At 33.9% G+C, this 144,179-nt stretch overlaps 1 protein-coding gene and 4 pseudogenes across 3 annotated transcripts; 3 read left to right on the top strand and 2 right to left on the bottom strand.

Moving 5' to 3' along the window:
- Positions 1-55,405: 55,405 nt before the first annotated feature.
- LOC149565617 (uncharacterized) lies at positions 55,406-58,697 on the top strand (annotated as a pseudogene). The gene is made up of 4 exons (XR_016361384.1): positions 55,406-55,827; positions 55,964-56,089; positions 56,185-58,181; positions 58,298-58,697. The product of XR_016361384.1 is annotated as an uncharacterized LOC149565617 (transcript).
- Positions 58,698-83,426: 24,729 nt separating this feature from the next.
- On the top strand, positions 83,427-84,286 carry LOC149565616 (uncharacterized). Its single transcript, XM_089816360.1, has one exon. It carries the CDS (start codon positions 83,588-83,590, stop codon positions 84,284-84,286), a length of 699 nt encoding a protein of 232 aa, XP_089672486.1. The 5' UTR covers positions 83,427-83,587.
- A 100-nt stretch (positions 84,287-84,386) lies between these two features.
- Positions 84,387-87,473, top strand: LOC149565615 (uncharacterized; annotated as a pseudogene). The gene is made up of 2 exons (XR_016361383.1): positions 84,387-86,778; positions 86,896-87,473. The product of XR_016361383.1 is annotated as an uncharacterized LOC149565615 (transcript).
- A 1,489-nt stretch (positions 87,474-88,962) lies between these two features.
- LOC149565614 (F-box protein At2g27310-like) lies at positions 88,963-89,802 on the bottom strand (annotated as a pseudogene).
- A 13,459-nt stretch (positions 89,803-103,261) lies between these two features.
- On the bottom strand, positions 103,262-122,618 carry LOC149565613 (gamma-glutamyl peptidase 5-like; annotated as a pseudogene).
- Positions 122,619-144,179: the final 21,561 nt, after the last annotated feature.

Below are 144,179 nucleotides of genomic sequence, written 5' to 3'. Positions count from 1 at the left end.
AGTTATTTTGTATATAGATGGATTTGTTTTATTAGTTTAGAAGCATATGATTGCATCTAGAGATCTCTCATTCTCAAAACAAAATTAAGAATATGAATTCTTATAAATTCAAGAATATAACATGTATTCTAGGCTATTATTTTGATGTAATAATATATGGTATAGATGCTCTCATTCTGAGTATAGTTATTCTTGCCAGAGTGTCTTATTTTTGTGGATTCTTGTTCATGATAATAATGGAGCCAATAGTTTTGTTGTGTTGATTTGATTGTGAGATATTTTAGTTATAGTGTTTGCCATGTGTTGTTGAATTTTGCTAATGTACTGAGTTGGAGAAGAGACCACCCTATTGTTCCTACATAGCTTCTTGTCTCGCGTGACTGCACTTTTTGTGGCCTTGTGATTAGATGAGAAGTGAAACATCTTTCAATTTTTACTAAGTTTCCATTGACGATTGCATCAATGAATTTCACGAAGTGCTTCTCCTATTCTCATTGGTTTCCTACTTGATATTTTCAATGATTTAACTTGTAGATGTGTTGTTACTATGGTTTATGTCTCTTAGGAATTTCCCTTTTATGTTATTGACTTTCATCTTTCATTACCTTATCTTTGTTATTTGCTTTGCTAACCCTTGGTTAAATTAGGAACTCATATAGTTGCATTGTTAGACTATTTTCATTTAAAAAATAGGAAATACCAAAAACATACCTTGTTTTGTGGTTAATTTTGAAACAACAAGAAGATCGATCATCTTATCTTAAATTGGTTCAAACCAACAAAGGCTTCTTTGCGAACAAATACATTTATCTTCAATTGAACAAATTGCAATAGGTCTCAAGATTACCCTAAACCTTGGAGTTGATCCCATATCAAATTTTCAAGGGAGGAGTTCTAAAGGATTCCTGTCATCAAGCATTGTGCAAAATGATAGCTCAATAGAAGTGGTGCTAGAAGGAGGGCTTGAAAACCATTTAGCTCAAAAAACCCAAGTTTCTATTTGAAAATTCTACAATTTTTGAATTAAAAGAAAAGACATTTTTTTTTGAACTATTAGAAGGTGTGTAGGTGCACAAGGAATGTAGGTGTCCAAGGTGCATAGGTGCATAAGGTGCACAAGTGAATTGTTTTGAGAAAGTGTGCTTCTTCAGAGGTGTGCTTTTCCAGAATAAACACAATTTCCTAGAACTCAGTCACTGTCACATACGTCATAGTAATAAAGGAATACAAGAACTCCACCCATTCACATTACAAATTCCATCATCATCATCTGCTCTATATTCTACTTCATGTATTCACATCATTATGCACCATGTCTTTCTTCAATGCCCAAAGTTCACCATTGAATCAAACTAGTCCATTACATGACTTACCAAAAATCTTGAAATTTTTTTCCCATGATTCATCTATGGAGAATCATGAACAACAAAATATTAGAATTTTTTTTTTAAAGAAATCTATAATCGAAACCAAATTCAGCATATGGACATGGTATGTCGCATTTTCCCTTACACTTTAGGTGAAATGACATTCAATTTCTACCTCAATCCACCACCACCATCAATAAGGGATTAGAACTCTTTTGAGAGCAAGTTTCTAGAACAATTCAAAATCTATATTGATCTAGCTATCCTACATCATCAATTCATCTCAATTAAGAGAGATACCCATGAGACTATTTCACAATTTAATCATCACTTCTATAAGATGTATCAAATAATGGAGTTTCCATAAATTGTACCACAAGAGGTTCTCATCTAGATCTATTTTGTAACAATGGATTAATTAACTTATATTTTTCCAAAAAGGCTCCCACCCAAAGACATTAATACCATTGAAAAGGTCTTCAAAAATGTTACATTCATGAAGTAGGTTATAACTACTCTAATGCCATCAATTACATATTCAGGGTATGAGTCCCAAAAGGTTGTATTCTTTGAGCAAAAGACTTTTCCTCCTGCTAAACTTGAGAAAAATATGGCTAGAGAAGTTAAGGCCATGAAGGAGATGATGTCTCTTGTATCCAATGAAATCATCAAAATAAAGTTGAATTCCTCAAGAAACCAAGGCAATCATCAAAGACAACTTGCTGCCCAAAACAATTATTCTCAAAATTAGAGGAGTAATTTTGGACTTTATAGTAACATCAACAATGGGAATAAAGGTATTAAAGGTGTGAGTCTAAGTGAAAATGGATATGGGTGCAATGATGTTTCAGATCAGCCTCCCCAAGTCATGTAGGAACAAGCTTTGTGGTTTAGTGCAATGGTGTTTGAATCATGTGATAAATCTACAAGAGGAAAAAGTGATGAAGATGATCAAGAGGAGTCTATGTTCTTGTTCAATGAAGAGGAAGAGCATGAACACTTTAGGATACATGTTTATTAGAGCAATAATGTGAAGACGCAAAGTTTGAAAAGAGGAGAAGAATCTCTAATGGACAATGTCTCTCAATGGTTACATCCCACTCCTCCAGACATGCAGGTTAGTAATACTCCAATGCATTATCAGCCTTGAACCAACATTTCTCCTACAGTTCATAAGGAATTAGATGTAAAGGATGAGGTTTTCAAAGGTTTTATGGATAACATAATGATAAATTTGAAGTATCTTGGAGAAGGTCAGAATCCAAACATCCTTTTGCTTCCTAAATATTGTTGTCTCTATCAAAGGATTCATTCAGAGTTAGAATGTGCTAGTTGCCAAGATGTACTATCTAATGTGTTAGCACCAACAGATTAGCCTACTAAACCTATTGGAAACCTTGAAATTCTTCCAAGTGTTGATGTTGCAACATGTGTGGATATGCCAAGAAATTTTGAGGACAATTTTTTTTTTGAAGTTCTAAAACTCCATGGACTTGCAAAAGTTCCCAAGGTTGGAGAAAATGATGGAAATGCAAAAGATCTTAAGGTTGGTGATATTTTTGAGTTAGGCAGTCATCAAGAAGAAGATGCCAATGCTTCTCTATTGTGATATTGATTCTCCATTGAATAATGATAAGGTACCTCCCTCAAAACAAGATATGTCATTAGAAGAGATGGATAGAGTGATTAATTTGGTTTCAACCTTGACTAAGGAAACATCTATTAGTGGGTATTATACACATCTATTAAACCATGCAATCACTGAGTCATGAAAAATCCATCCATTTGGGTTCCATTCAAAAGACAGTTGTCCTAATTTCTTGTTAGCTTAGAAGAATGCAATGGAGGGAAAGTATGATTTTGAGCAGGATATTTTGGGACATAAGGAAGGAAACACCTTGATTAATGATATTAATGAATTCTGTAATTCAAAAGGAAGGGTGATAATTGAGTTTTTAATTACAGGGAATAATGTATATCTCCTAATTATAATCAACATGAAGTTCCTAGAACACCAAAATTAATAATTGAAATTGATGAAATGATTATTACCAATTTGGAAAGAAAAAAATCACAAAGAACCATTCGATTATGGGCTTCATAACTATATAAAATATTTTTTGGCAACAAGACAGTGATGGAGTAATGTTAATTTTTTATGCACTTATTAAAGATGCAAAATATGAGACCTATGCTTTCCAAATTGAAGATTTGTGTCAATAAAAAATTAGAAAGAAACGCCATTATTGTGAAGAATCTTTTCAGTGCTCTCAATAGCATTGAGAAAAATAAAAGGGAGAAGGATAAGAGAGATTCTCAAAGGGTTATTACAACCTCTTTAGTAAGTCATCATTTGAGAAAGGGTAGATATACGAGACAAAATTGTATTGACTTGAACCCAAATCATACTACTTTGAAAAGACCACTTACTAGATTAGAGAGAATTGACTATCCTCTTAAAAATGAAACATGGGATTTTGGTGGGAGACTTCCATGTTTTGATAATAAGTTGGTTGATGATGTGAAGCAAGAAATTACATAGTTTGGACACTCTAGCTCAAGAGTATCACCCAATGCTAAAGATATGTTAAAGTTGAGAATTGGCATTAGAGACCGCACACCACATCCTAAACATTATTTGGAGGTAAGTCAAAATATGTTGTTGAAAGAATTTAGGAGAGTAATCCAAGATTGCATATATCACAAAGGGATTTTGAATCTTTGAAGCCATTTTATTGTATGCCACTTAAAATTTGAAATACATGTTGTTACAAATATCATTTGGAGTTTTCTATGCACCATGAACTATTATGCTCCATATGTTCTACTTTGCATAGTAAAGAAATGTTGGAGAATTGTGGTGCTAGTGGGCTTCCAAAATCATCAAGAGACTTGCTAGATCAATGTTTATGTCATAGAGTTGATGGTTGTTTCTTTTATAGAAATGTTTGTTTAAATGAGAAGTGTTCAGAATGTGGTGACTTATCCAAGTTTGAAAAAAAATTCCATGAGGGGTGCGAACAAGATCTTGGGAGGACAATAGTAAAAAAATGATATATGAAATAGTTAAATGCACATTGAAGAGTGGAGGTGAGCACTCTAGATGTGAATTGGTTGAAAAAGAAATTAGTGTGGCTTGTTTTATTTTAGATTTCAAGACAAGTGTTTTCTACAAGTATGCAAGGCATAGTCATAGGTCTCAAGTGGTTGGATCAAAAATTTAGAATGTGTAAGGAGACTTTTCCCATTGGCACTATTATATCAATTTTTAAGTTTGAAGAGAACTACACATTGCAGCCCAAAAATGAGACACAATCTCAGTATTACATCTCCATTCATATTGCTATTTTTTTCACATGACATATATACATGCCCATAATAGTGTGAAAGATAATCAAAAGATTATTAGAGAGTATCATTTTTACATGAGTCATGATAGATCTCACTCTCATGAGTTAGTGCAACATTGTTTCAAGAATTGTTTTGATTTATTGTAAGAGCATGACATTGCTATGGATAGACATATCATTTGGTCAGATAATTGCACAAGTAATTTCAAGAATGCTTGCATGTCTTATTGGTTGTGTAGGATGCATGTAAAGAGGGAGGTGCCTCATATTTGGAGTTCTTTTGAGTCTGGCCATGGGAAAGGGGAACATGATAGAGGAGGGGAATGTTTGAAGAGAGCTTTAGTTAAGCAGCAATTAAAGATTTTAGGAGTAGAGCTTCTTAATGCCCGTAGCATTATTGATTGGTCTAGTTCAAAATTATTACAGGGGGGACTCTTGATTAAGTAATATGTAGGTTCTTTTGGTTAGTTGAGGAAGGGTCCATAAGTGATAAATCAAATTGTGTTATTGTTAGAGATTCATAAAAAATGTATTCATTCTAGAGCTTTGATTCTAGTACATGGACCATTTAGACACGATGACTAGCTTGCTTTTGTCCTAGTTATTTTCAATGTGATTGGGATTACTGTGAGTTGAGTGAGTGGGTGGACACATGGGCTCCACATTATATTACTCCATTGTCTATCATACCCTCTATCAGAAATGATGACATAGAAAGTTCACTTGAGCATAACCATCTATTGAATCTTGTTTAGATAGAACATGCCTTTGCATTGGTTCCACCATAGGGGAATGATGAGAAATCATATTATTGGCTAGCACGTTTTGTAAGAGGTAAAAAATATATTACACAACTAATCACAAATGATGATGGATTCACATATCTTATTGGTTTAGTTGTTGTTGCTGGAACATGGCTATAGACATACATGCTTAGAAGGAATGGAGTTCCTACATTCGAAGACTATCATAAGCACACAAAAAAACTCATATAATCACATATTATTATAGCAACAAATGTGAAGTTGTTGAAGCATCAAGGAAGACCAAAAGTAAAAGAACTTTTTACTATTACTAATGTGTTAATCGCATATTGGTTTTGACACATGAGTGACAATATACTTAAGTCATTTACTTAGTTCATGCCAAACAAGTCATGTTTGTCGAGCATAAGTTGTCAGATAGTATATTTCAAGCAACAGATATTCAATATGTGTTGAGTAACTAGTAAGTGTTGAGTCACTCAAGTGTTGAGTCACTCAAGTGTCAAGTCATTTAGATGTCGAGTGATCAATGGATGTCAAGTTATTCAAAGGTCAAGTTATAGCATTGAAGAGATAGTGGGTGTCAAGCATCAAATACATCAAGTGCCAAGTAATATAGTTTTGATGTAGTTGTTTGTAATGGTACAAACTACTATGTAAACTATTTTGGAGCCAACTTGAGAATTGTTTTATGATCTTAGATGATAAGGATGAATATTTATTGAGAATCACTATGTAGTACATGCATCCAATCAAAAAAAGGGAAGGATTAAGTGACATAATGAGTGAAACACAATTGTTGAATCATACCTAATCCTAAGTCACCAAGTTCTTCTTAAGGAGGAAAAATCTTAAACTTTTTATGTATGGAGAAGGTGAAAGTAGAGAACTTTTCATGTGCAAATAGAGAATTAATGGTGACTAAGGTATTGTGAATTGAGATACATTGCAGAATCAAGTAGAGAAAACTAGAGGAAAGGAACTAAAGGACAAAAGAGATACATTTGATTAGGGAGAATCAAGTACACATCAAGAAAGAGGTGATTTTTTATCTAACAGTAGAGTGCTAACTGTAGGATCATTGTTGAGATATTCTAATAGGTGAATCAGTTAAATCTTTAAATAGAGTAGTCTTAAAGTTGTTGTAAATCCTTTAATAGGGTGCTTACTTCATTGTAAGTTAAAGTCCTTTTACAAAAGTAAACTTCTAATAGGGTGCTGAGATCCTTAAATAGGGTAAGATTTAACAATCTTGTAAGCCTTTAACAAGGCAAACCTTTCACAGGGTAGATCATGTTTCATGATCAAACATTGTAACCTTCATTGGATACACTTTATTACTCTAGTAGTGGAGATGTGTGGGTGTCATCCCCACCCTAATTTTACCTTCTCATACATGTGTCAAATGTTTGTTTACTTTCAAGCTATGGATGTATATGCTTAAATTGGTATTTCAATTTATAGACATAGATTGTGAGATTGATGTGTGGTGAATGATTTTAAGGTTGATTTTTTAAGAGACAATTCACACCCCCCCCTTCCACACATTTTCCCATTGTATTTCCCATAATTGGTATCAGATCCTAGTTCTCTAGAAAGGAAAGCTTTGCAACTTTGAGGAAAGATCTTGAAGATGGAAGTCTACAAGTTGGGAAAGACTATTGAGAACTAGAAGATTGAAATACAACTTGCCCTAAATAAGTTGAATGAAGCAAGAGATGTGTTGAAGCAATCATTGAAAATAAGGCAAAAGATTGACACTACTAGATTATTTTCAGATGGAAACATAAGTGAATTTAATGTAGTAGTTGCAGATCTAATGGAAAAGAATGGAACCCTAACTTGAAGAGGTTAGAAATATTAAGATAGAAAAAGAAGTCCAATCAGTATTGCTATGTGAGGTGATCGAGAAGAAAAAGAAAGTTGAAGAAGAAAAAGTCATGATTAAAGATGACAAAAGGATACTAACCAACATATTAGAAGAGAAGACATCAGAAGTATAAAGGATAGCTAGCATGCAATTGGAAACATTGAATCAAATGATGATTTAAAATAATGAATTGAATGGAAAAGATATTGAGATCACAACACTGAAGTTGCAGAAGGAACAACTGAGAAATGATCTAAAAAGACAGAAATAATTTGCTGAAATTTTCAATAGACCTAGTGAAGCCATCAAATATTTTGAGAAATTAATGAGATCTCCTAGATCCAATAGTGATACTACTGGACTAGGTTACACTAGTACTAAAGAAGGAGAATCATCTAAAATAAGAACTCCAAACCTACTTGTCATAATTATGGTAAGATAGGTCATATTGCCAATGTTTTCATGAGTAAGACTACAAATTAGAATTTTAAGTAGAAGTTCATGGGTCACTACCACAAGTGCAACAAGCAAGGACATTAGGCACATGAATGTAGAACCAAGACCATAAACACACAAATATTTGAAGGATATTTCTATAACTATCAGAAGTATGGACATAGAGCATATGAGTGCAGTTCCAAGCCCAAATGTTCATCAAAAAAGTAGACAACGGTAAAGCACAATGGAAACTCTTATAATTGGGATTATAATACTATATGTAGCTATCACTATTGCCAAGAGTATGGACATGTTCCTGAGAACTACATAAGGATACATTTTAGAAGTGATTATAGTAGATGGTTAAGTCAGACTACATGTTTTAGTTTCTTAAAGATTGGTCACATAAGAAAACAATGTCCAACAAAGTCAAAGGCACCAAGCAGTAAGTTCAACAAAGGAAAAGGAAAGGCAGATGTTGAAGAATTTAAAGTACAGATGAACAAGACATGGAAAAAGAAGGAAGATTGTAACACATCAAGTTCAGATGGGATCACTTTATGCAATGGATTGGGTGATCACAACAGCCCCAACTAGGCAATCAAGAGGTATGTATGAGATTAATATTTCAAAGTTCAATTGTACATCGATTCCAAGGATTGAGTTCTAAAATAATCATATATGCATGAAGTATGATACAAAGTATTGGATAGAACTTAGAAGAAATCTATAGGTTTTTCATGTTTCTATTAAGCATGAAAATTTTCCCTGTGGTTACTAAGTGAAAGGTAGTTGATTCCAACCTATCATATGTGGTAGTGTTGGTTGAGCTTATCTTGGTTTCCAAGCATGGAGGAAACTAAATGGAAGCTAAGTGAGTCAGAATTGCTATTATAGCCAAGCTTATAGTTGTGTAAGTACTAAGCATTAATTGCAAAGTTTTGAGGTCTATATGATTGATTTTTGGATCATTTGACATCATTATAATTTGGAGAGAGCATGAAGAGATAAAGGAAAATTGAAGAGATCATTCCAAGTGTTTGTAGAGTGAAATAAACCAATGTTTGACACCATTCATCAGTTTTGTGAAGGTATTTACCATGTGCTGAGCTACATTGTTTGAATTTGTGCATATGGCACCTAGTTATTCTACTACTAAGTTCAAAGAAGGAAAGAAAGTTTTAAATGTTTAATTAATCAATAATGAGATTAGACAACCGAATTTCAAGGCAATTCCTGACATTTCTTATAAACAAGACCTATCTAGTGCATTATCCATGATACCACTACAAGTCTTAATGATTCAAGATGAGAGATGGTGCTACACATGCAAGGTGGGTAGCATAGGTGACATGGAAATCAAAGACCTATATGGAAAACTATGTGAAAATGGATTATTGAAAGATGAATTCAAAATTGTAGAAAGAAAAGGGTTAACTTGCGCCCTAGATTTCCCCAACATTTTAAAGACAGAATGGATAAATATTTTCTTGAGAAAAATTCATGATAATTATGTACGGTTAGAAGATGGACCTATCAAGATTACTAAGAAGATTGTGTAGAGGGTAATAGTGTATCCAACCCTAGACAAACCTAGAACATGAGAAGTGATGCAAAAGAGGTTATTGAGAAAAATATAGGGGCAATATGGAACAAGAGAGGAATGCCAATTGATACCATCATAGATCCCCTAATTACTTTTTTAGTAAGGATTATCTCACACAAATTATTTCAATCAAGTAGGTTGAATGTGTACATTGTATTTTTGTTGACGTAGGCTACAATATAGTGAAGAAAGATCATTCTTATGACCTTGTTGTGCTTAAGTTGCAAAAATTATCAAAAAACTTGGGAGCCATAAGGAAAACCAAGAGTGCACAATGTAAGTTTGGATCAATACTTGTATGTATATTTTTCTATGTGTAGAACACATTTCCTTCCTTTTGTAAAGTTGCATGGAAAAAAAATAGATCTATTATAGTACAAATAGGTGAATTCATTGAGAAAATGGGAGAGAATTTTGAGTCCATCATGCCTAGTTATTTTGAGGACTTTAAGAAGTCAATGAAACAAAGACATAGGATTCCAGTGTCACTAGTTGAGAAACATTTTAATGATGTTTTATTTCTAGTTGATACTGATTTCACATATTTATAGGCTACAGTTCCAAGGGTAAGATGGTTAAGACCTCTAGGAAATGAGATTAATGTTGATGAGGCATCTGCGGAAATTAAAACTTTTCTTGCAAAAGAAGTAGATAATAAGGCTAATACCTTTAGTAATTATGATGCTGTAAAATCAAAGATAACTATGGACTTAAAGAAAACATTAGTAGTAAGAAAGAATAAGAAAATTGTTAAGAAGCTCAAAGAAAAATTTGGTGAAGAAGTAGAGGAAGATGAAGAAGAGGAAGACAATGAAGATGATGAAGAAGAAGATATCCGTACTCAAGCACCATTGGACCTAACCCAAGGTCAAGGAGAAGATCAAGGTGAAGATGAAGATGATCTTGAAGAAGGTGTCGAGGGAGAAGAAGCCAGTGAAGCACCCATAGCCACAGAGAAGAACAAGAGGAAAGCTAAAGCTCTAGTAGTCAACAAACCAAAGAGGGTTGTAAAACATAAGCCTATAGTTCCAGCTACCAGAATTAGCACAAGAGCTACTGCTAAGAAAACTCAAGAAGTGGCAAAGCCAAAAGAAAAGAAGGCCAAGAAAGATATACAAGATGATGAGTCTAAGAAGAGGAAAAGGAAAAAATACATTTCTCTAGCCAAACTAGATGAGGAGAGGATAGAATCTGATGATAATAGCCAATTCAAAGTGATAAGTCATAGTCCTTCTTTCGATTTAGATAATCTATGTGAATATATTAAGAAGAATACATATTTGAGTGGATTTTCACATATTGAATTCGATAAGCTTGGGATAGAAATGGATAAGGTAGAAGATTCCATATATGCCATGATGGAAACATTTAAGATGGCTCCAACTAAGGTTGCCAACTCTCTACCAAAGAGCTTATATGATAGAGTTGAGCAAAGATGGAAATATAGTTTCACAATAGAGAGAAATATAAGAGAAACTAAACTTGCAAGAGTGATGCCAGATTTAGATAAATTTGAGATGACAAAGGCCATTAAGAAGTATGAGGGAATATTTTCTCCAAAGTGCCAAGCATTCTATATTTTGCAGAATAAAATTGAAGATGTTCTTCAACAAAGTACCCAAATATGGAAGGTAATTTATGGGATGACAACACCTAAGGCAATTGATTAGACACTTGTTAAGGTAGGTGATGAAAAAGGTGAACAAGAAGTAACTAAGGTTACTAAAGTTGATACCAAGAAAGATGCACATATGGAAGGCATTAAGACAAATGTAGATACACAGGAAATAGTTAAAGAAGAGCAATAGCCAAAATAGAGTATTCTAGATATACAGATGTCGAGTGCTAGTCAACAACATGTCACAAAAGTAGACACTAAAATTATAAAGATCAAGGATGTTTCTGACAATGTGATTATGAACATCAATACCCTAACAGAGGATGATATGCATAAGATACTCATTGACTCCATCACAAAGGCACAATTACACAGACATCCTATGTTGTTGAGTGTGGATGAGATTGAGAAGGAAAAATTAGCATCTACAGGAGAGAAAAGTCAAGCATCATCAAGTGCCTCCTCTCAATCTACTAAGGTGCAACCTACCATGCATATGGTAGTATACCATAGGAAGGACATCATGCCTTCACATCTTTTCACTAAGGTACCTACAATTATAATTATTGAAAAGGAAAGGACACCAATTCAAATAGGTCATGAAGCTAGTCCTAAAGGAGAAGGATAGGACTGAAGAGTCAATGTTGACTACAAAGTCTGAGGAGCAATTAACAATACAAACATTGGTTGATTTTCTAGCAACTACTATTCATCCAAATCAAGCACTTCATAGGCCAAGTGTAGAAGCTACACCACTATAGTCATTAAGGCCTAGTCCTAGTACATCCAAGGTAGATGAGGTTATATCATTTGGTGATGTCAACTTGGATGAAGTGATTATTTTACCAAAGTTTGACATTGTAACAATCACTATTGAATAAATGAGCATACTATAGGATGCACTTGCAAGGAAAAAGAATCAAGAACTACTCAAAAGAGAGCATAGGAAGAAGAAAGCATTGAAATACATCAAGGATATATTTCTTGATTTATTCAGCCTACTAGCACCTAAAGAATACAAGCCTATCATGGAGAAGTTGGTAAACATTGTAGAATAGATCAACAATGAAGATCTAGAATCCAATGTAAAATTACTTGAATGGTATAAAAGAAAATTTCAAGGTAAAGTAAATGAAAAGATATTAAGTGCTATTTCACTTAGTTGAGTTGAGTTAGCAAACAAGATTGAAAGTGTAAAGAAAGTCTTAGAGAACATTTTCTCACTTTACACCAAGTTGTGTGATACAACTCCATTCACACAAGAAGTCCAGCACCATATTGAAAATCTAGAGGGAGATATGAAGAAAATAGGTACAACTCTACCTAATTCTCTAGCTCAAAGTTAGAAGAACTTCAGGAATTTGATGAATTCCCAAGGTCAGTTGGCAGCCCTACATGCTCAAGATGCAAATATTCGAGCTACACCGATCATCATCCAGTCCATGTATAAAACTTTGACGTAAGTGTCAAAAAGGGGGAGAAATAAGTAAGGGGAGCACTAAGTTTTTTGAGTGACAATGAATCCAAGGAAAGAATAGATACAGTCTTGGGGGAGACCAACGAAAGGGGGAGTCAAAGACAAAAATAGAGTACAACACAGTCCAGCATCTGCATATTTACTCAGTAGAAGTATTGGTTCAAATTTAGAATATTCACAATCAACTTTGCGGGAGTTATAATATTTTGAGGTATGACTATTAAGTCAAGCTTTTTGCCAAATATTGAAATTTTGTACATATGCCGAACAAAGATAGTGAGTATCTTAGTTATTCTCATAAGTTAGGATCATTCATGCATGACCAAGTAATTTTTTCCACTCATGTCAAAGGGGGAGATTGTTAACCTCATATTGGTTTTGACATATGAGTGACAATATACTTAAGTCATTTACTTAGTTCATGTCGAACAAGTCATGTATGTCGAGCATAAGTTGTTAGATAGTATATGTCGAGAAAAATATAATTTAGTATGTTTCGAGTAACTAGTAAGTGTCAAGTCAATCAAGTGATAAGCACATAGTAAGTGTCAAGTCATTTAGATGCAAAGTGATCAATGGATGTTGAGTCATTCCAAGGCTGAGTTACAACATTGAAGTGACAGTGGATGTCAAGCTTCAAACACTTCAAGTGCTGAGTAATAAAGTTTTGACAAAGTTTTTTGTAATAGCATAAACTACCATGTAGAATGTTTTAGAGTTGACTTGAGAATTCTTTTGCAATCTTAGATGATAAAGATGAATCTTTATTGAGAATCCCTATGCAATACATGCAACCAATCAGAAAAAGAGAAGGATTAAGTGACATAATGGGTGAATCACAATTTTTGATTCATACCTAACCCTAAGTCACCCAAATCTTCTTAAGGAGGACAAACCCTAAACTTTTTATAAATGGAGAAGGTGAAAAGAAAGAATTTTTCATGTGCAAATAGAGCATTCATGGTGACTGAGGTATTGTGAATTGAGATACATTGCAAAATCAATTAGAGGAGAATATAAGAAAGGAATTAGAGAATAGAAGAGATACATCTTATTAGTGAGGATCAAGTATACATCAAGAAAGAGGTGAACTATTATCTAGTAGCAGAGTGCTAACTACAAGATCATTTTTGAGACATTCTAACAAGTGAATTAGTTATATCTCTTAACAGATTAGTCTTAATAGGCTATTATAAATTCTTTAACATGGTGCTTACTTTATTGTGAGTTTAAGTCCTTTTACTAGGAACACTTCTAATAAGGTGTTGAAATCCTTTAATAGAGTAAAATCTAACAATCTTGTAAGCCTTTAATAGGTTAGACCTTTCATAGGGTAGATCATGTTTCATGTTCAAACATTGTAACCTTTATTGGACACACTTTATTATTGTAGTAGTGGAGATTTATGGGTGTCATCCCCACCCTAGTTTTACCTTCTCATTGGAGGTTTTCTGGGTAACCAAATATCTTGTGTCATACATGTGTTGAATATTCATTTACTTTCAAGCTATGGATGTATATGCTTAAATTGGTATTCCAATTTACATGCATAGATTGTGAGATGTATGTGGTGTGAATGATTTTAAGGTTGAAGTTTTAAGTGTTGATTCACAACCCCCCCCCCCCCAGAGTTTACTTTTCACATTGTATTTCCAACATAATGATGATCATGAACTCTATTAGAGACCCTAAAATAGAGAGAGGACCCTACAATAACACTCGAATAGGTATATTTACTTCTTATGTTCTTTTTTTCATAATGATTTGGTAAACCATTAATTATCTTGTTTAATACAATTATTTAATTATATTTTTTATGATATTGGAATGTAGGTACATCATGAAGAGTAGCCATGCATGAAGATAAAAAACTAAATAAGGAGCAAAGTAAAGAAAAATCTATTCTATTTTTGACACTACAATTTTTGATAGTTGTGTATTGATGTAATAATGATGAAACACTTGAGATATTGTAAATTTAAACTTATTTATTTAATGTAAGAAATAAAGATGGTTTTACTTAATGTAATTTATGTGGAGGGACCAAAAAAATGATGATTTTAATACATACTAACACCAAAATTGCATTGTTCCCAATGCCAAAAACTTGAGGGAGGTAACAAATAATGTTTTTACTTAATAAAAAGCCTAGTGACACCCTTGTTTTGGCCACAAAGAGCCTCCATCATTCGTAGCCACCCATTACCAAAGAGTCTCTAAGGTGCTCTATGTGTGTTTGGAGGTCGATCTTCCTAGGGTCATCACTCAAAGCTCATGGGGGCTATCAGTAAAACATTGAACACTATAGGATGGTTATGCTAAGGCCTATAATAAACTATCTAATTTCTAAGAGATCACATCTTGTTTGGATTCGGCACAATGATCTCGCTCGATGCCAAAATTCGTAGTGTGCCTAAGTTCGTAGGTGCATCATTGAGTAACTTTGAAACTTTTGATCTTGGCATCGAATCATTAGTGCCATTATTTTTGGATGGGTGGGTTAACCCTAGTAACAACATTGTTCTAGTCACAGAGAGCCTCCAACATTTGCAGCCACCTTATACCAAGAGTCTCCAAGGTGCTCTAAGTGTGTTTTAAGGTTGATCTTCTAAGGGTCATAACTCAGACCTCGTGGGAGCTATCAGTGAAATGTTGAATGCTACAGGATGGTCATGTCAAGGCATACAATAACCTATCTCATTTTTGAAAGATCATTTTCTATTTGGATTCAACACAACAATCTCACTCGATGCCAAAACTCGTAGTGTACCTTAGTTCATACATGTATCACTATGTAACTTTGAAACAACTAATCTTAGCATCAAATTATTAGTGCCATTAGCTCTGGATGGGTGGGTGAACCCTAGTGACACTCTTGTTTTGGCTATAGAGAGCATCTAACATTCATGACCACTCCATACCAAAGAATCTCCAAGGTGCTCTAAGTACATTTCAGGGTTGAACTTCCAAAGGTCATAACTCAGAGCTCATGGGGGCTATCAATAAAATGTCAAATTCTATAGAATGGTAATGGTAAGGCCTATAATAACCTATCTCATTTTTTAGAGATCATATTCCATTTGGATTCGACACATCAATCTTGCTCAATGCCAAAACTTGCAGTGTGCTTCAGTTCATAGGTGCATCACTACATAACTTTGAAACTATTGATCTTGGCATCAAATTGTCACCACCATTAGCTATAGATTGGTGGGTGAACCCTAGTGACACCCTTGTTCTATATGTAGAGACTCTCCATCATTCATGGCCACCCCATACCGAAGAGTCTCCAAGGTGCTCTAAGTGCAGTCTGCCTCAATTCATTGGTGTTGTTGGTTTGGTTTTTTCACCTTCAAATTTTTCTACAAAATTATAGTGAAAATCCAATATTATCCACAGTAAATCAGGGTTTTTTTTTAGATTGTTCTTTCCCGAGGTAAAATCATTAAATTCTATGTTGCCATAATTTCTTTTGTGACCTAGGTCTGGAATGTGGTTTACCAATTTTCAAATTTTCAAAATATATGCGACAAACCCTAGAAAAGCCCTAAATTCTTTGAGAAATGCCTTTTATTATAAATTTTTTGCACGCCCTTTTATTTTATTCCTTTAAAAATATTTTACCCAAGCGCAGGAGATCTCATATACTGAACATATAGGTAGCCTCATGATTTATAGGACAAATGAGCTAGACAGTGGTAAAGTTGCCAGGATGACCAAAGAAATGGTAGATATTTGAGTAGTAGTTTCTACCAAGGGAAAAAATAAGTTCCTAGAGTTAAATACCAAATTTGAAAGGGTGCAAGAATCCTATAAAGAAAAAGGGAACAAAATACACTAGCTAGAAAGAGCAATTGCTCAAATGGAGAAATAGTTGGGGAAGAGGAAAATAGGAGAAGAATCTTGTCAGCCAAGGATTACTTATCCTCCTCATCCTCCAATTGCACCTTTCAATAAAAATCCCCTTATAGAAATACTAGCTACCCCATAGGACTTTCAAGCATACATAGCTAAAGAGCTTGAAGAAGAAAGGGCTAAATTATGGTCATTACATGTGGAGCTGGGTGTCTAGTATGAAAATAAATTAAGAGATTCCATTATGTATCTAGAAAACAAGGTAGAATGGCTTGTATTTTATGATAAATTGTCAAAACTAATGGATGTATGGAATGAGTTAAAAGGTAATGAGGACACAGTGAAGACAATTATGAAAAAGTGGAACAATAGGGATAGTGATGTTACAATTTTATGTCATTTAGTCATTAGTCTTTCTTGTGAGAAAATAGAGAAAACTTTTGACATGACTAATGGCTTCTCTGATCTTGATAACAAGAGAATTTTATTGCAAAGGAGGATTATCAATTATTTTTCAAAATATCTTAGTGAAAGTTTTGAGCTTTTCCCTCATGCACTCAAGGCTGTGGATAAATTGAAAGATAAAGAAGAGTGGGCCAAGGAGATGGATGAATTAATGTGTATTAGATTGAATAATGACATCATTGAAAAGGGCCACATATGGTTTGCTAAAACAACTAAAGAAGTTATTCAAGTTTAGGTATTCTTTGATTCATTCAAAAAGGAATTTGATGAAATTGAAAAATTAGGAGAAGAAATTATGAAGAAACAATAAGAGATTCTAAATTTCAACTAGCCAGATGCTACAATTTTTAACATATGGATGGCAGATCTTGCCCAATCAAGTCAATTGACATCTAAAGAAACTGATAGAAGTGGTGTGGAACTATATGAGTTACAAATCATAGATGCACTAGAAGAAAGAAAAGAAGATCAGTCGGTTGCAATAGTAGAGGTAGTTAGTCAAACTTATGATTTGGCAGTAGAAAAATGTTGAAAATAGATTGATAAAAGTATGATAAATGTGTTTCAATCATTATTTTTTCATTTATTTCAAACCTACTTTTTGTTGGTAAGACAACTGCTTATATGATTTAAGTACTATCACTTATTTGATTGATGAAGAGGATTTTCTCAAATGATGTAACAATAGCACCTAGAGGAAAGGTCGATTTATAATATGAAAAGGAGTATAAGAATTAGCTAAGACAATGATATGGTTTCAAAGGTTGGTTACACTAAACAAGTTCAAAAGAACAATTAAAAAAAAGTTTGTCTACCAAGCTTGACTGAATTAACAATAGGTGCTGAGAAAAGTTAGTGAAAGCTGAGAAAAAAATTAGTTGGAGCTGAGTAAAAAAATTGATGCTAAATAAAGTTTAGTTGATGTCGAGCACCTGTAAACTTTAGTTCATGTTGAGTGATTTTATAGAGGATGTCGAGTAATGCAATTTGTGTCGAGCATCAGAAGCAAGTTAATGCCAAGTGTCAACATTATTAGAAAGTTTGTGAATTTAATGGATCTAAGCTGACAAGTTTGTTTTCATGGATTGTGTGAACTAGGTGGAAGATAAGATTGATTATCTAGTGGCACAAAATCCATGGTAAACTATTTTGAGGCAAATTCAAAGAAGATTAAAGTAGAAGTTTCTAGAAATGAAATAGAATGAGGAGTAGATTTGTTGAATCCTACCTAATCTTTCCTAACCCTAAATTAGATGATGGAGAATGAATGACAAAATATATTAATTCTCTATTTTAAGGGATGGTTGGCTAGAAGGAAGGGTTGTCATGTGTGAGAACCTAAGGAAGACAAGGAGTCTAGGGTATTGCTCGATTCAGTGACCTAAGTGAAGAGTCTTCATTGGCAATATAAGAAAGAAGGCTTAAGGATATGAATTCTTGAAGGGTGAACAAGATATTAGAGCTTAAGTGTGTGAAAGCTAAGAGGAATGAAGGACTAAAACAAAGATCTATAATCTATAAATGGAGTTGTAAGTTGTTATCAGATCAAGCCTTACTATTACTCTCTAATAATTGTATTAGTCTAGGGTAAATCCTTCATATTAAGGTTGACCTAATAGTCATTTGTAAATCCTTTAGCTGGGTGACATTCCAAGTAAATGGTTTAAAGTCCTCTAACAAGGGTCACTCCTAACATCATGATTGAAATCCTTTAAATAGGTCACATTTAATAGTGTGCATTGTAACCTTTAACATGGTTGGCCTTTCATAGGACATCACTTCAAAAGAGTGAGAAAGAGTAGCATGTTACTAGTGGTTTTTTTCAAATTGGATTTCCATGTAAGTTATTGTGTCAATTTTGTTATTGAATCTATTATGTTTCATGTTTACATTTCTACAAATTGAGTTGATAGTAACCTAGAAGTTTTAAGTGATTGCATAATATTATGGATGCACACGATGATAAATGTTTTATGGGTTCACTAAGATATGAAATTTTTTATTTTTACATATGGACCTTAGATAACTAATTCACCCCCCCTCTCATTTATTCTAAAGAATTCCAACAATTGGTATTAGAGCCATCTACTTAAGAGGACTAGTTTGAAGGTACTAGAAGCACAAAGATCAAGATGTCAAAAAGAGAAGTACCCAACCTTAATAGAGATAACTTTCCTACATGGAAAAGTTTGATGAAGCTACACCTTGGAGGACTTGGAGATCATGCACAATCTACTATTACTGTTGAGCATACTAATCATGTTGGAGCCTTAACTGTTGAGGATATAAAAAAGAAGAAAGAACACAACCAAGAAATGTTGGAGATTGTCTCTGCCCTAAGCTATGCTAACTTTGATGATATCAAAAGTCTTGATAGTGCAAATAAAATGTGGGATTCTTTACACACCATCTATGGAGGAGACAAGAATGTTCTAAAAGTCAAATCAGAGAGTCTCAGAGGTAAGTTTGATGATATGAGAATGCAAGAAGGTGAAAATATTGCTTAATATTGCTCAAGGATAAAAGATGTATTTAATGCAATAAGAGGATCTACTAGTACAATAGATGATGATATTATACTACATAATTTTTAAGAACATTTTTGTCTATATATGCTATTAGAGTTTCTGCAATTCAAGAACTGAGATGTATACCAAGGAATGTTCTAACTCTTGAAGGTTTGGTTGCTAGACTCACTACTTTTGAGCTATCTAACTTTGATAATTACAAAATTGAAAATATTGAATCTACTTTCAAAGCTAAGTTGTCATTGAAAGAACCTAATGTGAAGAAGAAAAAGAAAACATATGTGTCCAGTGATAGTGATACAGATGAGGAGGATGTAGATCAACTTGAGGCACTACTAGCAAGGAGATTTCATAGAGGCAATGACAAGTTTAAAGGTAAACTACCTAATGAAGACAACAAAGATTACAAAGACAAATGTAAGAAGTCTTGCTACATTGTTGAAGAGGAAACAAAAGATGAATTTGATGAACATGATGATAAAGTGGTGTATATTGCAAAGAAAGATGAATCTAATGAAGATGAGGCAATTGCACTTTTGTCATGTGTGAACAAGAATGACAAATAGATCATTGACAGTGGGTATTCACATCACATGACTGGAGATAAAAGTAAGTTCATTACCTTGAATTTTTATGATGGAAATAGTGTAAGATTTGGTAATGATGCACCATGTTTGATAAAAGGAAAAAGTTATATCAAACTCACAAAAAAGATTTTGTGACAATGCTTACTATGTTGAAGGACTTAACTATAATTTGTTGAGTGTTTCATAATTGAATAAATCAAGATGTAAGGTTAAGTTTGAAAACAAGATTCCTAAGATATACTGATGAAAAATTGATTGGAAAGGGTGATCAAACTAGGAGTAATCTATTCTACCTTGATATAGAGTATGTTACTTGTCTATTTGTAAAATATGATGATGTGTGGCTATGGAACAAGATGTTATGTCATGTTAATTTTGATAAATTGGTCAGTATCAGTAACATGAGAAAAGTTAGAGGTTTGCCTAAGTTGAAGAAGCTTGATAATATAATGTGCAAACAATGTCAGTTAGGAAAAATGGCAAAGTCCAATTTTAAGAGTAAAACTCATACCTATAAAGGAATACTAGAGATTGTTCACACTAACTTGTGTGGACCAATTGAAGTGCAAAGTTACAAAGGAGATAAGTACATTATGCTGCTTGTTGATGATTATTCTAGAATGATGGAAATTATATTTCTGAAATAAAAATCTGATGCATTCCAAATGTTTAAGTGGTACTTAGCAAGAATTGAAAAGGAAATAGGTAAAAGTCTAAAATGTTTGAGATCTGACAGAGGATGAAAATATACATTAAATGAGTTTGAGATGTTTTGTAATGATAAAGGAATCAAAAGATAGACATCTACTCCTATAACCCCTCCACAAAATGGAATTACTGAAAGGAGGAAAAGGTTTGTAATGGATTGTGCTAGGACACTCATGATGAAGAAAATGTTTCTTTGAAATACTAGAGAGAAGCTATAAGTACTATTGTCTATACCTTGAACCATGTATAAGTCAAGAAAGGTACCTATTCTACACCTTTTGAACTATGGTATGGATACTCACCCAATGTAAAATATTTTAAGGTATTTGGAAGCAAATACTTTATTCTCAAAGACTTCAAGAATGGTAAACTAGATATAAAAAGTGAAGAAGGAATATTCTTAGGTTATTCCACAAGAAGTAAATCTTATAAGTGTTTAAATACTAACACTAACAAAGTTGTGGAAAGTGCAAATGTGAAATTTGATGAATATACAACAGTATATGAGGTTGAACCTATGAAGGAACTAGAAGAATACAAATCATTTGTATACTTTTATGAAGGTATGCATATTGAAGAAGATGCTATAGATCAAGTTACAAACCAACAACAAGTTTCAGTGATTGCTGAGTCACATACTATGAATATAGAGTTGCATTCAGGAACTGAGATACATTTAGATGTTGAGTTAGATAATGAAATTGAGGCACATTTTGATTCTAAGATTAGTGTACATGAAATAAATGTTGAACTACCTAACAAAGAGGACATAGTGACTTAAAATTTGAAAGACCAAAGGAAGAAACTAGAGCTAAACCAAGATTGTCTAAATATGTCAAGAGACATCATCCTACTGCACAAATCATTAGACATAAAGATGCTAGACCAATGACAAGGAACAAGTTAAGAAAAGATACATGTTTGTTGAGTATGAAAGAACCCAAAATAGTGAAAGATTCCTTAGAAGACGTGGACTAGAGTAAAGAAATGAAAGAAGAGACTAAACAAATTGAGAAAAACAAAACATGGAGTCTAGTTCCTAGCTTAGAAGACAAAAATGTGATTGGCACCAAGTGGGTATACAAAAACAAGCTAGATGAAAATGGTAAAGTCACAAGGAACAAGGCAATATTAGTCTACAAAGGATATGCACAAGAAGAAAGAATTGACTATGGAGAAACATTTGCCCCTATTGCTAGATTAGGAGTAAGAAATCTGCTTGCTTATTCTATATGCAAAATTTTCAAAGTTTATCAACTGGATGTTAAATCTACTTTTTTTAATGTTATATTAGAGGAAGAAGTTTATATAGGAAAACCAAAAAGATATTTTGGTGTTAACAATAGAGACATGTTATATAGATTACACAAAACTTTATATGGATTGAAGCAAGCACCAAGAGCATTGAGAGACTTCATAATTATCTTGTGAAGATTGGATTTGAAAGGACTGATGATAATAACAATCTATACTTGAAGATAGAGAAAGGCAAAGGTATTTTTTTATCTAATTTTTTTGTTGATGATATCATATTTGGATGTCAAGATACTTTATGTAAGTTTTTTTGCAAATTAAATGAAGAAAGAACTTGAGATGTCTATGTTTCGAGAGATCAAGTTCTTTGTGGGTTTGCAAGTACATTAGATGAAATATGGTATATACATCACTTAGTCAAAGTATGTCAAGGAGATACTGAAAACTTTTGGATTGGAGGATTCCAAGCTAGTAAGTACACCTAAGGTGACAAGACATGAATTTTCAAAGAATGATGATTTGACTGAGGTGAATCAAACATTATACAAGTCCATGATTGGAAAATTAAAATGTATAGTACTTAATAGACCTCATATTGCATTATCTATAGGAATAGTTGCAATATTCTATGCTAATCCTAGGGAGAATCATTTGATGGTTGTAAAGAGAATAATGAGATATATGAAAGGAACAAAGGAATATGGTCTATACTATAAGAAAAATGAGAAATTTGAATTAAGAGCCTATACTAATGCTGATTGGGAACTAGTGGAGGAGCATTTTTCTTAGGTAAGAGGTTGGTTACATGGACTAGGAAGAAAAAAAACTACATTTGACAATCTACTATTGAAGCTAAATATGTTGTTGCTATTGTAAATTATACAAGCATTGTATGGATCAAACAACTACTCAAAGGTATGAAGGAAGAGATCGTTGAACCTATGATACTTTGTTGTGATAATACAAGTGCTATAAATATATTAAAGTGCTATAAATATATTAAAGAATCTCGTGATGCACACAAAGACTAAGCACATTGAAATCAAGTATCATTACTTCAGAGAATCAGTTCAAGATAAAGATGTGAAGATGGAATATGTTAGCACAAAAGGGAAAAATGTTGATATCTTCACACAAGCATTACCTAAGAATGCTCATGAGTATCTAAGAGGTAAAGTAGGGTGATATCCCTATCAGAGGCTATCTAAGAAACAAGAGGAGTTTCTTGCATCAAATAAAGTTGATTGACATATGTTACACATTGATGCAGTGGATCTTACTTTAGGAGCTGCCTAAACTAATCAAAGAGCTAAAACTACAAATCAGTCACAAGCAAGGTGACAGAGAGAGAAACTAAAGAAGTTCACATATGTATATTAAGATGACAAGTCTTTGGCATTGTTGTCAATGAGGGAGATATAACCGAAGGGGGATATGTATAGGAGAAAGAAAGTGCATCTACTCATTACATCTACCTAGTAAAAGGAAGATAATGTAGAGGGAGATATAAGAAGTAATTTAGAGGTAGTCATAAGGATGATTTGATTGTCTATTGACCAGAATAGAATAGAATTTTGTAACCCACTTGGAAAATGAAAGTTGCTAATAGAGGGAGAGATTTCAATACAAGGAATTATTTTATTTTTGGTTTTGTGTAGGTCTTACAATTTAAATAGAGTCAATTTGGTTGATTAGTTTGGTTTTCCATCAATTCCAAAGAGGGAGATTGTTGAAAATAGATTGATACATGTCTTTCAATCATTGTTTAGTCACTGATGTCAAACCTACTTTTTGTTGGTAAGACAACTACTTATATGATTTAAGTACTATCACTTATTTAATTGATGAAGAGGATTTGATCAAATGATGTAACAATAGCATTTAGAGAAAATGTTGAGTTATGATATGAAAATGAGTACAAGAATCAACTAAGACAATGATAGCATAGTGCATTGATAATCTACTTAAGGTTGCAAAGGTTGGTTACACTAAGCAAGTTCAGAAGAATAAGTTAAACAAAGTTTGTCTACCAAGCTTGACCAAATGGATGATAGGTGCCAAGAAAATTTAGTGCAAGCCAAGCAAAAAACTAGTTGGAGCCAAGTAAAAGTCTATTTTAGTATATTCCAACTAAAATAGTTGATGTCGAGTAAAGTTTAGTTAACGTCGAGCACTAGTAAAATTTAGTTCATACCAAGTGATTTTACAGAGGATGCTAAGCATTGCAGTTTGTACCAAGCATTAGAAACAAGTTAATGCTAAGTGTCAACATTATTAGAAATATCGTGAAATCGATGGATCTGAGCTAACAAGTTTTTTTTCTTGGATTGTGTGAACTAGGTGGAAGATAAGATTGATGAGTTGATGCAACACAATCCATGGTAAACCATTTTGAGGCAAATTAAAGAAGATTGAAGGAGAAGTTTCTAGAAATGAAATTGAATGAGGGTTAGATTTATTAAATCCTATCTAATCTATCATAACCCTAAATTGGAAAATGAAGAATGAATGACAAAATATCTTAATTCTCTATTTTTAGGTATGGTTGTTCAGAAGCAAGAACTGTCATGTGCGAGAACCTAAGGAAGATAAGGAGTCTATGGTATTGCTTCATTCAGTGACCTAAGCAAAGAGTTTGCATTGGAAATATAAGCAAGATGACTTAGGGTATGAATACTTGAAGGGTGAACAATATATCAGAGCTAAAGTGTGTAAAGCCAAGCAGAATGATGGACTAAATAGAGATCTGTAATCTACAAATGGAGTTGTAAGTTGATTTTAGATCAAGCTTATTGTTGCTCTCTAATAATTCTACTAGTCTAGGGTAAATCCTTTGGATTAAAGTTGACCTAATAGTCATTTGTAAATCCTTTAACTAGGTGACATTCCAAGTGAATGATCTAAAGTCATCTAACAAGGCTCACTCCTAACAGGGTGATTGAAATTCTTTAACCAGATCACATTTAACAATGTGCATTGTAACCTTTAATAGAGTTTTCCTTTCATAAGGCTTCACTATAGAAGAGTGAGAAAGAGTAGCATGTTATTGGTGGTTTTTCCAAAAAAAAAAATTCACATAAATTATTGTGTTAAGTGTGTTATTGAATCTATTATGTTTCATGTTTACATTTCTACAATTTGATTTGATAGTAACCTACAAGTTTTAAGTGATTACATAATCTTATGGATGCATGCATGATGTTAAATGTTTTATGGATTCACTAAGCCATGAAAAAGTGTTATTTGTACATCTTGACCTTGGATAACTGATTCACCACCCTTAGTTATTCTAAAGAATTCCAACAAAAAACTAATTGTAACTATTGGCTTGTCAGTTCATGATAACTTGGAGGGAGATCAATGAGTTGTATTAAATTTCCAAATATTAGAACATGGTCCACCATAGGAAAATCAAATGGTCCCATAGTCCAAGTAACAAAAACTATATCTAGTCCAATCATCAAGTGAAACTCCTCGGCAAAAAGAAGCTGCAATAGAAATGGCCCCACAAAATGAAGATTCATGATGTTATATTTTGTTGTACAATTTTTTTGACTTATTATGACAACAACCTTTTGTATGTAATATCTTTTGTCTTAATAATATCTCTCATTCTTCTCTAAGCCTAAAGATTGTTGTATCTCAAAGCTATATAAATGAGATCCCAAGGCTAGAGAAAGGATCCAAAATTCTTGTAATTTTTAGTTTATGCTAATCTTGCATTCTATCCAAGAAGTCTTAATGTTAACTTTGTGATGTATTTTTCTGTACAAATCTAAGAATACATTGACATTGAAAGATAATGTTTTTTTTTCTTGAGTTATAAATGAGTTTACCTCCGAACTATATGGTTTTCAAAGGAAATTAATACAAAGGGAAAGTTATGCCATATCTATTTACTCTAAATTCTATCTCCATTATTGTGTACTAGTTATATTAAGACTGTATAAGCAAGGTTTATGCAATTTAATGTAGCTAGGATATGTTGTGTATCAATTTTGTGTTACTTTCAATTCAAGGAATTAAGTAAATGCTTCATTAAATTGATACGATTTATAGCTACACAAAAAGGATATTCATAAGAATGGGGTTTAGGGTTAACTACTGATATAATTGATTGTAAGGCAATTAATTAGGTCAAATTTTTTGGGTAGACTCTAAATGCCAATGTATAGGGCACTGGTCATTTATTTAGTTGCATGTTGAAGAAATCATGAAATTACATGAAGCAAAACATTAAAATCAAATCAATATTTACTTCCTTATATGAAGAGTTAGATTGTTGGTAAGAACTTATTTGCAATAATTCCTTATATGTCATTGTTAGTTGTTGTTGTCAAGGATTATTTGTGAAGTATGGAAGAATTGTGACAATTTTCTATTGTAAGGGATAGAAGTAAAGTAGAAAGAATGATGTTAATAAGCATATGTTGAGATTAGGAACCATAAACCATTTATATGTCCATATATCCCTTAGGTGCACCCGTCTTAGTTTTGCAGAACCTAACGAGTAGAGAATCCTAGTGATTTCGTTGAAGTTGGGTCCAGATCTGAAGTTCTCTTAAATGAATATAGGTTGCTTACCCTTAGACCAAGTTCTATCTTCAAAATCTTGATATCAGGTATGTGTTGCCTCGTAGTTTTAAAACACCAAAAAAATGGTGACTCTACTGGGGAGTTGTCCAACACATGTTGTTGTGTAGAAAGTACTATAGTCTCTAGTGTTGTTGTTATACATCCATTTTCAATTTCTTTGAAATGTTCCCATATTTGTATTGGACTTTTATAGTGACAAACCTTGAGAATTTATAAATTTCTAGATACTACAGGAGCATATTGACATATATTGTCTATGCAAAGTGTCTTATATGTCAAGCAAGACTTGCAGTCCCAAAATTTTCTATTTGGACTCTTTGTGTGTCAGATCTATTTTATCTTTTTTTTTGATATTTTCTCTAAGTCCAAATATATTTCACATTATAATTTCCCTACTTAGGATGGTAGCTTGGTCAAGGTTTTGAAACTAGTGCTTATTTACAAGTGATTCCACAAATGGCAAACAAGAGGAAAAATACATGAGCCTATACAAGAGCAAATCTAGAAGTGCCAATATATACTAACTTATCCCAAGAAAGTAGGAGAAATCAAAAAAATAAGAAGGTAGATTTAAATCCTACTTGGAAACCCAAAGTAAGTGTGTCAATGAACTCTCAATGCCAACCTATGGTAGAGAGAGAATCTTCTTCATTAAATTCTAAATCAAAAACTACAAGACTCTTGGGAGGGATGTTTAGTACCCCACTACAGGAAGAAAGAGTAGATCATGATAAAAATATCTCTTTAGTAGGGGATGTAATTTTTAGACTAGATGTGATAAAAGAAATGAATCATAGACTAGGATATATGAATGCTATGGATAATGCTTTCTATCCTAGGAAAGTTCCATATGTAGAAACAAACCTCATAGATCTAGATGATCTAGTTGATTTAGAAGAAACTTCTATAGACCCCAAAGAAGTGTACTCAAATATTTAAGTCCTTAAGAAGTGGGTTGCAAAAAAGGATGCCAAGAACATTCATTTGGAGAAGGAGAAAGAGAAAGCCACCATGAATCTCTCATTGAGAGAGATAATATGCTTAGAAGGATGGTTGCTTTGAAAGAGTAGAATAAGAAATTAGAAGAAAAAACTTTTGTTCTACATATTGATGTCTTTGGAGATATAGAAAATCTGAGGTCCAAGGTTTAGGAACAAGAAAACTCCTAAATCATAGAGAAAGACTTGTCATATCTCAAGTCCAACCCTACAATCTTGTTCAGCCAGACCTTATAGATCTTCCTATAAAACCCATTGATAAAGGCAAGTTAGAGGTTGTATGAATTTAGATAAATGAACCTCAAGTTGTATCTAAGAAATTTGCACATCCTCCCATGTCCAAACTCGATTTAGAATTAGAAAAGGCTAAGAAGGAGAGAGACAATTTGGTGAAGGAGCTTGAGAACATTGAAACTGAAGCACAAGTAGTGGAAACTAGAAGGAAGATCCAATTCATTAAATCCAATTCTTCCTTGGCTTCATGGCCTAATATTTCCACTCAAGCCACAACCTTTATCCCTACTTATGGACCAATAATTCCAAGCCAAAATATGTCTCATTTAACCCCTACATTATCCTCTACCACTAGTACTGAAATCCCTATTGTTCCACAAATACAATAGCCTCAAAATATTGTCCAAAACCAAGCAAATGTAGAAAGTACATAAAAAAATGTGTTGGTTTTTAGAAGAAACCTATATACATGGAGAAATATAGACAAATGCAATTTCTAGGTATCCTTGGTTTCCCACATCTCATTCCTCTTGACCTTAGAGATAAGGTTGTGAAGTTTTTAGGAAATAATGTTGTTACTGGTGAAGAACATTTGAGGACATTTATAGACATGCTTAATAATTATGAAGTAGAATATGAAGATGTGGTCATGAAACTATTTGTGCATTCATTGATTGAAGATGCAAGGCACTAGTTTTGGAGGCAACCAGATGATAGTATTAGTTCATGGAGTGACTTAGAGAAATATTTTAAGGAACAATATGGAGACAATACTAATGTTGATTTTGTGTTAATCAAAGTTAATAATATTAAAAAGAATAAGAATAAATCCACTTTTGGTTTCAATATTAGATTTTAGAAGGGGATGTATAAGTTGTTCCAAGTGATGAGACTCAATGAAGATGTGTGCCTTACTACTTGTTTCAATTATTTTGATAGCAAGATGGCATACACATTGAGGGAAAAGGATCCTAAAACCTCAAGAGATGCTTACAAGATGGTAGTTAATATTGAAAACAATAGAAAGCCATTTGGTAACCTAGGAAGAAGAGATGACCTCAAATTGTTCAACCCTAAGAATAACAAAAAGGAAAGTGATAAGCCTCTTGCAAGTAAGAATTCTGAGGAGCACATAATGGGTCAAGTATTAAATCTTCTTAAAAGGATGAATCCACTAGCTTTCAATGCAAATTAGTCTAATGTTGGTGAGAAAGTTCCAGTGAATAATAATCATTTCAATAAGCAGCCTAGAATGCAAAATTGTCCATACACTACTCAGTGAAAAGATGACAAGCCTATCCCAAACCCTACCCAAAATACGAAAGATAAAGGTACCCTTGACCCTCTGCAAAGAAATTCTATCAATATGATAGATGATGTACCATGGTATATCATATGCCAATCACCTAATTCCTTAGATAATTTTGTGATAGCTCAATCATTATCTATAAATCAAAATGTGCAAAATAAGGAGGGAGAAAAAGAAAAATATCATGAGAATGTCAGTTGCAACATGGTGAATTTGTGTGATGACTATGATGATTCAGATTTAGAAGAACCATGAAAGTGATGTTGCTAATCAGAGAACTATCTACCAATTACATCATCAGCAAGTATTCTCAAACAATGAAGATTGTGATGAAAATAAGGTATGTACTACATCTTCAGATGTTGGTCATATATATCTAAGAAATCCTTCTAAAGAAGAGATTGATAGAATTATAGCTGGGATGGTATCTCAAGTTCATGACAACTATAATTTGAGAAATAGGGTTGTCAATAATAATACTAGTAAGCCATATGACATCTTCATAAAAGATATTACTCACAAGATGACTGATGAAAATAAGAAGGATAGTACAATGACAATAAGGTTAAGGGTAGTAAGAGTTAGAAGTGGGAACCCAAGAAGAAAGTGCAATTTCAAATAGTTGTGATAGTTAAGAAAAATGCACAAGGAAAGAAATTATATTTTGATGTCACCAAGCAAGTGGTAGTGCTTGTTGTTTAAAAAGTCTCAGCTCCAGGTGTTCCTGTGAAACCTATTGTGTGTGATCTAATTGACATGATATCTATGTTGTCTCAAATAACTGTAAAAGCTCCTTTATCTAAATTATTTAGAATAGAAGAGAATAAAAATAAGGTTATATCTTGGTTGATTAGGATAGGTAACAACAAAATTGATGAGCAAAAAGTCATCTAGCAAACCCCTTTTGTAATAGAAAATATTGGAATCATGTCTCAAATTCCTCCAATTTTTTTAGATAACTCATTTGTAGCCTATTTGCAGGATATTGATTCTTTTTTCCTCAGTCTAGTTATAAAAGGTAGAACTCTTAAAAATTGCATGATAGATTCAAGGGCATCCAATACCATAATGCCTTTCAAAGTCATGAAGTACCTGGGTTTAGAATTAGACACCAAACATGGTAGGTGTAGGGCCATGGATGCAAGGGAAGTGCCTATTATAGGTACCATTAATGCCTTGCCTTTGAAACTAGGTGCTTATCCTAATGTAGAGATAAGCATGTTAGTTTTTGTAGTTGATATTCCTCCTCACTATGGAATGCTACTCTCCAGAAAGTGGAGTGATGCAATGGGAGGTAGCCTACAATGTGATTTGTCATATGCCACTTTTCATATAGGTGACAAGGGTATTAGGGTTGATAGGGAGCCAAGGGTTAACCATATTTTTTGGGATAATATTGATAAGGAATCTACTTATTTTTTAGACACAAATGTAAATGCATTTAGGGCTGAATTGATTATTCAAGAAGTTGAGAAGCTCCCACTTGTAATTGCACAAGAAGTAAAATGTTGCATGGGTTCACAAATTTTTTGGACTATGTACTTTGATGGGGAAACCTCTAGGGAGGGTTCAGGAGCTAGGGTAGTTTTGTATCTCCAGAAAAGAATATGTTCAGATACTCATTTTGTTAGAAACAATAGTCCACAGAGATAACTGAGAGGGGTGGGGGTGAATCAGTTATCCAAAAATGAAAACATTTATCTTCTTTAAGAAAACTTAACCATTCAATCAAAGTAAACAACAACCATAATAAAATGCACATAGACAAATACACTAGACATGTTGACTAGGGAAACCCTTAATCAGAGGGAAAACCCCGATGGGAGTAAGGCCCACAAGATGATGTACTAATATAAATATTCCTTGTTAGAGGATGGACCCTGTTAGGATTCTATTACAACATTTAGTAAAATGATTCCTAGTTAGGAGACTTTGAATCCCTATTAGGAGATTCCAACCCTATTAGAAGTTGTGGTATGATGTATGCAAGATGAGCCCACTACCCAAACATGCAATTTCAACTACATGAAGAGCTCACTGCTCAAACAAGTAATTTACTATTATCTTTTTCCTTCCTTTGTTTTGCCAATTGAACCAATCACTATAAAACCTTATATACTAGGTCACAAACCTTGGATCCAAACACCAAACCTTAGATCACTTCAACAAAACCTCAACAATGAAGTTTCCTTCACTTCCACACTGCTTGCTCAACTTTGTATTTCACACTCTCTACTGCTTATAGTTAAACATCATAAACTATAAGCATCATAAACATATCATCCATGCCATGATAAAGGAACATGTCATTCCTTTATACCAAGTCCTCAAAACAATTCCTTGAGTTGGTTGTTAGTCCTTCTCAATTAATTATTATAGGACCATATTAAGAACACATTACACTTAGCAATAACATTAATCTTCCACCTTGCAACTTGAATAACTTTCTATATATGAAATATTATGACAAGCAAGCTTAGCCACATCATCACCAACATGTCTTCTTTGTATCCTCAACCTCAATTCTTAGAATAATAACTCTACTAAGAGATATAACAAGTTTATCAGAACATGCCTCTGTAAACTCTATCTTAGAATAGACATCACCAAAACTTTCATAACTCCTTCTAGACTTATCCTTTATTCTTCTGATGTTAACTACATATACCAAATACTCAAAAGTATCTCCCATAACCTCGAATAGTTATACTAATCAAGTAACCATCCCTACTAACTTGATCTTTCTATTATTCTTCTGTCAGATACCACAAAAAATTGCTATGTTGACATCAATGATAAAATCAGTCATGAATGTAACATGTCATCATAGTAGCATATCTACAATACTCCCCCATAGGAATATCATCAGCATTCATGCTTGCAAATAATCTTCTAACAATCTCCCAAATCTTCCAACACATTTACCTTGAATTTTTCATGTACTAATAACATAGCTGGATATGAAGCACTCCTACAAGGATTGAGAGTTGCAACTAGCCATGGAATAAAAAGGTTACATGTTATTGGTGATTCTGAATTAGTTGTCTCTCAGATAAGAGAGGTATATGCATCCAAGAACAAAAGGTTGAAACAGTATAGGAATGTTGTTTGGGACTGGATTGAGTTGTTTGATGCCTTTGGCATAACTTGGATGGAAAGAAGTAATAATAAGATGGCCAATTTGTTAGCTAATGTAGCAAGTAAACCTAAAGATATATCTTTTGCTGGTATCTCATAGATTAAAATACAAAATAGGACAACAATTCCTAATAATATAGAACATTGGCAAGTTTTTTATGATGATAAAGATATTCTATATTTCTTGCTAAATGAAGACAAATATCATGGTCAAGAACTTGACTATAGTGCTTTAATTAAAACAATAGATGGGAAAGAAATAATCTTTGGCTAGGAAATCTTGTAGTTAAAAACAAACAAAGTACCAAAGGGAATGGTAGTCCTAGAAATTATGTTTGATAATCAAGATAGAGTAAAGTTAGAGATCATGGATCAAAAACCACAAGAATTTGAAGAAATAAATCTTGGTACCTCTAAACCTCCAAAAAATGTATATATTGGTCAGAATTTATCTACTAAAATTAGGAAACCTTTAATTAATCTACTTAGAAAGTATAGGCATGTCTTTGAATGGTCATATGATGACCTCAAATCCTATAGAGGGGACTTGTTCTAGCACGTCATACCACTTAAGGAAAATGTCAAACCTTTCAGACAAAAGAAAATGCCAATAAACCCCACCTTAGCCCCCAAGATGCAAGAAGAATTAATGAAGCTAAGGAATGGAGGAATAATTAAGCCAATTAGGCATTCTACATGGGTATCAAACCTAGTGCCTGTCAGGAAGAAAAATGGAGATATAAGGCTTTGTATGATTTTGAAAACTTAAACATTACTTCTTTAAAAGATAACTATGGTTTTCCTAATATGGAGGCCATGTTGCAACAAGTGACTGGTTCAGAATTAATGTCCATGATGGATGGATTTTTAGGCTACAACTAGGTTCTTGTGAATGAAAAGGAGCAATTTAAAATAGCCTTTACTACTCCATGGGGCACATATGTATATGTAAGCATTTCTTTTATTTTAATCAAGGTAGGAGCAACTTTTCAAAGGGCCATGGATGTATCTTTCCATGATTACATTAATAATTTTATGGTATTTTATCAAGATGATCTTACAAAATATTCAAAAAGGGTTGAGGACCATTGTAAACACTTGGAGAAAATCTTTATTAAAGCCTTAGAATATGGAGTCTTTTGAACCCAAAGAAATGCACATTTGAAGTAACAAAAGGAAGATTGTTGTATTATGATTAACCTCAACTAGAAGTAACAGTTACATGAAAATATAAACAATATTAGAAAATAATAGATCACATAGAAGAGAACACAAGACACCAAGATTTAACATGGTTCACCCAATCCTAGGGCTATGTCCACCAGCAACAAGTCCAATATTATTATTATCCAGTGATTACAATCTGCAATCCCTTACAGCTCAATACCACTGCAAGAAGCTACAATATCACCATTACATTATGAAATCCCTAACCCTAAGCCTTTTATACAAGCTTTTGACTCTTACAAAATTAGGGCTAGAATAAGTCATCCAATAGGAAAATAGTAGTTAATGCCTTTTACAATATAAGGGCATTTTTGGCTTTAGGGGCCCTGCCTCTAAAAACCCATGCTGAAGCATTGCCCCTCAACCCCCACCCTATACTATGACAGGGAGCTCACTTGGGGCGCTGTCTCAAGACCACATAGGGGCACTACCCCTTGACCCCATCTTGGAGGCACTTCCCCCAAACCCCCATAGAAATTATATGGGGACAGAACCACGCCAAATAAACCTTTGAATCTAATTAGGCTCCACATCACAACATGTTGGGTCACATAGTGTCAAGAGATGGGGTAAAGATTGACCCTGAGAGAGTGGTTGCAATTGACAAAGTTCCAAAGCCTAAACATCTAAAAGGAATATAATCATTTTTTGGGCAAGTAAATATTCTAAGAAGATTTGTTACAAATTTTTCTAAAATTAGTAGGCCAATATCTAAAATGCTGAAGAAAGGAGCTATTATTAATTGGGATGATGAGCCTTCAGAAGTGTTTCAAGAAATTAAAACTTCCATTAAAAATTCACCAGTCCTCAGGACTCCAGATTATACAAAGCCAATGCATATCTTTTCCTTTGCATCTTTTTCATACTGTGGCAAAAGTCCTATTGTAGGAAAATGAGGAAGGATATGAACAACCTATTGCATTTTTCAATAAATTCCTTCAACCTACAAAATTAAAGCATGAAATAAATGAAAAGCGGGCTTCTGCCTTAGTCAAAGCTATCAAAACTTTTGGATGTTACCTAGTAGGTGGTATTGTTATAGCTTTTGTACCCAATGCACTAGTGAAAGATATTTTTCCTTAGCAAGAAGTATCTGGTAGGAGATGTAGGTGGATTAATAGGATTCAAGAATTCAATATTGACATCCAAATCACAAAGTTAATAAGGGGTCAAGGATTAGCAAAGCTAATGGCTTAGTCAAATTTGGATGCCAACTAAATAAACATGGTAGCAAAAGATCTAAGGTCAGGCCTATGTGACATGGATCATTATGAGTGGTATAAAAATGTTATATACTACTTGCAACACATGAAATCCTCACCCCACTTGACAAATAATGAAAAGAGAAGTACAAAATTGCATGTTATTAGGTATATCATCATTAACAACAGTTTGTGGTGGAGAAATTTTGAAGGAATATTGCTGAAATATATTGATTGAGAAAGTTCTGAGAAGATATTAAATGACATGCATTTAGGAGTATGTGGGGGGCACTATATGGCCAAGACCACTACTCACAAGATCATGAGACTCGGATTGTGGTGGCCTAATCTTTTGAAAGATGTACAATTTCTTATTAGAAAATGTGATGTATGCCAAAGATTTTAATGAAGGTTGAAATTTTCTGGCAATACCCCTCTATAACTAGTTGAAGTTTAGGCACCATTTCAGCAATGGGGCATGGATTATATAGGAGAGATCTCTACTAAGTCAAGTACTAGTTACTCTTGGATCCTGGTGGCAATTGATTATTTCACTAAATGGGTGGAAGCTATCCCTACAAGAAATGCTACTAGCAAAGTGGTAAATAATTTTATTTTAAATAATATCATAATAAGGTTTGGATGCCCTCAAAAGATCGTGACAAATAATGCAATGTGCTTTAGATCAAAAGAATTTGTGAAATTTTGTGATAAATATGGCATAACTAGATCAACATCCTTACTTTATCATCCAAAAGAGAATGGACAGGCTGAGTCTACTAATAAAATCTTGTTGAAATGCATAAAGAGAACTTTGGATGAGAACAAAAAGGCATGGGATTCTAAGTTACAACTAGCACTTTGGGCTAACAAGGTAATAGTGAAGAAAGCAATAGGTGTTGCATCTTTTGATCTTGTATATGGAATATAGGCTAGAATGCCTCAGAATAACCTAAAAAGCCTATACGACTACATCCAATTAAATGATGAAGGTATTATTGATGATATGCAAGAAAGAATGGATGAATTGGTAGGACTAACAAAGAGAAGGAAAGAAGCATCTACTAAGAGTGCAAAGTTGCAATTGTAGGAAAAATTGTTGTATGACGAAAAATCAGTGGTTAAGAAATTTCAACCAGAAGATGTTTTCTTAATGTGGAATATCAAGATTGAGGGAAAAGGAAAACATGACAAGTTTGATCCTATATGGTTGGGTCCTTATTTAGTTGATGCTGCATGGGGAAAGGATTCATAAATTTTGAAATAATTATTAGGTGACATTATTGAGCTGCTAGTTCATGGACAGTCCTTAAAGAGGTATTTTTCTTGAAAATACTTATTTTCCATGAACAATAGTATAGGGTTTCTGAACATTGTTTAAATGTTTGTGAATGTTTGTATAGTCCTTGTACAGTGTTTGTTCTATTTTGTTTCTCTCTAAAAAAAATTTCATGTATGTGGTTTGCTTCTGCCAGAAATTCTACATTCTTGCATGGATACAAGTTATCCATCATCCCTAGACAAAACCATTGTTGGTCTAGTTTTTTCACCTTCAAAATTTTCAGCAAAATTATAGTGAAAATCTAGTCTTATCCACAATAATTAAGGGTTGTGTATTTTAAATTGTGCTTGCCCTAGGTAAAATCCTTAAATTATGTATTGCCATTATTTTTTTTGTGCTCTAGGTCTAGAATGTGGTTTACCAATTTTTAAATTTTCAAAACATACATGGTAAACCATAGCAAAGCCCTAAATTCTTTGAGAAATGTCTTTCATTATAAAGTTTTTGTGTGCCCTTTTACTTTATTCATTTGAAAATATTTTACCCAGGCATGTAAATCTTTTCTTAACCTTGGTTGGCTTTTGGCTAGTTTTCCTTATGCTTTGTCGTTGATACTTTAACCCAGAGTCAATCATATTTGCAGTTGTTGGATCTATAAAAATCAATGATCTTTACTTTCTCACAAAAGGAAGTTGTGCACTTGTTAAAAGGTTGCAAGAATGTAACCAAGTGACATCTGTCCTAGTGGGTCTCTCTCAGAATTGCAATGAGGAGTATATTTTCGAAACTATTGATCAAGATCATGCCATTGCATTCTTGCAAAATAAAGTTGCTCACGGGTTTAAAAATGCGAGAATGAAAGATTTTGACATGTGGAGCATGGTGGGACCTAAGTTAGCCTTGGGCCACAAACTAAAAAGTAACAGGGTGAGTCAACATACTAGAAAGTCTTGATTGGTCAAAATTGCTGAGTTGGATAATAAGTAGTGACAAAATGAGATGTTGTTGATCATGTGTCTAAAAATATGACTATTGAAGAGTTTAATATTTATCAATGCTTGTTTGTGTGGAGGGAATGTTGCATAAAAAAATAATTTTGATCAATTATCAAATATTGAACAATAAAATTCTCAGAGCCAAGAAAGAATCCAACAAAAGTTTCCTTCTTCAAGTAGTGAGATGTTTGAATTCCAGAATTATAGGAATTTTGTGGATGAGTACATATATCCTTTAATCACATAGGGTTTTATTTTTTGAGACTTTTTTCATTGACATTAAGGATGCCTCCATGGCAAGATTTTTCTTGGAAGGAAAATCATCAACAAAGGAATGTGCACAATGACTTTTTAGGACAATTACCTCAATCTACAAATGAAAAAGAAAAAGGGAGGAAATTGGTACCAAAAAACCCTAGGTTGAAAATTGGTGAGGGTTTATATGACAAAGCTAACTAGTTAAGGTAATCAGAGACATCTTCCAAGGGTTTGGAGTTTTTTAGAAAGTGGTTCTCAGAAAGAAATATGGACACCCCTTTGAGTAATGTATGGAATTTTGGTATTGGCAAGTTAGTGATTCCTTGGATATTTTTTGATGATGATTTGTTGACCTTGATTGCAAAAAGATATGATCCTATATCTAGGTTAGTCAAGAATCATGCTGGGGAAAATTTAATCAAGGTTACACCTAAATTGATCAAGGAAGTTTTTAATTTAAACCTTAATTATGCATTGCATGAACCAATCAATTTTGAAGACCTAAAAACTAGATATGAGGCTCAGAAGATGTATTTAAGGAAAGGGCCATTGCAAGAGCATTTTGTCAAGATAGGACATTTACCCTTGGTTACACCAAATACTCCAAATCCATTATTGAAAAAATACTTTAACCCTAGAGCACAAGCACTATATGTTTCTCTCAACAAGATTTTTGAATGGATGAACAAGATCATATACAAGGCTCTATTGATTTCATCATGGCTCAAACATTACAATATGGTATGAGTTTGATTTTTTATTTTTCCACTTACCTAGAAGAGGAAATCCATAATGGGTTGGTAGGTATAAATAAGACCAAAGTAGAAAATCCTTTCTATTGGTATTCCATGCTCATGTACCTTTGTCTATTTAAAGATTATTTTGCTTTTTCTAAAGAGATGAAGTTGGAGACTAATATGGATGGAGAAAGGTTACCGATCCAATTGTGGAGTGTTGATATGACATGGGAGGTCACAGATGCCATCTTTGTAAGATTTGACAAATATTTTGTCTCCAAGATGAGGATTTTATTGGCTGGAAATAGTCTTAGAATACCTCAGCCATTGCTAGAACTGATTAGGCCCAAAGATTTTACAAAAGGGTTGAAAGTAAGTCACAATTGTGGGGATATTATCCCATATGCAATCTCAACTATTTTCAGAGTATATGGTTTTCAGGGAAAACCCCATGTTCTACCTTACTAGGTGCCTTGAAATTTGGAATTGTAGAAATCCTATGGTAGATAGGAGGACTTGAAGAAGTAGAACTTGAAGGCCAATCAAGTGGTACAATTTTCCCTGGTTCTACTATTGTTCATAACTTTGCAATCACTAAAGGACAATGGAATCACTTTACAATTTTTTGGGATAAACATCAAATGGCATAGCCTCATTCCCATTTCATAGACCCTAAGGGTTTTTATGATATGTTCAAAGAAAGGACTAAGCCGAGATCCCATGAACATTTTGTATACTTTCCAAAGGATATAATTTGGAATTAATTTGTTTTGCAAGAACAAGAAGTCAAAAAAGGAAAATGGAAAGTATACAATAGGGTTCTTGATTTTATTAATGCTTTTGAGCCAAAATACGATCCCCTTGCTAATAAGAAATATTGGGGCACTAAAATAGATTTGCTTATGAGAAACTTTGATGGTTTTATGCAATCCTCAAATGAGAAGAAGGGAATCTTAGCCTAGACTTATCCAAACAAGGTAGTCAAAGTGGAGAATAGATTGGCCAATAGGGTCAATACACATCAAAAAGAAGGCCTGGGTATGTGGTAGCCAAGAGTGTACACTAAATACTTCTTTATAAGAGGCAGCTTTCTAAAATCCCACCTGTTGCTCCTGTAACGCCCTGCCAAGGGATCCAAAAGAATTAACCTAAAGTTTCACTAAGTTTGCTAAACATTTTTTTTTTTTTAAAGTAAGAATGTATAACATACACATCAAACACATAGTAGCGGAAGCAATAACATGTAATCATCGACAAACATACATTGTAAGTTACATTTCTTAAAGATCCCAAGACGTTGAGTCACATTTAAATTTAATTAATTCTAAGTCTAACAATTACCACATACATATGAAAGAATAATCAGAAGGTCCCATGTCCATAATATACGTTTGATCCGAATGCCTCTTGGCAAATTAATTCGGAATGCTCAATCATCCACTGTACAAGTCACAGGGTATGAAAGGCTTAAAAGAATATACATATGTAAAGATAAAGATACAACATCCTCAAATCCATGATACAAAGTACAGTAAAAATATATGAAACTATTCACCATACATGATACACCCATACATCCATAATGATAAAACATCTATCATAAAATCTAACCATCCATCATAATAATCCAAGAACATAGTGAAGGTAAATGCCAACCACGAAAACTCCAGCCACGGTGACCACGGAACGGATCTCAATGGTAAGAGTAAAAGCACTACCACCCGACCGTGTGGAACCTAAATGGTCCACTCCCACTGCGCTGAGGAGATAGTCTCAAGTCCCAAAAAAGGTATCAAAACACAAAACACAAGTACTCTCTAAGTCTGGAAATCCTAAAAGTATGCTAACTCAAGGGTTCCTAAAAAGATCGACATCTAAACCCAGAGGTACCACAAGACACGTAGGAAACCTAATATGCAAGTGGGAAAGTGTCATCGCAAAAGTCACGTAGAAGTTACCCGAGCAATCCCTTAGGAATCCCAGGTCCCTACTGATCCCTACGACCACTAGTATCCTCTCGTACTGATGAGGCATACTATGGAATGCAAGGTCGTAACCAAGCGTTCTCTCTACCCCATCCTAGTGTGTACTAGCACTCAAGGCATGGGAGAGAAAATACAATTATCTTGTTAGGTTCATTTTCCCTCATTTAGAGTAAATGTTTTCACTTATTAAAACAACTTACAATGGGTTACTCCAAGCAGCCTCTTAGGGCCCCGATCCCCATTGCAAGCCACTTCCTGACTCTACACATAGATAACCTACCCTAGGCTCATGAAATCATAAATCAAAGAATCAAAACAAAATCGCCTCAGTCCTATACAAGCGACTGAAAACATCATAAAAGATAAGCCACAAAAATTACATCAGTTCTTCATGAGCAACAGATAAGCATCAAATAATAATCATATGATCACGACAGTTCTCTATCAGCAACTGAAGGCATCAATGATAAATCATAAAATCCAATGGTCCTCCAATGAGCAACCAGAAAGTATCCCAATAATAAATCACAATACTGATCAAAGACTCCAAAATGGTCAAGTCAACACATGACATCATCAAGAACATAACAAACACTTCAGTCCTCTCAAGCGATCGAAAAGCAATCCAAGTATAACTGATCGATGACTCAAAAATGGTTATCAAATATAACTGATCGATGACTCAAAAATGGTTATCAAATATAACTGATCGAGACTTGAAAATGGTTAAGTCAGGTATCTCATAAACATACACCTCAGCTTCACACAAGAAGACTGAAAGCAATAACAACTAGTAAATACAATCATGTCATAGAGCACTCCATCACACTACCATGGTCGGGTTAAGAAAGATCGAGACCAAATCATCATAACATCACATTCACAACCCCGAGCCTCTGGTAACAACCTAAACTGGTCAATACTAGAACAAACCCCAAAACCTCAAAACATAGACAATATAACAAAACAATATAGTTCATATTCTCACTGCTAGATTGATTTGAACATATGTAATCAGGTTAAGTGTAATATTTTTGTTTCTAGTTTAATGTATTTTTTCACGAAAATAAGTTCACAGTTTGACCTACACGTTAACCCATTCGTCTCATAATTAACATATAAATATAACCCATATAGATATTCGAATAAAATTGTACAATTACTTTACTTTTGATTCTAAGTCAATTAATCAATATAATTAGAAGGAAATTATTTATTTAATTATTGAAATGATGACCTATTATTTTAAATAAAAAATTTCAATTTAACTAAAAATCAATCCTATATAAATCTACAGTTCTATTAACAATTTTCATTATTAATTAAATTTAATTAAACTAATTTTAATTAATTTAATCAATAATTACTGTTCTTAATTACTTATTTTAATATCTCCATTAATTACTAATTTATTAATATTTATCCAAAAATTATTAATAAATTAATACTTACAAAAATATATATATATTAAATGAATTAATATTTAATTATTAAATATTAATAAAGATTATTATTAAAACATTATTAAATAAAAAACATATTAAAATTTATTAATAAAAGTTTTAAATATTAATAAAACCTTTTTGAATAACATTAATTTAATTTAAAATCGAATATATAAAAAAAAGTTGCATATTTTTTTTAAGCCCGCCGGCTTATTCATAAAGGCCGCCTGTAGCCGCTGGCAGTACTCTGTACTGCCGCTGCCGCAGTACTCTGCAGGCAGGGACGACAGAGTTGCCGAAAAGGTACGGGGGGGGTGTGGGTATTCCCACCCCCTCCCATTAATATTAAAAAATTTATTATTATTATTTTTTTATATAGAAACTTATGAAATAAAACGCCCTCTCCCATTTTAAAAATAGTTTTGTTTATAAAAGAAAAACAACCCCCTCTCATATTTAAGTTTAATAATGTATGTTAATTATTTTATATATATATATATATATATATATATATATATATATATATATATATATATATATATAATTTTTTATTTTTATTTTTATAAACATTCACATATGTAATCTAATAGAGAAAACAATATTAACCATTCAAATTTTCAATCTATAATTTTAATTTTTATATTTAAAATTCAACCCTTCCCCGTTTAAATCTAGATTTCTTTAATCTATCGAACGAGGATTCCTGATCACTCTTTTAATCTCTATGTATGTCGAATATATTGACAAGCATTTAATAATTTACAATATTGAAATATTGAAGCTTTCATCACAAAGAATTCAAATGTACAATCCACAAACACGAAGAAGACAGGAAAGAGAAATTACGTATTTAATCAACAATCAAAGCACAAGACCCTACCTGGTCCTGATGCTAACATGAAATCCTTGAAAAACTGTGAGAGAATTTGCTCCTCTTCAATTACTTTCCTCTGAAAATCTTTCCTAGAATTCCTCTTCTGAAATTCGCTTCTAAAAGTTGTCTCTCCAAAATTCTCTGTCTCCCAAAATTCCCGGTCCAAATTCATGTCCAATATCTGCGGTCCTCTAAAATGAACCCCTAAAGTTGTGATAAAGAGTTTTCTCCTCAAGTCGGGGCACTAATTGTGCGTTCACCCGAGAAGACTCTTTGCTTAACTGAGTTAACTCAAAATTATCTTTTATTAATGCTTTGCTTTCTCTTTTAATGCACCTTAAATGAATTATTAAATAACTTTATTTAATATTCCAATCGACTTCTATTTTTAATCTTTATTACTTTTAATCCCATGCGCACTTTATGAAATTAAAATAACATTATTATTTCCTCTTATTTTATCTTTTGATTTATTTCTTTATTTTCAACACATGCTCGCATCATGCAATCTTACAACTTTTAATATATTTTCACTTTTTAATTTATTTTAGAACTTAATTGATAAAATATTTAATTAACTTAAATAATAATAATATTTAGCATTTATTTAAAAATGAACTCTAAATATATTATTATTAAATTAAATAAATATTATAATGTTCTAAATTATCCATAAACTTTTATCTCCAAATTTAATTCTTTTTATTTAATTAATTTCTCAATTAATTAAATATAATAAAATATTAAAATATCATAATAATTTTCTATTAAATTAAATCATTAATTAATCTTTTTTTTTAATTAAACTTAATTAATATAAAATACATCAAGGACTCATAAAGCAACATACGAAAACCCATCATAGAAGAACACATACTAAATCAAACAAAAAGGGTTATAATCATGAAATAACATCATTTGATGCATTCGGAGGGTACTTAACTCAGATACTTGTCCTAATTTATCAATTAGGACAATTGGCTAAAGGGTTTAGGAATTGGACTTAAGAGTTTATCTCCCCTCTCTTACCATTGAGATAATGTGATAGGGTATGCTCATCCTGGCAATTCAGGGAAGTCGATACCCGGTACCTGTAACCTGCATAAAATCCACGCATGTACAGACACAATATTCTAAGCTAAACAGACAATGGCAGGAAGTGGTGCATCGTGTAGATCCCGACTAGCAGGTGACTACGACTCCCTTCCTTAACCACATTAGAAACACCATACATAAAGAAATAAACACGCACACCATACACATGCAGTATGGGGTAAGTATCTCTAAGAAAGCACATGTGATAATAAACCATCAATATCTGAAAACATTGTATAATCATTATGCATATATGAAATATAGAGTAAAAATCAACTGAATCTAAGACAATATCTGATAATCACCAAACAATACTACTAATCATTAAACATAAAATTAGCCTAAAAGAGTTCGACAAAAATAACAGAAATGTGAACTAGGGGCAGGCACTACAGCTCCTACTTCCAAGAAATAGAAACTAGAGCAAGGATCCTCTTCTACGGCTAGAGAGTATTCCCCCTCTCAAATTCCCCTTCGCATAGAAGATGAAGTGTCCCTAAGGGAACAAATGAAGAAAATTGAGGGGGGAAATGACATTGTAATCACCACAATAGATATAGAGGAAGGAGTCCTATAAGAGCCCCCAATACCTTCATTAGCCCTCACTGTGGGAGACTTTAGTGGAAAATAAATTGATCCTGTAGTAGAAGAAGCATCTAATAAATTCTTAGATGATGAAAGTTTTGTTAAATCAAGGGCATTTGCTCAGTTCTTATGGAGAAGAAATATTGACAATTTTGAGGCCAAATGCAAAATGATTAAACTAGAGCAACCTGGCAAATAGGAATATGAAATTGAGGAAGAGGTTAAAGTTAGTCTCATGGAGAAGTTTGCACATATAATCCCTGAAGGGGGAAGGCAGTTTCTAAAGGATTTAGGAGTCTTGATATTACCTAAATGGGATTTTGAAAATGCTATAATTTTTGACATTATGAGGAAAGAAAAAGACACCCAATTCAAAATTGAGGAAGAAGTCTTACAAGCCCATAAGGGGTTGAAAAAAAATAATGACCATCAAGCTTGGTAATATGGTCTATTCAAAAAAGAGACAAGACTAGGGCGTAGGAGGTCTCAGATGCTAAACATATAGGTAGCCCCATGGTTTAAAGGGTAGATGAGATGGACAGTGATAAAGTTGCCAGGATGACCAAAAAATTGGCAGATTTTGGACTGGTAGTTTTTGCCAAGGACAAAATCAAGTTCATAGAGTTAAATGAGAGATTTGAAAGGGTGTTAGAAGCATATGAAGAGAGAGGGAGCATAATACACCAGTTGGAAAGAACAATCTCTCAAATGGAGAAATAGTTGGGGAAGAGTAAAATAGGAGAAGAATCTAGTTAGCCAAGGATTACTTATCCTCCTTGTCCTCCAATTGCACCTTTCAATACAACTCCCCTTATAGAAATACCAACTACCCCACAGCGATTCCAAGCATACACAGCTGAAGAGCTTGAAGAAGAAAGGGATAAAATTTGGTCATTACATGTGGAGCTAGGTGTCTAGTATGAAAATAAATTAAGAGATTCCATTATATATCTAGTAGACAAGGTAGAATGGCATGTATTTTACGATACATTGTCAAAACAAATGGATCTATGGAATGAGTTAAAAGGTAATGAGGACACATTGAAACCAATTGTGAAAAAGTGGAATAGTAGGGATAGTGATGTGACAATTTTATTTCGTTTAGTCATTAGTCTTTCTTGTGAGCAAATAGAGAAAATTCTTGACATGACTAATTGCCTCTCTAATTTTGATAACAAGAGAATTACATTGTGGAGGAGGATTACTAATTATTTTTCAAAATATCTTAGTGAAAGTTTTGAGTTTTACCCTCATGCTCTCAAGGCCATGTATAAATTGAAAGATAAAGAAGAATGGGCCAAGGAGCTAGATGAATTAATGTTCATCAGATTGAATAATGTCATCATTGAAAAGGGTCACATGTGGTTTGATAAAAAAAAAAATGAAGAAGTTGTCTAAGTTTAGATATTGTTTGATTCTTTCAAAGAAGAGTTTGATGAAATTGAAGAATTAGGAGAAGAAATTCTAAAGAAATAACAAGAGATTTTGAATTTCAACTTGCCAGATGATACAATTTTTAACAAATGGATGACAGATCTTGACCAATCAAATCAATTGACATCTAAAAAAATCAATGAAAGTGGTGTGGACCCAGATGAGTTACAAATCATAGATACACCAAAAGAAAGAAAAGAAGATTAGCCGATTGTAGTAACAGAAGCAGTTAGTCAAATTGGTGATTTAGCAACAGAAAAACCAATTGTAATTCTTGGCTTGTCATTTCATGATAACTTGGAGGGAGATCCATGAGTTGTATTAAATTTCTAGATGTCAGAACATGTTCCACCATAGGAAAATCAAATAGTCCCATAGTACGAGTAGCAACAACTACATTTAGGCCAATCATCAAGTAAAGCTCCTCGACAAAAAGAATTTGCAATAGAAATGGCCCCACAATAGGAAGGTTCATGATGTAGACATAGTGTTGCACACATTTTTGTCTTATTACGACAATGACCTTTTGTATGTAATATATTTTTTTCTTAAGGACAACTGTCATTCTTCTCTAAGCTTGAAGCTTGTTGTATCTCATGCTATATCAATGAGATCCCAAGGCTAGAGAAAGGGTCCAAAATTCTTGTAATTTTTAGTTTATGCTAGTCTTGCATTCAGTCCAAGAAGTCTTAATGTTAACTTTGTGATGTATTTTTCTCTAAAAATTTGAGAATACATTGACATTGAAAGATCATGTTGTCTTGTCTTGAGTTATAAATGAGTTTGCATCAGTACTGTATGGTTTTCAAAGGAAATTAATACAAAGGGAAAGTTCTGTCATATCTATTTACTCTAAATTATGTCTCCATTGTTGTGTACTAGTTATTTTGAGATTGTATAAGCAAGGCTTATGCAATTTAATGCAACTACAATAGGTTGTGTATCAATTTTTTGTTACTTTTAATTCAAGGAATTAAGTAAATGCTCCATTAAATTGATAGGATTTCTAGCTACCTAAGAAGAATATTCATATGAATGGGGTTTAGGATTAACTACAAATACAATTGATTGTAAGGCAACTAATTAGGTCAAAATTGTTGGGTAGACTCTGAATCCCAATGGATAGGGCATTGATCATTTATTTAGTTGCATGTTGAAGAAATTATGAAGTTGCATGAAGCAAAACATTAAAATCAAATCAATATTTACTTTATTGTATGAAGAGTTAAATTGCTGGTCAGCACTTACTTGCAATAATTCCTTATATGTAATTGTTAGTTGTTTTTGTCAAGGATTATTTGTGAAGTATAGACGAATTGTGACCATTTTCTATTTTAAGCGATAGAAGTAAATTAGAAAGCATGGTGTTAATAAGAATACATTGAGATCAAGAACCATAAACCATATATATGTCCATATATCCCTCAAATGTTCCTGCCTTGGTTTTGTAGAACCTAAAGAGTAGAGAATCCCTATGATTCTATTGAAGCTGGGTCTAGATCTAAAGTTCTTTCAATTGAATATAGGAGGTTGCTAACCCTTAGACCAAGTTGTATCTTCATAATCTTGGTATCAGGTCTATGTTGCTTGGTAGTTTTAAAACACCAATAGGTGCATCACAATGTAACTTTGAAACCATTGATCTTGGCATCAAATCATCAACACCATTAGCTCTAGATGGGTAGGTGAACCCTAGTGACACCCTTGTTCCAGTCATGGAGAGCCTCCATTGTTTATGGCCACCCCATACCAAAGAGTTTCCAAGGTGCTCTAACTGCATTTGGAGGTCGATCTTCCAAGCGTCGTAACTCAAATCTCATGGGGGCTATCAGTGAAAAGTTGAATGCTATAGAAAAATCATGCTAAGGCCTACAATAAGTTGTCTCATTTCTAAGAGATCACATTTCATCTGGATTCAGCACAACGATCTTGCTTGATGCCAAAACTTGTAGTGTGCCTTAGTTCATATGTACATCACTGTATAACTTCGAAACCATTGATCTTGGCATCAAATTGTCAAGGACATTAGCTCTTGATGGGTGGGTGAACCCTAGTGACACCCTTGTTCCAGCTGCAGAGAGTCTCCATCATTCATGGCCACCCCATACCGAAGAATCTCTAGGGTGCTCTAAGTGTGTTTGGGTAGGTGAATCATAGTGACATCTTAAGGGATTGTAGAGATCATTTCAAATTAAACATATATGATATCATTTTAAATTAAATATTGCATAAAAATTTGATAATCAAGGTTGTTAAAATATTCTTCACAAATTATTGCATTTGAATCAAATATAACAAACCTAATCAAAATGAATGATATTCCATAAACATGAACAATACACATGATCCACGATAAATTGAACAATAATATACTAAATTAATATGTATATCATTGTGCACATAAATGACAAATATGTATATCAAAATACATGTATCTATAGACAAACTATGCAAATATATATCAAAGTTCATGTATCCATAGGCAAAGTACACAAATATATATATCAAAATACATAGATCCATATACAAATGTGGCTGATCATGCCATCGAAATGTGTGTAATATCAGTGTTTCTATAAACAATGTCGCATATGCCATCTCAAAGTGTCTCATGACACATCCTATGACAACTATACTATCCTATGATGTTGGTGGATGATCAAAATGTAGTCTTTTCTTTGCACTAGGTGGATCAGATGTCTCCTACATAAACAAAAAAGGAAAACCCAAAGTTAGACTACTAAATTTATATGATTCTATGTATCTAACATTGAATTACTCAAATGCATAATGATCCTTTTTTTAATGAAGATTTATAGTATTAAACTTTCATCATAAATACCTCTCTCGTTGACCTCTGATGTCGGCTAAGAGTCCTCTCATATGTCCTCAGCAATGCTTGAACCTCGTTGATTGTCGCTTGTACATGTTCAAGTATGTTGTTCAGATGAATCTACAACTGACACTATAACATTATAATTCATAGCATACTAAATTTATAACATATAATTACGAATTCAAACTACAACTTACCTCTATCAACTCCTCCTTTGGATATAATGGTTGCGTGAGAAAAGATACAAAACTCTAACATCCAGCCTCTTGTGCACTAGGTGTTTCCTATCAAATACAAAAGACTAGCTGTTAATATCACATAAATTAGTTTTAAATTTGTTTATGAAAATAAGGAAAATAACAAATAAATGATTCTTATACATATGATAGGGCTCTTACTATGAATGAAAATGCTAGAGGGTCTATGACACCAAATTTTCCTAGACTCATCACCAGTAGCCATGCCCTGTACAATAAGGAATATAATTAAATTTCATTAACACAAAAATTTTACAAGAATGCATCCATATTTAATCACTTAAAAGCATTTAATTACCTTTCCATTGTCAATGGGCTATGCCTCACCCCCTGCACTTTGGCCCCCATTGATAGGTATACCTGCAAGAGAAAAGAAAGATTAGAAAACATATATGCTCCAATATCAAATATAAAATAATGAGAACACAACATAATGTACCGTAGATATCTCAAGGCCGAATGAAATAGCCGAGAGCATGACATTATCAACCTATCTGAGCTCCTCCTCAGTCATCAACTAAACATGAGTGAAGATCACATACATGTATAAGTTAGTATGGGTTAAAATTACTCTATATAAAGATTAACTTTAAATTGCATATGCCATAACAAAAAAATGTATACACATATTGACATAGAAGAATTCTATGTGTCTACATGCCCCTCCTCTCTCACGTTAGGGTGTGTAGCCTCTATAGGTGCATTTGGTCTATCCTCCTTAAATACAAACTAATACTCAAAAACATCAACTATAGGACATAGACAAATATTTGTGCACATTATGCAAGTATGCGACACACAAACCTGTGATGAGCTCACCAATGATGGACTCGTGCTAGCAATTTAACACGGGGAAGAAACATTGACCTAGCATGGGATATCAATAGGCTACTCGATCTATGGATGACTCTAATAGTTTGAGAGCTAGCCTCTACAATGATATTAAGACGTTGCACTAGAGGAGGGGGGGAGACATTAGTAGGGGGGACAAAAGTGCCAACTTTCTTCCACTGGGAAAAGGGTCTATTATGAGGACTTCCTCCTCCTACACCCATGTTGGGCCTTATGCCCCAATAGTTCACCTTGAGGTGCAACACAAATTCAACATATAATTTTTTAATGAAATAGAAAGGCACCTCTAAATTACTATGTGGAGGGTTGTCAAAAACCATCCACCAACAATCCCAAAAGTTCACATGCATAGCCTCATTTGTGTACCATTTAGTTGATAATTTGGGCTTTGTGCGATCTACTGGTTTACCAATTTTCAGGTTCACAAAAAGGCTAATTGTATCATCTTTAGTTATATTTAGGCCCGCAACCTCATCATAGTTCCAACCCATCATCAAACATAGCATACATTTGCTCACTAGTGAAAAGCATCATTTTCTTCATTGCTAAGTGTTTCAATATTATCCACTATATATTATATGCGGTTTGCAAAACCCTCAGTTTGGTGAGATTTTCAAATATTAAATATTTAATTCGAGGAGGGCTTTGAGGGGGTAGGGGATCATTTGGTGGATTTTTTTGAGGGGGTATTGGATTGTTTGGTGGAGGGTCATGAGGATCATTATTTCCTGACTTAGTATCATCATTTGGGTCAACCATACCTATTAATTTGCAAAACATAATTTCTATAAAAAAAACCCTAAATTTCAACAATTTCTATTAAAAAAACCTAATTTTTAACAAATTATATTTAAAATAACTAATTTATATTAATTTTCATTCAAATCATAAAAAAAATTTTAAAAAACAAATTACTTGCATCCAATACCCATTTTGGAATCTGATACCTGAAATGGAGCACAACCAAACAAACCCAAAAATGCAATGTAAAAATCGCTCTCAATTTTTTTTTTTTAAGTCTATGCTGCAGGTTTTGGGTATCTGATTTCATATCAGATACCTGATATGATATCGAGTGTCCGATAACCGATCAGATACTCGAAATGGCTTGGCCCACACTATTTAGCCTTGGTATCAAGATGCGTGGAAAAAGTCAAAGAGGATTTTGAAATGCTTTTATGTTGGGTGATGCGACGCACTCCCCTGCCCACAGGTGGTTAATTATGTGGTGTTCCATGTTCACTAAAAGTCATGGCTTTTGGTGCAACGGAAAATGGGCCCTACAATTGGTATCAGAGCTTGGTTTTGGCCTGGTCATGGGTTCAAATCTCTCCGGTGCCTTTCCGACCCGTGTAAGCACCTGGTATGCGCGTTGAGGGGGAGATTGTTGGGTGATGCGACGCGCTCCCCTGCCCACTGGTGGTTAATTATGTGGTGTTCCATGTTCACTAACAGTCATGGCTTTTGGTGCAACGACAAATGGGCCCTACATTTTATATGTTTTCAAACTCCACTTTTTTCACTTCACCACTTTTTGGCACACCATGATCCTGCACATACCCAATATCACAATTTGACTTGTGAAAAATATCTCTCACTTATCAATTGATGAGCTTAAGGGCTTTCTAATGAATGGCTCATAAGGCACAAGACTCAATGAAGGTTTTGCAAATGGGATTGCAAACAAAGTGGGTTTAATAATGAAGGAAAATCTATAGTTAAGTGTCCTCAAGCTAGAGTAGTATTGGGATGGGTGGCCTCCCAAGAAATCTTGGTGTGTCATCTTTGTGAGCATCACCTCGATCTGATGAGTGACAAGTGTTTCATTTATTCTCGAGAGATGCATTTTATTTGAATCAGTACTCGTAAAACTTGGATCAATGACCTTGACTCAAAAAATACACAGTTCAATCTTGACAGCAATATCACAATTTTACTTGTAGAAAATATCTCCTACTTATCAATTCATGAGCTTAAGGGGCTTTATGAATTGTGCATTCCATATTCACATAGTTATGCTATTGGTGTTGTCTTAGGATAGAAGAATGGTTCAACAAAGCATGCAATTTATTATGTTAGCATGAACTTACACAGAGCTGAATTCAATTATATTGTTATAGAAAATGAATATTAGCAATTATCTACGCCCTCAACAAGTTCAAAAATTATATTATAGGCTATCAGATATTTTTCCATACCAATTATGTAGCAATTAATTACCTAGTGAACAAGAGTTCAATTACAAGGATACTAGCTAGGTGGTTGTTGCTGATGTAGGAGCTTGATATCAAAATTTTGGATAAATTGGGTAAAGATAATGTGGTTTTTGATTTCCTATCTAGAATCTAGAGACAAGATGATCCTACACTCAGAAGATTTCATCCCTAGTGAACATTTGTCTGCTATCAAGACCTTTCATCCATGGTATGCAAATATTTAAAATTATTAAGTTACAAGAAGAACTCCTCACTTTTCACCTAAGGAGAAGAAATTGTTAGTTGACAAAAAAAAAATCTCTTGGATTGTAGATTGCATTTTTTATAATAGGGAAATATCTAATAATGAGGATATGTGTGAGAAATGAATAAATTCATCACATATTTTTTTGAATAGGGCCATATCAAATAATGAGGAGATGTGTGAGGGCCATATCTACAATAACTCTATAAAAACTTCAACCTGCATACAAGTTTGATGATAACATATTTTTTATCCAACATGCATATGCCATAATTATTCAAAGTTACATTGAGTATAGTCATTCCTAAATAATTATTGTGCTCCAACCTATGACACCATTTAACATCTTAATGTGTAACAACCATCTTAGAGACGCACATAAGAATGAAAAAAGGAGGTAGAACACAAGTTTTTATAAGACATCCAAATTACACATCAATAGATAGATAACATATTTGTGTTAACAATATATAAATGTAGAAAGTACCACCAAGATCACCACACACTTGCATATTTTAAATTGGTGACAAAATCATTATATTTATAAAAAGAGTGCTTCAAGAGGCCAGACTATAAAATTTAACTTCTATAATGTGGTCTTTACAACATTCTCTACATAGCTAGTGAAAATACCTTTCATTTTCAACCATCTACAATACATAAGCCTACAAAAAATATTTAATGTGGAGCTCCTTAAGCTATTTCCCTCTTTATTGAAATGAAAACTATCTAACATCCTAAATAATTGAATCCGATATGTTCACAAACTCGTAGAAAAAGCACACACAAAATTAGAAGGTGATTATGATAAATTATACTTCCAATCAAACCCAAGCATGCATCAACTTTTGAGAGACTTAGATTGATGTATTGAGAGCATATTTTATATAATATTGGTTAATATAAAGACTTAATTTTCACGATTGATCAAATATTTAAAAAATCATTAGGAAAGTAGCTCCATCAAATACTACTTAGTAGCTAATGGTATATAATAGAAAATAAATAGTTGCATGTCACGATAACTTTGATATATTTGTATCATTCAATAAACAAAAAGTCATGAATCCTTTTGAGTGTTTAACATTCATTGAAGATTTCTAATTTTCATGAAAATTACACTCTCTAAATGAATTATAATAAACAAAAGTAATAATGAAAACTTGATGACTTATTTGACTGTATATTTGCCTTAATTTTAACATTCATTGAAGATTTCTAATTTTCATGAAAATTCCACTCTCTAAATGAACTTTATATTATAATAAACAAAATTAATAATGAAAACTTGATGACTTCTTTGACTGTATATATGCCTTAATTTAATCATTTCTATTCAATAATTGTCCTATTTGCATGTGTGTTTTAGATGTATTCTCTAACTACTCCATTCTTGGAGCACTGGACTTCAATGGTAGTTTCCAAGGGGCATTGGAAACATCTCTCCCAAGCTATCAAAGTTGTTCTTAAATGGAAAAAACACTACTAGAGACATACCAGAGGAGATTGGTAACTTTGTTCCATTGATCATTTTCACACTCAATAATAGTAGAGTAATGTGCAGGCTTAAAGTGCATTAGGCCAACTAAAGAATATAGAGGAGTTGTATTTAAGCTCTATCAAAATTAAAAGGAAGTATTTTGTTAAAGTCTAAAATGCTAGTAAACCTCGAATATCTATTTCTTATTCAAAATCATATTTCTAGAAAGATTCATTTATATTGAGGCATTATGCAATAGCTAAGGGACGTTGACTTCAATCATAACATTTCCACATAAAGGATACCAAATGCAATTAGAAAATGTTCCCTCATGGAGAGGATTGACCTCTCATACAACACCCTCATCAGGATTATCCCTATGGAGATCTCAAGCCTACATTCCTTGGAGTTTTATCTCAATTTTTTACACAATTCATTAACTAGAAAATTTCCTTTATTGAGAGGAATGCAACAGATTCAAGCCAGTGATATGTCAACTAATAAGCTACCAATCCCTGACAATATTGGTAGTTTCTTGGGATTGCAAATATTTAAACCTTGCCAAAATAATATTTACAGATATGCATATTTTTTAAATGATCCACCACCACCAAGATAATGCGTGTTAACAATCAAGAAGGAAAACCTTCTAAATAAATGCTTAAAAATATTAGTTTCCACCTAATTAGGATCATGGCATGGCCACATATTTATAATATCCTCTTTGTTCTTTTGATGCAGATCACATTTAGCTACAAATGCCTAGATTCTTGCTTTAGACTACCAAACAAGAAATTTCTCTACACACTCTCACGAGTCTTCAAAAGTAGGAGAGAAGTTATAATTTCCTTACTATTTTAGGATTGATAACTAAAATAGGAGATAAATTAATTGGATAATGATAAGTAGAAATTTGTTTTATTTTTGTATTATAAACCTAACATTGTATATGGGTTTTATTCTAACTACCCCATAATGGCTTGAGTTGTAAGGTTATATGCCATCCGCTCTAGATCTCATCTATCCAACTTACCACTAAGACAAATAGAGGAAATGTGGAGCCTTTATTTTCATATTGGCATGAAAGGGAATCTATTATCATATTTTACTTACCTTTCTTATATACAATATCATAGTCACACTCCTTCATATTTACCACCATGTTTGTTGTTTGTGGGAGGATACTTTTTTTTACTAAAAATATTCCAAGCTGTGCAATGGACTATTTTTAGTGGGAGCTTACAACACAATATGTAAAGGACCCATTGTTCGACCATATGGTGGAATATAAACATTTTTCTCTTCATATATCAATATATAGTCAAATTGTATCTAGTGATTTTCTCACTATTAAAAGCTAAGTGTTTTTCTTTCGCATTAAAAGAACACATATACCCATTCTAGAGGCATTATATTTTCAAATGAATGTCTTTTTAAATCAAATAGGTACAATTTTAGAGTAGAAGAAATGACACTTTTGAGATCTCTAAAGTCCACCTCTGTTTATGCAAACCAATTATATGATATTTTTAAAAAAGAATTTAAAGGTCTAGTGATTTCACCATAAATATGTATAAGTTTATGATAATAGCTTGTCAATGATCCAATAAATTGCACATATTTTTTATGGACTTGTGAAATGAAAATTACTTCTCAAGATAAACATATACTTCTTTATGACAAATTCTAGGACCCAATATCTCACTTAATGAACCCCAAATGCATGCTTGGAGCTCTTAGAAAAGAATGTTCTTGTAAAAATTTTAGGACTATTCCATATGATAAATATGAACAATTTGAATTTTATTATAGACACTATTTAAAATTAAATAGCAAATTTTACTATCTATGATACTACCAGCTTCACAAATTGTACCACAAAAATATGAACATTTGATAATAGCATGAATAAACTAAGCAACAATAGAAGAACATGCGCTTCTTTGTTTTACCAAATACCCATTCAAAATTTAAATTACACATTTTAAAGAACATATTACACAATGACCTTAAATATTGTATCAATTTATTAAAAGTCTCAGTAAATCCTTTTAACTATATCCATTTTCCCCAATTTTCCAAATGTGAACTATAGGTATTTGTTTTAATTTTAGTCAACATTTACTTGACTATTGAATGTAAAAGCTGTTACATATTGTTACATATTGGCCGACTATAAACTTCATTTAAGAAGAGATAAGCAATCGCACTAGGAAGTGGATCGTGTCTGTCTTCGGAAATGAATATTTTGGAGGCGTCAATGCATTGTAAAGGTCGGTTCAATCTTTTCTTTCTCTTCACTTGTTTTATCTTCGTTGCGTTTTCGTACGATGCGTTGGAAATTCAGAATCAGATGGATGCAGAAGCTTTGCTTGAATTTAAAAACTCTGTGAAAATGGATCCAACTCATTCTTTGTCCAACTGGGTAAATAGAAACAATGTTTGCAACTGGACTGGAATGACTTGCAATAACAATCAGAGGGTTGTGAGTCTTGTTCTCAAATACAGGGGATTGTCTGGTACCATACCCCCTCACTTGGGCAATTTGTCTTCTCTCGCAATTCTTGACCTCTCTCATAATTACTTCTCTGCCCAAATTCCCCATGAACTTGGCAAGCTAGAAAAGCTGCAGTACATGAAGCTCTGGGAACACCTTGCAAGGTACAATTCCAGTTACTCTCTGTGCCTGCACTAATCTTGTAGAGCTCCGGTTGAACGATAATCTGTTGAGCGGAAACATTCCAGCCGAGTTGAGTTCCTTGCATAACTTGAAGAAACTCAATGTCTCCTTCAACAGATTGAATGGTATCATCCCTCATGCTCTGGCAAATTGCACTGCGCTTAAAATCCTAATTCTAGAGGATAATCTTTTGACGGGCACCATCCCCAGTTCATTGAGCAACTGCACTGTTCTTCTCTGGAGGTGCTGGATTTGACTTCCAATTCCTTGTATGGCACCGTTCCACTAGAATTGGGTTCACTTACTCGACTGAAGGAACTGTACCTCACTAAAAATAGCATTGGAGGATCAATTGATTTTGTCACGAACTATACTGATTTGGAGCTTATGGCGCTAGGGGGAAACATGTTTGAAGGTACAATTCCAGAGGGTATAGGCAAATTGCAAGCGATGGAATTGTTGTACAATCAGTTCAGCGGCAGAGTCCCCGAATCTATAGGAAATCTTTCCGACATCTATTTTCTTTCAATAGGTGTTAACAGGTTCGAGGGAATTGTTTTTCCATTTCTTTTGAACTGTACAAAGTTGAAGGAGTTTTCCATCTCCAACAATCAGCTGAGCGGTGTGGTGCCTAAGGAATTGGGAATGCTTACTTCTCTGCGAATACTTAGCCTTGCAAATAATAGCCTGTCAAATGGACACTCTGCTACATTTTGTGTATTAGATATGCTTTCTAACTGCTCCATTCTTGAGGTGCTGGACCTTAGTGAAAACAATTTTAGTGGCACTTTGTCAAGCGGCATAGGAAACCTCTCTCCCAAGCTATCACGCCTGTACTTGGATTACAACAACATCACTGGTAGTATACCAGAAGAGATTGGCAACCTTACTGGATTGACCGATTTCATTATCAGTAATAACAGAGTATCTGCGCAGGTTCCGAGTACATTAGGCCGTCTGAAGAATATACAGCAGTTGGATTTCAGCTCCAACAAATTACAAGGCAGGATTCCCTTAGAACTTAAGATGCTGGTAAGCCTGGAATATCTACGCCTCAATCTAAATAATATTTCTGGAATGATTCCCTCATTTCTAGACAGTCTGCAACAGCTCAGGAAGCTTGACTTGAGTCATAATGAATTCAGAGGAAGGATACCGAATGCCATCGGCCAATGTTTTCGCCTCGAAATGATTGACCTCTCATTCAACAGCCTCACGGGAAATGTCCCAATGGAGATCTCAAGCCTCCATTCGTTGGCATTTTATCTCAATTTTTCCCACAATTCATTGACAGGAAGATTGCCTTCGTTGGGAGGAATGCAACACCTTCAAGCAATTGATATCTCAGCTAATAAAATCTCCGGACCAATCCCTGGCGATATTGGCAGTTGCTCGGGATTGCAATATCTAAACCTGGCCAACAACAAATTGGAGGGAAGGGTGCCTGCATCAATAGGGCAGCTTAAGAGTATTGAAACCATCGACATGTCTTTCAATTTGTTGTCTGGTCCAGTGCCACTCTATTACAAATCTCACCATGCTCAGGCATTTAAATTTCTCATACAACAACTTGAATGGATCAGTCCCAAATGAAGGAGCTTTTAGAAACCTAACCGCAACATCATTTTTGGCGAACTTGGGACTGTGTGCAGCCTCGGGCTGGTTGAATTTACCAAATTGCACAAGCTCTGACACAAATCATGCTGCGTTGAACAAAAAAATTGTATTGATTGCTTCAATTGGCACTTTCCTCATATTCTGTTGCATTTTGGGGGCATTTTACATTTTCTGAAGATTCAAAAGGGCGCCAATGACAAACAATCTGTTGGGGGGAAGGTTTCATGCAGATTTCTAGCCAGGAACTTCACACAGCAACCGAAGGATTTAGTGCTGCTAACAAAGGGCTCTTGTCCGATATAAGTTATTCGACAAGGACCCTCAAAATTCATACAAACACTTCGTCAGGGAATGCAGAGTATTGAAAAAAATAAGGCACCGCAATCTTGTGAAAGTCTTATCCTCTTCCTCTGCTGGGGATCTGAGGGCTCTGGTAATGGAATTTATGGCACAGGGGAGCCTAGAACAACGCCTCCACATGGCTGAAACAGAGTGCAACTTGAGTTTGAAGATGAGAATGAAGATAGCACTTGATGTTGCCCACGGGATCGCATATTTACACCACGATTGTTCTCCTCCAGTTGTTCACTGCGACTTGAAGCCCTCAAATGTGTTATTTGACGAAAGCATGACAGCCCATGTTGCTGATTTCGGAATTTCTCGCCTATTGACATCCCCTGTTTCAGCAAGTAGCACAGCAAGTGCTACATTGCTCCAGGTAATCACCCACACTTACATTTTTTTTAATCTAAGCGTTTGTCTTGTCGAGTTTGTTTCTTCCTCGTATTAAACTACGTCTTCCCAATAACAAAATCACATGTTAATGTTGCTAAGAATATGGACTGGGAGGAGAAGTGAGTACCAAGGGTGATGTTTACAGCTTCGGGATGCTCATCCTTGAAATGGTGACTAAAAAGAGGCCCACAGATGAAATGTTCAGTGGGGAAAACACATTGCCGAGATGGGTGAGAAGAGTATTCCCAGAGGCAGTGGAGGAAGTGGTGGACAGAGAATTGCACGTTGATCAAAGGACTGCGAGCGAGTCAAGTAGTAGTAATGTTGCACATGTGGAAACTACTGGTGAAGGATTAGGACTACGATGCACAAGTGAAAATGCAGGGGATAGACCAACAATGAGAGAGGTGGAGGGTGTGCTGGAAAGTGAAGTCATCCATCCAAATAGCAGCACAGATCAAAGTAAGAGTAGTTAAGTACATATTATTTATGGGGTGAATCTCTTTCTGCAGCATAAGTCTTTGCTACCTACAAATGGGTTTCATCTTCAAATAATTATTAACTAATCTCAGAAAATAGATATTTTGTTTTGTTTAGGAACACTACACTAATTTCATTGAACAACGTTGTCTATTTAAATAGTTTATAAGAATGAACTGTGATAAATATTGAAATTATTAAAAACGGAGTGCTTTCTAAGTTCTTTCAGTTAAGTTTTTATTTCTGTCATTTTAAAGGTGTTATGAAATTATTTATTATGTATGCTTTGTGTAGTTTTTAATAAATTTTGTTTATCATTTTAAGAAAGTGTAGATATCAAACTCACACAAGCTAAGATGTCAAATCCCACTCTTTACAATATCATTATATTGGTCAATAAGAAAGGAAAATATGAGCCACAAATAGTACTAGTTAATGGAGGAGATCTATTGTTTTATTTCCTCAAAATGTTGTTTCTACTAAAAATGATTGTAGAGATGGCTTTATATAATTTGATCACCTAAACAAGAAGATAATGATCATCCTATACCATCCCACAGGTAGCATTCGGGAAGCCTCCTAATAAAGGAATAATTGTTGTTATGTCACTATGTGATCCTATCTTCTCTTTTTGTAGACATTGAAACACCCTTAGGTATGCAATCAAGTTTGGTACAATTGTGAAGTTTGTCAATCTTTTAACCATTTCAACAACTACAAAGACAACAATGCTTCAATCAATGAGTAACTTCTTAACCTCGCTTTGCCATTTTTTTAGAGGCAACACTTGTGAGGGGTATGAAACCACACTCTAGTTGATCATGAAGTCATAGTTTCTCTCCATCACTCGATGGTTGTTTTTATACCTGTAATATTTGTTGTGTATGTTAGAGTAGTATATAGTTAAGCTATTGATCTTTTACAGAAGGAACATTTAAGGGTTGTAGGTAGAAAACCTTTTAAATATTATATTTAGTAGAAATGGTTAAAGGTTTGTTGGTAGATGATGAATTTCAACACATGATCATGTGAATTAGTGTTAAGAAGAGGCAATGGATCTTCATAGTGTAGGAGCAATCGATTTGAGAGTGTAGGAGGCAATGACACAAGATTTGTAAATGCCACTCACATATAAATGTAAAGTCGGGATTAAAAATCAAGAGGATGCTAATAGAGGTTGACACTAGTTGATTAGTACTAGTAGACAATTCATGAAGGTTACATAATAGTAAGACAAGTTAGATTGATGCAAGCTCCAAATCATTAAGTAATTCCCCTTCTCAATGGTCCTTTTAGATTAAGGTTTGTTCTTTAATATGTCGTGCACATTATTTTTTGTTTAGTGTTCATGTTTTTCTTGTGAAGATCAACAATGTTTGTTATATGTTGTATGTTTACGAGAAATGTTAACTATTTATTAATAGTTTAACGTTATTTAATCTTTAGATCCTTGTTTTATATATATTTGGTGTTTATTATCTAAATGATTGAAAACATACATCACAAATTCATATTTCACATTCTAAAATCTGATAGAATATATACACATACACATACACATACACATACACATACACATATATACACATATACATATACATATATATATATATGTACATATATATATACATATATATGTACATATATATATACATATATATGTACATATATATATACATATATATGTACATATATATATACATATATATGTACATGTATATACATATATATATACATATATATATGTATATATACATGTATATACATACATATATATACATATACATACATATATATACATGTATATATCTATATATACATATATATATACATATACATATACATATATATATATATATATATATATACATATATATATACATATACATATACATATACATATTATATGTATATATATATATATATTTATTCATTTATAATACTTCAAATATAATTTTTATGATTGTTTTATTTCTTTTGATCCTAGATCAAAAATTTAGACAAATGACATGCTCTGGTGTAAATCTCACTATATTCTAGCATTTAAATCTCACATACAAATACTTTACATATGGTATATTGAATCCATGATTGTCCACCCATGTCAACCCATTTGACAAATTTTTCCACATAGCTGCCTCAACTCATGTAAAGATAAAGCCCAACAATACTTGAAACTTTTGTGTTTGTCTTCCTTCTTTTCTTCACTTGCATCACTTTTATTCTAAAAATAAAAAATTAGCTCTTACAATTGGGATGATATGGGTTGGGAGAACAAGTTATGGATAAGGAAAATTTTTACAGCTTTGAGATGTCTTCCCTTGAAGTGTAGTTAAAAAAATTATGTAGTCACAATATCTTTTACAAAGATAACACATAATTAGCAAATGGAGCATTAAAAGTATAAGATCTATTGAATTGTAAGTGATTCAAATTTGAGAAACAATATATCCATTTAAATAAAGTGGAAAACAATCAAACACAACTTTTTACTAAGTTCCATATAAACACTTCTCATTTAAATAAATTGAAGTTACATTGTTTGAGGAATATTATTTGAAAATTGAACTAGTAAATTTGTGTGTTTGTTATAGTTTAATGGTTGAGAGAGTGCCAAGATTAATGTTTGGAATATTTACTTTCCTACCAATCTTATTTGGGTTATGTTATTTTGTTTCAAGAATGTAAAGGCATATAACCTACTTTTCTTGGGTTCTTTCTTTTGGAGATTCTCTAAAAGCCTTGTCTCACTAAATACCATGGACTTCAATATAATAATGAAAAAATATATTAAAATAACAACTTCTTGTAAAGTGAGTATGTGAACCCATAATATAGTTTCCCCAAAAATTAATGGAACCTCATAATTATTACAAGGTTGTTCATCAAAAACTATATACCACCTATCCCAAAAAGCATGTTTAATCCCAATATGATTTTAAATCAATGTATCTAGGAAACCTCTTTGAATCAAGAGGTGAGGTCTCATTGGTTGTAGTGTCAATGAAAAGAGCACATATATCTACTGTAGTTATCAATCATCTTCTCACCCCATGATAAGATCCAGTAGCATAAAAAAAATGACTTATATCCATATATTTACCCCATGTTGTAACTTTCCTAGAAACATCCTTGGTAGTATTGGCCATTGATTATAAGGTTGTGGCAAGGGATGAATGATTCTCATAGTTAGAGGTCCCCAACCTACTCACTAACTAACAAATTTGGGTTGTATTTTGTGATAATTGATTTAATAATTCTCTAGGTGTAGTTTGTAAAACATTTATTGGAGGAAATGGTGCATTTCTATCTTCAGGGTCTTGTTGTTGTGTACTTTCTTGGGGGTAGTGTTTTGAGAATCAACTATGAATATATTAATAAATAAATAAAATATCAATAAAAGGTATATGACATTACAATTAATTTTCAAACAAAAACAAAAAATGCATTATTTGAGGTATACTAACTTATGCAAAGACGTGGCATGGTGGAAATTTGTTATAGTTTGCAAAACATGATCAGGTTCTTGTTTTGAATCCTTACTCTCTATTTCCACCACATGGTTGAGTGTACATGTATATGTAGATGGTCATAGGTTAACCTATGTCCCTAGGGGCCCTAGGACCCCTAGGAACGCATTTGGTCACCTATGACCCCCCTCAACGCATTTCATGACAACATATGTCCCTAGGGGCCCTGCCTAGGGCCCCGAGGGACTGATTTGGTTAGTTTGAATCGATGCATTTCATGAAGACACATTTGGTTGGCTTGAATGCGTCGAGAGGGATCATAGGTTCTCTCGATGCATTGCATGACAACATATGTCCCTATGGGCCCTAGGGACCCATTAGAAATTCATCGAAAGGGGTCACTAGGGGCCCTAGGGACATATGTTGTCATGAAATGCATCGAGAGGGGTCATAGGTTAACCTATGACCTCTTTCGATGCATTTCATGACAATATTATATTTAATAATAATAACCATATATATTATTATATATAATAATCATCATATAATATAACTATATATATTTAATAATAATAATATTTATCATATATATTACTATATTATATTTGGTTATAATAATAATTATATTTATAACTATATTATATTTAATAATAATAATCATAATAATCATAATAATCATACATATTACTATATATAATAATAATTATAATCATATATAATAATAATGGTTAATAATAATAATCATAATCATATGTAATAATAATAATGCCCACACTTCCCAAATTTTTGTTTCCCTCCAAAATTTCCAAAGTGGGTGGTTCCCCTTCCAATTGGAAAATTTGAACTTTTCAAATACCCGATTTCATATCGGGTATCTAATCTGTAACTAGATACCAAATTTGAAATTGAGTATCCGATTAGGCCTGGTATTTACCAAACCTATTTGGTCAACCCAAAAAACATGTTTGAGAAGGGTTTCACTGACACTCAAACTTCGAGTAGCCATTTGACAATATTATTTTCATCAAAATTGAATGAAACGAAAAGATTTTTTTTATAACACTCTCAAGATTCCATCAATATAATTGTTGTCAAATTTTGAGTTCGATAAGTATTTATTAGTTAATTTTCAATGAAGATGATTGTAAAGTGTTGATTAACATACTGATTGAAAAATAGCTATAACTTTCAAATGGTATAACATTTTTGAAATCCAAAAGTTGTGTCACATTCTATGCTTTGCCTAGTATAAGGGGGGGGAAATAATAATTTGGTAAAGTTTTCAATGAGTTAAGGTGGTCAGACATAGGAGTATTTTTATTCTGAAAAAGTTTTAGTAGAAAATTCATATTTAATTATTTTTTTGGAATAAAAAATACCCAAAAATATGCATCACATCCGGGCATGAATCTACTTTTTATATCTATAATTATATTTAAAAATATTATCATTTGATTTTGATTAAGTTGGTTAGACATACACCTACTTTTTGTTTTCACAATGAAATTTTCATAGTATTGCATTAAAATCCAAACTTTTGACCAATCAAATTTTTTTTCTCTAGATAAAGCCTAGTAGTTTAGATACTACATTCATTTTCCTATAGATTATTTTCTTACAACTTTTTGATATAACGTCCAGAACCACTTTAAAATTATGTGTCAAGTTGACATAACCCTGATTTGCTAGTTTTTCACTACCACTTAAGGCCATAGTTTGGTTGACCATGATCCTGCACATATCCTTCAATAAAATTAAAAAATCAATATATTGTTATATAATTTATCTTTTCAAAGAATACATATATTTGATTGCTAATAATAAAAATACAATTACAAAGTACAACTGTTAGATGTTTTCTAACCATGAATTTCTTCTTTAGTAACTAAAAAAAAATTTAATATCAAAAGAATATTTGATTTAACACCAACAAATTTGATGTCTTATAACTTGTATTCACGTGGCTTCTTCACACAATTTTGATACTATTGGGGTGTTTCTGGCAGCATCAGCTATGGTGGAACATATTTGCACCTAGCCAGCAACCAGAACCCTGCCTGTTTGTCTTAGCATGTGCCTGGGCATATGCACCGAGTTGTGGTGCCAAAAAGATGACAAGGTTTTTTTTTTTTTTTTCTAATTTTCAATAGCGCGTACGTGCTATGGCTCGGGTCACCCAAGCCATAGTACATACGCACTATAGCGCGTACACGCTATTCTGATATCCAAAAAAGTTATATGATGGGCTGCAGACCCACGGCCCATCATTTTATTTTTGCTTTTTGGCTCTCCAACAGTGCATACGCGGGTTTGATAGCAAAAATTCACCACCATTTGCCAAAATGCCTCCTCATCAACGAAATCCAAGACAACGAGCACACCGACGACAATGAGGTAAGTGATATAAACTTAACTTTGCATTGTTTAATATGTTTTCCATATTGTTTTATTGGTTTTTGATATTCTTTTGTAGGGTTTTTACAAATTTCATTTAGATTTGTTTATTTAGTTGGATTTCAATTGATTTTTTATCAGGAAATGTCCATAATCAACCGAAAAATCCACAAAACCCTCAAGAACCTCAAAATCAAAACCCTCCTCAAGAAGAACAACAAATTCCACAACCCGAACCAATTGCAAGACCTTCGCCAGGCACACAAGAAAATATAAGAAATGAAATACAAAGAGGCAAAAACTGAATTAGAAAGACTCATTGCTCGGTTGAAAGAATCCAGACAAACCAATCCAATGAGGGCTCAATTGGCATCATCCCTCGAATCCATTAACACTCAGATAGCCTCAGTTAGTGGTCAGTTAGATATTTGGCGGGCTAAGAGGGATGAACAAAAAAGATTTTATGCAAATAAATTGTCATATGAAGATGTTAAAAAAAAAGAAATATCAAAAGGTAGTATATGTGCATTATTTAGAAAACCTAGTGAGCCAAATACTGTTAGAGAGGGTACTAAACGATTCCCCTTCCATTGGTGTATACACGATGCTATTAAAAATAATTTTTGGGATAGATGGTGGATGGTTTTTGATGCCCCTCCTTGCAACAATCACGAGGTCCCCATGTATTTTTTGAGGAAATTATATTATGAGTTTTTCCTTGGGGAGATCCCCAATTATTTTGATATGTTAGACTCCCAGGGTAGAGGTGGGAGGTCATCATTTGAGAGGCCAGGAGTACGTCGTGACCCTAATGTAGTTAGGGCACCTGTGGTCCATCCACAGCACGAGCATATGATTATTCCTTCAGTTGTGAAGGAACATGTAGAGGCCAGCACTCTAGGGACCATTAATGCTTTGACGTAGACCCTCATCCATTCCACGAGCCCATTAGTTAAGGGGGAGCCTTCTATGCGTCGTGGTCACATGTGCACTTCATGCGGATCCCTATGCACATTTGGCACTCATGCCGGAGATGCTGCGGATGATGGGCTTGTCACCGATGAGTTCCTGAACGAGACATTTGGCATTGACACATAGGTAAATTACTAATTTGATCACATTTCATATGTATAGTGAATGATTAATTAATTAGCATTTATTGACATTGTTCAAAATTTAGGGTCAAAGTGTTGCTGGGCCTAGCAGCGATCCTCCAGGCCCATTTTTTGTCCCTTCGACGAGTCCTGAGGTATGTATCAATTTAATCATTTTAATTAATACATATATTTATTACGTAATCATATTAAGGATTGACAAAAAAAATTATGCATGTGCATCAGTTCTCCACAGGACCCTCAACCTTTACCACAGACACAGAGTAGAGAAATCATACGAGCTTCACACAGGTACAGTTGTTTCATGTTAATTTAATTCATTTGATTATATTTATTCCATGTTTCATGTTAGATATAACGTGTATTTTATGACATGTAGCTCATGATGTCAGACACACCTCCTCATCTATGGCAGTCTGTTGATAGTGGAGTGGCTGCAGCTGTGGCTAGCTCACAGCCACTGACGGAGGTATGAAAGAATTTTCTTCATTTTAGTTGTTGTTTATAATAGTTAATCTCAAAATTTCTAATGTTATTTATAAGTGATTATATTTATTGAATTGTTGTAGGGTCTTGTCACGCCTGATCGTCCACGAGCATTTGAGGTGGACTTACAGAGTGACTATTTGTTGGGGGTAAGAAAATAATTGATTTTGTGTGTATATATATTTGATTTCAACGTATAATAAATATTGATTCATATCTACTTTCTTTGTATCAGTTGGACCTGGAGAAGAGCCTCAACAAGAGGTCAAGTGAGCGTGTCAAGAGGGCCCCGTCATCTCCACTGTCTCCCTCCACACGACGGCAGAGGACGTCGAGAGACTTGTTTCCTTCCCCTCGTGGGAAGGAAAAGATGTAGTTGAGATATTCGATATATATATAGAGAGAGAGACTTCTTTCCTTCCCCATGTATATATATAGGCATCAAAGAGACATATTTGACAAACATTTGATGTACATATGACATTCTATATTTGATGTATGACATTTATTTGATGTATGACATTATTGGTTAATATATGATATGTTTGTTCATATACAACATTATTGGTTATCATAATATATTATGTGTTTGTTAATGTATATTACATTATTGGTTATCATTTTATATTATATGTTTGTTCATGTATGACGTTAAATTAGATATGTTCGTGTATGACATTAAATTAGATATGTGCATGTATGAAATTAAATTCAATTGCTAGAGAGTTGTCATTATGTCTACCAACTAGTAGATGTTATTTTTTGCTTTATTAGTATTTCTCAAAAACTGCAAAGAAGTTGTTTCTGGTGAATAGTTGTAAACAATTGTGATCATCGACTTCATGTACTCATGGCTTTGGCTGCAAACACTTGTAACTTTGGCTATAAGCATCCATGGCTTTGGCTATGTGCACTAGTGGCTTTGGCTGTGAGCATTTATGGCTTTGGTTGTAGGCACAATATAGCCTTGGTTGTAGGTTGTCTTTCTTGCTACATGTCAAAGTTACCTCCAAGAATATCATTAGTCTAAGATCATTACAATTAAAATACTATGACATAATACCTTGGAAATAATAGTCTTTAACCCATTACTTTATTTGTTAAAACATCATGTAGTATCTACTATAGTGCTTCTACTCAAATATTTTTTCAAAAATACTTAGTATGGCAAAGAAATGTCTATGGAAAGCTTGTCAAATAGGATATTGAAGAACTAAATGTGGACAGTCATTAGTACCCATCAATAAGAACATGGACATCTTTCTCAAGCAAGCCATATGACATTAGCTTAATTTATAAATTTCCTTTGCAAATAACTAGAAGATGCTATGAATCTTAATACAGAGTTAATCACGAACTCATTATTCCATCCAAGAAGCATATATCACCCTAAGCCAATTAACCGACAAAAATTAATTCAATTTCAACAAAATTTTGAGTATAACAAGCATCTTAGGGATTCTTACAAGAATTAACACGATGTTCACAAGAGCATTACAAGTTCTTGTAATGCTATTTCACATATTGTAATCATATTCAATTTTGAATGGCCATTTGTGTTACAAGCATAAATTTTCTTTAAGGTCTTTTAATTCTAGACATGAATTTTATTCTGAAGCTTTTCTATGACAACCCACTCAATGCATATATTGTTGTTCCACATTATGCTGATTTGACTTTCATTGGTTGATTTGGGTCTAGACATGACGTTATTCACTACCCTTTTTATATATTATTTTTTTGTAGTGAGGTACTAGCCTGAATGAATGTATTAATCATCGAAGTTGTGAACCTTGGTCGAGATCCTTACAAATATATTTTCAAATTGGACCTCAAATAGTTTTCTCAGTCACCCCCTGTACACAAATACTGAAATTGTTTAAATCGCAGAGAAAACTCAAGACTCACATGTTTCCAATCAATATAAATGTTTAAATCGCTTCTCTAATTTTTTCTATTTATGATCTTCTTAAAACTTAACTTTCTAAATGCATTGATGGGAAAATAAAGATCTTCTAGGAACTAAAGGCTAATCATGTTTAATACTTACAATTATTTGTTTTTATCTAATAATTAAAAAAGATTGTACAAGTGTTTTCAAAGAGCAACACTTGTCACTAACATCATAAGAAGGAATATCCAAGGAGAATTACCACTGATCCCCCACCACCAAATTCAAGAGAAAACAAAAATCCACTACTAAAGAGATAGTAACAACGATCATCCCTAGTCTCTCCCTTATCACAAAATGATTACCATCAAAATTTGCATTTCCAATTGTGTCATGTGTGTTGAAGCGATAGTAACATTTTCACTCTCTTACCTAATGTCTCCCATTTATGAAACTCCTGGGGAAGGGCAAGGCCATCTTCTCAATACTTCAAAATACAACGAGTTCCATTTTTTCCCATATTGATAATCGTTGACTTAAAGTATAGTCAAAGTATTGACAGCCCATAGGAACTCAACCTTTGAACATCCCATCTATAAATGACCTCATAAAGAAAGTTCAATAAACCTGCATGAAATAGTGAAACAAAAGTTGCATACTTGTGAAGATGATCAGACTGCAGGTGATCAATATGTCTCAAATCTATATTCAGTTCTTTTACTATGCATATAAATGGTTTGTTATATAAAAGACTTATATCTGCCAGATAAATAATCATTTTCTTAGTATGCTATCCTTATCCTTGGCTGATCTCTGGTCTCTGCAACACGGTCCTGTAGGAACTGGAATCTCATCCATATCTCGCACGAGCTCCGAGATATTCCCCGTCAAAGATTGCAGCCCTGTGGCATTTAGTGACCCTTAGGGACATTCTGGTTGGCGTGCCTGAGAACGTTCAAGCACTGAAGGGGACAAGACGAGGTTGGGGATAGGGTTTACCTGGCCACCCAGAGCTAATGGAGCAGACAGTTTGATCCCACAATGAAAGATGAGAGAGATTTGGCAGTTGGCAACTTTGTACTGGCCAACACTGCAAGTTTCAACATCACCCGAGATGGCATTGTAGAATGAAAACAAAATGCAATCTCGAAAAAGAGAGAGAGGTTATTGTAGGTCTCTGCAACACAGTCCTGTAGGAACTGGAATCTCATCCATATCTCGCACGAGCTCTGAGATATGCCCCGTTAAAGATTGCAGCCCTGTGGCATTTAGTGACCCTTAGGGACATTTCGGTTCAGCGTGCCTGAGAATGTTTGAGCACTGAAGGGGACAAGACGAGGTTGGGGATAGGGTTTACCTGACCACCCGGAGCTAATGGAGCAGACAGTTTGATCCCACGACGAAAGATGAGAGAGATTTGGCAGTTGGCAACTTTGTACTGGCCAACACTGCAAGTTTCAACATCACCCGAGATGGCGTTGTAGAATGAAAATGGAATGTGATCTCCAAAAAGTGAGATAGGTTATTGTAGGTCTCTGAAACATGGCCCTGTAGGAACTAGAATCTCATCCATATCTCACATGAGCTCTGAGATATGCCCCGTCAAAGATTGTAGCCCTGTGGCATTTAGTGACCCTTAGGGACATTCCGGTTCAGCGTGCCTAAGAACGTTCGAGCATTGAAGGGGACAAGACAAGGTTGGGGATAGCGTTTACTCGGCCACTCAGAGCTAATGGAGTAGACATTTTGATCCCACGACGAAAGATGAGAGAGATTTGGCAGTTGGCAACTTTGTACTGGCCAACACTGCAAGTTTCAACATCACCCGAGATGGCATTGTAGAATAAAAATAGAATGCGATCTCCAAAAAGAAAGAGAGGTTATTGTAGGTCTCTGTAACACAGTCTTGCAGGAATTGGAATCTCATCCATATCTCGCACGAGCTCCGAGATATGCCCCGTCAAAGATTGCAGCCCTGTGGGATTTAGTGACCCTTAGGGACATTCTAGTTCAGCATGCCTGAGAACGTTCGAGCACTGAAGGGGACAAGACGAGGTTGGGGATAGGGTTTACCCGGCCACCTGGAGCTAATGGAGTAGACAGTTTGATCCCATGACGAAAGATGAGAGAGATTTGGCAGTTGGCAACTTTGTACTCGCCAACACTGCAAGTTTCAGCATCACCCGAGATGGTGTTGTAGAATGAAAACAGAATGCGATCTCCAAAAAGCGGGAGAGGTTATTGTAGGTCTCTATAACACGGTCTTGTAGGAATTAGAATCTCATCCATATCTTGCACGAGCTCCGAGATATGCCCCGTCAAAGATTGCAGCCCTGTGGCATTTAGTGACCCTTAGGGACATTCTGGTTCAACGTTCCTGAGAACGTTCGAGAACTGAAGGGGACAAGACGAGGTTAGGGATAGGGTTTACTCGGCCACCCGGAGCTAATGGAGCAGACAGTTTGATCCCACGATGAAAGATGAGAGAGATTTGGCAGTTGGCAACTTTGTACTGGCCAACACTGCAAGTTTCAGCATCACCTGAGATGGCGTTGTAGAATGAAAACGGAATGCGATCTCCAAAAAGTGAGAGAGGTTATTGTAGGTCTCTGTAACACGGTCTTGTAGGAACTATAATCTCATCCATATCTCACACAAGCTCCGAGATATGCCTCGTCAAAGATTGCAGCCCTGTGGCATTTAGTGACCCTTAGGGACATTCCGGTTCAGCGTGCCTGAGAACATTCGAGCACTGAAGGGGACAAGACGAGGTTGGGGATAGGGTTTACTCGGCCACTCAGAGCCAATGGAGTAGACAGTTTGATCCCACGATGAAAGATGAGAGAGATTTGGCAGTTGGCAACTTTGTACTAGCCAACACTGCAAGTTTCAACATCACCCGAGATGGGGTTGTAGAATGAAAACGGAATGCGATCTCCAAAAAGTGAGAGAGATTATTGTAGGTCTCTGCAACACGGTCCTGTAGGAACTGGAACCTCATCCATATCTTGCACGAGCTCTGAGATATGCTCCGCCAAAGATATTTGAATTCATAGTGTTTAATGAGAATATAGTTGAGGCTTGCTTTACTTTTCTATGTTAAGTTTGGATTTCAATTTTGGTTTCCCTACTTATCTATGTGAAAGTTCCACTTTCATAAGTAACATGGATGCAATAATACTAAATTAAGTATAGGTCCATGGTTCTAGAAGCTTCACATAGCTTCTCTTCAACTATGGATCTTGTACGCATTGTACCATGACTATTGGTGTTGTGAGAATATACAAAGCATATATATTGTTTGACCAAATGTCTTCAATGAACATGAACTATATGGAAGAAGAGAAGACATGTTGCAAAGTCTTTGAAAATTTTCTTCAAGAAATGTAAGGAGCCATGGGTGATTCATCCAAATTATTTGGTAAAATAAGAGGAGGAATGAATCAACCTTGATGATAGAGGTAAATGCTAAATAATATTTATTTAATCACATTGTTTGAAATAACTTTAATGACCTTTAAATACAATTGAAAGAAATGGAATTGATCTCCCTTACTCATGTAGATGAATAAAATTGGAATTAAAAAAAGAGAGGGACATCCACCATAAAACCATGCAATCATGCACTTCTTGATGGGAGTATCATAAGTTCATTGTTAGATGGATATGCCAAATGTGGAAGAATTAAAAGGAAAATATGTTGATTGATTGAATACAAGCATCAAACCAATGTGATAACAAAAAATCAAAGTTTATTCCATAAGGTCTAACAATATCATATAATTCATTTATCAATAATTTGAAACATCATAAGCATATGTCTAATAATGTCATACATGAATTATATGTAAAAAATGACATACATAGAAAAAATTATACAAAACATATGCCCAATAAATATTTTGGTACCTCTGTGAATGTAGTATGGCATCCTTCATTTTATAGTGTTGATCCCAAAGCTACAACACTTATTATTTATTACACATGTATGTAAATCTGTTAAGCATCAAATTCAACACCTTTGTCTGCAAAATAATGTACTATATGTTAGAGTAATAAATTCATTTCCTTAGTAATTAAATTATATTGATATAATTAATAAGTTACTTATTATATTGATATAGTTTACTTATAATTCCTTTCGATTTACAACTAATTGAAATGATTTCCCCAATTTTCCATCTAGTCACTAGAAAATTGGATTTGTTGTCTCTTTCTCTTAAAGAACTGGATCTACTAGTTCCTTTGGTCTAGAAGCCTTCCATTGAGATTGGGGTTTTGAAAGGTTCAAGGGTTGAGGAACTTTTTATAGAATATCTTGAAGAAGGAGAGGTCATGTATAATGGTTTTGAGGAAGGCTAGAGTTCCATCCAGATGGTGTTGCAAAATGGCCAAGCGGAGGAGGAGGTAGAAGAATAAATGCATGAGAAGGAGGGTCATGGGGGCAATGGATTCAAACCCACAACCAAGCTTTTATACCATTATACAAATTACAAATTATAAGACTATGCCTTTCATGATAGTCGCATTTTCATATTGGCAAATGAAGAATGACTTTTGGAACAAACATAATAAATACTTCCAAATAAAAAATGAAGCCAATGTATTGTATTATAAGCTCGAATGGTAAAGACCAAGCCCAAACATTTATTAAGGTGTAGCATTTATAATTGTCAGGTTCATGTGAAGAAGTCATCGTTCATATTCTGATTGTTGTGTAATTTGATGATAAGAAGAATAAAATGATATAGAGGTTGATAGTGACTTAAAACTTTACAAAATGCAATCAATGAGAATTTTACATTAAGGGGGGAGTAATAATCAATGTTTCATTCTCATTGTTTGAAAAACTCTTATATAAAGAGGGAGTAGACAGATGATATGGTTTAGTCTTCTTCTGAGAATCTTAGTCATATTGGTTCAGAAGGATTCATGATACAACTACTATACTTAGCGTGACCAATTGATGCTAAAAACCTTAGTATTGATGCTACAAACCTTAGTATTGACATAATTTAACCTCTGCAATTCCAGGCATAAGATGATTATCATACAATGGTACTTGAACAAAGAACACTAATAAATATTGAGGATGTGAATTGATAATACCATTTCGCAGATGATTTTGGCATCTCACCCTTTATCACTTGTGCGTCAACTTTATTAGCCCTCTTCTTTGGTGACCTACAAATGAAGAATTAGCACAGTAAAAAATCTAAGATAAGATTAAAAAAATGGGTCCTATTAAAGAATCTAATATAAATTCAAATAATGTATCTATATTCTTAAAAAATCAAAACTAAATCTCATCACTTACACATCATAACAATACGGTCCACCTTAGTCATGTGATAGTCTTGGGGAAGAGGTTGTAACATTGTATTTGGATCCCTTTTTCTTGATCACTTTTTCTCTCTCTCCCAATTCAATCTAATGAGCCAACTGGATCTGCTCGACATTTTAATGTCTCAAGTATTGCCTCATGGTCTGACTCATGAACTTTCCAAAGAATCTTATTATGTGGTTTTCCACCATATTTTATCAAGTGGACATTTGATGCGACAACAAGGTTTGAATAATGAAGATTCTTCCTCTCTGTTTGCCAATCCTCGAATAACCACAAGTTAGGATTCTTCAGAGGATATCGTCTAAGCCATGTGCCTGTTACAACCACCGCACCGACATGGTACTCTAAACCTTCACCATCTATAACTGAGTGATCCAATTTTTGTTTTGCTTCAACACAATGACACAAATAATAATTTGTCCCTTCTTCATTGTCTTCAGGTGCAATAACAGCAAAAACATGGCCTGTAGTGACAAATGTACAAAATGCGGTCATTAATTCAGAAAATACTTGGGTAAAAGTTATAAAGTTACATATATATTACTAGGTTGCACTAAATCTGACAAGCGGTCAAAGTCAATAGATGAATCCATCTCTACCATTCCAGTGCTTGTGGGGGACGATAGGTGTCAATTGGGTCCAAAACTCGTATATCTCATTTGTCCACCCATTCAGTTGACTCACAGTCATCCCAATTTTCCTCTGCACATGATGGACAATAGCATGCCATTTTTCATGTGTGGATACTCCATGAACCTGCATCAGAGCTTCTAAAAGAGTGTAACTCACTAGATCCTATTAGTGTGCAACAATCTTGATATGGTGCAATGTTAGTATTATCTATCAACCAAAAAAATCTACGAACTGTAGACTCACTTTCCTTACCTAGACCCATTGTAGCGTTACACCATTGGACGATGGATTTTGCATCTATCAATATTGCTCCATCTTTGTACTTTAGTTCTTCATGAGCCAAGGCTCTTTTAATGTATGTGCCTGCACCATCGTGCTCTCCCTTACCATGACCAGCCTCTGTGAAATTCCACATATATTGAATTCTACACAACCTATGCATCCTGCTCAACCAATAGAACATCTGTGCATTCTTGAATTGAGATGCACAATTGTCTGACCAAATAATGTGTTAACGATATGATATGCCCCTGTTAGCCAAATCTCCATAAAATAGTTGAAAACAACCATGTACAAACTCTGTAGAATGTGATCGATCATCGCTGATGTAAAAATGGTACTCCCTCAAAATCTTCCTGTCATCCTCTGTACTTGTAGGTGAATGCATGAATGTTATGTGAACAAATATAGAAACCTGTTGAGATGTATAATACTTTGCTTGCACCTCATTTTGTGGTTGTAGTGTGTAGTTCTCTGCAAAATCTACAACCAAAACAATGGTATCCAATGGAAACGTATCCTTGCACAACTTGAATTGCAAATCCAACCATCGAGCTCTATGGGTATGCCTTGCATACTCGTACATAATCTTTTCACGAAAAATCTTCATGAACTCATACACTGGAATATTTTCAATAACTAGATCACATCTTTTACCATGTTTCCCATCTTTTAGAGCATATGTCACTGTCTTGAATTTTCCGTAATCTACTATTTCATTTCCAATTGCATGTGTACTATCCATATGTTGACAAGTTGATAAAAGTTGCAAAGAACCACAAAATAAGCACGTACCATCCAAGCATGATGTTTTGTAAAATTGTTGCCCATCCCCTATTTCACATAAAATGTTGGATATGAATTCCTTTGAAGATCTTGGTGGCTCTTTTATGTCACAATCCTGCAAAACAAACTGAGAATGCAAAACTACGCATATGTGCCTAAAAACATCAAAATGGTTAGAAAATTCAATATGTATCCTACAACAACAAGTTGTGCGTGTGTGATTTATTTTCACATAAAAAGGTTTACCCATCTCAAAAAATATTTGACTTATTCGAATTTGAGGATACATACCAATAAATTTTGCAAAAAATTGTGTCTGAGTTGAGTCCAAAAAATGTTTCGCATGTGGCTCGCGATTTCGGCTACCAATCCTCCTTCTTACAACATCTCTTTGATTAGGAGAAACACGTGTGTTATTTTTCCAAAAATTTTCGATCAATGATTTCAAGGCTTCACTAATTTCTTTATCCTTTTGTGGTAGTCTACCGCTAAATGTCCATAACTCATTTTTTGTTGGATCTTCTAATCTCTCATGCCTTAGCATGGCTCTCCTTAAGGTACCTCTACCAATTTTTAATGTTTTGCTTGTCTTTCTCATGAGTCGAGCTTTCTTCATTTGGCTACTTACTATTGTCGATGTGAGTACTCATCTTGTGATATTACTATCTTTGATGCGTGATTTAGAACCCACTTTGTCATAAGCACTCATTAGATTCTTTACAATATTTCTTTCATTTGAATCATCCATCATTCTTAGCCCAAGAATCTTCATGATGGGCCTAAATTTCAAATTCTTCATCATTTCAACAAATAATTGGCATTGACCTGTAATATTTAATTCTTCAAAAAATAATATCCACATATGATTAACTTTTCTTTGACAAGTACGCTTGCTAATCTTGTCAGGCATTGATTTCAAAATGTTAGTATCAATATCAATCAAATATTTTGGTTTTCTAAAATGAATTCTAGAAGGTGTTCTAATCTCTTCAATTCTCTCAACATTTTGAACATCAATATAAGGTTGAGTGTATTGCATACCTTGAACTGAAGATGATGTGCCTTGGCAATAAGATGTAAAAGATGGAATATCACCTACTTGATGTGTTGATGTTGTGCTTTCAACATGACATGATGGAGTGTGTATATCGTTAGATCTATAAATCAGTGTCTCTTCAACATGAGAGGATGATATGACTTCAACATTGGAAGATGGTGTAGTGGATGATATGACTCCAACATTTGAAGATGGTGTAGCGGATGATATGACTCCAACATTGGAGGATGGTGTAGCTTCACAATTCAATTGTCTTCTTGAGCATAACAATCTCATTCGTTCTCTTTGTCTTTCTAATTCTTCCTCCTTGTTTCTTTGTACTGGTGGTTCTTGATCCTCTTCGAAAGTTAATTCTTCATCATTGCTTTGAAATTTTCTTTGTTCACGTAGTAATTTCATTTTATCTCTTTTAATTGTCAAATCTCTCTCCCTATCTGCATTTGTTTGAATCTTTGGTTTCTTCCTTGGCATGATGATGATTTCTACATGTCAAATTATTCAAACATCCGAATTACTTAAAATGTGTAAATTACAAATTATTCAATTACATATAAAAATTATAATTATTTGAATGAATACACAATATATATCAAACGACTTGTCAAATTTCTAACCATTTCGAAATAACATTTCATTCAAACATACAATTTTTAATGAATTCACTATATATTACATAACATATCAAATTATAATCAAATTTGTATCTATATATCGACAAACAATATTTAAAATGGATTTCACTAACCTTTTCTATTAAAAGAATATTCGAAAATTCTTCAAATCACGTATCCAATGATTGAATTTGGTGTTTGCTAGCTTCCAAAAGTGTTGAAATAGTGTTTGCTAGATGTTGAAACCCATGTTTTCTGTCGGAATAACAAAGAGCATAATAGACCAAAAGTTAAAAATGGATGAAATGGGCCCCAAGGTTAGTTTTTGACCATTTTTTGGTGATTTGAGATAGCGCGTATGCACTATAAAGCACGTACGCACTATAGTGCGTACGCACTATCTCAAAACACATCACTCCCCATCCTCCCTGCTCTCTCTCCCATCCCCTCCCTCTCTCTTTTCCTACTCTCTCCCATCCTTTACTCTCTCTCACCCTCCCTCTCCCACCACCTACTCTCTCTACCTCTCTCACCCCCTCTCCTCTCCTATCCCCGACTCTTTAGATCTCTCACACACACTCTTATCCCCCCTATCTCTCTCCCTCTCCCTCTCCTACCACCTAATTTCTCTCCCCCATCCCCTACTCTCTCTCTTCTCTCCCATCCCCTACTTTGTCTCTCTTACACACATTCCCATTCCCCCTCTCTCTCCCTCTCCTGCCGCCTACTTTCTCTCCCCCATCGTCATACTCTCTCTACCACCCCCTACTCTCTCTCTCACCCTCACACTACTACTACCTACTATCTCTCTCTTTCAAGTTCTCTCTCTCCCTCTCTACTCTCTCTCCCCCATCTTGTACAAGCTCTCTCTGCCTCTCCTACTCTCTCCCATCGCCTACTTTCTCTCCCCCATCCCCTGCTCTCTCTCTCTCGTCTCCCATCCCCTACTCTCTCACACTCTCACACTCTCCCCCATCCCCTACTCTCTCTCTTCTCTCCCATCCCCTACTCTATCTCTCTTACACATACACCCCCATCCCCCCCTCCCTCTTTCCCTCTCCCATCGCCTACTTTCTCTCCCCCATCGTCGTACTCTCTCTCTGCCACCCCCTACTCTCACATTCTCACACTTTGTCCCATCCCTTGCTCTGTCTCTCTTACACACACACACTCCCATCCCCCCTCTCTCTTTTCCTCTCCCACTGCCTACTTTCTCTCCCCCGTCGTCGTACTCTCCCTCTGCCACCCCCTACTTTCTCAAAACACGTCACTCCCCATCCTCCCTACTCTCTATCCTCCCTACTCTCTCTCCCATCCCCTCCCTCTCTCTTCCTACTCTCTCCCATCCTTTACTCTCTCTCACTCTCCCTCTCCCACCACCTACTCTCTCTACCTCTCTCACCTCCTCTCCTCTCCCATCCCTGGCTCTTTAGATCTCTTACACACACTCTTATCCCCCCTATCTCTCTCCCTCTCCTACCGCCTAATTTCTCTCCCCCATCCCCTACTCTCTCTCTTCTCTTCCATCCCCTAATTTGTCACTCTTACACACATTCCCATTCCCCCTCTCTCTCCCTCTCCCACTGCCTACTTTCTCTCCCCCATCGTCGTACTCTCTCTACCACCCCCTACTCTCTCTCACACTCACACTACTACTACCTACTATCTCTCTCTCTCAAGTTCTCTCTCTCCCTCTCTACTCTCTCTCTCTCTCCCATCTTGTACAAGCTCTCTCTGCCTCTCCCACTCTCTCTCGCACCGCCTACTTTCTCTCCCCCATCCCTTGCTCTCTCTCTCATCTCCCATCCCCTACTCTCTCACACTCTCACACTCTCCCCCATCCCCTACTCTCTCTCTCTCCTCTCCCATCCCCTACTCTCTCACACTCTCACTCTCTCTCATCCCCTACTCTATCTCTCTTACACATACACCCCCATCCCCCCTCTCTCTTTCCCCCTCCCACCGCCTACTTTCTCTCCCCCATCATCATACTCTCTCTCTCATCCACCCCCTACTCTCACACTCTCACACTCTCTCCCATCCCCTGCTCTATCTCTCTTACACACACACACACACACACTCCCATCCCCCCTCTCTCTTTTCCTCTCCCATCACCTACTTTCTCTCCCCCATCATCGTACTCTCTCTCTGCCACCCCCTACTTTCACACTTTCACACTCTCTCCCATCCCCTACTCTCTCACTTTCATAGATACACACACTCTTATCCCCCCACTCTTCTTCTTCTCTCCCATCCCCTACTCTCTACATCTATCACACACACTCCCATTCCCCCTATTTCTCTCCCTCTCCCTCTCCCTCTCCCACTCCCTCTCCTACTGCCTACTGTTTATCTCTCTCAAGTTCTCTTTCTTCCTCTCTACTCTCTCTCTCTCTCTCCCATCCCTTACTCTCACTCTCTCTCCCATCCCCTACTACTTTCTCTCAAACTCTCACACTCTCTCCCATCCTTTACTCTATCTCTCTTATAAATAAATACACATTCCCATTCCCCCCCTCTCTCTCTCTCGCAGTCCTTGTCCCACTGCCTACTCTCTCCCATCCCCTACTCTATCTCTCTTAAATGCTTCCATTCCACCTCTCTCTCCCTCCCACTCCCTCTCCCACCGCCTACTATCTCTCTCTCTCTCTCTCTCTCTTTGACACACACACACACCCATCCCCCCTCTCTCCTCTTCCATCCCCTACTTTTTCTCTCACTTGCTCTCCCTCTCCCACTCCCTCTCCCACTACCTACTCTCTCTCTCACTCTCACTCTTACTCTCTCCCTCTCCACTCTCTCTCTCTCTCTCTCTCTCTCTCTCTCTCTCTGCTACCCTCTATTCTCTCTTAAATTTTCACACTCTCTCCTATCCCCTCCTCTCTCTCTCTCTCTCTCTCTCTCTCTCTCTCTCTCTCTCTCTCTCTCTCTTACACACATTTCTATTCCCCCCTGTCTCCCCCTCTCCCACTCCCTCTCCCATCGCCTACTCTCTCCTCCATCCCCTACTCTCTCTTGAGCTACTTTGTCTTCCCCCTCTCCCATTCCATACTCTCTCTCTTTCACACACATGCACTCCCATCCTCCTCTCTCTCAAGTTCTTCCTCTCCCACTCTGTCTCCCATCACCTACTCTCTCTCTCCTCCATCCCCTACTCTTAATCTCTCTCTCCCAACCTGTACTCTCTCTCACACTTCCTCTCTCTCCCATCCCCTACTTTAAATCTCTTTCCCCCATCCCGCACTCTCTCTTTTCCACCCGTACTCTCTCTCACACTTCCTCTCTTTGCCACCCCTACTCTCTCTCTCTCTCTCTCTCATCCTATACTCTCTTTGCCACCCCTACTCTTTCTCACTTTCTCTCTCCCATCCTGTACTCTCTCCCCTCTCCTATCCCCTACTTTCTCTCTATCTCTTTCATGCACACACATAGCCATTCCCCTATCCCCCCCCCCCCCACCTAGTTCTCTTTTGCAACTTACATCTTAATAGTGTGTGCGCACTATAGTGCTTACGCCCTATAGCGCGCATGCGCTATTTAGAGTTGAGGTTTAAATAGTGCGTGCGTGCTATAGAGCGCGCGCACTATTTAAACCTTAATCAAACCCAAGCCTAAGGCTTGGTTTTGCCTTGGAGATCTAACCCAAAGGTTTGGATTTGATGAACAGGCCTAAGACATGTTTTCCAGCAAACATACAAAAAATGATTGTTTTTTCTTCTGTGCTCCCCTTCAAGATTTCTCGTGGTTGGGTATCGATAAGATCAGGTTACATAGCATTATAGGTCTCTGTGTTAGCTATCTAACCATATAATTTATTTTTAATTTGAATTATTTCAAGCCTTTCATCTATAATTTCTTTTGAATGTATGTTCATTTTTTGTCAAAAACCACCACGTACTAATTGGGCTATAGATTTTAGCTCGTTCATCGAATTTTGTAACAACTTAGTTTTTTAGAAACTAGACTCCATTCTACACACTTTAAAAAAAAAAGTTTTGATTTTAGATTATTTTTCAATTATTTCTAGGGGGAGCACACAGATATTTCACGTTTTTGGGATATGTCTAGTTAAAAAATTCGTTTAAAAAAAAATAGACATTATAAAATTACTCGAAAAACCTGGGATAAACTACATAGTGTTAAGTAACTTTTTACCAGAGCGATTAAAAAATTTCAAAAAAAAAGTTAAAATTTTAGGGGGACCACACTTTGTACTGTGCTATGTTTTTTTGGAATAAACAGTACCACTTTTTGTGGCCCCCTTTTTTGAGGACCTAAAACTAAACCATTTTGAAAAAAATTAGTAGTTTAGAAACTAGATTCAAAGGACTACGACTTTTTTTTGGTCATATCTGAAAATTTTGAGCGTAACTATCTTCAAATTCTTGTTGAAGTTCAAAATTTGCAGATTTTAGGAAAAAGGTGTCCACTTATACCCCCCTTTTGGCACCACAACTTTGTGCACTTACCTGCCTATTGTCCTTGCCTTTGTCCTCCTCTAATAGAAGGTGCAATTTTTTTTTCTAATAAAAAATTAAAACATGAGAATCTAAGTACAAGATTTTTAATGTTCTTAAACCAATATTTAGTTGAAGCATAGTCCCATATAATATTGTTATGCATATCATTTTAGTTTTATTTTTATTAAAAAGTACTAAAATATTTTATATTTTCTAATTATATTGTTATGCATATCATTTTAGTTTTATTTTTATTAAAAAGTACTAAAATATTTTATATTTTCTAATTAAATTTTTTTAATATAGGTATAGCTTTAAAACTAAATTAATTTATAATATTTTCAATATTTAATCATTATTTTTATAATAAATAAAAAAATTCAAGTATAGGATGCAAAATATACAACTTCTTTAACATGCACACATGGACAAAGCTTACCTATATTGCACATTTCATCATTCTATTGCATTTACATCAACTAGACTCCTTCCCTTGCATTATGTAGCATATAATTTAATTACATCTAGATCTTGAAAACAAAATGACCACAATCCCTCTATTGAAAATTCATATACATTGATGAAGTTTCAACAAAAAAAATAATCACAATAATTTATGGCAAACTTCTTCTATAGCTCTCTCAACAACTCTCTTATTATGATGCTAATAAAATTTAGCCTATAAAAACTCACTGCAAGAATGCCTCAAGTTTGAATGAGTTACAACTTCTTCTATTTTTAAGGCTCTCTATCTTTATCCCCTTATGATCTTTTTGGTAAAGTAGATTTGATATTCATGTTTGAGTAGCATGATCAACTAAAAATTAACCATTCTTTTTGAACAATGATTCTTTAACTAGCAAAGTCTCCCATGCATATGGACCTAAGGGTTAGAGACAATGGTTGTAGAGCAACTAGGTATGATTAAAAAAAATCCAAAAATTGAAGTAAATGGACAGGCCTTGAGATGCAAAAGTGTGATAATAACAATAATAACAAAAACCATCTTGCGAGGATGGTGAATGAATTCTTTTTCAACCTATGGACTTAGATCCCTACTTATCAATATACGGGGGATGTTTTAGGTAATGATCATAAACTATAAGAGTCTTTAGGCTAGAATTGTCTTTTATGAGATTGGGTTTAAGTCACTATATGACAAAATTGATGTTAGAGCTCAAAAAAGTTGTTCTTGAATGCAATGGTATCAATTATCAACATATGCACATAATAAATGTTTTGATGAGTTTGCTAAATTTTATTTAGAAAAATATGATTGATATATTGTCCCCAACACAATCACTAAGAAAAAACATTATAGGTAGAAAACTTTAAAATTAATTAAAAATATATATCAATTATAAGTTGTAAAAGTTTAAATAAATTTAAATAAATTCATACTTGATTGTAGACGTTCAAAATTAAATAGATTATCACATTTTACTATAATTTGAAATCAAAAATCAAATCTTTACTTGAGATGCAAAATAATTCCTTAGGTTAGAATTATCTATTAAATCTTCGCAATCCAAGTTGACTTCATCTAACCAAGCTGCCTCCTAGTATGTTATGGAATTGGGCCCTTGAATCGTTAATAAGGCCAATAACATGGGCTTAGTATTTAGAATCTATAATACCAACATTTTTAATGTTTTGACAGCCAATCGATTGGTGTTATCCAACCAATCCATCTACTCTCTTCGCCACAAAAAACAAAATCAGACACTTCGTATACAACAAAATGACCTTGTAAATTTAATTGAGGGCCCGTTTGGTTGCTGGAATACAACCGGAATAGGAATAGGAAATTAGAATATGATTTGTATTCTTTGTTTGGTGCGTGGAATAGGAATCGGGAATAGGAATATGTATTCTCATTTTAGTCCCAAAATGAGCTTTTGTCCATTCCAAAAAATACCTGTAATTGGAATTGCTATTCTTGCATTCATTTTAGCTTTCTCAAATTTGATTAAATTTTCAAATCCGCTTTGACTTGGGGTGAGCACTGGAACTTTGTTTTCAATATTTTCAAATATTTCAGCGATTTTCCAATGGCGCCGATTGCAAGTTAACCCTATTCCAATTTAAGCTTGCGTAACCAAACAAGGGATAAACAAGATTGGATTGCACTTTTCCATTCCTATTCTTCATTCTCCATTCTCATTCAAATTTTCTATTCTAATTCTCAATTCCTACGCTTGCAACCAAACGGGCTGAAGTCTTAGTTAAATCCTTTTAAGGATATCCATCTTTCCCAATTTTCCATATTTATTTGTTTTAATTTTAATCAACCTTTACTTGACTATTGACCGGCTTTTATAAAGTTGTTACATATTGACAAGGAATCGCAGTAGGAAGTGGATCGAGTCTGTCTTCGGAAATGAATATTTTGGAGGCGTCAATGCATTGTAAACGTCAGTTCCTTCTTTTCTTTCTCTTCACTTCTTTTATCTTCGTTGCGTTTTCGTCCCATGCGTTGGAAATTCCGAATCAGATCGATGCAGAAGCTTTGTTTCAATTAAAAAGTTGTGTAAAAGTGGATCCAACTCATTCTTTGTCCAACTGGGCAAATAGAAACAATGTTTGCAACTGGACTGGAATAACTTGCAATGGAAAGCAGAGGGTTGTGAGTCTTGTTCTCAAATACAGGGGATTGTCTGGTACCATACCCCCTCACTTGGGCAATTTGTCTTCTCTCACAATTCTTGACCTCTCTCATAATTACTTCTCTGCCCAAATTCCCCCTGAACTTGGCAAGCTAGAAAAGCTGCAGTACATTAAGCTCTACGAGAACACCTTGCAAGGTACAATTCCAGTTACTCTCTGTGCCTGCACTAATCTTGTAGAGCTCCGGTTGAACGATAATCTGTTGAGCGGAAACATTCCAGCAGATCTGAGTTCCTTGCACAACCTGAAGAAACTCAATGTCTCCTTCAACAGATTGAGTGATATCATCCCTCCTGCTCTGGCAAATTGCACTGCGCTTAAAATCCTAATTCTAGAGGATAATCTTTTGACGGGCACCATCCCCAGTTCATTGAGCAACTGCACAAAATTGCATTTCTTATCTTTGGTGTGATAATGCGCTCGAAGGACCAATTCCATCTGAGATTTTCACAGCATTGACCAGATTGCAATATCTGGTTCTTGAGTCCAACAAACTGAACGGAAGCATCTCCATGGAGGTTGGTAAATTAAGGAGACTGAGGAAGATTGGCTTTTATAAAAACAGTCTGACAGGTAGCATTCCCATGGCCCTGGCGAACTGTTCGTCTCTGGAGGTGCTGGATTTGTCTTCCAATTACTTGTATGGCACCGTTCCACTAGAATTGGGTTCACTAAACCGACTGAAGGAACTGTACCTCAGTAATAATAGTCTCGGAGGATCAATTGATTTTGTCATGAATTATACTGATTTGGAGCTTATGGCGCTAGGGGGAAACAAGTTTGAAGGTACAATTCCAGAGGTAATAGGGTATCAGTTACCAAAATTGCAAATCATGGAATTGCTGTTCAATCAGTTCAAAGGTAGAGTCCCCGAATCTATAGGAAATCTTTCCGACCTCTATTTTCTTTCAATAGGTCCTAACAGGTTCGAGGGAATTGTTTTTCCATTTCTTTTGAACTGTACAGAGTTGACGCTGCTTTCCCTGGTAAATAATAGGTTCGTAGGCACCATTCCTGCAGATATTGGCCTGAAGCTCCCCAACTTAGTCAGATTTGGGGCAGGGGGTAATCAATTTAGTGGGTGAATCCCAAAGTCTCTAGGAAATTGTTCTCAGCTCTCTACTCTTGATATCTCATCCAATCATCTGAGTGGCGAGGTGCCTCAAGAATTGGGAATGCTTACCGCTCTGCAGGAACTTAGCCTTGGAAATAATAGACGTGTTTTCTAACTGCTCCATCCTTGAGGTGCTGAGTCTTTCTGAAAACAATTTTAGTGGCACTTTGTCTAGCGACATAGGAAACCTCTCTCAGAGGCTCTCATGGTTGGCCTTGGATTCCAACAACATCAGTGGTAGTATACCAGATGAGATTGGTAACCTTACTGGATTGACCATTTTCACTATCAGTAATAACAGAGTATCTGGGCAGGTTCCGAGTGCATTAGGCCGTCTGAAGAATATACAGCAGTTGGATTTCAGCTCAAACAAATTACAAGGCAGCATTCCCTTAGAACTTAAGATGCTGGTAAGCCTGGAATATCTACTCCTCAATCTAAATCATATTTCTGGAATGATTCCCTCATTTCTAGACAGTCTGCAACAGCTGAGGCAGCTTGACTTGAGTCATAATGAGCTCAGAGGAAGGATACCGGATGCCATTGGCCAATGTTTTCGCCTCGAAATGATTGACCTCTCATTCAACACCCTCACGGGAAATATCCCAATGGAGATCTCAAGCCTCCATTCGTTGGCATTCTATCTCAATTTTTCCCACAATTCATTGACAGGAAGATTGCCTTCGTTGGGAGGAATGCAACATCTTCAAGCCATTGATATCTCAGCTAATAAAATCTCCGGACCAATCCCTGGCGATATTGGCAGTTGCTCGGGATTGCAATATCTAAACCTGGCCAACAAAGATTGGAGGGAAGGGTGCCTACATCAATAGGGCAGCTTAAGAGTATTGAAACCATCGACATGTCTTTCAATTTGTTGTCTGGTCTGGTGCCACTCTCTATTGCAAATCTCACCATGCTCAGGCATTTAAATTTCTCATACAACAACTTGAATGGATCAGTCCCAAATGAAGGAGCTTTTAGAAACCTAACCGCAACATCATTTTTGGTGAACTTGGGACTGTGTGCAGCCTCGGGCTGGTTGAATTTACCAAATTGCACAAGCTCTGACACAAATCATGCTGCGTTGAACAAGAACATTGTATTGATTGCTTCAATTGGCACTTTTCTCATATTCTGTTGCATTTTGGGGGCATTTTACATTTTCTGCAGAAGATTCAAAGGGGCGCCAATGACAAACAATCTCTTGGGGGAAGGTTTCATGCGGATTTCTAGCCAGGAACTTCACACAGCAACCGAAGGATTTAGTGCTGCTAATCTAATAGGAAATGGCAGCTTCGGATCGGTTTACAAAGGGCTCTTGTCCGATAACAATTTGGTGGCTATCAAGTTATTCGACAAGGACCCTCAAAATTCATACAAACACTTCATCAGGGAATGCAGAGTATTGAAAAAAATAAGGCACCGCAATCTTGTGAAAGTCTTATCCTCTTCCTCTGCTGGGGATCTGAGGGCTCTGGTAATGGAATTTATGGCACAGGGGAGCCTAGAACAACGCCTCCACATGGCTGAAACAGAGTGCAGCTTGAGTTTGAAGATTAGAATGAAGATAGCACTTGATGTTGCACACGGGATGGCATATTTACACCACGGTTGTTCTCCTCCAGTTGTTCACTGCGACTTGAAGCCCTCAAATGTGTTATTTGACGAAAGCATGACAGCCCATGTTGCTGATTTCGGAATTTCTCGCCTATTGACATCCCCTGTTTCAGCAAGTAACACTGGCAGCACATCCAGACTGAAGGGAACAGTAGGCTACATTGCTCCAGGTAAACAACCACACTTAACATTTTTTTTTAATCTAAGCGTTTGTCTTGTCGAGTTTGTTTCTTCCTCGTACTAAACTTGTCTTCCCAATAACAAAATCACATGTTAATGTTGCTAAGAATATGAACTGGGAGGAGAAGTGAGTACCAAGGGTGATGTTTACAGCTACGGGATGCTCATCCTTGAAATGGTGACTAAAAGGAGGCCCACAGATGAGATGTTCAGTGGAGAGAAAACATTGTCGAGGTGGGTGAGAAGGGCATTTCCTGAGGCAATGGACGAAATGGTGGACAGAGAGCTGCTAATTGATCAAAGGACTGCGGGCGAGTCAAGTAGTAGCAGTAATGCTGCACGTATGGAAACTACTGGTGAAGGATTTGAATCGTCTGAGCAATATGGAAATTGCCTGGTTAGTTTCATTGGATTAGGACTGCGGTGCACAAGTGAAAATGCAGGGGAGAGACCAACAATGAGAGAGGTGGAGGGTGTGCTGGAAAAGATGGTCCATGGCGCCGCGTATGGCAACTTGAAAGTGCATTCATCAGTCCAGAATCTGTTGAGCGCAGACAATAGGGAGAATCATCCAAATAGCAGCACAGACCAAAGTGAGAGTAGTTAAGTACAGATTATTATGAAGTGAATTTCTTTCTGCAGTACCTACGTTTAAAAACTGAAAATGGGTTTCATCTTCAAAGAATTGTTGGCTAATCTTAGAAAGTAGATATTTTATTTTGTTTAGGAACACTATACTAATTTCATTTAACAATGTTGTCTATTTAAATAGTTTATAAGAATGAACTGTGATAAATGTTGAAATTATTAAAAATGGAGTGCTTCCTAAGTTTAGTTGTCATGAAATTATTTATTAGTCCCTGCCGCCCATAGCCGGGGACTAATGTTTTCATTGCACTTCTCTTTTAGACGTTGCCCTGGGACTCAACCGAATGTTAAAACAATCCCACTAAAATCCTCCTCCGCCTTGCATGTTCATTTACCACTATTTTCCAGTTTGATTTTCCCTTTGTTTCTATTGGTTCCGGATGACTTTCCCGGTAGTCTTTTCATTATATTGCAATAAAAATCTAAATTTTTTTCACTCACCTGTTCTTTCTACATCACATAGCACGTGCTCTTTGCATGTTCCGCTGACGTTCTTGCACTTTTTCTTGTCGTGGCTCCTACTTCCTTTCTCAAACTACCCTCTGCATGTTTCGCTGACATTCCAGTGCTTGTGCTTCGCTCTCTCAAAATATGTGTTCATGATGGGGTTTTCTTATTATCACCATGTTTACCATTTTACCATTTTCGACAATCCCTTCGCTTCTGGCTGTGCCTTTCGGAGTTCGTCTATTCGTGAGTTCCTCTCCCTTGTGTGTTTTTTCCTTTACTGTACATTTGCAAAGGTATTCTACAATTTTGTAGTTTCCATTCATTCATGGGGTAATTTTGCCTGACTTCATATATTAGGGCTTAGTTTTTTCTATCTATTTCCTACATTGTTGGGTTGGAGAGGAGAGCGATGGCTCTTCGCTAGGGCTTTTACTAGCAGTCCACAATCATGAAGATTAAGGTCCAGTTTTGGTGCCAGTGTATCCAATTTGTTCTGCATTTGCAATCGTTTCTGTCCAATTTTTTATTCCCAATTAGGTCTTTCTGGTTATTAGACTAGCTCTGGATGACAACCCATACAAATGCATGGATTTATGAAGTAAAGTTTTAGATTTCCTTGCACTTTTGAACTTTCTCTTTTAAAACATAGGGTTTTTGCCTCCCACGGCGGATCAAAATCAACTTCGAATTGACGGTTATGGACACTGAGAAGAAAAATCCCTTCACCTGCAATTTTCAGCACCACCTGAATGGAACATTGATGCAGATCTTTCTGAAAAAAACTCAGTAAAAAGATAGCTGAAATGAATTCAATAGAACAATCTTTCACGAAAATCTTGAAAGCTAAATTCTAGTAGCGAGACTGGTTGAAGCTGCAATTAACCCTATTTATGGACTTTTGATAAGGTCAAGGTTGATTATAATGCAATCCATTCAATTCGTCCGAGGAACCAATATCAGAATCCACACAAAAAATTTCATAAATTGTACGGAAAGAAAACCACTCGCAAACAAAAACAGAGCCAACAAAGCCATACCTTGACATGATCATGTCTAAAACTATTGACGTCCGCATCCTACCAATGGATAGTGATGCTTCTTCTACTACCTAGAGCTCTTACCAGAATGAGAAGATTGTCCCTCCCATTAACCCAAGCTCCCATCGTGTCTTCTAACTGCATGCTAAGCTCTGTGATCTTCAAATTTTCCGACAGTCTACACTTTATAACAACGATACAAAGTACAGAATCACAATGCAATATGTCGTGGGCAGGTAATATGGAGCCAAAAGATATAACACAAGCCTTATGAGAAGCCCAATGGCTCTGCTCAAACAAATGGCTCCAGCTTGAAAGATTAGGTGCTTCTCATGTTCTCTTGTTCACCATAATCCAGCTTAACCTAATATTTTCCGTCAAATGCCCCCAAAAATTCCAATCCTTCTTCACCTTCTCCACTGTGTCAATCTTTGCCAGCTCATCTGCAAAGGTCTGTTCCTCGTCTTCAAAGTCATAAAAGTTAATGAGCTCCATTTTGAATGGGCAATTAGAGAACCAAGTGTCAAATTCCTCTTCAGCACAGGGAATGCCCCAGACAACTTTGGAATAGATGGTCTTATCCTTGTACATTACATCTACAAGTGACACGAAATCAGAGGGAAGAGATTCACAAACCTTCTTCACCTTGTGTCTCATGAAAGACTTGTCATAAGCAATGGCTAGAAAACAGCTTGCATAGAGATTTCTGAAGCCAACCAATGAAGAATATATGAATTCTTTGACATCTGATTTCTGTGTGGAAGGACAAAGAGAAGAGTATTTATCTTCCCATACCTTCTTCTCTTTTGCTACGGACCAAAATTGGGAAGAAACACAGCCTAAGATATCTGTGATAAGATCACCGTTCAAACTCATCATGTCTGATCGAAAATGCACAACTCCTATCAAAAAGTGATTGTGATCTCTAAAGGTTGGCTAGTTGTGAAAGCTACCTAAAATTAGGTTAATGGTGGAAACTGAAGCCAAGAGAATCCTAAACTTTAGTTGTAACAACAGGGACTTTTCACAATACTGTGATTCTTGACCTCTGTTATACAAAAGGCCGTTTATACATGGTCAAGACGAACAACAGGTGTAACTGGTTCAATCACTGCATGTGGTGGATGTCAATGCAGGTGCAATTTGTGAGCATAGCCGATGTATATAGAGTAGTGCAATTAATTCTATGCACCATATCTTAAATGAATAAGATTTCTCATATATGTCTTACTATATGTCTCATTAATGTATGCATTTTGTTAAGAACATAAAAAATATATATTTCTTATTACTATAATAATATATACATTTTCTTAATGATATTTCAGTTCATTATTTAATTTTTTTTTTTCCTCAAATCAAAATAAAATATCATTAAATTTATAGGAATATGATTAAATTTGCATTCTTCAATTGCATAATAAAAGATGACAATTAAAGATGTTCATACAGACATCATGATCACACAATATAATAAGGAAATATGATTTTAAGAAATTTCATATTCTAAGAAGCCATGATAAGATAAAAAAATAAGATTCCTGATCAAAATAACATGAAGTTATTATTGTTTCAACTCTAACTAAACCCTAATTGATAATTTGAAACCTAACCCAAATCAAACTCTAACCATTGTCATGAAACATATTTGGTATAGAGTTGAAGTAAGTTTGTGGTTTGGCAATGGGTAGGGTTTAGGATCAATTTAATTTACTATTAGGATTAGGACGTATTTTAATTAGAAACTTGGATTTAATTTACTTTATTCAATTAAGTTTATGGTTAGTAGTTCACCTAGGTTTTAGGTTAGGGTCCAATATACTTAATGTTTAAGTTTAGTTCATCTTAAAATACTAAACTTGGTTAAAGTTTTATTGTAGAAATTATATATAGAATTAATGTTAATCAAAGAGAAAATCAATTCTCATTAAACTTTAATCCAAGGGTCGTATTTGAATTGTAAGCATAATATTTATTTTGATTATATTTGAATTATAATGGTAGTGAACCTAGCATTAATTGAACTATTACACTTAGGAATTATGCTAAAAGAAAGATAGTTACACTTAGAGTTAGCAATTATGCTAAAAGAAAGACAGCAAAGAAATGTTCATATTCTCACTGCAATACCATTTTTGTTAGTGAATGTTGTGAACTTTTGACATGGACTAGTATGTTTTCCAAAAAGCCATTTATATGCAGATTCTTCACACCCCTTAAGATGAAAACCCTAATGATCTACAACTTGTGATATCCCTCATTTTTTTAGTTATTCAAAATTGTAATTACATATATGTAATTTAAAAAGTTACACGATTTTGCAATCCATTTGAGTTCTTTTATTGGCAAGCTTACAGTCTGCCAGAACAATTCAATCCATATTTCGATATTCTTTGACCAATAGGCTTCCATTCTTCCATAGACCATTTCGATCACCTCCACTGTAAGTGCTGAAGGAGTTTATGTGTGTCTTTAACTCATCTTTCTTGTTATTATGTGTTACTATCTTATTTTTTGTTCTATTTGTTTTGTTCTGTAAATTCTTGCAACTTGAATCGAAAATACAATTACCAACTATAGATATGTTTGTACACTCCTGCAAGTTCATACGCATTTGAGTTTGTGTGGAATGGATGATAGCCTACAATAAGAAAAAGCATACTAATATTATTGATTCAAATTCTACCATCCAGTTCCACAACTATACATACATATATCATTGTTAGAGAAAATTGCACAATATTATTCTATTGGGTATCAGAGTGACAATTACAATGAGGTTCATCTTTTTATGTAGAGTTTGGGAGATTCTAAATGCTTAAAATAGAAATACTAAGAGACTAGTTATGTCACTACGCTGACCTTATTACAAAGGTAAGGTAAGCCTTATATTCTAGCGCCCCCTCCGAGTGTGCTAAAAAAAACATACTAACATAGTGACTAAAAATTCAAAATCCATGAATTGTTTTGAAGTTTCTTTGAAAATAGTTCTTGAACCAAGTATAACTCCATCGAGTTGTCTCATTACTCTCATAAACGTGCATTTCCTAAGCTGAATTCCCAAACTCCTGAATCACAAGTATCAAAAGTTACTGAACAATCATTCAAGGTCGCTACATCCGTAGTGCTCCATCAAATTCTCTTATGTACGAACCTCATAAGTTCCAAAAGTAGGCCTCTGGTTTAGTTGTGATCAAAACAAGTATACAGTTTGTGGCTTTCATTTTTGTTTCTCAATCTTGTGCAATGACCCTTTATCTATTTGCTTGCATATGAAGTGTTTATTGTCTGGCGTGGTATTCCACCTTTGATAGCTGGTAATCTTGTTCAACTTTGTTCAGAAGCTAATGTATTTATTATTTTCATCTATTCTTTTTTTTTAAGCCCTACTTTTTGTACTTTTCCACACTATGTGCAGTTGGATTCCTTTGTAAAACTCTCAATTCTCAACCTTTCCAACCCTCTACATGAAAAAATTAGAAACATCAAGAAGTGCTAGGAAAAAGCTTCACCTAGGGTTGCTTGAGCACCTGGTAGCTAGACAAGGCCCATAGGTCACTACATTTTCAACAAGTCCTTGGCCAAAGCTTAGAGAAAAATTCAGCTGGAAAATCGGGTCTCATATTGCAGCTCATGGGTGAACAATGAGTGGCTTCTTCTATAGGAGTGGATTAGAATTAATAGTCAAGCTTTTCTCATTGCTTATGGAATATAATCTTCACTTGAGCTTTTCTAGAATACCTTCACATGCTAGGAATTGTGTGGGAAGGGCTCTCAAGAGATAGTTATCAATCTCTACAAAGATTCCAGCTCCACAGAGTTGTAAGTGAATGTTAACTGCTGTTGATTAATGGTTCTGATTAGTTCCTTCAATTGCATGTCACTCTATTTTAGTATTTTCATGCATTTGACTATGCACTAAATCTTTAAATCTCGGACTCTAGTCTTCTTCTATCATGCGCCAACTAGAGCTCTCTACTAGCCACAAACATCTACTCCATCTTTCCCATTGAGCCTGCCACAAGCAGGGACTAATGCTGCATGCAGCACTTGTTATGTATGTTTGGTGTAGCTTTTAATAATTTTTGTTTATCATTTTAAGAAAGTGTAGATATCAAACTCAAAAAAGCTAAGATGTTAAATTGTGCTCTTTACACTATCACTATATTGGTCAAGAAGAAAGGAAAATATGAGTCAAAAATAGTACTAGTTAATGGAGAAGATATATTGCTTTATTTCCTCTATAATGTTGTTTCTGCTAAAAAATGACTGCAAAGATGGCTTTATATAATTTGATCACCTAAACAAGGAGATAATGATTAGCCTATACCATTCCACAGATAGCATTGGGGAAGCCTCCTAATAAAGGAATAATTGTTGTTATGTCACTATGTGATCATATGTTCTCTTTTTGCAAACGTTGAAGTACCCCGTGATGTGCAAACAAGTTTGGTACAATTGTGAAGTTTCTCAATCTGTTAACCATTTCAACAACTACAGAGACAACAATGCTTCAATCAATGAGTAACTTCTTAGCCTCACTTTGCCATTTTTTTAGAGGCAACACTTGTGAATGGTATGAAACCACACTCTAGTTGATCATGAAGTAAACTACGCTCTAGTTGATCATGAAGTCATAGTTTATCTCCATCACTCAGTGGCTGGTTTTATACCTCTAATATTTGTTGTGTATGTTAGAGTAGCATATAGTTAAGCTATTGATCTTTTATAGAAGGAGCATTTAAGGGTTGTAGGTAGAAAGCCTTTTTAATATTATATTTAGTAGAAATGGTTAAAGATGTGATGGTAGATGATGAATTTCAACTCATGATCATGTGAATTAGTGTTAAGAAGAGGTAATGGATCTTCATAGTGTAGGAGCAATAGATTTGAGAGTGTAGGAGACAATGACACAAGATTTGTAAATTCCACTCACATATCAATGTAAAGTTGGGGTTAGAAATCAAGATGATGCTTACATAGGTTGACACTAGAGTTGATTAGTACTAGTAGACAATTCATGAAGATTACATAATAGTAAGACAAGTTAGATTGATGCAAGCTCTAGATCATTAAGTAATTCCCCTTCTCAACAGTCCTTTTAGATTAAGGTTTGTTCTTTAATATGTTGTGCACATTATTTTTTGTTTAGTGTTGATGTTTTTCTTGTGAAGATCAACAATGTTTATTATATGTTGTATGTTTATGAGAAATGTTAACTATTTATTAATAGTTTAACGTTATTTAATCTTTAGATCCTTGTTTTATACATATTTGGCGTTTATTATCTAAATGATTGAAAACATACATCGTAAATTCATATTTCACATTCTAAAATTGATAGAATATAATAAATTTACATATATTCATTTATAATACTAAAAATATAATTTTTATGATTGTTTTATTTTCTTTTGATCCTAGATCAAAAATTTAGACAAATGACATGCTCTAGTGTAAATCTCACTATATTCTAGCATTTAAATCTCACATACAAATACTTTACATATGGTATATTGAATCCATGATTGTCCTACCCATGTCAACCCATTTGACAATTTTTTCCACATAGCTACCTCAACCCATGTAAAGATAAAGCCCAACAGTACTTGAAACTTTTGTGTTTGTCTTCCTTCTTTTCTTCACTTGCATCACTTTTATTCTAAAAATAAAAAATTGGCTCTTACAATTGGAATGATATGGGTTGGGAGAACAAGTTACGGGTAAGGGAAATTTTTACAGCTTTGAGATGTCTGCCCTTGAAGTGGTAGTTAAAAAATGATATAGTCACAATATCTTTTACAAAGATAACACATAATTAGCAAATGGAGCATTAAAAGTATAAGATCTATTTAATTGTAAAGTGATTCAAATTTGAGAAACAATATCCATTTAAATAAAGTAGAAAAAAATCAAACACAACTTTTTACTAAGTTCCATATAAACACTTCTCATTTAAATAAATTGAAGTTACATTGTTTGAGGAATATTGTTTGAAAATTGAACTAGTAAATTTGTGTGTTGATATAGTTTAATGGTTGAGAGAGTGTCAAGATTAATGTTTGGAATATTTATTTTCCTACCAATCTTATTTGGGTTTTATTGTTTTGTTTCAAGAATGTAAAGGCATATAACCTAATTTTTTGGGGTTCTTTCTTTTGGAGATTCTCTAAAAACCTTGTCTCACTAGATACCATGGACTTCAATATAACAATAAAAAAATATATTAAAATAACAACTTCTTGTAAAGTGAGTATGTGAACCCGTAATATAGTTTCCGCAAAAATTAATGGAACCTCATAATTATTACAAGGTTGTTCATCAAAAACTATATACCACCTATCCCAAAAAGCATGTTTAATCCCAATATGACTTTAAAACAATGTATCTAGTAAACCTCTTTGAATCAAGAGGTGAGGTCTCATTGGTTTTAGTGTTAATGAAAAGAGCACATATATCTACTCTAGTTATCAATCATCTTCTCACCCCATGATAAGACCCAATAGCATAAAAGAAATGACTTATATCCATATATTTACCCCATGTTGTAACTTTCCTAGAAACATCCTTGGTAGTATCGGCCATTGATTATAAGGTTGTGGCAAGGGATGAATGATTCTAATAGTTAGAGGTCCCCAACCTGCTCACTAACTAACAAATTTGGGTTGTATTTTGTGATAACTGATTTAATAATTCTCTAGGTGTAGTTTGTACAACATTTATTGGAGGAAATGGAGCATTTCTATCTTCAGGGTCTTGTTGTTGTCTACTTTCTTAGGGGTAGTGTTTTGAGAATCAACTATGAATATATTAATAAATAAATAAAATATCAATAAAAGGTGTATGACATTACAATTAATTTTCAAACAAAAACAAAAAATGCATTATTTGAGGTATACTAACTTATGCAAAGACGTGGCATGGTGGAAATTTGTTATAGTTTGCAAAACATGATTAGGTTCTTGTTTTGAATCCTTACTCTCTATTTCCACCACATGGTTGAGTGTACCTATAGATTTTCTTTTTTCTAAGCTTGCAATTTGTTGAGTGTGATTGGGTTATTTTAATTTAAAATCACTCATTCATGGTATGATATTTTGAGTTATCTGGGGGTGGGTCACCACTTTTTGAACACCATTTTGGTGCATTTACCCTATTCACTAATCAAGAAATTTATGGTAATCATTCCAATATTGATGTTGTTAGAAACTTGATCCTTTGAATTTGGAAACTTAGAGGTTGGGTTCAAGTGTTTACAATGTTAACTGAAGTTTTCAATTTTAATTTTTTCTTCTAAGGATGACTACTCTAGGATCCTTCTTGATGTTCCCTAGTTTAAAGGATTGAATGGTCTCCATATTCAAACTTTGTTTCCTAGTTTCAAACCTTTGAAGGAAATATTCTCATTTCTTTTTTGGTTTCAATTCCTTGGGTTGCTCTTGAAATTTTAGAATAGAAATATTGTCATGATTATTGTTAATTCTTTTGGGCAATGCAGTGCCTGCCCTAGTTCACATTTTGTTATCGTTGCTGAACTCTTTTAGAACTAGTTTTATGTTGTTGGTTAGTAGCATTCTTTTGAGATTATTAGATATTGTGCTATGAATTCAGTTTATTATGTGATGAGATTACTTAGACTCTATATTTCATGTATGTATGATGATTATTTTTAGTGTTCACAATTATTGATGATGATTATTACATTACTTTCAATTATTAATGATGATTAGTAAGATGATTTATTATCATATGTGCTTTCTTATGGATACTTACCCCATACTTGCATGTGTATGGTGTGCGTGTTTGCCTTGTGTGTTTACTTTTGTATGGCGTGTCTGATGTGGTTAAGGAAGGGAGTCATAGTCACCTGCTAGTTGAGATCTACACGATGCACCACTTCCTACCATTGTCTGTTTAGTTTAGTATATATTGTATTTGTACATGCATGATTTTTTATGCAAGTTGTAGGTACCGGGTATCGACTTCCCTGAATTGCCAAGATGAGCGTACCCTATCACATTATCTCAATGATAAGAGAGGGGAGATAAATTCTCAAGTCCAAATCCCAACCCTTTGAGCCATTTGTCCTAATTGGAAAATTAGGACAAGTATCTGAGTTGAATGCCCACTGAATGTGTCGGATGACATATTTTGTGATTTTTAACCCTTTAGATTTATTTTGTATGATTTGTTCTATGATGGGTTTTCATATTTTATCTTGGAGGTCTATGGTGAATTTTTCATTAATTAAGTCTTAATAAATAGATTTAATTAATAAATTATTTATTTAAAAAAATTAATAAAATATCATGATCTTTGATATTTTGATTGTAATTAATTAAATGTGAATTATTGAGAAAAATGAATTAAATAAAAGAAAACTAGAAATTAAAATTAATAATAATTATAAAATAATAATAAAGTAATAAATAAAATAATAATAATAAAAGTTATAAAAATTAAAATGAAAGTTATAAAATTTAAATAGAGATTATTTAAAAAGTAAATTGGAGTTATAAGCTTGCATGGGAATTAACATGTGTCAACAACACGGGGGTTAGTGCATCAATTAAGCACAAGGTGTTTACAATTCTATGACTCATCAAAAAGAATTGGAAAATACCTATGCTTAGTTGGTGACACCTTTCAACGGTTTTAAGAAGCAATCCAAAGGTTTCTTAAGAGCTCTTGATATTCAGGCATTCATAGAAGCTTAAATGAAAAGCTTAATAGAAGCTACAAGCTTAATGGAAGCCACGAGCTACAAGCAAAAATAGAAACTTCAAAACTTACATGCATGGGAGAAGATTCATATGCTCATATATTTTCTACTTGCTTCTATGCTCCTTCTAGCTCTTCTAATTACTTGGAGGATTCGATCGGCTTGGATTCTTGGAGGAATTGTGAATGATGGAGAAGGAAAGGATTTTCTATGGACTTCTGAGGCATGGCAAATTAGCATCAGTGTCCAGGTGCACTCATGATATTCTCATATTCCCTTTGCACTCTTTCTCTTCCTGTCTTCATCATATCTATTTTATGTGTCTGAATACTCTCTGTATTTGAAATTGGAGTCTAGATATTTTATTTGGATGAGAAGAAAACAATAGAAAAATCTTAGATCCAATTAAGGAGAAATAATTAGATCTTAATTGGGGTTGGGTTCGAATTTATATTGTGAAATTAGATAGACAAGATTTGAAATTAAAATAGAAATTCTAAGTTGAAAATTCGTATGATTAGATGTAATCTTTCTATCAAATTATATTTTCGGATGCGTATGGACAAACCTATTAGATGGATGAATGATTAAATTTAAAGAACAATTATTTTAAGAGAAAATTTTTAATTCATCACAGATTGTCCTGTCACTGCCCCTTGGATAGACTCAAACTCAGTCATTCATAACTTTTTATCGGGATCGAATTTATTCGATCGCTCCGGTCAGAAATGGCGAAATTTGGCCCTCTCCAACATATTTAAATTTCAGCCCGATCCAACGGTTCATTAGGGAGATATGGCCATCGTACTGGGATTGTTTTATTCAAGGACAAATATTTCTCCATTTCCCATAACCAAGAGTTTTTTATCCTTAAACTTCACAAAAATAATATATCAAAGCATGGAGTGAATTAAAGATATTATTGAAATCTTCTCTTATTAGAATCTTATTAATATGCATTAGTTTTATATGGTTTATTATTTAATCTAATTAAATCAAATTTAATTAAGATTAATTAATAGTAGAAGAAGTGTAATTAATTACTAGTCAATCTAAGTAAATGGATGAGAGAAATTTAAAAGAAAAGAGATACTAATGATTTAGTTGTTATTCATTGATTGGTTCGAATATCAATCATTATAATTGAATATTGAAATTATTAGTGAGTTATTATTTATTAATAATTGTTAAGTTTAACAAATTATTAATGAAAGATAGTATATATAAGTTTATATAATTATTAATTGATTCAATTAAGTTCAATCTAATTGAGATTAGTTAATAATTGAAGTATAGTATTAAGAATTTAGTTGAGATCAAATTAAGGGGGAAAAAATACAATGGAAATGAATTCATGTTATCATGAATGAAATTGTGATTAATGAAGTTGGTGATCATTATACTTAGAATCATCAAAGATTATTTTGGACAAATGATTACCTATTGATTATTGATAAATCTTACCCGAGAAACGATTCTTAAGGAAGTTATATTTAATTTACTAGTGACATCATTATTAGCAAAAATAATAAAGAATCTGTTATCGTAGATTTATTTTAACTTGTTATTAGTTATTAAACTATTACTAATCCTAATGTTAATTAAATAGAATATAGTTGATTGATAATTAGTTGAATCAAATGAGGTTTAACTAAATGATTGTCAATAATACGGGTTTGTCAAAAAAAAAATAGTTTTCATTGATAGAATGGCGAATGTGGTCATTATAGATTTATTAATAAGATTTCCAATATAGCTTGTTATTAAATATTAACCAGTTATTATTATTGAACTATGAATATGAATTATAGATGACTTTTAACTTACAAAATTATAGTTAGCTATTAGTCAACTGATATTAATTGGAACGTTGCTATGATTATGTAATTATTAATTAAATCAATCAATGAGAGTTAATTAGATTTAATTAACAATTAAGTTAAGTAGTGAAGATTTAATTGATATAATTCTTTTAATAAGATTGTAGAAATATTGATATCAAGTTGATAGGTCTTATTCTTGTGACTTGAATGATGACTTTAGATATTTGATGGCAAAGACTTAGTAATATTTAATTGAGGACTATTAGAATATGGATCTATGTTAATTGATTGATGTAATTGATCATTTTAATAAAGTTATAATCTCTTATTCGAAGAATGATAATTGGACCTCTTATAATATAACGAATAATGATCCTAAAAAAATTGAAAGTTTAATCAATTAGAATATGGATCATGGTTAAATATAAAGGACAATTTAATTAAGGTCAATGATGATCAGTTTAGTGAATATTTATCCTTAAGTTATTCTTAGAATGTAATTCTTAATAATGGAAGGGTAATGTTATCGGGGAACAATTGGGTTGACTTGTAGGTCAAATGATGAAACTTAAAACACTTGAAGTATACTTGCAAACATAAAATTGGAAACCCCTACACATTATTCAACTATGTGAATTTAGTAAACCAAAACATGTGTTTGCATCGTGTATTCTATATGCTTCTTGTTTTGGGTTTTGGGTTGACTAGTGTTGATCAGTCCTAGGTTGTTACCAAAGGCTTGGGGATTATGAGATATGATGGCATGTTGATCTTATTTGGTCTCGATCTTTATAATCCCAACCATGGTAATGTGATCGTATGCTCTATGAAATCTTTGTATTTACTGATTGTTATTGTTCATCAGTCTTCATGTGTGAAGCTAAGAGGTATGTGTATGAGACACTTGAACTAATCATTTTTGAGTCATCGATCAGTTATCCTTGGATTATTTTTTAGTCGCCATGATGGGACTAAAATGTGGATTTATTTCTTGATGATGTTATGTTGTGGCATGTTTGACTCAACCATTTTGGAGTCTTCGATCAGTATGATTGTGAGATATTCTTGGTTGCTTGTTGAGAACCATTTATCTTCAGATATATTTTGGTTATTGAGAACCAATTGATACTTATGATTATCAGTGATGCCTTCAATTTCCAATAGAGAACTGTTGTGGTCATGACTTTCTATGGATGCTTTTTTCAGATGCTCATGGAGATTTTATGATTATTATTTTGGAGATTTGATGATTCTTATTATGGATATTTGATGCTTTTATGCATATTTGATGATTTTATTATGGAATATCTTTTATGATTTTGAGATTTATGATTCCATGAGCTTAGGGTAGGTAATCTACTTGTAGTGTTGGGAAGTGGCTTGCAATGGGGGCCGAGGCCCTAAGTGGCTGCCAGGGTAACTCATTGTAAGTTTGGTTAATAAGTGATAACATTTACATACTAAATGGAGATTAAATGAACCTAAAAAGATAATTGTTTTGATGTTCTCGCCCATGCCTTGAGTGCTTGTACAGGCTAGGATGGGAGTAGTGAGAACGCATGGTTGCGACCGTACATTCCGTAGTATGCCTCGTCAGTAAGAGAGGATACTAGTGGTCGTATGAGATCAGTATGGACCCGTGGAGTTTAGCTAACTGCCAGGGTAACTTGTACGTGATAATTGTGATGACACTTTCCCACTTGCAGAGTAGGTTTCCTACATGTCTTTGTGTGCCTCTAGGAATTAGATGTCGGTTTTGTGTGATGGAACCTTTGAGTTAGTATACTTTTAAGATTCCTGAACTTTTTATGCTATGTGTATTGATATCCTGTTTGGGACTTGAGATTATCTCCTCAGCACAGTGGGAGTGGACCACTTAGGTTCCACGCGGTCGGGTGGTAGTGTATTTTCACTCTTATCATTTGAGATCTATCCGAGACACCGTGGCTGGAGTATCCTTGGTTGGTAATTATTCTTCATTATGTTCTTGGAGCATTATGATAGATAATATACCTTATGATGGATGTATTTACTGGTATGTTTCTTATATTGATGATTTGCTTTACTTTGCATATGTTAGTTGATGATTTATTATGCTTTACTTTTCATGTTAGTAGGATGTTTTAGGAGTGACATTCCTACTATGTTAATACCGATGATCTCTTCAGTGCTTTGAAATGTTACGCACAGAGGGATGGCTAGGATCTACAATGGTCTAATGATGCTATTTACGGCTGGGAGGAACCGTGCACTTAGTTATTTATGTTTGTAATATATGGTTATCTTTTGTGATGGATGTTTATATCTTTTGTGATGATGTATCATGTATGATATGTGGTTTCATTTATGTTATTGCATCATGGATTAATATTAGATGATGATGATGTACTTTATTTACTTGGATGTTTATTCTTTTAAGCTTTTCATACCTGTGATATGTACAGTGGATGATTGAGCTAAATTAAAATATAATTACAAAAGGACACTTGCATATTGTTTAAGTACATTGGATGTATCATTGTTATTTCATAAGGATGGGATGTTAGATGAATAGTTAATTTAGATGTGATACAACGTTAAGGAATCTTTAAAGAATGTAGCCTGTTATGTATATATATTATGTTTATTTTTATTTGAATTGTTGCTATTACTTCTGCAAATGTTATGAATGGTTTTATCTTTCATGTTTTAAAAAAAAATTGTTTGGCAAATTTAGTAAAACTCTTTGGATCCCTTGGCGGGGCATTATAGGCAATTTAATGCTACTAACAATACTACAAATTCAAGAGTGTTTGTTATTTTGTATATTTTGTGTATTTGTGAAGGAAAAACAAGTTGTCCTTTCCCAATTTACTATATCCACTAAATTTTTTTATTGGATGTGGAAAATTTAGTATTAAAAATACTTGGTTCTCTCTCATTTTTGCAATATAGTAGTTCATGCCCATGATTTTTTAGCTTGAAAAATAAGAAGCAAAGCTTTGTATAAACGAAGGATCAAATGTCAAGTTACCAAAATGTGCATATTCCTACCTACGAGAAGGTTAAAAATATGGCACTAAGATTTTATTTTTGCAATAAAGCAACATCTTTGGACCATTTTTTTAAACTACCTTGATTTCAAGCTAGTGTTTGTTAGCTTTAGTGCTAGTGTGTCTCTTATTTTTTTTATGGAACTGTCATGTGTTTTGTTGGGCTCAATACTTTATCTTTCTCTTTGCATACAGGTCAAGGGTTTTTCAATATCATTTTTTATCTATTAGAAAACAATTTTAGTCAAAAATAATAATAATCATTGGTTACTTAAAGGTGAAGACTTTCTTTTTGGAAGTCATAAAAAGTGTAGGTCAACCAATCAGAACCAATCAACAATTATTTTAATACAAGAGTCATCTATTATATAATAAAAAATTAAGATATAGTAAACTATATATATTAAATTACTCAATAAAACTAGTATAGAACTAATATAAAAGTATTGTTTGAATATGGTTTGAAAAATATGAATTGTAAAAGCAATTTTTAGACAATAAACTTCATATTTTTACAAGACTTTGTAAAAGTTAAATATTCATGGTAGAAGTTAGTGCAATGCTCTCATACAAGACACTAGTGCATTTAACATATATGAGAATTTATTTTTTGAATGGATAAACTCTAGATGGTTTTTACCAAATACATGTTGCACAACAATAATTTCAACCACCAATAAAATAAAAGAACACCTCTTAATTGTATTTAGGGACATTGTAATCAAAACACTTTTAAATGTTTGGCTAAATCGATACAAATATCATGACTTAAGAAACGACTTGCAAATCTTCTCCCAAATTTCTTTGTTAGGTTTTCTATTTGCTAGAGATAGCTTGGCCTCTTCACTAAATTTAGTCTGAAAAGTCCCAGTCCAAAAAAAAGTTAGAGTTTCAGTCAATAAATTGGTCTTTCTTGATAGAATATTATTTTGTTCATTATCCTTGAAAGTTGCAAAGATATTAATTATGCAACTTACTTGTATACAACATTTTTCCAAGAGGTTGTCAATGAAATTCAACAAAATATCACTAGTATACTCTGGATGCCCTTGAACACCAAGTATGTGATTACCAAGGGAAAACATCTCAATGCTTGTTTTATCTGATGAAGCAAGAATTTCTACACCTAGAGCAACTTTATAAACCTGTTTGAAATAGCAAGAGTGAGAAATCAAATATAAAATAATTATGACTATAACATTACTTTGAAACTTTTTTAATTAGTTTATGCGACTTTACTTTATCAATGTTATAGCTCACATTTATGATCTACTTTCTTCTCTCATCCTAAAAATAGATCATTCGATGTGATCTAAAACAATGATCAACAAATCTTACATAATGTAATCAAAAGAATCAAGCTACTATTATAAACCCAAAAAATTCTCTTTTTTTTTCTAAATAAATACAACATTCTTTTGCAATTTATGATTGTCATATATTTTAAAAATTTAAATAAATTTGTGATGTAAATCTCAACCAATAGAGTTTTTGAAGTAGAATAGATGTTTAGAAGGCTTTTTTTTTAATCTAGTCTTGATGACATTCAAGGACACTAATAATAGAAGGGATTTCCAAACCAAAATGCTTGGTGGACAACTTTTTCAAAACTATTATTTTTCTCAAGCCAATGTCCCATCCAGTTAGTGCTCTTCCAATTTTTCCTCCTAAAGCTAAACATAAGACCTGTTTGAGAGAAAAAAAGAAGCCCGATAAAAATTAAATATCAATGGGGAAGCATGTGTTGATACATTTTCCATGACTTTAATCTACACCTCTAATCTATTTATAACATTAAATAATCTATGTTCTTTGAACCATGCATTATAGACAAACATTCCAAAGGACCCTGTACCAAACTTTCTCATGACATATTTTTAATTTAACAAATAATCCATACTAATAAGTTTAACAAATAATCCATATTTTTTACAACATTTTTTTAAAAGTAATTTTTTTTAAATATAGATTTTTAGTATCTTATATATTAGTATATTAAATTTTCATAAAGTAATCTATAAGAATATTTTTAGATTTATTTGTATATATTTTTAATAGAAATTTAAAATCACAATCAATATTTTAAATCAAAATAAATGATCTATCATAAAAAAGAATGTTAGATTAAATTTATTTAAATATATATTTTAATCTTCATTCAGGGTATGTACAGGATCATGGTGTGCCAAAAAGTGGTGATTTGAAAAAAATAGAATTCAAAAATGTGTAAAAGCATTTCAAAATCTGCTCTGACCTTTTTCCACCCATCTTGATACTAAAGCTAAAAAGTTAGGACCAAGCCTTATTGGGTATCTAATTTCATATTGGATACCTGATATTATTAGATATTCGATTTCATATCAGATATCTGATAAAATATTGAATACCTGATACCTGTACTATGATTTTTTTTTAAAAATCCCTAAGCAATGTTTGTTTCACAATTCATTTTTTCTCTTAAGCTCTGGTATCCAATCAGCGAACGGATACACAATATAGGTAAGTGCTTTTTTATTTTTTTATTTATTTTTCAATGAATTTTACTATAAACTTGTTAGTTTTAATTGAATTTGTTAAAAACTAGGTTTTTTTAATAGAAATTGTTGAAATTTAGGTTGTTTTTTATAGAAATTATGTTTTGTGATTTAATAGGTATGGCTGACTGAAATGATGATACTGAGGCAAGAAATATTGTTCCTCGTAACCCCCCACTAAATGATCTAGTGTCACCTCAAAATCATCCACCAAATAATCCCCTACCCCCTCAAAATCCTCCTCGAATCGAAGATTTGATATTTGAAAATCTCACCGAATTGATGGCTTTACGAACCACATATAATATTGTACCGACATTAGCTCCTATGTTATCCATGTCAAACACCATAGTGGATAATATTGAAACACTTACCAATGAACAAAATGTTGCTCTTCATTAGCGTGATAAAATGCATGCCATGTTTGATGATGGGTTGGACTATGATGAGGTTGCAACCCTCAATATAAGTAAAGATGATTTGGTTGCCCTTTTTGCGAACCCAAAAATCAATTTACAAGTTGATTGCAAAAAGCTTGGAAACTATCAATTAAATGGTACACAAATGATGATATACATGCAAACTTTTGGGATCATTGGTGGATGGTTTTTGACATCCCTCCACATAGCAATTTAAAGGTGCCATTTTATTTCATTAGAATATTGTATGCAGAATTTGTGTTGGGCCTCAAGGTGAACTATTGGAGCATGAAGCCCAACATGGGTGTAGGAGGAGGAGCTCCTCAAGATAGACCCTCTTCCTAGTGGAAGAAAGCTAGCACTTTTGTCCCCCCTACTAATGTCTCCCCCCCTCCTCGAGTGCAACATCTTGATATCATTGCAAAGGCTAGCTTTCAAACTATTAGAGTGATCCATAGATTGAGTAGCCTATTGATATCCCAAGCTAGGTCAGTGCTACCTCCCGTGTTGATGATGTTGGTGTGAGTTCATCATTGGTGAGCTCCTCATAGGTTTGTGTGCCCCATACTTGCATAACGTGCAATAATATTTCTCTAGGTCCCATAGGTGATCTTTCTAAGTATTAGTTTGTATTTGAGGAGGATACACCAGATGCGTATACAGAGGCTACACGCCTTGACATGAGAGAGGAGGGGCATGCAAAGGCATGGAATCCTTTTGTCTCAGTACTTGTATACATTTTTTTGTTACGACATATGCAATTTAAAGCTAACCTTTGTAATAGAGTAATTTTAATTTTTAACCCATACTGACTTATACATGTATGTAATCTTCATTCATGTTTAATTGATGACTAAGGAGGAGCTCAGACAGGTTGATAATGTCACACTTTTGGCTATTTCATTTAGCCTTGAGACATCTACGGTATATTATGTTATGTTCTCATTGCTTTTTCTATTTGATATTGAAGCATACGTGATTTCTAATCTTTCTTTTCTCTTGCAGATATCACCTATTAGTGGGGGGCAAAGTGTGGGGGATGAGGCACAACCCATTAACAAGGGAAAGGTAATTAGGTGCTTTTAAAGTTATTAAATATCGATGCATTCTTGTAAAATGTTTATGGTAATGAAATTTAATTACATTCTTTATTATATAGGGTGTGGCTATTAGTGATGAGTCTAGGTAGATTCCATGTCACAAACCCTCTGGCATTTCCATTCATAGTGAGAGCCCCATCGTATGTATAACTATCATTTTTTTTTTTTTCCTTATTTTCATAAATAAATTCAAAACCAATTTTCATGATATTAACTAGTATTTTGTATCTCATAGGAAACACCTAGTGCGCAGGAGGTTGGATGCCAAAGTTTTGTATCTTTGTTGACACGACCACTATATCTAGAGGAGTCGACACAGGTAAGTTGTAGTTTGAATTCTTGATTATATGTTATAAATTTAGTATGCTATGAATTATAATGTTATAGTTTAAGTTGTAGATTCATCTGACAAACATACTTGACACATCCATATGCCATAATCAATGAAGTTCAAGCACTACTAAGGACATATGAGAGGATTCTTGACCGGCATAGGAGGCTGATGAGAGAGGTATTTATGATGAAAGTTTAATACTATAAATCTTCATTAAAAAAATATCATTATACATTTGAGTAATTCAATGTTAGATACAAAGAATCATATAAATTTAGTAGTCTAACTTTGGGTTTTTCTTTTTTGTTTATGTAGGAGGCATCCGATCTAGCTAGGGCAGCGAAGACACTGCATTTTGATCATCCACCAGTAGCCTAGGATAGTATAGTTGTCATTGGATGCGTCATGAGACATTTTGAGATGGCATATGCCACATTGTTTATAGAAATATTGATATTATACACATTTCGATGGCATGATCAGCCACATTTTGTATATGAATCTATGCATTTTGATATATATTTGTGTAATTTGTTTATGGATACATGAACTTTGATATATATTTGTGTAACTTTTCTATGGATACATGTATTTTGATATTTATATATATATATATATAACAATGATATACATATTAATTTAGTATAGTATTGTTCAATTTATCGTGGATCATGTGTATTGTTCATGTTTATGGAATATCATTCATTTTGATCATGTTTGTTATATTTGATTCAAATGCAATAATTTTTGAATAACATTTTAACAACCTTTATTATCAAATTTTGATGCAATGTTTAATTTGAAATGCTATCATATATGTTTAATTTGAAATAATCTCTGCAATCCACCTCCTTCACCCTAGTACATCAACTTTACAAAGAAAAATGAGAACAAGTGCTATTATGAGACTTCACTACACATTTGGCTTACCAAGCCCACATGACATTTTGGCAATGCATAAAAGATTCAAGGCTTCCATCAGCGTCATAACATTGATATGTACGAGTTTGGATCAACCAGTAGCTCTAAAATAACTAAAAATAATATTTCAAACAAATTTCAACTAGATGTTGTTGTTAGCACATTAAAATCATGGTCATAGCAAGGTCATTTTTCACCTTATATAGGTGATTCCAACCTTGTATAATCATCCTTAAACCCCTAACTAACTCTTTGACTCATTTTCACTTTGCAAGAAAAAGTTACAAAAGTTGCAATTTTGCAACTTTTGTAATTTTGAGCAATTTTTGCTATAACTTAAAATTCTTAATTAGATGAGTTTACCAAACTTGGTAAGGAGTTATTTTAGGCCTTGGAATGACCCTCCTGTAGCATTCGATGTTTCATCGATAGCCCTCACAAGCTCCGAGTTACGACCCTTGGAAGATCAACCTCAATGCGCACTTAGAGCACCTTGGAGACTCTTCGGTACAAGGTGGCCGCAGATGATGGAGGCTCTCCACAGCCTAAATAAGAGTGTCACTAGGGTTCACCCACCCATTTGGAGCTAATGGCACTGACAATTTGATGCCAAGATCAGCGATTTCAAAGTTACATTGTGATGCACCTATGAACTAAGGCACACTACGAGTTTTGGCATCAAGTGAGATTGTTGTGCCGAATCCAAATGGAATGTGATCTCTCAAAAATGAGATAGGTTATTTTAAGCCTTAGTATGACCATCCTATAACATTTGATGTTTCATCGATAGCCCTCATGAGCTCTAAGTTATGACCCTCAAAAGATCCACCTCGATACACACTTAGAGCACCTTGGACACTCTTCAGTACAGGGTGGCCACAGATGATGGAGGCTCTTTGCGGCCAAAAAAATGTGTCACTAGGGTTCACCTACCCATATAGAGCTAATGGCTCTAATGATTCGATGTCAAGATTAGCGGTTTCAAAGTTACATTGTGATGCACCTATGAATTCAAGCACACTATGAGTTTTGGCATCGAGCGAGATCACTGTGTTGAATCCAAATAGAATGCGATCTCTCAAAAATGAGATAGGTTATTTTAGGCCTTGACATGACCATCATATAGCATTTGATGTTTCATTGGTAGCCCTCACAAGCTCTGAGTTATGACTCTTAGAAGATTGACCTTGATACGCACTTAGAGCACATTGGAGACTCTTTGGTACGAGGTGGCCGCGAACGATGGAGGCTCTCCACGGCTAGAACAAGGGTGTAACTAGCATTCACCTACCCATCCAAAGATAATGGTGCTAATGATTTGATGCCAAGATCAGCGGTTTCAAAGTTACGCTATGGTGCACCTATGAACTGAGGTACACTGTGAGTTTTGGCATCGAGTGAGATCATTGTATCAAATCCAAACGAAATTTGATGTCTCAAAAATGAGATATTTTATTTTAGGCCTCAGCATAACTATTCTATAGCATTTGATGTTTCATCAATAGCCCTCATGAGCTCTGAGTTATGACCCTTAGAAAATTGACCTCGATATGCACTTAGAGCACCTTGGAGACTCTTCAGTACGGGGTGGTTGTGGATAATGGAGACTCTCCATGGTTGGAACAAGGGTGTCGCTAGGGTTCAACTACCCATCTAGAGCTAATGGCACTAATGATTCGATGCCAAGATCAGTAATTTCAAAGTTACGCTATGGTGGATCTATGAACTAAGGCACACTATGAGTTTTGGCATCGAGCAATATCATTGTGCCAAATCCAAATAGAATTTGATCTCTTAAAAATGATATAGGTTATTTTAGGCCTCAACATAACCATCCTATAGTATTAGACATTTCATCGATAGCCCCCACGAGTTTTGAGTTATGATCCTCAGAAGATTGACCTTAGTACACACTTAGAGCACCTTGGAGACTCTTCGATATGGGGTGGCCACGGATGATGGAGGCTCTCTGTGGATAGAAAAAGGGTGTCACTAGGGTTCAAATTCCCATCCAAAGCTAATGGCACTGATGATTCAATGATAAGATTAGTGGTTTCAAACTTACACTATTGTGCACCTATGAATTGAGGCACACTACGAGTTTTGGCATCGAGCAAGATCTTTGTGCCAAATCCAAACAAAATGTGATCTCTCAAAAATGTGATAGGTTATTTTCAACCTTGACATGACCATCTTGTAGCATTTTACATTTCATCAATAGCCCCCATGAGCTCTGAGTTATGACCCTCAGAAGATCGACTTCAATACACACTTAGAGCACCTTGGAGACTCTTCGGTATGAGGTGGTCACACACGATGGAGGTTCTCCATGGTCAGAACAAGGGTGTCAATAGGGTTCACTAGCACATCTGAAGCTAACGATGCTAACAATTTGATGCCAAGATTAGCGGTATCAAAGTTACATTATGGTGCACTTATGAACTGAGGCACACTGCAAATTTTGGCATTGAGTGAGTTTGTTGTGCTGAATCCAAATGGAATGTGATCTCTTTAAAATGAGTTAGATTATTTTAGGCCTCTAAATGATCATTTTGTAGCATTCAATGTTTCATCAATAGCTTTCATGAGCTCCAAGTTACGACCCTCAAAAGATCGACCTCGATTTGCACTCAGTGCACCTTGGAGACTATTTGGTATAGGGTGGCTGCAGATGATGGAGGCTCTTCGTGGCTGGAACAAGGGTGTCACTAGGGTTCACTTGCCCATCCAAAGCTAATGGTGCTAATGATTTGATGCCAAGATTAGTGGTTTCAAAGTTACATTGTGATGCACCTATGAACTTTTACACACTACAAGTTTTGGCATCGAGTGAGATCGTTGTGCCAAATCCAAATGGAACGTGATCTCACAAAAATGAGATAGGTTATTTTAGGTCTCAGCATGATTGTCTTTTTACATTTAACATTTCATTGATAGCCCTCACAAGCTTCGAGTTATGACCCTTGAAAGATCTACCTTGATACACACATAGTGCACCTTGGAGACTCTTCAGTATGGGGTGGTCGCGAACGATGGAGGCTCTCCACGGCTGGAGCAAGGGTGTCACTAGGGTTCATCTACCCAGCTAAAGCTAATGGCACTGACAATTCAATGCCAAGGTCAGTGGTTTCAAAGTTACGTTGTGGTGCACCTATGAATTGAGGCACACTACAAGTTTTGGCATCGAGCGAGATCGATGTGCCGAATCCAAACGAAATGTGATCTCTCAAAAATGAGATAGGTTATTTTAAGCCTTGGTATGACTTCTCTGTAGCATTCAATGTTTCATCGATAGCCCCCACAAGCTCTGAGTTACAACCCTCAAAAGATCAACCTCGACACGCACTTAGAGCACCTTGGAGACTCCTTAGTACGGGGTGGCCACAAATGATGGAGGCTCTTCGTGGCTAGAACAAGGCTATCACTAGGGTTAGTATTAAGCAAAACCATTATTTTTTACCTCTCTAAAGTTTTTTGCATTGGGCACAATGCAAGTTTGTTGTTAGTATGTATTAAAATCATCATTTTTTAGGTCCCTCCACATAAATTGCATTAGGTAAAATCATCTTTGTTTCTTACATTAAATCAACAAGTTTACATTTACAATATTTTAAGTGTTTCATCATTATTACATCAATACACCACTACCAAAAATCGTAGTGTCAAAAATAGAATAGATATTTTTCATTCTGCTCCTTATTTAGTTTTTTATCTTCATGCATGGCTACTCTTCATGATGTACCTACATTCCAATATCATAAAAAATATTAGTAACTTATTGTATTAAACAAGATAATCATTGGTTCACTAAATCATTATGAACAAAATAACATAAGAAGTAAATATACCTAGTTGAGTGTTCCAATAGGGTCATCTGTCTATTTTAGGGTCTCCAACAGGGCTTCATGATCAGTATTAGTAATAGAAAAAATTTCTTTTACTTTTGCTCTTCCTTGATGCTTCAACAACCTTACATTTGTTGCTATAATAAGATATGAATATATGAGAATTATTTTGTGCTTTTGATAGTCTTTGAATGCAGGAATTCCATTCCTTCTAAGCATATTCATTATCATTCTAACTGCACATATTCATTATCTAACTCTATGATTTCAGCTTCGACCAATACATCATCAACTTGAATCACATTTAACATACCTTGTCTCTTCCTTCGGTGATTTGGCTTGTCCCTTTCCATATATGTTGCAATGTCTTCAATCGATACTTTCCTTTTGCATTTTGCCTTTCAAAAACTACTTCTTCCCATTTAGATGACAAAATTGAACACCTAATGATATATTATCGAACCTTTTTCGATCGTATGGGCCTCAAAAAGTCAATTTTTCCAAAACCCATGAAAAGAGCCCGCAAAAAGAAATATTGTCGAGTCTGCAATGAAAGGGAATATGTTGGGAAAATCATGCCAGTATTATCGGGTATTCGATCTCATATCAAATACTCGATTTTAAATCGGATATCCGACATTAGATCAGCTACTCGATATTGATTCTAAATTTTGGAGGGAATTATGGGCAATGTAAACAAATTTCATTACTATGTATGATTAATATATGTATACATATGATTATTATTATATATGATTATTATCTTAATTATTAAGACTAATATATTATATTATTATTAAATATAATATAGTAATATATGTTATTATTAATATAATCTATAAATGTAATATATATATGATTGTTATATAATATTATTATGATTTTTACTATTATTATTAAATATAATAACGTAATATATGTTATTATTGTTAATATTATTATTATTATTATTATGACTTATAAATATAATATATCAATATATAAATATATATGATTAATATATTTATTATTATGATTTTAACTATAATTATTAAATATAGTATAGACAATATATATTATTATTATTATGACCTATGATCCATTTGGTTGGTTCAAATGCATCGAGAGGCATCATAGGTTAACCTATGACCCCTCTTGACACATTTCATGACAATGTATGTCCCTAAGGGCCCATTTGGTTGGCTCAAACGCATCGAGAGGGGTCATAGGTTAATCTATGACCACTCTCGATGCATTTCATAGGGGCCCTAGGAACCTTAGGGCTGCATTTGGTTGGCTCCAATGCATCTAGAGGGGTCTTAGGTTAACCTATGACAACTCTTGACACATTTCATGAAAATGTATGTCCCTAGGGGTCCCCTAGGGACCCATTTGGTTGGTTCAAATGTGTCGAGAAGAGTCATAGGTTAACATATGACCCCTCTCGATGCATTTCATGACAACGAATGTCCCTAGGAGACCTAGGGACCCATTTGGTTGGTTTGAATGCATCAAGACAAGTCATAGGTTAACATATGACCCCTCTCAACACATTTCATGACAATGTATGTCCCTAGGGGCCATAAGACCACTAGGGATGCATTTGGTTGGTTCTAATGCATCGAGAGGGGACATAGGTTAACCTATGACCCCTTTAGATGCATTTCATGACAACATATGTCCCTAGGGGCCCTAGGACACCTAGGGACACATTTGGTTGGTTTTAATACATTGAGAGGGGTCATAGGTTAACCTATGACCCCTCTCGACACATTTCATGACAACGTATGTCCCTAAGGGCCCTAACATCCCTATGGACACATTTTTTTTGTTCCAATGCATCGAGAGGGGTCATAGATTAATCCCTCTTGACACATTTTATGACAACATATGTCCCTAGGGGCTCTAGGACCCCTAGGGATGCATTTGATTGTTTCCAATGTGTTGAGAGGGGTCATAGGTTAATCTATGAGCCCTCTCGATGTATTTCATGACAACGTATGTCCCTAGGGGGGCCCCTAGGGACCCATTTGGTTGGTTCGAATGAGTCGAGAGGGGTCATAAGTTAACCTATGATCCCTTTTGACACATTTCATGACAATGAAAGTCCCTAGTGACCCATTTGGTTAGTTCAAATGCGTCGAGAGGGGTGATAGGTTAACCTATGACCCCTCTCGACCTATTTCATGACAACGTATGTCCCTAGGAGCCCTAGCTCCCCTAGGGACACATTTGGTTGGTTCGAATACATCAAGAACTCTAGACGCATTTCATGACAATGTATGTCCCTAGGTGCCCTAGAACCCCTAGGGACACATTTACTTGGTTAGAAGGCATCAAGAGGGGTCATAGGTTAAACTACAACCCCTCTCAATGCATTTCATGACAATAAATATCTTATTCGAATGCGTCGAGAGGGGTCAAAGGTTAACCTATAAATCCTATTGATGTATTTCATGACAACATCTGTTCCTAGGGGCCCTAGCACCCCCAGGGAAGCATTTGGTTGGTTCTAATGCATCAAGAGGGGTCATAAGTTAATCTATGAAGCCTCTTGATGCATTTCATGACAACCTATATCCCTTGGGGCCCTAGGACCCTTAGGGATGCATTTGGTTGGTTTCAATGCGTCAAGAGGGGTCATAGGATAACCTATAACCCCTCTCAATGCATTTGATGACAACATTTGTCCCTAGGGGCCCTTGGACCCATAGGGATGCATTTGGTTGATTCTAATGCATCAAGAGTACATATGACCCCTCTCAACATAGTTCATGACAACATATTTCTCTAGGGGCCCTTGGACCCCTAGGGACACATTTGATTGGTTCCAATATGTCGAGAGGGGTCATAGGTTAACCTATGACCCCTATCGACACATTTCTTTACAACATATGTCCATAGGGGCCCTAGGACCCCTAGGGACGCATTTGGTTAGTTACAATGCGTCAAGAGGGGTCATAACATATGTCTCTATGGGTCGTACGACCCTAGAAACACATTTGGTTGGTTTCAATGTGTTGAGAGGGGTCATAGGTTAACCTATGACCCCTCTTGATGCATTTCATGACAATGTATGTCCCTAGGGGCCCTAAGACCCCTAGGAACACATTTGGTTGGTTCAAATGCATCTTCGATGCATTTCATGACAATGTATGTCCCTAGGGGCCCTAGGGCCCAGAGGGACACATTTGGTTGGTTTGAATATATCTAGAGGGTTCATAGGTTAACCTATGACCCCTATCGATGCATTTCATGAAAACATATGTCCCTAGGGGCCCTCAGACCCCTAGGGATGCATTGAGAGGGGTCATAGGTTAACCTATGACCTCTCTCGACACATATCATGACAAAATATGTCCCATTGAGAGGGGTCATAGGTTAACCTATGACCCCTCTCAATTCATTACATGACGACAAATGTCCCTAGAGGTGCTAGGGCCTTTAGGGACCCATTTTCTTGGCTGTCATGTCCCTAGGGGCCTTAGGGACCCTATGGACCAATTTGGTTGGTTTGAATGCATCGAGAGGTGTTATAGGTTAACCTATGACCTCTCTCAACACATTTCATGACAACATATGTCCCTAGGGGCCCTAAGATCCCAAGGGATGCATTTGGTTGTTTCTAATGCATCAAGAGGGATCATAGGTTACTCTATGACCCCTCTCGACGCATTTCATGACAACATAGACCCCTAAGGATGCATTTGGTTGATTCCAATATGTCGAGGGGGTCATGGGTTAACCCATGTTCCCTCTTGACACATTTCATGACAACGTATGTCCCTAGGGGCCCTATGACCCCTAGGGATGTATTTAGTTTATTCGAACACGTTGAGAGGGGTCATATGCTAACCTATGACCCCTCTCGATGCATTTCATGATAACATATGTCCCTAGCCCATTTGGTTGGTTCAAATGCATCCAAAGGGGTCATAGGTTAACCTTTGACCTCTCTCGACACATTTCATGACAACATATGTCCCTAAGAGCCCTAAGACCCTTAGGGACACATTTGGCTAGTTCTAATGCATTGAGAGGGGTCATAGGTTAATCTATGACCCCTCTCTATGCATTTTATGACAAAATATTTTCCTAGGGGCCCTAGGACTAGGGCCCCTAGGAATGCATTTGGTCAAGAGGGGTCATAGGATAATCTATGACCCCCTCTCGATGCATTTCATGACAACCTATGTCCCTAGGGGCCCTAAGACCCCTATAGACACATTTGGTTGGTTTGAATGAGTCAAGAGGGGTCATAAGTTAACCTATGACCCCTCTCAATGCATTTCATGACAACATATGTAGCTAGGGGCCCTAAGACCCCTAGGGATGCATTTAGTTGGTTCTAATGCATCAAGAGGGGTCATATGTTAATTTATGACCCCTCTTGACAAATTTCATGACAACATATGTCCCTAGGGGCCCTACAACCCCTAGGGACACACTTGGGTGGTTCCAATGCATTAAGAGGGGTCATAGGTTAACCTATGACCCCTCTCAATGTATTTCATGACAATGTATGTCCCTAGGGGCCCTAAGAACCCTAGGGATGCATTTGGTTGGTTTGAATGTGTCAAGAGGGGTCATAGGTTAACCTATGACCACTCTCAATGCATTTCATGAAAAGGGACCCATTTGGTTGGTTTGAATGCATTGAGGGGGGTCATAGGTTAACCTATGACCCCTCTCAACACATTTTATGATAACATATGTCCCTAAGAGACACATTTGGTTGGTTCTAATGCATCAAGAGGGGTCATAGGTTAACTTATGACCCCTCTTGATGCATTTCATGACAACCTATATCCCTAGTGACCCTAGGTCCCCTGAGAATGCATTTGGTTAGTTCCAATACGTCGAAAGGGGTCATTGGTTAACCTATGACCCAAGGTCAAATATTAACCTATGACCCCTCTCGACACATTTCATTACAACATATGTCCCTAGGAGCCCAAGGACTCCTAAGGACTCATTTGGTTGGTTCTAATGCATTAAGAGGGATCATACTTTAATCTATGACCTCTCTCGATGCATTTTATGACAACATATGTCCCTAGGGATCCTAGGACCCCTAAGGATGCATTTGGTTAGTTCTAATGCATCGAGAGAGGTCATAGGTTAACCTATGACACCTGTCAACACATTTCATGGCAATGTATGTCCCTAGGGGCCCTAGGACCACTAGTGACACATTTGGTTGGTTTGAATGCATCGAGAGGTGTAATAGGTTAGCCTATGATCCCTCTCAATGCATTTAATGACAACATATGTCCCTAGGGGCCCTAGGGCCCCTAGGGACCCATTTGGTTGGTTTGAATGCATCAAGAGGGGTCATAAGTTAACCTATGACACCTCTCGATGCATTCCATGACAACATATGTCCCTAGGCGCCCTAGGACCCATAGGGACACAATTGGTTGGTTCTAATGCGTCGAGAGGGGTCATAGGTTAACCTATGACCCCTCTTGATGCATTTCATGACAACATATGTCCCTAGGGGCCCTAGGACCCCTAGGGACACATTTGGTTGGTTCAAATGCATCAAGAGGGGTTATAGGTTAAATTATGTCCCCTCTCGACGCATTTCATGACAATAAATATCCCTAGGGGCTCTAGCACCCCTAGGGGTCCATTTGGTTGGTTCGAATGCAACAGGAGGGGTCATAAGTTAACCTATGACCCCTTTCAATGTATTTCATGACAACATATGTCCCTAGGGGCCCTAGGACCCCTAGGAATGCATTTGGTTGATTCCAATGCATCAAGAGGGGTCATAGGTCTCTCAATGAATTTTATTTCAATATATGTCCCTAGGGGCCCTAAGGTCCATAGGGACTGATTTCGTTGGTTTGAATCAATGCATTTCATGACAGCATATATCCCTAGGGGGCCTAGGACACATTTGGTTGTTTCAAATGCATCAAGAGGAGTAATAGGTTCTCTTAATGCATTTCATGCCAACATATTCCTATAGGGGCCCTAGGGCCCCTAGGGACACATTTGGTTGGTTCTAATGTGTTGAGAGGGGTCATAGGTTAACCTATGACCCCTCTTGATGTATTTCTTGACAATGAATGTCCCTAAGAGCCCTAGGGCCTATAGGGACCCAATTGTTTGGTTTGAATGCATTGATAGAGGTCATAGGTTAACCTATGACCCCTCTCGATGCATTTCATGACAACATATGTCCCTAGGGGTCCTAGAACCCATAGGATGCATTTTGTTGGTTCTAATATGTCAAGAGGGGTCATAGGTTAACCTATGACCCCTCTCGATGCATTTTATGACAACATATGTCCCTAAGGGCCTAAGACCCTTCGGGACACATTTTTTTGGTTCCAATGCATTGACCTATGACCCCTCTCAATGCATTTGATGACAATGTATGTCCCTAGGGGCCTAGGACCCCCCATGAATGCATTTGGTTGGTTTGATTGCATCAAGAGGGGTCATAGGTTAACCTATGACCCCTCTCGACACATTTCATGACAATGTATGTCCCTAGCGGCCCTAGGGCCCCTAGGGACCCATTTGGTTGGTTCAAAAGTGTTGAGAGGTGTCATAGGTTAAGCTATGACCCCTCTTAATGCTTTTTATGATAACATACGTCCTTAGGGCCCCTAGGGACATATTTGGTCTATTCGAATGCATTGAGAGGGGTCATAGGTTAACCTATGACCCCTCTTGACACATTTCATGACAATCAATGTTGCTAGGGGCCCTAGGGCCCCTATGGACCCATTTGGTTGGTTCAAATGTGTCAGGAGGAGTCATAGGTTAACTTGTGACCCCTCTTGATGCATTTCATGACAATATATGTCCGTAGGGGCCCTAGGACCCCTAGGGATGCATTTGGTTGGTTCCAATGTGTCGAGAGGGGTCATAGGTTAACCTATGACCTATGATCCCTATCGATGCATTTCTTGACAACATATGTCCCTAGGCCCATAGGGACCGATTTGGTTAGTTCGAATCGATGTATTTCATGACAACGTATGTCCCTAGGGGCCCTAGGGATGCATTTGGTTGGTTTGAATACATCAAGAGGGGTCATAGGTTCTCTCGATGCATTTCATGACAACATATGTCCCTAGGTGGCTTAGGGACCCATTAGGAATGCATCGAAAGGGGTCACTAGGGGCCCTAGGGACATATGTTGTCATGAAATGCGTCGATAGGGATCATAGGTGAACCTATGACCCCTTTTGATGCATTTCATGGCAATATTATATTTAATAATAATATAATACTGTATATTTAATATAATAATATAATATTGTATATTTAATTAAATAATAATATATTACTAGATATTATATTTAATAGTAATGATAACCATATATATTATTTATATATAATAATAATCATATAATATTATTATATATATTTAATAATAATAATATTTACCATATATATTACTATATTATATTTAGTTATAATAATAATTATATTTATAACTATATTATATTTAATAATAATAATCATAATTATATGTAATATTAATAATAATGCCCACACTTCCCAAATTTTCATTTCCCTTTAAAATTTCCCTCTAAAATTTCCCTCCAAAATTTTCAATGTTGGTGGTTTCCCTCCCAATTGTAAAATTCAGACTTTTCGGATAACCGATTTCATATCAAGTATCTAATTAGGCTTGGTATTCACCAAGCTTATTTGGTCAACCCAAAAAATGTGTTTGAGAAGAGTTTTGCTAACACTCAGACTTCGAGTAGCCATTTGACAATATTATTTTCATCGAAGTTGAATGAACTGAAAAGGGTTTTTTTATAACACTCTCAAGATTCCATTGATATAATTGCTATCAAATTCTAAGTTCGATAAGTATTTATTAGTTAATTTTCAATGAAGATGATTATAAAGTGTTGATTGACATACTAATTGAAAAATAGCTATAACTTTCAAACAGTATAACATTTTTAAAATTCAAAAGTTGTGTCACATTATATGCTTCGCCTAGTATAAGGAAATTTTATTTTATTTTATAAAGTTTTTAATTAGTTAAGGTGGTTAGACATGGGAGTTTTTTTATTCTGAAAACTTTTTAGTAGAAAATTCATATTTAATTATTTATTTGAAATAAAAATATCCAAAAATATGTGTCACAACCAGGCATGAGTCTGCTTTTTATATCTATAATTATATTTAAAAATATTATAATTTGATTTTGATCAAGGTGGTAAGACATACACCTACTTTTTATTTTCACCCTGAAATTTTCATAGTACATTAAAATCCAAACTTTTGACCAATAATTATTTTTTTCTCTAGATAAGTCCTAGTAGTTTAGAAACTACATTCAATTTCCTACAGATTATTTTCTTACAACTTTTTGATATAAAGTCCAGAACCACCTTAAAATTATGTGTCAAGTTGACATAACCATAAATAGGAGATAATTTCCACAAGAAGTCAAATTGTGGTATTGCTATCAAGATTTAACTATGTGATTTTGAGTCAAACTCATTGACCCATATTTCATGAGTAGTGATTCAACATGAATCCATCTCTCATGAGAATAAATGGAACACTTAGCACTCATTGGATCTAGGTAATTCTCACAGGAGTGAAGCACCGGAGCTTCTCGGGAGGTCAACCGACCAAGTACTACTCTAGCCTGAGTGCACTTAACTACGAAGTTTCCTCCATGGTTAAACCCAAAGCTTACAACCCCACTTGCAAAACCTTCACCATGTTGTGCCTTATGAACCATTCATTAGAAAGCCCCTTAAGCTCATCAATTGATAAGTAAAAGATAATTTTCACAGCAAGTCAAATTGTCGTATTGTTGTTAGGATTTAACTATGTGATTTTGAGTCAAACTCATTGACCAATGTTTCATGAGTAGTGATTCAACATGAATCTATCTCTCATAAGAATAAATAGAACACTTAGCACTCATTGGATCTAGGTGATGCTCACTGGGGTGAAGCACCGAGACTTCCCAAGAGGTGACCCAACCAAGTACTACTCCAACTTGAGCGCACTTAACTACAGAGTTTCCTCCATGATTAAACCAAAATCTTGTAACCCCATTTGCAAAACCTTCCCCAAGTGTTGTGCCTTATGAACCATTCATTAGAAAGCCCCTTAAGGTCATCAATTGATAATTAGGAGATAATTTCCATAGAAATTTATCTCCTACTTATTAATTTATTTAATATTACATTTTTAGCTTATTTAAATTTATTACAGTATAATATTATAAAAAATTAATATTTCTTAGGCAAGAGCCTACAATACAACGGTAAATTGTGAGCCTCTCATCAAAGAGGTCTTGGGTTTGAATCTACTTGTGCTTAATAAAATAATAATTAATAATAATACATAATAATTAATATTGGCTTCAGCCTCTTACCGATCAAAAAAATTAATTTTTTTTAGAAATTTAAGTTTACAAATATTATTATGAATATCAAAATTAAAAATATTAAAAGTATTTTTTGATTTTTTTGATCAATAATATAATTATTTCAATATATAAAAAATATGAATAAAACTTAAATCATTACAAAATAATAAAGAAAATTCTTGTCAAAATATAATTAGAAATTAGTGTAGATAATCATACAACTAAATTAATTTTTTTCTAATATAATTATTGTTTTTAATATTTTATAAAAAAATAAAATGATTTTAGTATTCTTTATATTAACATAATTGAAGATTAAAACTTTTTTTTAACATAACATTAAAAATGTTCACATACAAAATATTATCTATGATTTTAGAAATTAAACTAGGTAGTGCTTTTAAAAAGAGTTTAAGTATTGCTTTTATGACCTATTAAAATATATAAAAACAATTTAGTTTTAAAAAGAATAAAATAATTATAATCACTCTCTTGCATGCGAAACATAAACTTCTTTCTTTTTACCCTATGAGTAAAGGACAACTCAACCACAGCAGGGGCAGGGGCTATAGCCGGTGCCATTTCTAGCTACTATTTTAATTTTAGTTTTATCCCTTTGTCCTATAATTGTTTTCATGTTCCATGACCATGCATTCTTAGTCTCATAAAATAAAATAAAGGAACCTAGAAAAAATGATGAGAAAGTTGTCAACGAGAAAATGATAATTTTGTAGTGAGGGAGCCAGAAAGGATTCGAAATAAAAATCACCTAAACTGAACAAATTGGCAAATCAAGTTTTTCTTTGTCAAAAGCCTAAACTTAAGCAAGGTGAATAGTTCTAAATTCCTAAGTTGAGCCACATCTTGAATCATCTAAAGTGGATGAAAATTTCAAGATAGAAGAGAACAAATAATACACACACTTAATACAAAAAATTTCTCAAAGATTTGGTTGCACAGACAGAGTCTAAACAGATACTACCACTGAGAAATCAATCAGATCAACGAAATGTCAAAGCAGAATTCTTTGAAGAAAAGGAAAATTTTGCAAAATAAAGGGAGATTGTGTCTCATATGTTCAAATTGGCTAAAATGGACAAAAATATCAAAGAGAGAGAGAGAAGAAATCAAATAATACACGAACTTCTACAAAGATTTCTCAAGATTTGCCTACACAGACCAAATCTAAATAGATTAAACTGATAAGAAATCACTTAAATGAATGAAACGAGAAAGAAAATCAAAGTATCAAAGAAAATTTCTTTGAAATAAAGGAAAATGGAAGGAAAGAAAGGGCAAGGCAAGGGCACCTGGTGACCAAAGCAAATTCCAAGAACTTTGATCCGCATTGAATGCAGACTCTAGAGAAAATGGAAGAGCTCCAAAATCCACTCATCATTTCCATGTGCATCAATCGGCTGTCGAAAACCACAAATCCACCGTATTTACAAACGTCTTCCATGGCTAGAAATTCCCCTTCCAATACTCTGAACAAATCCCATTTTTCTTTAGCCTCACTCAGCATGCCCTTAAAAAGACTAAAATAACCTCCATAAATCTTCTGTACAGTCTTGATTCGGCGCATACAACAAAATTCCAAATCTCCTTCCCATTCTTTCATTTTCTCTAAATTTTGGAGGCTCCTTGCTAAGCTAAGGAATAGAGAAAGAGTGGAATGAAAAGAGTAGAGGGAAAAATGAGGGAGTGAAAATGAAAAGAATGTGTCTATCAGTTGTAGGATGATTTGAAGGGCATATAAATGCCCATTGTACAAGTGAAGTATTGGGCATGTGGATTTATCATTGCCTACTTCATCACTAGGGGTTCGTTTGGTTCGTGGAATTTAAAAACCCTGGATTTCTACAAACTTTGGTTTAGCCAAATCAAGGTTTTATATATCTTCATTCTAATTTTTGGGATTTTACTGAAACCGTTTGTTTCACTCGGAAGATGTGTGTGAAGACACATTTTTAGGCGTAAGCTTGGCGTTCAAGGAAAATTTCAAAAAGTAGTCCAATCTATTATTTTTACACTCCTTAAAAAATAAAACCTGGTTTTGATTTTAATTCCTACTTTTAGTAGGAAGTTGGAAAATCTGGTTTTGAGGCAAAATTGGAAGTCCCATATGTTAATTCCATTTTGCAAATTTTGAAACAAACACACAAATTTTTAAATCTAAATTTTGAAAAAGCCAATTCCTGTCATCTTCTAGGAACCAAACGGACCCTAAGGGTTTTCTTTTGGGGTGTGATTTGGACAAAGGCATCTATGCAAAACAGAACATTTAAACCAAAGGGCAATGAAAACATTTTTTTGCACATGATTTGTGCAAGACATAATCATTGATTATCGTGCTACATGAAGTTTGGTGAAATATCTTCTGCACATATTTTGAAATACCTCATGAAAGCCTTAAATCTTTTTCGAACAAAAAAATAATTTAAAAATACATTAGAAATGCTTTAAAAAAATCAATAATCAACAACTCACTATCATCACAACTCACTATAGAGTGAAAGAATTGACACTACAACCTATACTAGCAAAAATTTAAAGTTTTAAGCTAACTAAGTTATCCATCCAAGCTTTTTTATTTACTTATTAGTCTATGGCAGGAGACTAAAGTTTTCAATTCCAACTCTAAAATTAATTTGCTTTTAGAAAACTGTGCAACATTCCTTAAATCTATAGTCTGAAGAAACATTTGTATTACAATGATATTAAACATTTTAATTTCCATTTTCTTATTGGTTGTTGAGATTTTTCCTAGGGGCCTTTTCTTTTCTTCGTTGAAATATTAATCAATTTTGCATAATAGTGGGTGTTGCATTCTAAAACTAAATAATAATATTATTATTTGCACCACAGTTGGTGTTGTATCCAAAAATTAAATAATAATATTCTAAAAATAAAAGTCCAAATGTTTTTGACAAATTCTGTGATGTTAATTATATAAAGACAAATAATTTGCATGGTGATATAGATGGAAACTTTTTGTGAGTTTGTGTGCCAACAAAGCTTGTAACAGCAAATATAATATTTTGTGGATGCTTTCAAGTTAAACTTGGGAGTCTCATAGACTACTTTGAATTGCAATTGGAAATGGGAAATTATAACCAAAGGCAATATCCTAATAAATAAATCCATAGGTGTTGTGCAAAAACATCCAGTCAAAAGATGGAGCATTTTCTTTAACTACAAGTTTTAAATTCAAGCCTTTTACTTTGAACAAACCTGCCTATTTGTTATAAATTTATCTGTGTGGCTGAAACTATATTATGTGTGATTTAAATTTCCTTATTGATTTCCTTTAGAAAAATGTCTTCAATATAATATCTTTCGTTTAGCCATTAAAATTCAAAGAATGTTAGCTTAAGGATTTTTTTGTAAAGTCATGGGTGGTCAGGAGGATATGATTTCTTGCATTTCCTTTCAAAAATGTTTAAAATCTCATTGTGGTAAGAGCTTATAAATTCTAACATTAAGAAAAATGCATTCAATGGTGATATCATCTCTAATTTTTTTGTTCCTTTCAATTAGAGCTCAATAGATTTATGGCATTTCTTCATCTTATTTGATTCCAAGTAGTTTGAAACCAAAATTTTATATGGTAGATAATAGTGAAAGTGATAAAGGCATTCACAACTGAGCACCCTTCTTTAATAGGGTTGGGGATTTTGATGATTGTGTTGAGATTTCCTGTGCTCCTCTACATTATTTGATTCCTACCTAATTCCTTGCCAATAACAAAAATGAGGGGTGGTTAGTTTGTCATCACCATTTGGGGAAAATTTGCAGAGACATTTCAACATTAAAATGACTCATTTATATATTTATATAAAATCTAAAGCCAAACCAATATTGCTGAAACATATAAAACCAATTGCAAATCACAAAAAAAAAGTCTGGGTGGGCTGCATTTGGAAGGAAGGATACTTGTTATACTGGTGTGACCGAGAGTTCTTAGGGTTTTGATTCTTGTCGATAATTGGTTTACAATCATGTGTATGTTGAGCCAAAGTGCAAGGGTGAAAGCATAAACCTCTGTCACCCTTTGTGATATCTTTCAGTGTTTCGGCTGGAACGGTTCTAGTCGAACATACGTGGTGGTTTCGCACGTTGATGTGGCATGTACCATTTCGGCTGAAACGGTTCCAGCCAAAACCATGCGCCGCAACAAAATCGCCATAAACCTCTTGTGGGTTCATTTTCACTGTTGCGGTTCCTAGTTTCCTGGAGAGCGAGTTAAGTGTTTCGGCTGTAACTAGTTAGTGGTTTTTCCCTCCCCACTTTTTAATGATTTTTTAACGTGGTTTTTGATTAATAGATGTTAATTGTACTTAAAGTAGTTGTTTTTTACCTATTTTGTGAGTGAAATATTTAAAATTATTTATTTTTTAATATGTTTAAATTATTTAAATTATTTTATATTGTCTTAGAATGATATTTAAATTAATTTGTTATAAAAAAATGTAGTTAAACATGACATAAAAATGTAGGAAAACATTAGTTAAAAGTGTAGAAAAACATTAGGTAAAAATATAGAAAAACATTAGGTAAAAAGGTCAAAAAAATTAGTTAAAAAATATAGAAAAACATGAGGTAAAAATGTAGAAAACTTTTAGGGGACATTGTTCAGTTTCTAACATAACCTGATGGATCTAGAGGTGAAACAATAATCTGTTATGGTGAAATTAATTTTGACATTAAATACACCTTCTAACATAACCCTATATTAACTACAATCATAACCCATACCACATTCTAACCATAACATAGGCCCTCTACTAACTGAATGAACCACACTTAGATATTGATGATGTTCATTTTAACAACTAGTTATTGTTAGGTAATAATGAGTCTTACATTACCAAACAACACATTAAGATCAGTTAAATGATATGTTTTTAGGGACGTTATCCATGCATCTATGTCTTAAGGGGACAAAGGAGTCGTAATAGGTCATACTATTTTTTATAGGTTCTAATAAGTCTTAATATGTCTTATTAGTATATAATAGGTCTTATTAGGTAATGATTATTCTTACATTACCAAATGACACATAACGACCTCATGATACATTACTAGGTATTTTTATCCATATATATGTTAAGGGGACCTAGGGACTCCTACTAGGTCATTACGTCTGTTATAGGTTCTAATAGGTATTCATATGTTTACTAGTACATAATAGGTATTTTTAGGTAATAATGAGTCTTACTTTACCAAACAACACATTAAGATCACTTATACATCAAATTTTTCGATATGTTATCCATACATGTGGGTCTTAAGGGGACATAGGAGTTGTAATAGGTCATAATATTTTTTATAGGTTCTAATAAGTCTTAATATGTATTATTAGGATATAACAGGTCTTATTAGGTAATGATGATTCTTACATTACCAAATGACACATAACAACCTCTTATGATACATTTCTAGGTATTTTTATCCATATATATGTTAAGGGGACCTAGGGACTCCTACTAGGTCATTACGTCTATTATAGGTTCTAATAGGTATTCATATGTTTACTAGCACATAATAGGTATTGTCAAGTAATAATGAGTCTTATATTACCAAACAACACATTAAGATCACTTATGTTGCATTTTTCAGTACGTTATCCATACATGTGTGTCTTAAGGGGACATAGGAGTTGTAATAGTTCATACTATTTTTTATAGGTTCTAATAAGTCTTAATATGTATTATTAGGATATAATAGGTCTTATTAGGTAATGATGATTCTTACATTACCAAATGACACATAACGACCTCTTATGATACATTTCTAGGTATTTTTATCCATATATATGTTAAGGGAACCTAGGGACTCCTACTAGGTCATTACGTCTGTTATAGGTTCTAATAGGTATTCATATGTTTACTAGCACATAATAGGTATTGTCAGTTAATAATGAGTCTTACATTACCAAACAACACATTAAGATCACTTATGTTGCATTTTTCAGTATGTTATACATACATGTGTGTCTTAAGGGGACATAGGAATCGTAATAGGTCATACTATTTTTTATAGGTTCTAATAAGTCTTAATATGCATTATTAGGATATAATAGGTCTTATTAGGTAATGATGATTCTTACATTACCAAGTGACACATAACGACCTCTTATGATACATTTCTAGGTATTCTTATCCATATATATGTTAAGGGGACCTAGGGACTCCTACTAGGTCATTACGTCTATTATAGGTTCTAATAGGTATTTATATGTTAACTAGCACATAATAGACTGACCTTACTATCAACCTTAATAAAACTATATCCCATTTAATTTATTAATATTCTTAACTCTAATTCAAACTACTAAATTAAGTCATGAGTTCTAAATTGTAAACTAACATTTGCTAACTAAACTCATTTACTTATCTAGTAACAAATTTTTCTATCCCTATGTCCTAACTCTCATCTACACTCCCCATAATCATCAAAGCATTTACATCAAAATCTAGAATTTAGTCAAGAATTATATTTTTTTATTTCATGTATACATGTGTACACTTAGTTATCATTTAATCAAGAAATTTTATTTTATTTTTATTGCATATACACATGTACATCTACGAATATTTATTTTTCACATTTGCATGAGCACGTTACAATGTACATTAGATATGGTCTCTAAGATAATTTGTTTTAAAATACATATGTATGTTACATGATTGAATTTAGCACCATACATTTAATATTGTGTATTTATATGTACATGTGTTTCAAATTAAATTTAACTTTTAATTATTTTAATTTAAATACACTTGTATGCTTATATTTGTATATATATGCATGTTCAGATCTCTAGATATTTATCACTCTTGTAGCTTCACATTCATATCCTCATATTTATTTTCATATATACATTATGGCATCCAGTTCTGGGGATCGTGCTCCTACATCCTTAGGGGATGCCAATGTTCATGGTGGGGGTCAGAGTGCTGAGTCTAGTACAGCACGCAAATCGACCTCCTCCACTCATGATAGACAACAGATATTTAGAGATACAGTTGCGAGATTATCTCGTGCTATGCAAGTTTTGGATACCTCACTTTCCTCTTCTACCACCCTCCCTAATAGGGATAAGTTCACAACGATGCGAGAGGAGTTATTTCGTATGATTCAGATAGTTGAATCATACAACCCTTTTGATGATATGAGCATTGAGACATTTTATTCTTCTTTATCTCACAGTGTCACTAGCACTATGAAGTACACATAGATTGACACTGAGGTTTCCACCGGCATGGTGAAATCCATGTTTCCATCTTATACAGATCGTCGCAGAGTCAGAGGCTACTCTACGATGAAGTATACTGATCCACTCATTGTACCATTGATGTATCCTCGTTGGTTGGTCACTCATCATAGATGGCCACAGAAGGATGAGTTCCCTCTATATTTTTGCAAACAATTGTTTGCAGAATTTCATTTACACTATGATGTTGACTATACAAATTATCCAGCGCATGTTGGGCAGGGTCAGGGGAGACTTTCTGAAAAATTTAGACCTGCGAACACTCCTGTGCCTGTTAACAAACAGGCAATGGTGGGTCCAAACCTTTTGGTTATGCCGAGAGGTCCACAGATGGTTGTTGCAGGTGAGAGTGTTCCTAATGACACAATTAGGACACAGATTTTTTCGAGCATCGCCACTGTTGCCACACAGTTACACAAGATTTCTTCTTATTGATGTAGTAGATATATGCTACGATCTCAAGGTACCACTCCCACAGCTGCATCATCTACCACACCTATTGATGATGATTATGGAGTTTCAGACAAACCTTCTCATGTAGACATTTCTATAGTCTTAGAGGTGGATGCATTGCATCATTTGGCATCATATTTAGCATCTGATCTTTTAGATGCATATCGAGCATTATCTACACTCTCAGGGATTCCACTTCGTGACATGAGCTCTTAGATTAGTCATATTTTGTCATGTACAATAGTCCTAGAGGATTCACAGAGGTAGGAGGACATTCCTGCACCTTCTACTGCTCCTGCTAATACATAGGCCCAGGCTACAGCACCAACCCTAGCTACTCAGGACCCTACAACACCCCCCCCTACTTAGGATTTCAGTGCCAGACAGCCTAGTCTATTTACTTCCATGCTTTCAGATCAAGGCCACACTATTGAGTTGGATGCTAATACTATTTTTTCATTACATGATTCAGATATCAGTCATATCGGTAGAGCATTACATAATGCTACGGTAAATATCTCTATATGTTTAGATTTATTTTTATTATAGTAAATAATATGTCTATATGTTTAAATTTATGTATATGTGTGTGTTTGTGTATGTGTTATAGGGTTTGAGTGATAGTATGTTACGTTTTGTTGATCTGCAGACACTGATAGATCCTACACATTATGAGTCTTAGGTATGTTACAATACACACACACACACACACACACACACACACACACACACATACATGTAGATCTTGATATAATTTGTCTATACACATAATTAAATGGTTCAAGTTATCATTTGGCATAAGGTTCAGATGCAGTTGATAGACCCTTTTGGGGACAAGGCCCAGGATCAAGAGGGGGGATGTAGCTGATTAGATCATATGTGGTCTTTTATTTTATTACACACATTTTATGTCTAGATACATATTTATATGGACACTTTGATGTTTTATATGTTATTTCCATATGCATACATTTTATATCCAGACACTTTGATGTCTTATATGTTATTTTTAGATACATGGTTTATATGGATAGTTTGATGTTTTATATGTTATTTCCAGATACTTGTTTATATCATGGACACTAAATGATGTTTTATATGTTATTTCCAGATACATGTTTATATGGAGATTTTGATGTTTTATATATGTTATTTCCAGACATTTGATACATGATCTATTTTTATACATTTGATATGGGTACATTATATTCTCCAGATATATGCACCTGTATGTTATTGATCTTTTAATGTACACGTCTATCTTATTGATCTTTTGATGTCTTAATCTTTTATGTAACTTATGTATGTGTTATGCACATGTTTCTATATGTTATTCATCTTAATGCCTTAATATAAGTGTAATTAACTATATAATTTTAATGGTCCATGTACATAAGAATATAACATATACATGTACATAAGAACATATAAAGACCATGATCACCTAGAAAGAATGCATGAACTACAACATTTAATTAATAAAAGTTAATATGCATATGTATATGTTTTCAATATTCATGTTTATACATACATGTTACTGTTTTTAATGCCTTAATTTAAGTTTAATTAACTATACTTAATGGCATGTCTTAATATAAGTATAATTAAGTTCTATATATTTAATCTAAGTATAATTAACTATATTTAATGACATGTCTTAATTTACTATATAATTAACTATATTTAATCTAATTATATTTAATGTAGATCATGTATTAACTATATTTAATGACATGCCTTAATTAACTATAATTAACTATATTTAATTTAATTATATTTAATGTCTTAATAATTAACTCTATTTAATGACATGTCTTAATTAACTATATTTAATCTAACTATAATTAACTATATTTAATGACATACATTCTTAATTAACTATAATTAACAACATTTAATTAATAAAATATAATGCATGTAATATGTAACATAGTTCATATAACATATACATGTAAGAACATATAAAGAGTATGACCTAAAGAATGCATGTTATAATATTTAATTAGTAAAAGTTAATACATGCAAGAACATAACAATTATATACAAACATAAAGAATGTATCATATAAGAACATATAAAGATTATATGTACATAAATACATAACAACATCAACAATCATATGTAAGAAAACATAAACAATGTACATATAAATACATACAAATACTAAAGGGGTTGTCATAAGGAGAGGTTAGGTAAAAGGTGGTACTAAGGGGATGTTCTAATAGGTGGTCTTAAGGGGAAGTCCTAATAGATTGTCTTAAGGGGAGGTCCTAAGAGACCTGGTCTTAAATGAGATATCCATGTCGAATTTAAATAAAAATAACAATACATGTCTAATTTTGCATATCCAAGATAAATGATCCAATGTACAAAAATTTATAAAAAAAATATCCTGTCAATATTAAATATGAAAGTATAAGAGCTATACAGGCATAGCTCAACTAGAGCTCCACAATAAGTACATAGGTAAACTAGAGCTCCACAAACAATGTATTGTTAGGATCCTCTCTACTTTTTATTATCTCTAGAAGTTTTTCATATTCTTCAATAGGAAATTTCCACTTTTGATTTCCACGACGTCCTTTTCTTTGTATTGCTTCAAATTGTAATTTGGTTGCTATAACATGGTTACTATAGTGTAAAACCTTCTCTTCAGGATTGTATTCAATAAATTCAATGCCACTATCAGTTACCCTTGTTTGTTGATAATATTGTTCCTTCAATAACAATTGATCCAATTAGATATGACTATTGATCAGCATCTATAGTTCCTTCTAGCAAATTGTGTTTTTCTTTTGTGCATCTTAAAAGATAATAGTCCACATTTTTTGCATTATCTAGTAAGGCTTGAACTGCAAAAATATCTCCTACATGTATATAAAAATATAGATAAATATAAATTAATTTTAAAACAAATATACATTTATATTAATTTATATATATGTATATATGCACACAAACCTGCCATAACTAAATAAAAAATGTGCTCTTAATCAGCTGAATATACAGGATCATGAATGTCAATGTCAATGTCAACATCTTCAAAAGGATGCTTTCTAACTATCTCCTTCAAATCCCAATGTGAAACATATCCATTCCCAATATTTTCACATGCACTCACTAGATTGTCCTTAATGCAGTCATCACAAAAACATGTTTTCTCTCTTACTTTAATTACTAGAGGTTTATGGTTTTATGTAGTCATCACTTGATGTAAACTTCTAATACCAGGAATCGTTTGACAATTGTAAGGATTAGATTGATCTATATCTGTTACAAATACAAAAAATAATTGTCATATTTCAAAATAAATATTTAATTATAAACTCAACTTGATTTGAAAAATACATTAAAAATAAATATAACTTAGTTCACCTTTCACCTCCCAAAAGTAACGCTTATTGTATTCAATATCTCGAGTAGCAAAATGAACTTTGCACCATTCAACAATTTGATTTGCGCTCTCTATCCTATTTCCTGTATGTACATACAATATGCATGTATATATAAAATTTAAAATATATGCTACTAGAGTATGAAACATGCACATTTAAAAAATGCATATATTTACCTGCAAGTTCATGTTGTCGAAGCACACATTTTATACATGATCCTGCTCCATCATGCTCCCCTTTTCCATGTCCACTTTCAAAGAAATTCCATAAAAACCTAACATTGGTTCTAACATGTTGCATTGCTAACCAATTAAATGCTTTTGCAGATTTGAATTGTCCTATAAATATGAAACATGATAAGTATCTACAATTATATGTGTACATATATCAAATAGAAATAGACATGTCCAAATAAATATAAGTTAAAATAAAGTTGAATAAATGTGTAACTATTTTCGTGTATACTAACCTACACATCCATCAAACCAAATCCAATGCTCTGAAACATTTGTTCCACGATTTCTAAGATCTTCAAAGAACATTGCAAAACAATGAGCTACATAACTCCTATCATGAACTCTATCATCACTAATATAGAAATGAACCTCTTTGATGATGATGCGTTCATTTTCTTCCAATCTTTCTATCTGATTCACCTCAAATTGTGCATGTCTATAGGTCACTTGCACAAATATTGCAACTTGTTCAGAATGATAATATTGGCCTTGGAGCTCTATATGAGGTGCAAATGTATAATTCTCAGAAAAATCTACAACTGAAAGTATACAACCACGTGGAAAACAATTTTTGGAATCACAAAATTGTTTAGCTTGCCATCGTGCACCATGACAATGTTGGATATGTGGATATATCAATCGACGGAACTTGGTCATGAACTCATCATAATGCAATTCACTCTCCTTCAATACATTTTTTCTAGATTCATCTCCTCTATTATTTTGGTATGTCTCATATTCATATCTCATCCATGAAACTGGTGTGGATTCATTAATATTCTCAACTTGCATAATTTCAAAAAATTTGTGTAATCTTCGCAATCTTCACATTGATTTTTGATGCATTGCACTTTGAATTCATCTGAATCTTCTAATTTATCACATAATATGGACCTCACAAATTGTGTTGTACTGTTAGGGATGACCAAATTAGGATCAAGTACTGCCATAACTTTTTTAAATGATTGCAAGTGTAGACCAAATTCAACATGATTTCTACAACAACAAGTTTCAGGCATCTTATTTATGCGTACAAAGGAAGGACATAAACTCTCAAACATTCTCTGACATATTTTGACATTTGAAAATTCTTGTTTGAATGCTTCAAATAATTCACTTTGAGTTATATCTATGAAATGTTTTGGATGTTCAATTTTGGCCCTTGTTTCTTGATCTTTAATTTGTATAGTATCACGCCTGTTGGAAGAAACATGAGAATGTGTGGTCCAAAATTCAATAACTTGTCTTTTTACTTCTTCAGAAATCTTATCTTTTCAAGGAACTCCACAAATATTCACCCAATTATTCTCAATGTTATCATCTAGCATATTTTTCCTCTTGATGTATCTCTGGACAGTTCTTCTAGATATATGTAGTACATCAGAAATTGCACGTACCTATTTTCTATGTGTCAATTTTCTACTAGATATAGTAGTCATCAATGCTTTACATGCATTACTCAAATTACCTCCTCGAGTTGTGTTGTCAATTTTTTTATAAGCATTTTGCAAGTTTTCAACTATTGTTTTATTAATATTATGTGCATGGCTTTTCTTGTTATCAACACCCAACAACTCTAAAAAAGGTCTCATATCTTTTCTCCTAAATAACTTGACAAATAATTGTGCTTGTCCAAATATACTTTTATCCTTGAAATATTCATCCCACATGTTATGACAATGTTTTCTGATAGTGTTATCATTTATCATATCTTTAGATGGAATTTGGTTAAAAAGTAGTTCTTCATCCAAATCCATCAAATTTTTTATGCTTTCTAATTTGTCTCTATCAATAGAACTGCCAATTTCTTCCACTTCATTACTTTCATTTTCTTCATGAATCTCATCCTGTTCAGGAATTTCAGTTGGTTGGTTTTGATTATGTTTTGTATGGCCTTTCATTTTGTCATCTCTTTTTCTATCATATTTCCTTGATCTTTTCCTTTTACTACCCATTGAATATTTCAATCTATAGAAACAAAAATAAATAAATTTAGATTTCACTAAATATCAGCTAATGGTTCAATATATAATACATAAAAATAAAAATAAGTAGATGAGAAAAAAAACACCTTCAAAATATTCGATCCTTTGCAATATTGATTAAATCTGCAGAATAGTTGTTGAAAATTGCTTCAAAATTAATTGTCTTTTGAAAATCCTCTTCCAATTTTCACTGTCTTGTATATTTAATTTTTTTTAAAAGATTTTTTTTTATTTTTTATATCAAACAGTGACATTAATTGTTGGCAGTTTAATCTGCCGACAGGGGTTTCGGCCGAAACTGTTTCGACCGAAACTGTAGTTTCGGCCGGAACAGTCTATGTGGTAGCCAAACAAGCAAAAATCAAAACTTTTGTAAACATCTCACTTTGAAGGCCAATTTGACCTATTAAATTGAAGTTTTTTTAAAAACTAAAAATATACTTTTGTAGTTCTCAGAGTCATGATTATGATCATATAAAAAAAATTTAATTTTGATTATGAATAATATGTTATAATTTGAAAATATTACAAGTAGGTATCTTAAGATTCAAGAAGATGTCTATTCAAAAATAAGAAAAAAATAGTAAATCATGTTAAAATTTTTTTAAAAATTAATGTTGCACTAGAGGAGAGAGTGTTCTTCAAGAATATGTAATTTGTTTTAAAAAAATATGTAAATTTGATGGAAAAAGTTTGACAGGAGAAAAAAACTGTCAGTTTATGATAACTTTGAATTTGGCCAGTTATAACTTCAAAAATGTTAGCCGAATTTCAATTTTTCTTTTTTGGTGCACTAGGTATACATGTTAACTCTAACATATTCCAAAATCAAACCAAAATATGAACATTTGCATATATTTTTTTGACGGGAAAAAAATCTACATTTTTAATATTTTAAGAAAATTAAAAAATACACTTTAAAAATTCAAAAATAAATAAAATTTTCACTCAATTTTTTAAAAAAAAATTATAGACATAAACTTCATCCAATTTTACACATTTCATTAGTTTACATCATCTTCAAATTCTAAGCACAAATGTCACTTTTATTTCATTGAAGTTGAAGACTTTAAATTATGATATCACTTCTCCTTTATAAAAAGTGACACAGGTTTCTGCTTTTACCCGCAAACAATTTTTTAGGACTTACATGCTTATATAATATGCAGGCCATCTTTGAAAGCAAATTGATCATGTGTATACAAATGACATGAAGGAATACTTTACGTTCTTCCATGGCTATACCCTTTTTCTTATTTTCATTTTCTACTTCATCTATGGTCATGGGTGGGCAACACTAGAGAATTCCACATTGTTTTAGGTCTGAGGAAATTTTAATGGAAATTCTTATCAAGAATTTTTATGAACTATGCCCAAAATGTGTCCAATGATAAAACAACAATAGAACAATCATACCAAAAAATTCAACATGGCAATGATTGTAACAAAAGGATAAGAAAAATAAAGATCAATCCTTAGGGGAGGGTGATTCAAATATATAAAATGTGAGAACCTATATTATATTAAGGGATCTACTTTTATTCTTGTATTGTTGATTCCACTTGGACAATGAAAATTATCAATGACTTGAAACTAGGGACCTAATGGATTGCTTAAGTAGGTTGGATTCTCAAGTAGGTTGGAAGATGTACAGGAATGCCATCATTCCTCTTTTGCTACAACAATTAGCTACGCACAATAACTATTTCTGTTGATTTAAGTCAACATTTTTTATCTACATTTGTGATGTTAACTTTAATCATCATTTGGGTTATTATCTACATTTGTGATGTAAAATATAGTTTAGTTAAAAAATAATCATGCTCTTATTATATTTACATTTTTGGTTAAACTATTTAGTTTTTAAAATATTTTATTGAAGAATTAATTTAGAATTTAATCATAATATTTTTTTTATAATTTAACAAGATAAAGATAAATTTTAATTTAATTTAATTGGTGCAAATTTTTAATAATATAAAAATTATTTTTCGTATATTTTCTCATCTAGTTAGTAACGTAGATTTGTGTTTATCTATTTCCTACATGAATTTAATTTTAAGGTTTAAAAGTCACATATTTTGTAAGAAAGTTGTAGAATTTGTTGGGTTTTATTCTTTTGTGTACAATGGTTCAATGAGTTTGTTTTTGCTTGTTAGAAATGAAGCAACATATGCTCTAGATGGAGTTAGAAAAATAAAATAAAATATGTTCATATTATATAAAATCACATTTTACCCAATCATTAAATGAACTAAATACTTTACAATAGTGATGAATTTTTTTTTCATTAAGGTGTGCATTGACCTTGAGATTATATCATTCTGACATGATAAATATTCTTTCTTGAATTGCTCTTCCTTTGCAATTCTATTGTTTATTAGTTGTTTGCATTTAGGTGTATATTTACCTTGAAATTATATCATTCCAACATGATAAAGGTATTTTATTGAATTACTCTTCCTTTACAATTTTATTGATTCTTAGGTGTTAATTTTCTTCTTCTACGTCTATTAAGGATGGACTCTTCATCAATTCACAATTGTTGTCAAAAGAAAAAATATATTGCAATGTTGAAAAGGTGAGTACTTTTACAAGTGTTATAAATTCATATCAAGGAACACTATATAAATAGAAGAATTTTAGTTACAAGACATAATTTATGCCTTTGTTCATGATACCGAATAACGTTCTATTTAGATGGATTCTTTGGTGGTAAATTGTATAAAATATAACTTTTCCTATGTCCATCAAAATTTGTATTCAGCTTTCTAAATTTGGCACTTCTATTGTGTTCATGATTTTTTATAATGTGTGCAACATTTTAACATGTAGGTTTCAATCTAATTCTTGTGCTAAACATTACTATTGGTGAAATTATATAAATTTAATCTTTTATTCCAGCCTTTTAGGTATACCTATGCTCATTTTTAAAAAAAGCAGGTATAATACTTGAGAATCTTGTTGTCTACTATATCTCTAATGATATTATGTATGAATAACTTTTACAACTTACAAATTTTAGAATCTATAGAATAGTGCACATGAAAGTTTTAGTTAACCCATGTCCAAGACTCTAGGTAACAAAAGAAACACATGAACCACAATTTTTGTTCTAATGTTGTACATTCAAGAAGTCTTGTTTATGCATATCCTCTAATCATTGCATTTCATGAGATTAAATCTCTTTGAGGAATTTTGTAAAATCATTCATGTACCTTGTATCCCATAAGATACTATCCCTTTGAGGAAATTTAAATAGTATTATCATGTTATTAGCTAGCTTTTTTAACTTTCTCTTACACCCCACTTTAGGTAGGAACTTGAGCTACCTGCAGCTCTTGTTTGTTATTGTTTTCTTGGTTCAATTTATTTGTTGTTTTGTTAGTTCAATCATGTATGCAATCCTCTTAAGAAGTGAATTTTATTTGTTGTTAAGTTATTATGCATCTTTTTTTTAGTATATGAGGCTTTAAATGTTGTGTGTTAATGAGTTATTCATGAATGTTGTGTGTTAATGAATGTTATCGTGTGATTATATTGATTAAATGTTATATTTCAAAAATGTTTGAATGAATGAATATTATTAATTTTAATGGGGAATTTAGAGTGATGTTGGGGGGGGGGGGGGGGGGTGGGGGAAGGGGCCAAATGAGCTTCCACCTTCACGTGGTTGGCCTTGTTAAGTAGAGAATATTAAACTATTCTTGAAACCAAGTGAAGCTCAAACTAAACTAAACAGAAATCAAATTTCTAAGGCCAACTATCCATGGTAAATATCTAGCACCAAAATCTATAACACATGAGAAATGACTTACTTGTCCAAAATGGGCTAGGTGATAGTTACTCTAACAAAAAGAATAGCTAGTTACAACATTGTTTGGAATATGGTTGGTGTCTAGTTTGGGATATCTCAAGACTATCTCTATCCTCCCCAAAGTGTTGAACATAGTGTTCTAATGATTGAAGGCCACGAGTTTGAAGAATATGAGGTACAGTTCCATTATGATGCATAGTTTTAATCTCTTCTATTATATCTATGGTAGTAAAGTATGCTTATTCATCTACTTCAAGATAGTCTTGGCATGACAATCATATGTTTTGAGGTAATTTTTTTGAATAATAATGATTTTAATGCTTTCTATTGATCCATTCTTGTAGATTGTTATTGTATTCTCACTTTAGTAGGCCCTTATTCTTTCCCTCAAAAAGTAACATTTATAGATTACAAATAATAATGGGTTTTTTTTTTTTCTTCTCTATACATATATATCTCAACATTCCTAAAAAATGAGATCCTTGTAACATGCAAGTTAATAGGGGTAGTGCCTTGTATATCTAGCTTGAACTAGTTACATATCCAGATGTTGCATCTTGCTGATTAACCCGCAGCTTAAATAATTAAATCCAGATATAAAAGAGTGTTCCTTTTGATGATATGAAGACATTTTTCTTGAGATAAGTTTTGAAAGTGCCATTTCAATTTTTATGCAAGAGCCCCCAATATTTAGAAAAAAGACTTATTTCACTACTAACCAATCTAGGTAAGCCATCTCTTCAATCTTCAATTTTTTATATTCCTAATTAAATTAAAGATATGTATTCAGCTTTAGATTTTTCTCAATTATCTGATTTATAACTATGATTAATATATTTCACATTAAGGAAATGGTACAAGAATTTGAGTGATAGTTCCTTCCAAGATTAGGCAGCAAACTGATTTCAGGTTTCAAACAAAAACCCAAATCACCATTGTTCCATTAGCACAAAACAATAAGTTACCTCTTCTATGTTTACATTGCAATTTTGACTGTGGATTTTTTTTTGTAATTAGCAGCATTTTTTTCAAACAAACGATACATGTTCTTTCAAATTTTTCAAAATCATCATTCTCTTATCACTTGGGTTTTCTTAGATAAAACTTCAAGGTGACTAGCAACTTTAGTATGATGTAACTCACACAATATAGTGCACAAAATATAACTCACATAATATGTACTCCTCATAATAAATGGTAGAGTGTGAATGCACATTATCAATAATAATTGGAAGCTTTAGGAAGGAATGAGAATTTTTTAATGTTGGTTAGATATTTCCTCATAACTATCATTACTGATCCATGGAGTTGTAGAAATGAGGTATTAGTAGTGTCTAGAGGAGTTTACACTTGGCGTAGAAGAAATATTATTTCTTTAAAAACATAAGGAGATCACCATCCTCTATTGGAACTTCCAGATCCTGAAGATCATAGAAAACCTAGAAAGTGCCTAGAGCTACTAATTCAAATGTGCTTGTTTTTTATATAACCATTTCTAATTATATTGTTAGGATCCATTTTCATGGGACTCTTTAGTCCTTAATTTTTTAAAAACCATGAATAGTATAACAAACTAAATGTACAAATATCTGGACTATCACTCCATGAAAATGACTTCTAATTCAATAGTTATTTCAGCTATTGTGAGCAACTTATTGATGGTAATATCTTCACCTTGTTGTTTGTCGTTGGAATTCTTAAGTTGTTTATTGATTTTGATTCTCTAAATATCAAGTGTCATTGTTGAACACTGGACCAACAATTCCCTTCAGTAGGCATTGTTTCTTACTTTATCAATGCAAGAATGATTGAATGGAGATTGTGATAGATGCAAGGAATATGGCCATGCATTCTCATCATCATTTTTTATACCATCATTTTGAATTTTCTAGTTGATAAGCTACTACCTAGCAAGGGACCCCTTATCATGATGTGAATTTGTAGTACCTAAGCCTAGACATGCCATGTTCTCTACAAGGTTCTTTTGTTCCTAAATATTCCTAAAAATCATTATAAGGAAACTAATAGAAAAATTTGAGTTTTTAAATAATGAAGACTTCTATAATAACTTAGAAGAAGGAAGCCCTAACCACTTCTTGTCAAGATAGAAGTTAGAAAGAAGTGTCAAGAAATGTATTTAACTCTAGCATATCTGACTATGATATCAATAATAGTGATGAATTTAGATCTATGGAAAAAAATCATCAACAAGAGTCTCACAAAATTAATCCCTGGATGATTCTTATTACTAGAAAACCGATGACATTTGATACTAGTGCAAACATGATTCCATTGGGAAGTGGCTCAGAACTTCAAAATACAAAGTCACTCCAGGTAAAGAAAAGTGATTAGGTCCTAGGACAAAAAAATAGAGGCCTTCATTGCTAATAATGAGTATACAAATAATCTCCATAGCATAAGCTATGAAGTAGGGAAAATAGCAAAGAAAAAGTTGAAATACACAAATTCAAATCATCATTCTCTTTAGCCCCTAGAAAATAAAATATGTAATATTAACTGCAAAGTGTGTAATAGAAAAAAAAAAACAAAGGGGAAAAGCATGTTCTTAACCCCAAAATAGAGTAGCACCCATTCTGAAATAAAAGGATGAATGTTTAACTAAATGCAATTATAAATTCAAGGAACTCTTGAAACTTAATAGGAAAGAGGGAGGAATATTTCACATAAATGAACCTAGCTGATTGAAATAGATCACAATGTTTAAAAATGGGTAGGCTTTCACAGCCCACCCATAATACCATGGAATCTACCAACAACTACAATAGATCAGACAATGGCATGTCTTACTAATTAAAACAAGTAGAATACTTATTGGAAGCAAAACTTTCCAACTAGTTGTGATTACACACACACACACATATACACATATACATATACATATACATATATATATATATATATATATATGTGTATATACATAGATATATATATATATATATATATGTATATACACATATATATGTATATGTATATGTATACATATGTATATATATGTATACATATATGTATATATATGTATATATACATATGTATATAGATATATATATATATATATGTATATACATATATATATATATATATATATATATATTAATATATACATATATACATATATATAGATATATATACATATATATACACATATATACATATATACATACATACATACATACATACATATATATATATATATATATATATATATATATGGATAGCTTATTCCTCCACAAAATATTAAATATTAGGTGCTTCTGGTCATTCATTTCAAATATCAAAGCCACAAATCAAGAGAGCTTGAGTGAGTCCAACAATACTCTTGGTTTGAATGTGTTGGTGCTCATGAGATTAAAGAAGTCAAAGAAGTTTTTTTCCTTGTAAAGTTGGGGGTGATGTTCATGCAATGGAAATGATTACAAGTAGAAGTAGGTGCAAAAGTAGAGTTGTCATTTTGGTTGGCTCAGGATCTATGCCTCAAATATGCAGTTGCTATCAACATCCCAACCTTCTTCAATCAAAGGTGTCGTGTCCTTTCAATAATTGTGATTCAAAAACTATATGCGTAAAATTCACACTCCTATTTTGCAAATTCATTATTGTTAACTTGAACTTCTAGATTCAAACTAGGTAGTTGATTTTCTTGTCATTTTCTACTTTATCATCAATTTTTTTATAATTGATGTTTCGCATTAATGATTTTAGGTTCTACAAAATTATTTCCTTGTGATACACTTGGAGACATAGGGTGTGTCTAAAATGAACATTACCAAGACCTTTTGGTAATCTATGAAACCTATTAAGTCAGACCAAATTCAAATTTGCCAAAATCCAATTTTATTGTTTTCCTTTAGGCATTGAAAATCTGTTTTACTTATTTCAAGGTTTGCATCTTAATTTACTTTTTTTAGAATATAAAAGAGTATAAATTGTGAATATTTATACCTCGCAAATTTTGAGATTTTCCTAATGATTTTCTAAAGGACTCTAAAATTTTAAGATTAGGTCTATAATATTTAAGATGCTAGCAAATTCTATTTAATAGTTATCTCGAACCCATTTCATTGGCTGAGAGATAATGCTCATGTGCAGACTGTAATTATCAAAACATGATAGCAACCTCTTTATACAGACAAGTTATGATATGATTGATCATTGGACCAATAATAAAAGTTATTTGCAGTGGTCAATTATGCAAAAAGAATAAGAATTATTATATTGTTAGTTATATTGTTTCTAGGATAAGAATAGTGCAAATGAAATATAGTTTCTACTCTTCAATACTATATGTTGCAACAAGGGCTCTCATTATATCAATAACAAACAATTAATAGATACCCTTATGGGCCAGCATGATAAGATTAACTGAATCATGGAAAAGATATTGTGTCATGTAAATGGGTGTCCAAGTGTCACAACAACTAGTTTTTGGTTGGGGGAAAGCAGTGCCATTAATGAGCTCTAGAGCAGGGCCAATGTTCATCAAGCTTCTCTAGATTCATATAATACATTTCTTGATAGAATTGTTCAACACAACAATCCATCAAAGGCAACACTCAAGAAATATACATGATAGAGAGTCTATGGGTAATATCATTAATAAATTAACTTGTAATCACCCATGCAAGTCTACATTCTAGACTCAATGTATGTAAGCTAAGAACTCACAAGCACAATTATACATATTTTAATCAATAATATATTATTTAAAAAAAAAAACCGAACGTCACAATTTTGACACAAAGGAGCATAGCATTTCAACAAGGATGCTAAATGTGTGACATGAGTTTCAACTAGTATCCATTGCAATTTTGATGCAAAGGAGCATAGCATTTCGACGAGGATGCTATACATGCGACATGAGTTTCAACCAGTATTTGTCACAATTTCAACACACAAACACATAGCATTTTGATGGGGATGATATACATGTCACGCGTGTGTTGACTAGTTTTCATTGCAATTTTGACAACCATTGGTCATATGGGTGGAAAGTGTAGTACACAATGCTTGCAGGTTGAGGCGAATGTCCTAACAATAATTCTGTCAATATATCTACCATAGTAACATCACGATTTTGACACACATTTAGGGTTTTGTAAAATTGACAAAAAAAGATCAACGATAGTGTTCGTTGTTTTTTCGACATAGTGGTGTCAAAATTGTGACAAATCCTTGTTGAAAATTAGGTCTAAATTTATAATTGTTTGTTTAGTTTTTATTTCTATCATTTTAAAGGTGTTATGAAATTATATATTATGTATGTTTTGTGTAGTTTTTAATAAATTTTCTTTATCATTTTAAGAAAGTGTAGATACCAAACTCACAAAAGCTAAGATGCCAAATATTGCTCTTTACAATATCAATGTATTGGTCAAGAAGAATGGAATATATGCGTCAAATATAGTACTAGTTAATGGAGGAGATATATTGCTTTCTTTCCTCTAAATATTGTTTCTACTGCAAATAAATATTGTCTCTACTCCAAATGATTATACAAATGGCTTTATATAATTTGAGCACCTAAATGAGGAGTTAATGATTAGCCTATACCATCCCACAAGTAGCATTGGGGAAGCTTCCTAATAAAGGAATAATTGTTTTTATGTCATTGTGTGATCATATGTTTTGTTTTTTACAAACGTTGAAACACCCTTTGGTATGCAAACAAGTTAGTTACAATTGCAAATGTTGAAATGCCCTTCAGTATGCAAATAAGTTAGCTACAATTGTGAAGTATCTCAATCTCTTAACCATTTCAAAGATTGCATAGGAAATAATGCATCAATCAATGAGTAACTACTTAACCTCACTTTGCCATTTTTTAGGGGCAACACTTGCAAGGTGTATGAAACCATGCTATAGTTGATCATGAAATCATAATTTCTCTCCATCACTTAGTGACTAGTTTTATACCTCTAATATTTGTTGTATACATGTTAGAGTACTATATAGTTAAGTAATTGATCTTTGACCAAAGAAGCATTTGAGATT

The sequence above is a fragment of the Cupressus sempervirens genome, chromosome 3 (genome assembly GCF_028749045.1).
Source record: "Cupressus sempervirens isolate cs-2001-9-10 chromosome 3, ASM2874904v1, whole genome shotgun sequence".
Classification (NCBI taxonomy): Eukaryota; Viridiplantae; Streptophyta; class Pinopsida; order Cupressales; family Cupressaceae; genus Cupressus; species Cupressus sempervirens.
This window is presented reverse-complemented; position numbering and strand designations above follow the sequence as displayed.

What these genes read in the sequence shown, in the direction of transcription:
- LOC149565616 (XM_089816360.1), top strand. Translation starts at nt 83,588, where the DNA reads ATGAATATTTTGGAGGCGTCAATGCATTGTAAACGTCAGTTCCTTCTT.